Source organism: Microcaecilia unicolor, chromosome 6 (genome assembly GCF_901765095.1).
Source record: "Microcaecilia unicolor chromosome 6, aMicUni1.1, whole genome shotgun sequence".
NCBI classification, from domain to species: domain Eukaryota; kingdom Metazoa; phylum Chordata; class Amphibia; order Gymnophiona; family Siphonopidae; genus Microcaecilia; species Microcaecilia unicolor.
The window spans coordinates 61,790,132-61,908,028 of NC_044036.1; the positions used below are offsets into that span (position 1 = coordinate 61,790,132).

General features: G+C 42.8%; 1 protein-coding gene across 1 annotated transcript; it reads left to right on the forward strand.

Moving 5' to 3' along the window:
• The first annotated feature begins 22,702 nt into the window (after positions 1–22,702).
• LOC115471875 (vitellogenin-A2-like) lies at positions 22,703–117,136 on the forward strand. The gene is made up of 35 exons (XM_030205771.1): positions 22,703–22,748; positions 22,872–22,892; positions 26,816–26,967; positions 31,747–31,995; positions 32,087–32,254; positions 32,334–32,482; positions 35,597–35,747; positions 35,868–36,010; positions 36,109–36,271; positions 43,700–43,822; positions 48,782–49,000; positions 49,650–49,870; positions 51,159–51,256; positions 57,653–57,777; positions 58,155–58,256; positions 58,877–58,996; positions 59,088–59,277; positions 59,374–59,467; positions 63,791–63,976; positions 66,334–66,475; positions 67,990–68,212; positions 68,304–68,476; positions 71,262–71,855; positions 73,921–73,971; positions 83,329–83,427; positions 93,213–93,416; positions 93,521–93,663; positions 99,300–99,438; positions 99,540–99,657; positions 101,201–101,387; positions 103,197–103,291; positions 110,478–110,575; positions 110,664–110,823; positions 114,812–114,973; positions 116,849–117,136. Exons 1-35 carry the CDS (start codon positions 22,709–22,711, stop codon positions 116,962–116,964), a joined length of 5,418 nt encoding a protein of 1,805 aa, XP_030061631.1. The 5' UTR covers positions 22,703–22,708; the 3' UTR covers positions 116,965–117,136.
• Positions 117,137–117,897: the final 761 nt, after the last annotated feature.

The window sequence follows — 117,897 nt, forward strand, 5'->3', positions numbered from 1 at the left end:
TCATATCTCCCCTCAGCCGTCTCTTCTCCAAGCTGAAAAGCCCTAGCCTTCTCAGCCTCTCTTCATAGGAAAGTCGTCCCATCCCCACTATCATTTTCGTCGCCCTTCGCTGTACCTTTTCCAATTCTACTATATCTTTTTTGAGATACGGAGACCAGTACTGAACACAATACTCCAGGTGCGGTCGCACCATGGAGCGATACAACGGCATTATAACATCCGCACACCTGGACTCCATACCCTTCCTAATAACACCCAACATTCTATTCGCTTTCCTAGCCGCAGCAGCACACTGAGCAGAAGGTTTCAGCGTATCATCGACGACAACACCCAGATCCCTTTCTTGATCCGTAACTCCTAACGCGGAACCTTGCAAGACGTAGCTATAATTCGGGTTCCTCTTACCCACATGCATCACTTTGCACTTGTCAACATTGAACTTCATCTGCCACTTGCACGCCCATTCTCCCAGTCTCGCAAGGTCCTCCTGTAATCGTTCACATTCCTCCTGCGACTTGACGACCCTGAATAATTTTGTGTCATCGGCGAATTTAATTACCTCACTAGTTATTCCCATCTCTAGGTCATTTATAAATACATTAAAAAGCAACGGACCCAGCACAGACCCCTGCGGGACCCCACTAACTACCCTCCTCCACTGAGAATACTGGCCACGCAATCCTACTCTCTGCTTCCTATCTTTCAACCAGTTCTTAATCCATAATAATACCCTACCTCCGATTCCATGACTCTGCAATTTCTTCAGGAGTCTTTCGTGCAGCACTTTGTCAAACGCCTTCTGAAAATCCAGATATACAATATCAACCGGCTCCCCATTGTCCACATGTTTGCTTACCCCCTCAAAAAAATGCATTAGATTGGTGAGGCAAGACTTCCCTTCACTAAATCCGTGCTGACTTTGTCTCATCAGTCCATGTTTTTGTATATGCTCTGCAATTTTATTCTTAATAATAGCCTCCACCATCTTGCCCGGCACCGACGTCAGACTCACCGGTCTATAATTTCCCGGATCTCCTCTGGAACCCTTCTTAAAAATCGGAGTAACATTGGCTACCCTCCAGTCTTCCGGTACTACACTCGATTTTAGGGACAGATTGCATATTTCTAACAGTAGCTCCGCAAGTTCATTTTTTAGTTCTATTAATACTCTGGGATGAATACCATCAGGTCCCGGTGATTTACTACTCTTCAGCTTGCTGAACTGACCCATTACATCCTCCAAGGTTACAGAGAATTTGTTTAGTTTCTCCGACTCCCCCGCTTCAAATATTCTTTCCGGCACCGGTGTCCCCCCCAAATCCTCCTCGGTGAAGACCGAAGCAAAGAATTCATTTAATTTCTCCGCTACGGCTTTGTCCTCCTTGATCGCCCCTTTAACACCATTTTCGTCCATTTTTCTTGTTTTAATTTATTAACTTTTATTTCCAAACTAATACCACAACCACACTATTTTATCCAGTGAGCTATTGGGCATACATAGCAAGCAGGATACACACTCATTAAATCATCAAGGAAAACACAATAATTTGACATTTAAATTAAACAATTATGTCCTAGTTTCCCTGAGTTAAAAAGGGAGGGGGGGCAGGAAGAATAATATACAGTCTTCCCCCATCTGCCTCAGTCAAAAGTAAGATTGTATAGCAGTTCTAATAGTCTTTAAAAAGAGCTTTGTACTAATCTAGCTATCTTTCAAATAGCAAGTTGGTATTTCATGGAGCTGAAGTGAAAACATATTTGACTCTATTGAATAAACAGGAATATGCTGTGCTTTAAATGCACAATGTATCTGGAGCCATTGGCCTTTTACTGGGTAGAAGAATACAGTAGAATATATATTGGCTATGCATGTATGATTATCCATTCTTATGGGGATGCATTCACCTGGAGATGTTTGCAAAAGTGCCAATACTTCAGTTGTAATTAGCAATACGATAGTACAATACATAAAATTTACTTAACCACTCCTCAAGCACTAGGCACATTAAAGCAGCTTACAATAAAACCATCCACCCATCAATGTATTTATTTTAAAAACACTAAAATAAAAATGAAAAAGCAAACATAAAAAGTACTAATGCTGTACTGAACCCTCGCTCACTGATTTAAAAAAATATATATCAATCCCCTGCCTATAAAAATCAAGCCCAGAGCACATAAATTGAGGTTGCCGGGTGGTAGACTTAAAAGTAATGTCAGGAAATACTTTTTCACAGAAAGGGTGGTGCATGCCTGGAATGCCCTTCCAGTGGAGGTGTTGGAGACAAAAACCATGCTGGAATTGAAAAATGCATGGGTTAGACACATCAACAGTTATAAGTTCATTTAGGATGTGCAGGAGTGATATTTAAGAGGCAGTTTCAGCAGTGGAAGCAAATCAGTCCCAGGAGTGGAAGGAATAAAATCATCAAGATGATCCAAAGTAAGTAAAACTAGTTCCTTGATTGATCTCACAAGTCCCACACAACAAGCTTACTGAACACTGGCCATGTTTCGGCTTAACAGTCTTCATCAGGAGTACTTTTTAAAACAAAGTTATAAACATAAATAAATATGTAAATGCATAACAGTCAACAAATAAAAAAGAAAAATTATATATATAAAATTTAAAACTTAATAATATAAGAGAGGATTACAACCGTAACGGTAAGTATATGTGTGCAAACTAGATGTGTGTTAAGTGGCAATTATGACGTGGAGGGGCATTTTCAATATGATATCTAAGTTTGACTATGGACGTTTGGCACAAAACGTGCAAAATCTGAACAAGAAAGAAGGTCATTTTCGAAAAAGAAAAATGACTTTTTTAAAAAAAATACTGTTTCAAACAAGGTTTTGTGCTTTGGACATTTTGTTTTTTGGTCCATTTTTTAAATTACATTTGTACCCCGCGCTTTCCCACTCATAGCAGGCTCAATGCGGCTTACAAATTATATACAGGTACTTATTTTTGCAAAAAAAAAGAATAAGTGCAAAATGTAGAAAATCAAGCCATTGGGATGTAGGAGGAGCCTGCATTTTTAGCAGACTGGTCCCCCAGACATACCAGGAGAGCAATGGGGCACCCTAGGGGACACTTCTGTGCACTTCATAAAAATGTCCCCAGGTACACATCTCACCTTTGCACCCTTATCTTGTCCCCTGAACCCTCCAAAGCCTACCCAAAACCTACTGCCCACCCACTGTACACCACTACAATAGCCGTTATGGGTGAAGGGGGCACCTATATGTAGGTACAGTAGGGTTCTGGTGACTTTGGGAGGAGTCACAGTTTCCACCACAAATGTGACACGTAGAAGGAGATAGAGACCCTAGTCCCCCATTCCGCAGTGCACTGCACCGACCACTACACTACTCCAGGGACCTTCTTGCTGCTCTGATAGACCTGGCTATAACATCTGAGGCTGTCATAGAGGCTGTTAAGTTATACTTTTATTCACATTTTTGAGGGGTGGGAGGGGGGGTCAATGACCGAGGGCATTGGGAGTTCATACCTGATTCTGTTCAGTGGTCATCTGGTCATTTAGGGCACCTTTTTGTGCCTTATTTGTTATAAAAACAGGTCTACTTCAAAGCGTTTTAGTTTTGTTTTGCTCCATTATGGCTGAAAAATATCTAAGTCTCACTTTGAATGGGCTGTATTGGCATTGCCATACAGCTTTGTAAACAGGGGGGTAAATGTGAGAACACTTGACTATGACTTTTACCTGCTGAGACTACCCAAATGGAAGCTTCATATAAATGTTGGTGATAACAATGATGATCCTCTGAAATGATTATAATATTATATTATTAAAGAGGCATGTTCAGGGGTGGACTGACAGTGGTCAGGGCTCCTGGGCAGTAAAGGTCATTGGGTCCACCCCCCACCACTGCCTGCTGCCCCATCACTGCACCACCACTCCCCTCTTGCACCGCTGCAGTTGCCACCACCCTTCCCACTCCTACCTTGAAGGACCTTAGTGGTCTAGTGGCTTCTTCAAGGGCAGGAAAGAACTCCACTCTTTCCCATCCGCTATTGCTACTGTGCCCAGTAGCAGTGCCACCATGTTTTCAAAATGGCTGCCGAAACTTACTGCAGTACTCTCGCAGGAAATAGCACACGTTAACTTTGAAATTACCACCGGGTGCCTACGCTACCAATGCAGTAGTGTCAATTTGGCACACACTACCCTTGCATTAGCCCTACCACAGCTTAGTAAAAGGGCCCCTTACTGCAAAATCTCTGACCCACTTGGGGTCTGTAATTCAGTGGTTCAAAGCATAACGTCAACCAAAGTTCAGAGTGTGACAGCATTCCTTTTTTTAAAAAAACTGGAACAACTGTGATTTTCTCTTTATAACTCACACCCACACCTATCCCAGATCTAACTTCTCCTGCCATGATGATGATGATCAAGTGACATCAAGTTGAGGGTGACTTCGGTACAGGGGCAAATGGGTTAGTTTTACGCATACCATGACAGGAATGAACCTTACTCCTAAGCCAGGGTATGTGGAGCAGAAACTCAGACTGTCAAATTTACTGATAATGCTCACTGTAAAACTTGCATCATCCCAGTGTGCTCTATCTTTTGTTTGTCTTTGAAAGCTACTCAATGAGATATTCATAGTCAGTGTGATTGAATCAATCCATCTTGCTGCTGGTCTTAGAATGCTTCTTTTACCTTCAACCTTGCCAAGCATAACATTCTTCTCTAAGGAACCTGGTTTGTCACATAATTTTCGGGCTCATTTTCAAAGCACTTAGCCTCCCAAAGTTCCATAGAAACCTATGGAACTTAGCCTCCCAAAGTGCTTTGAAAATATGCCTCATTCCAATATGTCCTAAATAAGATACTGTCAATCTGGTTATTTGAACCTCAAATGAGATTTTGATCTTGTCCAAGTCCGAACTGTTTTTCTTTTTAACTTCCATGTTATTTGCAAGATTCACAGCCAACATCATATCTCAATACTTTTTCTGCTCCTGCCATAGTTACGTTCTAGCCTTCTTAAACTTATTTTCTCAGGCCCTAACTATATAGCAAAGCCCTCCCCTAGCTTTCTCAATTTTTGTTTGTAATCTTGTCTTTATTCCAGGTTGGGGCGGAGGGTGAGAGGGGAGATCACAGATCAAAGGAAGAAAAAGATATAGGTGTTTGAGTGAATAGTACATAGTTACCTTCTAGCCAGTTGTTTTTACCACCCAATGAGAAAGATAACCAAGCCAGTGGGAGTTAGCAGGGGCTCACTCATGGAGGTGGTATCAAAAAGGTTTTCTGTTTGAACAAAGGGATTACCAGCAGCCATTGGATGCTTTGTCTCCGATTATGTGCCCTCCCTACCTTACCCTTTTCCCCTCTTTCATTCACACTTTATAGATCTTCATTTATACCCAATAGGAGCAGAATCCTATGTCACAGCATCAACATCTTTTTAACCTGGGTCCAAGTACACAGCATAGTTAGGGATGGTAAGGGCTACATTTGCCCTTGTTGCATAACTGTTATATGTTGTAATAAAGGTGTGAAGGCATAAGGTTGCTATCACCAGCTTATATGGCTAGTAACTGTAAACTTACTGACAGAACTCAAGAGAACATCGTTTGACTCAGACTTCAATGGGAGGAGCCATGTTTTTTTCTTTATAATATACTTATGATCATAAGAATGTTGGCAGGAGTGATGTTTTGATGGCTTCTCTGGCAAGTTGAGTGGAAAGGTCAAGGAAGGACTTATACGATTCTTCTCTTTGATCTCAGTTGTAAAGTGCCAGAATATGAATGCAACTGCTGTGTATCTCACGTAAAGTACCCAGGTTACAGACAGTTAGTAACTAGGCTGTGAAATAGTTAGGTGTTGCATTGTTTAATTAAAACTATTTAAATCTTTCAATTTTTAAGTTTTATGCTGCGGCCATAAATAAACCACTTCTAATATTGGAATGGACATGTCATCTGGCTATTCTTTGCATCTATAGTGTGGATGAGAGTGGTGGTGTACCGAGTGTGGAGGTTGAATAACTTAAAATGATTTTCCTGTAGCTGAGCTGAAACATTCATCTGCTTCATAGATTCCTTTCCATTCCTGTTTCTCCAGATCCTTTCCATGATCCCTTTTCCAAGCTATGGTATGTTTCAGCTTCTTTCCCTGTTGAAGAAGCAGGATACCATGTAGGCCCCGTCCTCCTTTATGTTTCATGAATAGATCCTATAGGGACAGACACTCATCCCCTATATTTTTCAAACTTATTTCTGCTCCTATGTGATGTCTCATGTGCCAACAATATGGAAAGTCCCTTTGTGATAGCTCAAATTGCTCCTGTTCTTCCTCAAAATTTCTTAGTCACCCCCCTCCCCCCATATGAAACCAACTGCCTTATTCTGGAAAGGTCCTTTTTTCCCTCATTCCCTATACCTGCTATACATCCCTTCTGGCATAAATCCAGAATTATTACAGATTGGCATTAATCTTATAGTTCGCTCTCCCCAAATCCTTTTCATCTCTTTTGCTTATATGCCTATTGTAAACTTAGTAAATGGATCTTCCATTGTTCTAACTCACTGTTGTACCTGAGACAACCATACCAATTCTTCTAGAAAATCGTTTGTCCAATTCATCCAAAAATCAAGTGGCAAACATAGCAATTTTCAAACCAGAAAAACTATCTTTTTGTTTTGAAAATCACCATTTTTAGGCGTTTTTGTGCTCAGCGCATCTATCTTTTGGTACCATTTTTGAAAAAAAAAAAAGTCCTAGGGGAAAACGCACAAAAATAGGCCATTGAGATGTCTGGGGGCCAGGATTCTTGGTAGACTGGCCACACAGATATCCTAGCAGAGCAGTGGGGCACCCTAGGGGGCACTGCAGTGGACACTTAAAAGGTCCCAGTTTCACATCTCACCATTACCCCCTCATATTGTATGGTGAGCCCTCCAGGAATACAAAAAAAATATTGTACCCAACTACAATAGCCCTTAATTTTTTTTTGTTACATTTGTACCCTGCGCTTGCTCACTCATAGCAGGTTCAATGCGGCTTACATATTATATACAGGTACTTATTTGTACCTGGGGCAATGGAGGGTTAAGAGACTTGCCCAGTCACAAGGAGCTGCCTGTGCCTGCAGTGGGAATTGAACCCAGTTCCCCAGGACCAAAGTCCACCACACTAACCACTAGGCCACTCCTCCACTTCTTAATCCTGCAGGTGTCACCTATAAGTAAGTACAGTAGATATTTTATGGGTTTGGGGGGGGGGGGGCTCACACTTTCCACCACAAGTGTACCAGTTAGAGTGGGATATGGGCTTGGGCCCCCTTCTCTACAGTCCACTACAGGGACCTCCTTGTTGCTTAAGAGGAATGCCCATTTTATCTGCTGCTGTCATAGAGTTAGGTATAAACTGTCACTTTCTCCTCTTAGGACGGTAGGAGGGTGTTGGTGACCACTAGGGGATTATGGGGGCTCATGCCTTCATCCCTCCAGTGGTCAGTCTGGACACCTGTTCTAGCATTTAGTCATTATTGAAACAGGGCTAGACAAAAATGTCCTTTTTTTTTTGGCCTGGACGTTTTGTCCATGTTCCATTATTGCAGAAAAAGTCCAACTCGTAAGCCCATCCTAGTCCCGCCCAAAACATGCCTCCAACACGCCCCCTTGTGATCTAGATGAAACTGTAGAGAAAGACATCCCAAATATGAGTTTTGAAAAATGCAATTTGGAGGTTTTCTGAGAAAAATGAACACCTTCCACTTTATGAAGTCATTTGAAAGTTTTTTTGTTTTGAAAATGAGTCCCTTTATCTAGCAAAAGAAAATAGATGGACACCTGTGGATAGAATTTTAACCTGCACATGATAACTTGAACTAAAATGGGTTCCTGTAAAACCTTCTTTTTTTATTATGAGTTCAGCATTTACAGCAAGCTTATTTTTGAATTCATTTTTGCCTGCTTTATCGGTGCTGTGTATTCATCTTGTGTTTGGGTTTTGTTTTCCTATTTTCTTCATTAGTATATCCACTTCCTATTTTTGAAAGGTTGGATTTCAAATAAGGTATAGATTTAAAATAGCTCCCCGTCTTCTGGTAGAAACTTGACCTCACTATCATGTGACATTTACTCAGCCAGTATTGGGTAACTGAAATCTCCCATTCTGCCAAATTTATTAGCTTCCCAAATTTCAGTTAGCATTTCATCATAGGTGGTGTTTGCTTAATTTGGGAGAGGAGAGAGGTAGCCAAGGGTTCAGTGGAGGGAGGGAAACTAAGTCAGTATGACCTGCATTAAAATTGGCTCCTGTATAATAGGTAGTTTAACAGTTCTGTTTTAATTATTTATTTATTGATTCATGCATCAATGGTTGCTAGTACATGCGTGAATCAAAGACAATATTTCATAGTTGTTTGGAAAACACAAATACACACACACACACATATAAAAAAGCCAAAAGCTATGTACCACTGATAATTTTTCCTGTTTTAATAACACAGGTCTCCAACGTGCTACCCATACTTTCTTCTCCTGACTCCTCACCCTGTTTCCATCCTCCCCCATCCTACTGTAGTGGCCCATGTTAATTCTGTGCTATTTCGGCATTGCTGATATAAGAGTCCCTAGTAATATAGTAGATGACGGCAGAGAACAATCTGTACGGTCCATCCAGTCTGCCGAACAAGATAAACTTATATGTGCTACTTTATGTGTATACCTGACCTTGATTTTTCTCTGCCATTTTCAGGGCACAGACTGTAGAAGTCTGCCCAGCACTAGCCCCGCCTCCGAACCAATGGCCCCGCTTCCCACCACTGGTGCTGCCACCCAATCTCCGCTAAGCTTCTGAGGAACCATTCCTTCTGAACAGGATTCCCTTATGTTTATCCCACTCATTTTTGAATTCCGTTACCGTTTTCATTTCCACCACCTCCCGTGGGATACCATTCCAAGTATCCACCACTCTCTCCGTGAAAAAATACTTCCTGACATTTTTCTTGAATCTGCCCCCTTCAATCTCATTTCATGTCCTCTAGTTCTACCGCCTTCCCATCTCCGGAAAAGATTTGTTTGCGGATTACTACTACTACTACTACAATTTAACATTTCTAAAGCGCTACCAGGGTTACGCAGCGCTGTACAATCTAACAAAGAAGGACAGTCCCTGCTCAAAGGAGCTTACAATCTAAAGGACAAAAAGTGCAGTAAATCAAGATTGAGGCAGTCTAGATTTCCTGGATAGAGTTACAATGGTTAGGTGCTGAAAGTGACATTGAAGAGGTGGGCTTTGAGCAAGGATTTGAAGATGGGTAGGGATGGGGCTTGGTGTATGGGCTCAGGGAGTTTATTCCAAGCATAGGGTGAGGCGAGGCAGAAAGGGCGGAGCCTGGAGTTGGCGGTGGTGGAGAAGGGTACTGAGAGGAGGGATTTGTTCTGTGAGCGGAGGTTACGGGTAGGAGCGTAAGGGGAAATGAGGGTAGAGAGGTAGTGAGGGGCTGCAGATTGAGTGCATTTGTAGGTTAGTAGGAGAAGCTTGAACTGTATGCGGTACCTGATCGGAAGCCAGTGAAGTGACTTGAGGAGAGGGGTGATATGAGCATATCGGTCTAGGCGGAAGATAAGACGGGCAGCAGAGTTCTGAACGGATTGAAGGGAGGATAGATGGTTAAGTGGGAGGCTAGTGAGGAGTAGGTTGCAGTAGTCAAGGCGAGAGGTGATGAGAGAGTGAATGAGAGTTCGGGTGGTGTGCTCTGTTGCAGATTAATACCTTTCAAATTTTTGAATGTCTGTATCATATCACCCCTGTTTCTCCTTTCCTCCAGGGTATACATGTTCAGGTCAGCAAGTCTCTCCTCATACGTCTTGTAACGCAAATCCCATACCATTTTTGTAGCTTTTCTTTGCACTGCTTCAATTCTTTTTACATCCTTAGCAAGATACGGCCTCCAAAACTGAACACAATACTCCAGGTGGGGCTTCATCAATGACTTGTACAGGGGCATCAACACCTCCTTTCTTCTGCTGGTCACACCTCTCTCTATACAGCCTAGCAGTCTTCTGGCTATGGCCACTGCCTTGTCACACTGTTTCGTCACCTTCAGATCCTCAGATACTATCACCCCAAGATCCCTCTCCCTGTCTGTATATATCAGACTCTCACCGCCTAACACATATGTCTCCAGTGAATTTCTACTCTCTAAGTGCATCACTTTGCATTTCTTCGCATTGAATTTTAATTGCCAAACCTTAGACCATTCTTCTAGCTTCTGCAGATCCTTTTTCATGTTTTCCACTCCCTCTGGGGAGATGTGCAGCATCTCTAATGTTCTTTTCCTGTCACCACAAGGCGCCCTAGAACCCCCAATCAATTTGCAGCCTTTTTTCTTTTTTAAAGAAATCCAACTAGTGTATTGTTAATTATTTGAATTTATGTTTCATGTGTTATGTATGTTTTGCTTTAATTTTCCACATATTCTAGAATTGTGACTACAGATATTGACCTAGCACGTTCCTTATTTAAGAGTTTAGTAGATGTGTAATGTGTTATATGGTTTCTTCATATTTCTTGAGATGTTCTGCATTTGTTAGTACCAGTAATGTACAGGCTATTAATAATAACAATAAATAAATAAATAAATAAATAAATAAATAAATAAATAAATATTAGTATTCTTATGAAGACCAGAATCAGACATTTTTATACAAAACAACTTTTATTATTTATAATGTTTTAACAATATAAGAAAATATATTTATCATTTTATACAAATATATATCGAACTATATAAAAGTATGTAAACTATATACAAGGTGAGAGGAGCAGAGAGGGGGGAGTTTGGGATAAAAAAGGACCGAGGAGAAGAAGGAGAGAGGAGTACAGGAGGACCCATGATCAGGGAGGTGGAAGGTCTGGACCACAGCATGGGCAATAGGCTCCAGCATCTCCAAGATGTGGTTGACCATATTGCCCCCTCCCCTTCAATCTCTCCCAGAATGCTGGGTGATATGTTGCCAATTTCTCTCTCTGAGCTGTACCTGTGGCTGAAGCCTCTGTTGCTGTGTGCAGCTCAGGGATAGATGTGGCAGCGGTCAACACAGAATCTTGGGGTAGAACTTCTAAGACGAGAACCACCTGCTCCTCTCCCTCAACCTCTGCCTGGGTGGGTGATGAGGGAGAGTGAGTAGTAGACAATGAAGAGGGGAGTTGAGCAGATGGGACCAAGAAAATAGAAGAGGGAGGGGCAGGTGGTACGAAGAAAATAACAGAGGGATGGTGTAGGTGGGGAAAAGGAAGTAAGAGGGAGAGGTAGGTGGGGAAAATAACAAAAGGAGGAGGTATTTGAGTAAAAGGAAATAACAGAGGGTTGAGCGAGGGGTGGTGGTGGGGGAGGTATCACAGATGTCAGCTTCTCTTCTTCATTCTTCAAAAGTGCACATTAACAATCGAGCTCTGAGCAAGGGTCATGTGAAATGCTACCAGTAAGTAACACAAGGTACATATCACAACATCAAAACAAAATAAAAGGCGCAAGCCTATCTCCCCTAATAGATTACACAGTGTAGGTGAAAACCTGTGCCACACAATGAAATACTCACGAAGGAGCAAATCCACCTGTGGGTGCAATGCCTGGGGAGGAGTAAGAGAGGCCTAGCCAGGGCCAGAGGTGGAGGTGGCACCTGTGCCTGGTCCTGGGAGGCAGGAGGAGGAGCACCCTCCTCATCTTTGGATGAAGTCTTCTAAGGCTCTGAAAAGAACGGGTATATCCTATATAATAATTCTCACCTCCAACGTTCTGACTTGCTGCCTGGGACTGTGGCTCATTCCGAGTTGGTCTGGTAGGCTCCGTAGATCAGGCTGACATCACCGTAGCCATTATGATGTCAACTTCAGAACCCGGGGGAAAAAAACCAAACATGCCTCACAGCTGATCCATGTCCAGAGGAGGGTCGCTGGACATGGGTGGCTGGAGTGGGGGGCAGGGGAGAGAGGAGGGTCGCTGGACATGGGTGGCTGGAGGGAGGGCAGGGGGTCGCTGGACATGGGTGGCTGGAGGGGGGCAGGGGAGAGAGGAGGGTCACTGGACATGGGTGGCAGGAGGGGGGGCAGGGGAGAGAGGAGGTTCGCTGGACATGGGTGGCTGCAGTGGGCGCAGGGGGAGAGGAGGGTCACTGGACATGGGTGGCTGCAGGGGGAGAGGAGGGTCGCTGGACATGGGTGGCTGCAGTGGGCGCAGGCGGAGAGGAGGGTCGCTGGACATGGGTGGCTGCAGGGGGAGAGGAGGGTCATTGGACATGGGTGGCTGCAGGGGAGCTGAGGAAAACCTTGCTAGTGCCCGTTTCATTTGTGTCAGAAACTGGCCTTTTTTACTAGTAACAAATAAATAGCAAGCTTAGGTGTTCTGAAATGCTATCAGATAAGTTACATATTACAACAAAACAAGAAAGCACAAATCTTCCCCCCTTTCACAATAGTGTACTCATTACCAGTTGAATTACTCCTCTCTAATGAAAACCTGTACCACACAAATACAATACTCTCCAGGGCTGTTTGTGAGGCCCACACACATGAGCCCCAGCCACTGCACCATGTGTTTCTTCAGCTAGCTGACCATTTTCTTCAGGCTCTTGATCTGGAAAACATCTGGATTTGGAATGGGTGCAATATGAAAACCAAAAAGGGGCTGCCCTTCCCTTCACCAGAAGCTTTTTTTTTTAAAAAATATGCAGATCCTGTATACCAGCAACTGAGCTTCTGTGCTATGAACCTTGCCTTGCTCTCTCTCACCTCCCTTGTGAAGGATGCTTTCTCCTTGAATAAATGCTGAAGGTTTTTCTAGGCCCTTTCCATCCTCTCAATGTTTTTTTCCCCCCTTCTCGAGGGAACAGAATCTTTTCATTGTACATGAAGAGATCTGCACGGATCTCATTGTCTTCATAGGTCATATTCAACTTCCTCCCAGAAGATTCTCTCTGTCAGCGGCCATCATGTTGTGTACTTAGGTACTTCAAGTGTGGGTACATGGGTGTATGCACATGTGCATTAAATCTCACACAAATATCATGTGTGCTTTCCAAAAATTTCAACCTTTACCTGCCTGTGAGAAAAGACACTGTAATATCCCTATGGAAAAGGACTCGTTCAGTGAATTTAAAAAAAAATTGCAACACAGGAAAGGAGCATCTTTCCAAACTTTAAGCATCCACAAGTACTGTGTACACAAGCTCTAATTTTTGTTCTTCTCTGATCTCATAAACAAAAAAAAAAAAACAGCAAAGAGATTTACATTTAAAAATAGGATGTGGTGGGCAATCACATACCATGTAATGCAAAACAATTAATTATATTACTTTGAACAACTCTGTTCTTTGTTCTTCTTAGGTCATGTCAATAACATATCATCAAAGAGCTTTAAATCTAAAATAGGATACGTTTGAAGTCATAATGAAATGAATTTGAAAAACTATAAAATGTCGAACAGGGAACATATAAACCTAGTTCCACATTTGTTCTGAAAGTTTTATACTATTGGAATAGAATTCTTAATAATATGTTTTGAACGGATCTCAGTTTCTTTCTCAAGAACATCTGTTGGACATAAACAATTTGAATATCTATCTTACTAACAATAGAACTATAAAATGGCAATGCAAACTATACCAAAAGTTGGAATGTCAGACTGAACTTTTGTCATACTTTGAACACACATACATTAGGAGCAGATGTCAACCAAGATGGCGGGTTGTGTATGGTCCCACTATTTTTTCTGTTTCAACATGGAACCATTATTAATTCATAGCAGATGGGATTGTGCACTCCATAAACACCATAGAGGGCTGGCATGTTGAGCTACAGGCAGTTTTTCATTGCCATCATCCGACACTGTGGATGTTTGTGAAGGCGGTGAAGGACATATACCTGCAGAAAACCAACTTCCTACAAGGTGTAGCCAGTGTTCAACCTACTGTAACAAAAAAGTACAGAGATCCAAAACAAAGAGTTATATACACTGGAAGCCTGAATGATGCAAATGACATTGTAGTTCATTTGTGCAGGATTACATTCCTCTCACATTGTTAAGCCTTTTTTACTTATTAAAAAAAATGATTATAATGTGGATAAAAGTTGCTGTTGAGCAGTCCTAATCTTGAATATGATTTTTCTAAATTGCACGAAATTTTCTTGAAAACATAAACAAGTTTGATTATAGTCTAATGAAAGTTGTTGAGCACTATAAGGGGTCCTTTAATTAAGGTGCTCTGACGGATTTAGTGTGCACTAACAAATTAGTGTGCGTTAAGTGCCATGCAGCCCATAGGTATTCAATGTAATCACTTTCACATTAGTACCATATTGAATTAAAGTGGTTATAGATTGGATAATATGGAACCACATGTCACACATGAATAATGGCACTGACCTGTACATCACTTGTTTCCTGTATGTGAGTATTAAGTCTACAAAAATTTTAAATTTAAAATTTTATGTTTTTTAATTTTTATGTTTTTCAATTTTGAGTCTTGTATTGTTTTTAATTATTGTTAATTACTGTTTATTTTGAGAGTTTAAATGTATATTTTTATTTTGTAGTTTTTACCCCTGTCGCAGCCTGAGGGCGAAACATGGCTAAGTTGGGTAACTGTTTTAATAAACCACTTCTCTTTTATGTTATTTTCTATTGTTTTATTGGATCTGTCTTTTTATACTAAGTATAGGGCATTACAGTAATCTAACCTCATCAAAACCATCTCTGGACCATTCATCCCAGAGTATTAATAGAACTAAAAAATGAACTTGCGGAGCTACTGTTAGAAATATGCAATCTGTCCCTAAAATCGAGTGTAGTACCGGAAGACTGGAGGGTAGCCAATGTTACTCCGATTTTTAAGAAGGGTTCCAGAGGAGATCCGGGAAATTATAGACCGGTGAGTCTGACGTCGGTGCCGGGCAAGATGGTGGAGGCTATTATTAAGAATAAAATTGCAGAGCATATACAAAAACATGGACTGATGAGACAAAGTCAGCACGGATTTAGTGAAGGGAAGTCTTGCCTCACCAATCTAATGCATTTTTTTGAGGGGGTAAGCAAACATGTGGACAATGGGGAGCCGGTTGATATTGTATATCTGGATTTTCAGAAGGCGTTTGACAAAGTGCCGCACGAAAGACTCCTGAAGAAATTGCAGAGTCATGGAATCGGAGGTAGGGTATTATTATGGATTAAGAACTGGTTGAAAGATAGGAAGCAGAGAGTAGGATTGCGTGGCCAGTATTCTCAGTGGAGGAGGGTAGTTAGTGGGGTCCCGCAGGGGTCTGTGCTGGGTCCGTTGCTTTTTAATGTATTTATAAATGACCTAGAGATGGGAATAACTAGTGAGGTAATTAAATTCGCCGATGACACAAAATTATTCAGGGTCGTCAAGTCGCAGGAGGAATGTGAACAATTACAGGAGGACCTTGCGAGACTGGGAGAATGGGCGTGCAAGTGGCAGATGAAGTTCAATGTTGACAAGTGCAAAGTGATGCATGTGGGTAAGAGGAACCCGAATTATAGCTACGTCTTGCAAGGTTCCGCGTTAGGAGTTACGGATCAAGAAAGGGATCTGGGTGTCGTCGTCGATGATACGCTGAAACCTTCTGCTCAGTGTGCTGCTGCGGCTAGGAAAGCAAATAGAATGTTGGGTGTTATTAGGAAGGGTATGGAGTCCAGGTGTGCGGATGTTATAATGCCATTGTATCGCTCCATGGTGCGACCGCACCTGGAGTATTGTGTTCAGTACTGGTCTCCGTATCTCAAAAAAGATATAGTAGAATTGGAAAAGGTACAGCGAAGGGCGACGAAAATGATAGTGGGGATGGGACGACTTTCCTATGAAGAGAGGCTGAGAAGGCTAGGGCTTTTCAGCTTGGAGAAGAGACGGCTGAGGGGAGATATGATAGAAGTGTATAAAATAATGAGTGGAATGGATCGGGTGGATGTGAAGCGACTGTTCACGCTATCCAAAAATACTAGGACTAGAGGGCATGAGTTGAAGCTACAGTGTGGTAAATTTAAAACGAATCGGAGAAAATTTTTCTTCACCCAACGTGTAATTAGACTCTGGAATTCGTTGCCGGAGAACGTGGTACGGGCGGTTAGCTTGACGGAGTTTAAAAAGGGGTTAGATAGATTCCTAAAGGACAAGTCCATAGACCGCTATTAAATGGACTTGGAAAAATTCCGCATTTTTAGGTATAACTTGTCTGGAATGTTTTTACGTTTGGGGAGCGTGCCAGGTGCCCTTGACCTGGATTGGCCACTGTCGGTGACAGGATGCTGGGCTAGATGGACCTTTGGTCTTTCCCAGTATGGCACTACTTATGTACTTATGTACTTATGATCTAAAATCTTCCATTGGTATCATAGGTTTAAGCTTGCTCAACAAGCTTAAACCTATTGAATGAAAGTTGCTAGTCGATCTTTCATGGATAGAGGAGAGTCAAGCACAGAGATCAGATCTTTTCCATAATCAGGAGCTGAATGTTTTGAAGGTCACAGGTGGGGGAACACCAAGCGGGATAACGATCATAAGTCCAGTTTTAGAGCAGTTCAGTGTAAGGTGATTAGCATCCATCCATTTTTGTATCACACTAAGACAGATTTGTAATTTGCAGACTGTGTCCATATAGGAGCAATCAAAGAAGTGTGTGTGTGGGGGGGGGGGGGGGGGGGGGGGAGGGGGATGAGATATAAATTGAATAGTAGCGCAAACAGGGTAAGAACCTTGGGGCATGCCAGTTACAAAAGGGAAAAGGTTCTGAATATGAATTTGAAAATGTACTTGTATGTTATGACCATAGAAATAAAAGGCAAACCACTTCAGAAACTGTACCAGAAACTCCAATATACTCTAGTTACTGTCCCCCCACCCCCACATACGCACACATTTACTCTTATTTGAGCTTTTGGTTCATTATATATAAATCCACCAAATAAATTTCTTTCCAAGCTGTGTTTTCTCCATTGTTTAAAGTGGTGTGGTAGCCATGTTAGTCTACCACAAACCCACTATACCCACATCTAGGTGCCCCCCTTCACCCATAAGGGCTATGGTAGTGGTGTACAGTTGTGGGTAGTGGGTTTTGGGAGGGTGTTGGGGGGGCTCAGCACAAAAGGTAAGGGAGCTATGTACCTGGGAGCAATTTATGAAGTCCACTGCCCGAAATGACCAGATGGCCACCGGAGAGAATCGGGAATGACCTCCCGTTACTCACCCAGTGGTCACTAACCTACTCCCACCCTCAAAAAACATCTTTAAAAATATGTCGTGCCAGCCTCAGATGTCATACTCAGGTCCATCACAGCGCATGCAGGTCCCTGGAGCAGTTTTAGTGGGTACTGCAGTGCAATTCAGACAGGTGGCCCCAGGCCCATACCCTCCCCACCTGTTACATTTGTGGAGGAAACAGCGAGTCCTCCAAAACCCACCACAAACCCACTGTACCTACATCTAGGTGCCCCCCTTCACCCGTAAGGGCTATGGTAGTGGTGTACAGTTGTGGGTAGTGGGTTTTGGGGGGCTCAGCACACAAGGTAAGGGAGCTATGTACCTGGGAGCAATTTATGAAGTCAATTGCAGTGCCCCCTAGGGTGCCCGGTTGGTGTCCTGGCATGTGAGGGGGACCAGTGCACTACAAATTCTGGATCCTTCCACACCCAAATGGCTTGCATTAGAACGTTTTTGACATGGACGTCTTTGGTTTCGAAAATCGCAGAAAGTCAGAAACTTCCATGTCTAGGGACATCCAAATTTAAGGATTTGGACGTCTCTGATGGTATTTTCAAAATGAAAGATGGACGTCCATCTTGTTTCGAAAATACGGGTTTCCCTGCCCCTGGATTTCGCTGTTTTGCAAGGACGTCCAAATCGCAACTTGGACGTCCCTTTCGAAAATGCCCCTCCATATGGCCTATCCAGTCTGCCCATCCATAACATCTACTCCCCTATCACTCCCTTAGAGATTCTATGTACTTGTCCCAAGCTTTCTTGAATTCAGATGCTGTTTTCATCTCCTGCACTTCCACCGGGAGGCCGTTCCACTAATTTACCACCCTTTCCATGAAGAAGTATTTCCTCAGGTTACTCCTGAGCCCATATCCTTTCACCTTCATCCTATGCCCCCTCGTTCCAGAGCTTCCTTTCAATTGAAAAAGACTCGCCTTCTATGCATTTATACTATATAGGTATTTAAATGTCTCTATCATATGATGATGATGATGATGGGTACTTACAGCCTGCCACTCTCCCTAAATTTAGTTTCAGAGCTGATTAACAAAGTGGAAATGTAAATTCAAGATCACATATACCGAATGCAAAAACTGTTTATATAAAGTATTCTGAAAATAAAGAGGTTTTCAGACATTTCAAAAAAAAGAGCATAAAGATCCAATTATCCTAATATCTACTGGAAGTAGATTCCAACATCTCACCATTTGGACTACAATAGACCTTTCCTGAATACTTTTAAAAGTTTAATCATAAGGATATAAGAACATAAAAGTAGCCATACTAGATAAGACCAAATGGTCCATCTAGCCCAGTATCCTGTTTCCAACAGTGGTCAAGTCAGGTCACAAGTACATGGCACAAACCCAAATTGTGGCAACACTCCATGCTACCAATCCCAGGGCAAGTTGCTTCCCCTTGTCTGTCTCAATATCAGACTATGGACTTTTCCTCCAGGAACTTGTCCAAACCTTTTTAAAACCCAGATATGCTAACTGCTGTTACTACATCCTCCAGCAAACAGTTCCAGAGCTTAACTATTCGTTGACTGAAAAAATATTTCTTCCTATTTGTTTTAAAAGTGGCCTGCACTATAATTAGCGTATTGGTTTCTCATGTGTTGAAGCCACTTTTAGCATGGCTGCAAAATGGCCACATTTTCTATTTCCCCCATTAATGGCCATGTGCTAATTTCCCAATTAGGGAGTGGCCATTAGCGGGGGAGCCCTTATCGCTAACTATTTACTAGGTGGTAAAGGCCCTGTGCTAACCGCATACAAATCAGTTATTGCATGGCGATGCAGCTGCGCTAACTGATAAGCGCTGGGCATGCCTACTCTCCACCTCCAAACATGCCCTAGTGTTAAAAAAATATTTTCTATTTTTTAGTGCATGGGAAGCACATGCAGATACCAAAATTACTGAGGGATGTCTGAGCGTGCCTTGCGGTAGTGGATTTTAACCTGCGATAAGCATCTACCATGTCCAAACTTTTACACAAAAATGGCAGTTACTGGGTGGTGCTTTTACTTTCTCATTAGCATAGAGAGATCCATCCAAAAACACAACCATCACTAAATTAAAATCCCCCGCCATTATAATATATCAAAAAATAAAGGGACAAAACATTAGAAAACATCCTATAAAAACATGCAAAATTCAAAATATAAATATAGGCTATATTCACAAACTGACACCACATATTTATTCAAATTTTAACAATCATGAAAACCTAAATACATATAACATAATATTCTCCTCAAAGACTAAATAACAGACAAATTATCTATTTGTGATAAACCATTGAGCAGTCCATACTATTATTGGTTAAAAGGAAAAATATCTAGCAGTAATAGTCCAAGAGCTCCAATACACCAGAACATTTTCACTTTCAACAATGAAAATAGATGTAGACACTCTTCTTGTCAAATATCCAAAGAACATCAAAGGTTAATCAAACATTCAAATAGATGAAAGTCAAAATGCCTATACTCCTTGGTAGGTGTCCAAAAAGTCATCAAAAGTCCAACAGAATTTCAAATAGATATAAATCAACCAAACATTGCCCCCTATCTGGGAAATTCTATATATGGCGCTATGAGTTGCACACACTAATTTGGCCGTGCATCCAATTAGCGTGCATGACTTAATTGATTAAAGAGCCAATCGTGGCTGATAATTGGGCGATAAGCATTTATTGGCACTAATTGGCAATAATTAGAATTTACGTGCGCAGCTCGTTAAGCATATTCTATAAAGACGCACATGTAAATTCTAACTCGCGTATCCTAAAAGGGGGCACAGCCATGGAGGAGTATAGGTATATCATGGGCATGCCTAAAATTTATGTGCATGGTTATAGAATAATGGGGATATGGGCATATTTATTTATTTTTTGTTAACATTTATAGCCTGCCTATTAACAAGGCTGGTTACAAAAATCACATACATACACATATGTAATCATCACATAGTTAAAAAAATACTATTATATCATCATCATAAAAACATACAGCATATAAATCCCAGAATATACAAAACTTTCAACTGTTTCATAAAAACATATCAACATTTAAATCTCAAAATATGCCCTTGCAAATCACAGTGCTTTCAACTGTTTCTTAAAGACATCAAAGCCTGCAATAAATCAAGCCTCAATGGCAACTCAGTCCACCCAATGGGGCTGGCATAAGAGAAAGCCACTTTCTTAGTCACATGTACTTGAGGTGTAGGCATATACACTGGGTTTTCATTGGTATAAATGGACGTGCCTACGTAGAGTTGCAGTTCCCAGAGCTACGCATTATTCTATAAAGTGCGTGTAAGTGTACGCATGCTTTTTAGAGTAGTGCTAAGCGTGGTTTGTTTAGGTGCCATTTATAGAATTCCCTCCTATGGATTAGCTTCTATATATCACGCCTAAGAAAATCAGCGCCAAAATGAAATTCACCTAAGTGCATTCTACAAAGTAAACCTAAATTTCAGCACAGTATATAGAATACGCCAAGCGCTGCTCCGTGTGACTAAATTTAGTCTCGGGCAGTTACGCCAAGTAAAACTTGGTATAAATGCCAATGCCTACATTAGGTGTGGATTGGGCATATTCTATAATAACCTGCATAGATTTTAGAAGTGCCTATGACCACCCATGATCACACCCACTTTTCAACTACATGATTTAGAATTTACATGCACCATGTCACAGAATATGCTTAGACAGTTCTGTGTGTAAATTCTAATTAATGCCAATTAGTGCTGATAAGTGGTTGTTAACATCCAATTGTCAGCACTGATTAGCTTGTTAACCAATTAGCCTATGCGCATTGTTATGGAATGTGCTTTGATTTCCGCTTGGAAATTTTGGTGCGATATATAGAATCCCGGGGTATGAGCATACATTTTGATTCAACTCCCAGAATGACCATGGCCCCTCCAAGTTATACAAATACATTCTGGCTGGATATTGAGTTATCCAGCCAATGTAGGTGTTAGCTGAGCCCCCAAATTTTGTTTTTAAAAAGCACTTGCATGGTCAGTACTCAATGTTAATCACAAAAGTGCTTTTTAATATCGACCAGCAAGTTATTACCAAACAGACAGACCTAGCCTGCTAGTCAAATTTTATTACCACAGTCTGCTAGACATGGTAGCCCGTGTTTCTACCATTTAATGTTAAATATTCATTCTTACAGTCTCAACATGGTGAGTACGGCATTTTGAACACTTAAACATACTGAGTGGCATCTTTTATTTTTCTCTAGAAGAATATATACTTTGAGGAAGGCACATTTTCTTGAGCTTGGTTTTAGGACAGTGGATAGAAGGTAAACAAGAGGAGACAGGTGGTTAGTAGGTGGGTTGTAGGAAGATGGAGGGAACTTTTTGGGTAGGATGGATGGAGGGAGAATTATGAGAAATGGGGTATTGTATATAATATTATAAGTGATATATGTCTTGTAGACCTTCTCAATTTGTACTGATTCTCATTCTGCTGCATATTGTTCTGGCTTGGAAAGTTCAACATTGGTACTTACTTACAAATGTGTTATTCTATTTTTGTATCTTTTTGGTCACTGTGGATGTTGAATGTTTTTCTATTTACTACCAATAAAAATTTTCATTAAAAAAAAGAGTAGGTACTTTCATACTTCTTGCTATTTTGGATACCAAATGTTTTTCTTATTCTTCCTAAGTTTATGAAAGGAAATCTATACCATAATCTATAGCTCTTGGGAAACAGCACACAAAGTGCCATTCCTAGCCTTATCCATCAACATCATCAACTTGCCTGGCTCAGCTTCCCAAAAGAAAATAGCAACCCTGATGCTCACAGACTGTAGAGATACTGTAACATTGCCCTGATTCACTTATAGTTTGCAATATAATGGTATATTCTAGTGAGTTTAGAATAGAAAGCAATACTTTGCATTTTGAAATGAGGAGTGGGAGGAGGGATAGAGGGTTTCCAGAAGGTTTTAGCAGGACAACACACAGGGGACAACTTGGAAGTCATTTTGCAATGACCACATTTCTTTACACAGTTCTTTGGAATTAACTATCACTTAGATAAAACCTGATGACCCTAGGTCAGGTCAGAATAACCTGAACAAAGCATGACAACCTGCCAATATACCAGAAATAATTATCTGAACAAGAAAAGAAAAAAAATATTTCAACTTTGTTTTCCTATAATAATTTGTTTTAGGAGAAAAATAGGCTATTCTGGAAACCTTTGAAGGCAACATTCATTATATATTGGAATAAGTCTAAAGCTTCTCAAAATAATAGATTTGTGTTTAAAAAGGCCAGTCACAATGATTGACAACACTGCATGGCCAATCTGATAAAAAGTTGATAGGTCAGCAAAATGTGGCCAGTGCTAGCAGCCATACGTCATGTGCTCCTCTGCTATATAAGTCAGACATGGACCCAGGATCATTCACCATCAGAATGAGGGGAATCATCCTTGCACTTGTGTTCACCCTAGCGGGTAAGTCTCTACCTTTTACTTTGCCTATTTGACCACCTAGAATAAAAGAAATATATTATTATTGTATTTGCATTCAATCTGAAATAGTTTCTAATTTTGCTTGTTTGACATTTTCACTTGCAGTGAGCGAACGCCACAGTTATGGTAAGTCAATCGTTCTTTCTATTCTTATTTGTATAGCGCTACCAGGTCTATGCAGCACTTTACAGACATATATACTAGTTACAAGTATATAGGGTCATTAATACACAGGCCTACAACCAACTTGAGAAAACCATATTCCCTGAACCATCACTGACAGCCACATAAACTCAAAAGAACCTCTACCCTTTCAAAGTACTTCACTTCAACTTTTGGATTTTTTAAGCCATTTGACTGTTTTGTTTTGTTTTTTTACTTTACCTCTGACTTGGACCTGGGAAATTTCCTCAGAAGCTCTGCCCTGTTAGGGAGTGAGGAGAGGGGTCATGTATACTGTACCTCGTAGAATAGCTTACTGGTTAGAGTAGCAAGCTAAGAACCAGAGATACCAAAGCTCAAATTCCACTGATGGTCCTCGTGATGGAAAAGTCACTTCACCCTCCATTACATCAGGAACAAACATAGGACTAGATTTACTAACATTTGTCAATATCACTGTGCACTTAGGGGTAAATATTCAGCCGGCCACAGTTAGCACTTTTTGTTTTTTAGCTGCTGCAGGCTTTATATCCCGATATTCAATGTTGGGTGGCCATGTCCAGGCACTAACATTGAGCATCTAGGCTTGTGCAGCCAGCTATCTCTTCTGTGGTTAAGTGAAATATTGGATAAAGATAGTTCTGTTTTATGTGGTCCAATCTGTCCACTTAACTTAGGTGGCTATGTGCTGAATATTAGTAGGTAACCATATAAGCGCCCCTGGACTGCCCACAAAATAGCTGGTTTTCAGTTTAGCAGTTAGTACTGCTTTTGGGGTCCTTTTACAAAGGTGCACTAGTGTTTTTAGTGTGCACTAAAAAATAAGCTTGCTGTAAATGCTAGAGATGCCCATATATTCCTATGGGCATCTCTAGCATTTAGCACGCACTAATCATTAGCACGTGCTAAAAACATTACCGCACCTTTGTAAAAGACTCCCCAGGTGCACTAACCGAGTAAATGCCACTGAATATTAGTGGATAGCCCCTCACAAGTGATTTAACGAGCCCCCATAAATCACTTTGAACATTGACCTGTTAGTAAATAGGTCCTAGTGACAAAAATGAGACTTGCACGAAATAATGTGAGCTCAATCATATTAAAGCATGTTAATGTGCATTAATAAATTAGGTATTGAGATTTTAAGTACTCTGGGGCAGGAAAATGCCTATTGTACCCAAAATGTAATTTGCCTTGAGCTGGCATTTGGAAAAACAAGTCATTTAAATCAAAATTCAACCCTGCCCCTTCTCTCCTCAACTATCCACCTCCTTAAGGTTCATAATCCAGTCATAGGCTGTCTCTAACAAGATCCCCTGGACCACCTTGGCCTCTCCGGGGTCCAAGCCTTTCTCTTCCCTCTTGCTCACTATTTCCCATGATTGCTTTCAAAATGATACTTGGTAATCATTTCATATTTTAAACAACATAGTGGAAGCTGGTACTGATCTTGCATGATTTTACAATGGACAGCATATGGGGGACCAAGGCAGTCCTATTGGGTCACATGGGCCTCCAGGGTTGGTTGTGTTGGGGGAGAATATGGGATCCCAGCATGTGGTTGATCTGTCATGATGGTAGGAGATAAGCATCTGGGTGGCCTTCTTGTATTAGACAAGAGGAATGTGTGAGCTGCTAATGTGACTTCACTTTAAGGATGTAATGTAAGGTCAGCACATTAGCCTTTTTCTCTGCTCTTTCCCCTCCCCTCCCCCGCATCTTGTTCGTTTTCTCACAGTTATATGAGCATGATGAGGTTAAAGAAAATGAGGCATCTTGATACATTTTATTAGGAATTAACAGTTTAATAATACAATTCCTTTTCCTAACAACAAACTCAAATGGTAGTATAAGGGTAGTACAATTAAAAATGATATCCCAGCTGATTGATTGGCCCAACGGAGAATTAGTAAGGTGTTTTTCAATTCAAGCTAATGGCATTAGATTAAGATAGATCACATCAACTAGTGGGGAATCTCAGCTTTTTAATTTGTGAATAAGATCATTGTGCTGTCTTATTAACAACCTATGTATATCCAGTGGTCCCAGTAGTAGAGGGGAAGTTTATGAAGTCTGTAAAGCAGCTGAATGAGTATCTCCAGGCTCTTTTGGACTAATTGATTTGCTGGTAAATTATTAGTGACTGGTGTTAAGACAGAATGGTAGAGAGTAAGAAGTGGGAAGTTGACCTTGACTGCATCATCCAGTGTCCCACTGCTGGTAGACAGTATTGCTATGAACAGCAGCCCCTTTGCTAGTGGTCTTGGGGTAATGTTGGATTCTTGGAAGAGCAGGTGACAGCCATGACCCAGACTGAATTTTTGGTGATAGCAAAACTTTGCCCATTCTTGAGCTCCTGATCTTTTAAAGTTGTAATATGTGCCTATGTACTGTCTTTTATGGATTACTCCAGTGGGCTGTTGATTAGGTAACATAGTAACATACATAGTAGATGACGGCAGAAAAAGACCTGCACGGTCCATCCAGTCTGCCCAACAAGATAAAATCATATGTGCTACTTTTTGTTTATATTTTACCTTGATTTGTACCTGTCCTTTTCAGGGCACAGACCGTATAAGTCTGCCCAGCACTATCCCTGCCTCCCAACCAGCAGCCCCGCGTCCCACCACCGGTTCTGGCACAGACCGTATAAGTCTGCCCAGCACTATCCCCGCCTCCCACCACCGGCTCTGCCACCCAATCTTGGCTAAGCTCCTTAGGATCCATTCCTTCTGAACAGGATTCCTTTATGTTTATCCCATGCATGTTTGAATTCCGTTTCCGTTTTCATTTCCACCACCTCCCACGGGAGGGCATTCCAAGTATCCACCACTCTCTCCGTGAAAAAATACTTCCTGACATTTTTCTTGAGTCTGCCCCCCTTCAATCTCATTTCATGTCCTCTCGTTCTACCGCCTTCGCATCTCCGGAAAAGGTTTGTTTGCGGATTAATTCCTTTCAAATATTTGAACGTCTGTATCATATCACCCCTGTTTCTCCTTTCCTCCAGGGTATACATGTTCAGGTCAGCAAGTCTCTCCTCATACGTCTTGTAACGCAAATCCCATACCATTCTCGTAGCTTTTCTTTGCACCGCTTCAATTCTTTTTACATTCTTAGCAAGATACGGCCTCTAAAACTGAACACAATACTCTAGGTGGGGCCTCACCAACGATTTATACAGGGGCATCAACACCCCCTTTCTTCTGCTGGTCACACCTCTCTCTTTACAGCCTAACAACCTTCTAGCTACAGCCACCGCCTTGTCACACTGTTTCGTGGCCTGTTGATTAGGTTACCAACTACATTGAAAAGGAGAGTGCTAAATTCTGAATCTTATATAGCAAGAATGAGACTGAGATTGCCTGGAAACACTAAAATTAGACTTCTGCTTCACTTTGTACATTGGTTACTCATTCAGGTTTAAGCAAATGTTTTGATTTTAACTCTTCCCATTGCGATATACCTGGGGGAGGGAGGGATGCCCCAGTTAAAATGGTAGATACCGAATGGACTTGTTGTATTGGTAGGGTTGGTAGGGCTGCTGCTGTATATGTTGGCGGAGATAGTTTTTATGGGTATTTTTATGTTGTGTTCATGGAATGATTTTATCTTTATATTTTTGCTTGCCTTTATATTATATTTCATAAATCATATAGTAGGACTTTTTAAGTAGAAAGAGCAGGAGAGAAATTTGATAAATAAATAAATATGGTAGGACTTGAAATGTATAGCAGAGAGGAGGGGGAAGATGGGAGATGTAGGGGAAGAAATTGAAGAACAATGAAGGAGGGACCTACAAGGATCAGTCAGGCATTTCATTATGGTAATGTAACTGCAAAATAAGGACTTCTTTCAAAAGCATCTTTCTTTGTGTATTCTAACAGATCCTGCTTTTAATCCGAGAAAGACCTATGAGTATGCTTATGAGTTCAGCGTAACAACTGGACCGCCACAGGAAGGCTTGGCAAGAGCGAGTATCAAAATGAAATTCAAAGCAGAGATCAGTCCAATCAGCGCAGACATTTGCCGTCTCAAGGTAAAGTACAATATACAGAAGGAAAAAGATACTCAAGAGAAAAGCAGTGGCTAATGTGAGACAGTAACTCATTGCTCAGTTATTCTGGTATACTGTGCTGAGCAGTGGAATCATTTAGGGGTACTTTTACAAAGCTGCGGATAAAGAGGGCCTGAGCTGGCATCTGTATGTTTTTGACGTGCACTGAGGCCCCCTTTTACTGCAGTAGGTAAAAGCACGTACTTGTAAATAGTGGGGCCCATTTTCAAAAGAAAAAAAAAAGTCCCAAAAAATGTTATTCTCTCTAAAACATTCAATTTATAATTTTTGACACCCCAATTTTAGATGGTTTGCTCCCCAGTGAGATCAAATTTCAAGGGGGCATGTTAGGGGCAAATTTTGTGTGGCACCAATAGATAGATGTTTTTCTACAATAATGGAACAAAACAAAAATGTCCAGGGATAGAAGTTAGACATTTTGGTCTAGAATTGCTTCAATCATAACTAAGTCACAAAAAAGTGCCCTAAATGACCACTGAAGGGATTAAGGCATGACCTACTCTTACTCCCCCAGTGGTCACTGACCCCTCCCTCCCAAAATGTGAAAGAAACAGTACATACAAGCCTCAGATGTTATGACCAGTCTTATCAGAGCAGCAAGTATGCCCCTGGATTAGCAATGGACTGTAGAGAAGAGGGCCCAGGCCCATATCCCACTCTGTTACACTTGTGGTGGAAAGTGTGAGCCCTCCAAAACCCACCAAAAACTTACTGTACCTACATATAGGTGCCACCTGCAGGAATTAGGGTTATTGTAGTGCTGTACGGTAGATTTTGGGTGGGTTTTGGAGGGCTCACCTTATAATATCAGGAGGTAATGGTGAAATGTGTACCTGGGACTTTTTATGTGACATCCACTGCAGTGCCCCCTAGGGTGTCTCACTGCTGGGCTGGGATATCTATGTGGTCAGTCTACTAAGAATGATGGTCCCCAGATGTCCTAGTGGCTGGGTTTTTGGAGTTTTTCTCTTGGATGTGTTTTTTTCCCAAAAGAAAAAAGCACTGAGCACAAATCCTCTAGAAAAAAGGTGATTTTCAAACCAAAAAGATAAACACGTGTTAGTGCATGCTAACATGCGGTAACGCTGTAGCATCTTTTAGTAAACCTAATCCAGAGTTTCCACTTCCAGTCCTCAAGGACCAGTAAGAAATCAGGTTTTCAGGCTATCCCTAATGAATATGTATGAAAGGGATTTGCATGTCTACTACCTCCATTGTATGCAATGCCCCTCATACATGGGCGTAGTTTGGGGGGGGGTGAGGGGGGGCAATGCCCCCCCAAACGCAGGACCGGCACGTCAGGCAGCTCTCCCTTCGTCCCACCCTCAGCTCCCCAATTCCTTCTCCCCCCCCCCCCCCCCCCCCGGTGCGTTTTACATTTTTATTTGCAGAGGCAGCGATGGCAGTAAAGAAGTAAACACTGCAGGCTCGCCTCCAGCTTCTCCCTTCCCTCACGCAGTTGTCCCACCTTCACGGAAACAGGAAATGCATCATGTGGAAGGCGGGACACTGTGAGGAAAGGGAGAAATTGGAGGGAGCCTGCAGTGTTTACTTCTTTGCTACTGTTGCTGCCTCTGCAAATAAAAAGGTTAAACTATAAAGTCAGGAATCGGGCACGGGAGGGGGTGGAATGATCGCGTGTTTGGGGGTCAAAGCTATGGACCGGTGAGAGGTCATCGTTCTGTAGACCACGGCTAATGCTCTGGCCCTGCTGACTTCAGTGATCACATCTCTGCTCAGATCTGGTACAAAGTTGCTGAAAGGGATCAAGCACAACCAGCTGACTGACAGCTTTGCAGTAAAATCACAGGACAGAAGCGGGCGCATGCACTTAACAGGTCTTTACAGAGCACAGCTCTGTTGAAGCATATGTTATGGCACATCACATCATAGTAACATAGTAACATAGTAGATGACGGCAGAAAAAGACCTGCATGGTCCATCCAGTCTGCCCAACAAGATAAACTCATATGTGTATACCTTACCTTGATTTGTACCTGCCTTTTTCAGGGCACAGACCGTACAAGTCTGCCCAGCAGTATTTCCCGCCTCCCAACCACCAGTCCTGCCTCCCATCACTGGCTCTGGCACAGACCGTATAAGTCTGCCCTCCACTATCCTCGCCTCCCAACCACCAACCTCTCTTCCCCCACCTGCTCCGCCACCCAATTTTGGCTAAGCTTCTGAGGATCCATTCCTACTGCATCAATTGATATCAATTGATATTGTCGGTTGCAGTTATCCTAATAATTACAGCAGGCAAGATAAGAAGACAGAGAATTTACAAGCAGAGAAGTGGGTGGGATGAGATTAACAGACTCTGCAAAACGCAATCCTTCTGGGGAGGTGGAAAGGCTGCTGTGCAGCATCAACTAGATTATCAGTCTGAAAACAAAAATCTTGAAAGAAAGGGAGCAGTTAGTGGGTCATTAAAATCTTTATCTCTTACAAAGCAAATGATAGCCAAGCACCGGTAAAAATTAGGACAGAAGTTCTCCCAAGCGTATTCTAAGCACGGAAAGGGTTAATAAGACTTTCATTCTAAGCAGTGTGTGTTAAGATGAAGTGGGATAACCTGTCAAACAAAATTTAAAGACCGAGCCCAAAGGGGTCAAGTTTCTGCAGTGTCTGACCACAATGGTAGGTGTGAAAGACACGTGTTCTATTGTAAGAGAAATGTCAGGCCACACCAAACCCTGCACATTTGTATTCGCCAAATGCGCTGGGGGGGGGGGGGAGGAATGGAGAGGAAGGCTGTCGGGGAGCTGAGGGAGCAGGGAGGGCAGCGAAAATCACAGGGCATGGATGGGAAGGGAGGGCAAGGGGATAGAAGAGATCGCTGGACATGAGAGGAGGGGAGAGGAAGGGAGGGGAGGGAAGGGGGAGAGACGAGATCACTGGACATGAGAAGAGGGGAGGGTAGGGGAGAGAAGAGATCGCTGGATATGGAGAGGAGGGCAGGGGGAGAGAAGAGATCGCTGGATGAGGAGAGGAGTTTGGAGAGCAAGTGAAAGCCTTGTTTGGTGTGGTCAAGCCTTCATGTTATACCAGGAAGTAGATATTTGATGGAGTTCCTGTGGAGTAATATGGATTAAAAATTGAGTGGATTGGATGAGATTGGAGAGATTTGGAGATCGAGGAAGACATTCAAGATCCATGATATAATAAGGATTCGTCAAAGTTTACATCTAATATCCACAACAGGAACTATATGGAGTTTTGAAAATCAGTGTTTGGACTCTATTTCTTGTATAACGGACCATCTGAATGGGACTTGAAATGGGAAGTGCATGTTTAATGATAGTATGTGATATTATTAATAAAGGATATGTTGTCAATTTATGTATAAGATTATAGTAGTCTATTTGAAGAAGGAAATATTCATTATGGTTATTCCCCCCAAAAAGCCAGCTCTTGCTCCCTTCCTTCCTTCCTCCATATTAGCATAATTTGCATATACATATGTGCAAATGAATATGCTAATATGCCCCGCCCCTTCCTTTGCCCCCCCCCCCCCCCCCAAATGAAACAGTCAAACTACGCCTATGCCCTCATGTAGGGTTACCATATGGCTCCAGAAAAAGGAGGACAGATTGAGCCAGTCTGGGTTTTACTTCCATTGCTTTCAATGGAAGCAAAACCCAGACTGGATCAATGTGTCCTCTTTTTTCTGGAGCCATATGGTAACGCTACCCTCATGTATATTCATTAGGGTCGTCCTAAAAACTTGCCCTTGAGGACTGGAAATGGAAACCACTGATCTAGCTTTTAGATTGTAAGCTCACCAGGGACAAGTTAATACTTCCCATCCCTGAATGTTGCTTGCTTTGATTTTAAGAACATAAATATTGCCATACTCAGGGCCACCTAGAGACACAGCCAGGTCTGGGTCAAATGCCCCCCCCCCCCAGGCCCACCCCCTTCTGGGCGGGAGCGGGCCTACCGGCCCTGCCGCTCCACCACCCCGCTTACTTGTCCTGCTTGTGTGCACAGCAAACTTCCCCAGGGCCCGGTGCTAGTACTGCTCTCCTGTTCCTGTGTGCGGCAGCGCCACAGAGCAGAGTCCTTCCTTCCTTCCTTCCGTCCTTCCTTCCTTCCTGCTGCATCCAAAGAGGCTGTTTGGACGCAGAAGGAAGGAAATACTCTGCTCTGCAGCGCTGCCGCGCACAAGAAAAGAAGAGTAATGCCCCCCACCCTTGGCGGCCCTGGCCATACTGGGACAGACCAAAGGTCCATCAAGCCCAGCATCCTGTTTCCAACAGTGGTCAATTGAAAAGATTTGAGCTAAACCCATCCAAATCCCTTCTGTATAGAAAGTCTGTTTTACATGAAGAAATGGGTTTGTATAGAGGACTGGGCAGCTGTATATGCATGAATAAGTATGCACACTGACAAGATGGTGCATAGTCGTTCCTGGGAGCACAGTTTGGTTGAAGCCAGGGAAGCGTTGCGATAGAGAATTGTATTTTATAAAATACACAGTTGCACACGCACACATTTACACCTTCTTTGGATCAGTTATGAACATGTGTGAGGGCATTTGCACACTTTTGTGGCTGGTTGTAGGAGTGAGTGTTGCTTTTACAAAGCAAGGCATAAAATAGGCATTGTTTTGAACTTTCTTGCACCTTCCTAGGGTCTACTGGAGATAAGAGCGATCTTCACTCTCTATAAAATTAAATGCCCTTCTATAAAATTAACCTCACAATGTGTAAATATGTCCTTCCATTTTTTTTCCAGCTAACACCCATAGAGGTAAAACAGTGCAGCGGCATCTGGCCCCAGAGTTCCTGCACAGAATTACCCAAAGAGACCCGAGCTCTTCAGGAACAGCTCGCCAAACCGTCAAAGTTTGAATACATCAAAGGCGAAGTTGGAAGAGTCTATACTGATCCAGATCATAAAGAATTGTCTGTCAACCTTATAAAAGGGTTTGTGCACAAACTGAGCATCAAAATGAAACCAGCTGGCACATACAGCTTCCAAGAGGTGGAGTTTGCATGACTTCTGTTTTTCATTCTATGATAGTTCTATTTCAATTTCCTGCAGCCCTGTGACTGCTCTCTTCCCATCTCTCTAGCCTTCAATTCACGGTGTCTGTCAGACTCGTTATATAGTCCCAGAAAAAAAGAAGGCAGACCCATTCACTATTGTGAAATCTGTTGACCTTAGCAAGTGTGATGAGAAGGTAGAGAAAACCATTGGAATGACAGCAGCGTTCGCTGAAAGCTGTGAAACGTGTCAGGAGGTAAGGGGTTCTTAAATGGCTGGTACTGGGTAACTTCATAAAAATTGTCACTGATTGTCACGTTTCTTTGTGCATGTAGAAGGGAAGGAATTTGGAAGGAGGTTCCACAGCTAAATATACGCTGAAGATGGACGAACACAGACCTGTGATCACCACTGTAGTAGCCATACAGGTGCAGCAGTACACCCCCTACCATGAACAGGGAGGGGCTATAGTTGTGCAAGCAAGGTACAATAAAGGCATTAGTTAAACATATTTAATACAGGATCTTATTGCATATAATAATAACACTTATCATTTTATAATGGTATTGGATGTGTACAGCATTAATTATTCAGATATAAATCCCTGCCCCAAATAATTTATAATCTAATCTGGGTTACCTGAAGCAAAGGGAGATAAAGTAATTTGTCCAAACTCAAAGGATCATGGGTGGGAGAAGCAGAGGTTCAAATCTATCAAGCAGTTGCCTGGTGCTTAACACAGCAGTCTAAGGGCCAAGGTAGCCAGGATTCATGTCCCACTTCTGCCATGATGCTTCTTTGACCTCCATTAAGTAACTTTGCTTCTAAGTACCAACCTGGATTATAAACCATTTCAAGGACAGTGCCCAGGTACTGGAATAAGCTACCAGAGGGCCTAAAAATGTTAAGGACTACTTATGCTTTAGGTAATCAATAGGAATAGAATAAAATAAAACAAAGAAAAGAAAATAAGATGATACCATTTTTATTGGATTAACAATACATTTTTTGATTAGCTTTCGAAGGTAGCCCTTCTTCGTCAGATCAGAAATAAGCAAATTTTGATAAGCAACAGCATATATAAGTGAAACATCAAAGTATTTCACTGACAATCTGAAAAGAATGAGAGGGGTGGGCTAGATGAGAAACAGAGAGGGCTAGGAGGATGAGGGAAAGGGAGATATGCATGGTGATCAGAGGGTGACAAAGCAGTGAAATTTCATGGTTTATAATGGGCTAGAAAACCCAGATCCTTGTTAAGTCCTGTTTGGTGGGTGTCAAAATATTTAATCATTTTGACTTCAAAGGTCTTGCGTCCCTGTATTGTTTTAAAGTTAACTTTCAGCATTCTCACCATAAAATCATTGGTACAGTGTTCTGGTTTTGTAAAGTGCTGTCCCACAGAGGTAATATCCTGGTTGGCACTGGCATTTTTCATATGATGTCTACGTAAATTAAATCTCTTCTTCAGCATCTGGCTTGTTTCTCCAATATAGCACCCTTCGCCACATTTTTTACACTGGATGACATATACTACATTGGAAGATGAGCACGTGAAGGATTCCTTTATGTTGAATATTTTTCCTTTGTGAATGACTGTGGTCTTGTGAAGTGCTTTGGCATAGTTTGCAGCTGGATATATTGCAAGGATGTGTGCCGTTCTCTTCTTTCTGGGTCTCTGTTGAGAGGTTACATCTCATTAGCTTGGGGGGCTTTCGGAAGGCCACCACTGGTGGTGATGGGAATATCTCTTTCAGTAATTCATCCTCCTGGAGTAGTGGCTGCAGATCTCTTATGATTTTCCTCAGTTTTTCCAGCTCTGAGTTATATGTCACTACATGGGGGGTTCTGTCCGTGGCTTTCTTTTCCTTGTACTGAAGCAAGCTCTCAACAGAGACCCATAAAGAAGAGAATGGCACACATCCTTGCAATATATCCAGCTGAAAACTATGCTCCCTCCTAGGGCTGTTTCCTCAGCGCCACATTGAAATAGAAAGACATTGCAGGATGTTCTAAGCTTTGGTCTGGGCTAGCATGCCTGTGGGACATGTGGAGGGGCATAATCGAAAGGGATGCCCAAGTTTTGTTTTTGAGGACGTCCTCGCAAAACGTCCCGATGGAGGGGTGGGGAAACCCGTGTTATCGAAACAAGATGGACGTCCATCTTTCGTTTCGATATTATGGTCGGGGACACCCAAATCTTGAAATTTTGGTCGTCCTTAGAGGTGGTCGTTCCTAGACTTGGTCGTTTCTGATTTTCGCCGATAATGGAAACCAAGGATGCCCATCTCAGAAACGATCAAATGCAAGCCCTTTGGTCATGGGAGGAGCCAGCATTTGTAGTGCACTGGTCCCCCTGAAATGCCAGGACACCAACCGGGCACCCTAGGGGGCACTGCAGTGGACTTCATAAAATGCTACCAGGAACATAGCTCCCTTACCTTGTGTGCTGAGCCCTCAAACCCACTACCCACAACTGTACATCACTACCATAGCCCTTATGGGTGAAGGGGGCACCTAGATGTGGGTACAGTGGGTTTCTGGTGGGTTTTGGAGGGCTCGCTGTTTCCTCCACAAATGTAACAGGTGTGGGGGGGGGGGGGATGGACCTTGGTCCGCTTGTCTGAAGTGCACTGCACCCACTAAATCTGCTCCAGGTACCTGTATACTGCTGTGATGGACCTGAGTATGACATCTGAGGCTGGCATAGAGGCTAGCATGACATATTTTGAAAGATGTTTTTTAGGGGTGTGAGGGGGTTAATGACCACTGAGGGAGAAAGGGGAGGTCATCCCCAATTCTCTCCGGTGGTCATCTGGTCATTTAGGCCACCTTTTTGTGCGTTGGTTGTAAGAAAAACAGGACCAGGTAAAGTCGTCCAAGTGCTCGTCAGGGACACCCTTTTTTTTTCCATTATGGGTCGAGGACGTCCATGTGTTATGCATGCACAAGTCCCGCCTTTGCTATGCCTCCGATACGCCCCCTTGAAATTTGGCCGTCCGTGCGACGGAACGCAGTTGGGGACGTTCAAAATCGGCTTTCGATTATACCGAATTGGACTACCCTGGGAGAAGGACGCCCATCTTCCGATTTGTGTTGAAAGATGGGTGTCCTTCTCTTTCGAAAATGAGCCTGTGGCAGTTTTTGTATTAGACAGCACTGAACTTCACCTTGAATTATTCCTTTTATTTAAAAAAAACTTCTGCTGCTATTGTTGTGGAAATATATGTATCTTAACAGTACATAGATTTGGATAAGAACATAGACTGATGGTAGCCCAGTATCCTGCTTTCAAAGGAATCAGGACCATATATTTTCCTAGTTATTTAATTTTACTGTTTTGAATATTATTTTAATTAATGTTGCTGTTTTCATTTTTGTATTACTAGTTTTTCTAATTTAATTTTAGTGATGCACACAACAGTGTAAATAAATACATAATCATGCCCATCAATGCTTGTCTGCAAATGAGAAAAGACAGTAGCCTGGAAGTAATTTGTGTGCCCCTTGTATTCATACTGCTTGCACAGCCTTTGGTGTGGCATTGAAAGACACTTAAAAGCAAATGTAATTGTTCCTCTTCCCCTTTCCCTTCCAGACAAAGCATTAAATTGGTGAACACTAAGAGGAACCAAGCAACTGTACCTGATCATGACCTAAAGCCCCGGGGAAGTGTTTCATACCGTTTTGGTGAAGAGCTCCTTCAAATGCCAGGTGTTTTGTTGAAGACTGAAAAACCTGTGGCTCAGGTACTAGAATTTGTCTTAACCTTCGATACTTACTGTACCTGTTCTGTGTCTGTATATGGCCTCTAAATAAATAAATACCTAGAGATCAGCCACCAACCCTATGTTATGTTCCTGTGATAGATTGAGGAATGTCTACAGCATTTAGTGCAGAAGGGTCCGCGTGCTGCTGCCAGATTCATCCAATTGATCCAGACCATGCGTAGCTGCAAATATGAAGGCTTTTTGTCAACATGGTCTATGATTGCAAACAGACCTCAGTTCAGGTATAGCAACTGGTTGTACCTACCTTGGGATTTTATTTTCCTCATTGCAGGAACTATCTTGAGAATTAAGGCTTTCAGCTTTCTTATGGTTATTGCAGGTTATGGGGTCTGAATGGGATCGCCATGGCAGGAACTCCTGAAGCCCTGCAATTAATCAAGGAAATAATTCCCAAGGATCTCAGCCACCGTGAAATACTACTGTCCATTTTTCAAGCCATGCTGACAACTGAAGCCAGTCACCGGACGATGCCAATTGCTTTAGTAAGATTATTTTGCTCTTTTTATGTCATGCCTTTTGTCTATTGACTGGGATCCGAACTAATCTTACGGACCAGCGTGATTCAGTTTCAAATAATCTTTCTTGTTTGCATAGGGGGTAATTTTATAAAGCATTTTCCAATGTACGGCATGGTTTACATGTGGAAAATGGCTCTTATGAAATTGCATGGGTGAATATGCATGTGCTTTAATGCGAAGGTGTAGTTTGGGTGAAGCAGTGGTGCAGTTGGCGTATATGGGCACACACGTTCCTTAGAGTGGGTGTAAATTTGGGCATTTGTGGGATAGTTCAGGGAGCCTATTTTAGAAATGCTCGTTGGTTCCTATGTTTCCTGTATAAAAAATGTGCTGTTTTTTGAACTTTTTTTTTTATAGGCATCCTGTTATTAAATTATACCATCCCCCAAATTATATAGATGGTGCTTAAAACTGAGCATGAAAATTTGGGCAGGTGTCAATAATTGGACGCTAACCATCATTTATTGGCAACTATTTGAATTTATGTGCATATCTTGCTGAGCACTATTCTATTACGATGCACATGCAAATCCTTTAGCGTACAACCGAAAAGGGGACGTGGCCATAGGAGGGGCATGGGTGAGTCAAGAGTGTTCAGTAAAGATTCATGCACTATTATAGAATTTGGGGGATCCGCATGTAATTTAGGCATTGGGTTTTATACCGGGACTCAATTGGTGTAGAAGTTGGGTGTGGATCCCGGTGCAAGATGCTATTCTATAAACAGCACCCAACTCAGAGCACCATTTATAAAATAGCACTCAGCGTGCATTTTTTGGGTACCATTTACTGAATTTAGTCCCATTAGTTTTGTTTGGAGAGGGAGGGCAAGAGGGGATGGAAAAGTAATATAATTAGAGACTGTGTTAATAATGTAAGGAAAGAATATTTCATTTTTTTTTTAATATGTTAGTGACTGCAGAATGGGCTGCTATCCCAGTAGCTATCCCAGTAGCTATCAGATACCCTTCCAGGGGTGGCGCTACTGTACAGACAGCACAGGCAACTACCTGGGGTGGCAGAATCTATTAACCCTCCCTCAGAAGCGTAGCCAGGCTGAAGGTGCGGGGGGAGCGGAGAGCAGAGTGCCACCGGTGCGTGTTTTAAATGCGACAGATAGTGTAAAAAATAGGCGCCAGCACGGGAGGAAGTCCATTTGAGGGAGCGGCCACTCCTCTGATGCCTCCCCCCTATCTACACCTCTGCTCTCCCTAGTATCTTTCTATTTCCTCCAACCCACCTAATTTATTTGCATTCTAAACATAAAACCATAGGGGTTGATAAGAGCAGCTCCTACCCAGTTATCTCCTGCTGTCTGGATTCAGAGCTGATATTTAGCAGCTCTTAATTGGATAGTGTTGCTGAATATGAGCTCTGGCTGCCAGGGCACTCTCTGCTCAGGTCCAGGGTGGCCTGGGAGCAGAACAAAGATGGACCTGGAAGTTATCCAGCCACTGCTGACATTCAGTGCTGGTGGCTGGATATGACCCGGCACTGAATATCTGAATCTAATTCAGCCCACAGAATCAAATAACTTCACTAATATCATTTAGAAAACAACTTAAAACGTATTTATTTCAAAGGCATATTACTTAAGATTTATTATGGCTAAGCTGCTTGATTATTTCAGATGCGGATGATTGTCTATTTTAAAGTATTTTTATCATAATTAGATATACTTTTTACTTATTGTTATTGGGTTTATTAGCTTTTCTTTGATTTTATTTTGTCTTTTATATTTTATGATTATGTTGCATTTTATGCATGTTTTTTGTTACCCATTCTGATTAATTGGGTAACATGGGATACAAAACTAATAAATAATAAACAAAGCATTGATCAAGGTGAGCTAAATATTGTCAGACAGATGTTGACAGAAAAGGACCTTCATGTCTGCTCACTTGTACCTGCCTATTATCCTGTCATAGATGCAATTCCTCATTCTGCCACTAAAGTCTGCTTGGGATGGATTTCCTATGTGATTCATTGGCTAACTTCAGGGCTTAGCTGGTAAAACCTCTGCTTTAAAAAGTTTATGTCCCTGCTTGACTAAATTGAATCACATAAATTCATAAGGTGGTCATAAATGGCCAGTTCAAAAAGTGGTTTTTCCAGGAGTTGTTCCTAGAGCATTCTTATGACTTAGAATGGATTTTCAGTGCTAACCCAATAAGCTTAGGTGGGTAATGCAAATAGCTGTCCTAAGTTCAATTGGTAAAATTTTGTCTGGCCAGAGGTAAGTGAATTATCACCTGACAAAGTAACTAGTTAGGTTCAATTGAAAATTCACCTAATCAAAACCAGAAAATCGGTTATTTTATCCACTCAGCAGCTCTTTAAAAATGGACTCCTTTAGGTGCTTGCCATATGTGCTTAAATTCTGCTACTTCTTTGACTCCTATAATAGCTTCTGAAAGTGTAGATGTCAACCATACAGTGAAAAAATACGCTTTCACATTACTTCTGAATGTCCTTCCCTTCAGCTTTACTTTACTTTAGACTGGACTTATGTCCCGCTAACACCCTTATTAGTTCTAAGTGGGTCACAAACTTCAAGAGTGAACCATATGTTCAGATAGTACAAATCAGTCACATTTACAAATACAATAACATAAATGAGTTTTAAAATACCCAGTAATTAATGATTAAAAATATTATAAAATAAGACAGTTTTTAACTTTTTCCTGAAAAGTATATAGTTTTGTTTATTTATTTATTTATTTATTAGGATTTAGTTACCGTTTTTTTTGAAAGAATTCACTCAAGACGGTGTACAGTAAGATTAAATCAAACATAAGCAATAGGCAATTACAACAGTAACAATATTCAAATAAAAATACAAAGTATGGCATAGAGGGGCATAATCGAACAGGGTGCCCAAGTTGTCATGAGGGCGTCCTCACAGGACGGCCCCGTAAAGGGGCGGGGCAACCCATATTATCAAAACAAGATAGGTGTCCATCTTTCATTTCGATAATACAGTCGGGGACGCCCAAATCATGAAATTTAGGTCGATCTTAGAGATGGTCGTCCTTAGGTCGTTTTTGAGATGGTCATCCCCGGTTTTCAACGATAATGGAAACCAAGGATGCCCATCTCAAAAATGACCAAATCCAAGCTATTTGGGTCATGGGAGGAGCCAGTATTCGTGGTGCACTGGCCCCCCTCACATGCCAGGACACCAACCAGGCACCCTAGGGGGCACTGCAGTGGACTTCACAAATTGCTCCCAGCTGCATAGCTCCCTTACCTTCAGTGCTGAGCCCCCCAAGCCCCCCCAAAACCCACTCTCCACAACTGTACACCACTACCATAGAGCTAAGGGGTGAAGGGGGGCACCTACATGTGGGTACAGTGGGTTTGGGGGGGGGGGGGTTGGAGGGCTCAACATTTACCACCACAAGTGTAAGAGGTAAAGGGGGATGGGCCTGGGTCCACCTGCCTGAAGTGCACTGCACCCACTAAAACTGCTCCAGGGATCTGCATACTGCTGTGATGGAGCTGGTTATGACATTTGAAGCTGGTATAGAGGCTGGCAAAAAATGTTTAATTTTTTGGGGGGGTGGGAGGGGGTTGGTCACCACTGGGGGAGTAAGGGGAGGTCATCCCCGATTCCCTCCAGTGGTCATCTAGTTAGTTCGGGCACCATTTTGAGGCTTGATCGTGAAAAAAAAATGGACCAAGTAAAGTCGGCCAAATGCTCATCAGGGACGCCCTTCTTTTTTCCATTATCGGCCGAGGATGCCCATCTCTAAATCACGCCCCAGTCCCGCCTTCGGTACGGTGCCAACATGCCCCCATGAATTTTGGTCATCCCCGCGACGAAAAGCAGTTGAGGATGCCCAAAATCGGCTTTCGATTATGCCGATTTGGGCGACCTTGAGAGAAGGACGCCCATCTCTCGATTTGTGTTGGAAGATGGGTGTCCTTCTCTTTCAAAAATGAGCCTGATAGTATACTACTTACGATGCCAACACAATATGTAATAGAGCATTTTTGGACTTCTTTTACAAAGCCACGCTAATGATTCCCACGCGGGAAATGAAAGGAAGCCCGTAGGAATTGAATGGGCTTCCTCTCATTTGCCACACCGAGAATCAGTAATGCTGCTTTGTGAAAGAGGCCTTTTAATAGACAGCATAGGGTATAAGCAAAGATGGAACATATAAATAGGTAAGAGTGTAACAGGAGTTAGAAAATAAGGTGACTAATTTAGAAAAAGTTGCACATGAAATCAGAGAGATGATTAAATGTTATCTCAGCTAGGGTAGGAGTGGATACACATGTCCTGCTGCAGTATGTGCAGTCTCTGTCACTCCTTGTTTGTGTGTGTGTGTGTGAGACTAAGAAGTTAGTTACTTCTTCCATTAAAGGCCTGGTTGAAGAGTCAAGCTTTCACCTGCTTCCTGAAGTGTTAAGTCTTGGGTTAAGTGGAGCCTTTCAGGGAATGCATTCCAGAGTGTGAGGGCTAATCTGGAGAATCTCGCTTGCGGGTATCACATTGTGTAATGGCTTTTGGAGAGGGTGTGGTTAGGGTTACCCCTTGGGAGACCTTAGTGTCCTTGGAGGTGTGTATAGAGTCATTTTTTCTTCAGTTGTGCTTCCATTACTTTGTTCAATGCTGGTATTAAATTCTCCTTGTTCCCACCCTTGTGGAGCAGTGTTGCATCTGATCTTCTTTAGTCTTTTGGAGCAGCTATGGTTTTAAATAGGTTAGGTAGAACTGTGAGATATACATTTTCAATTGTGCCAGCAAATAGAAAACTACATTAGAAGAGCTAGACTTCTCAATAGATAGAATAACCTTGAGGTAGCTAGACTAGCAGAGATAAGAAAACCAAGAAAGAACAAAACCCTGAAATCCAAGTGAAGGCAGAGTATCAAGGAGTAGGTAGTGATCAATAGTGTCAAAAGCAGCAGATAGATTGAGAAGGATGAGGATAGAATAGAGACCTTTGGATCTGGCCAGGAACAGGTTATTGAAGATTTCAGCAAGGGTTGTGTCAGTTGAATGTAGAGGGTGAAAGACAGATTGAAGTGGGTCAAGAATAGCTTAAGATGAAAGAAGATCAACACAATGGGGTGAACAGCATATTTAAGTTTCTTGGATAGGAAAGGGAGGAGGTAGATGAGGCGATAGTTAGAAGAGCAGGTAGGATCCAATGAAGGTTTTTTGAGGAGTGGTGGAACTATGGCATGTTTGAAAGCATCAGAAACAGTTGCAGTGGAAAGTGAAAGACTGAGGATATGACAGATAGAAGGGATGACAGTAGAAGAGATAGTGCTGAGTAGATGGGTGGGAAAAGGATCAGAGGAACAGATTCCTTATCTTTCACCTATGGAACCTCATCCTAGTGTGAAGCCCAAACAAATACTTCTGATAATCTCTTCACTAAACCCATCCTCCCCTTTAATGTGTATCATTCTTGTTTAGGGGTTTCTGTTGTCATTTATATATAAAGAAACATTTACCTCTTGTCTTTACTCATTGGGCAATATACTCTTCTGAGTTTTTGACTGTCTAATTACCTTTCCTGTCTCCCTTTGTTTCTTTTGCTAGTTTACCTGATCTTCTTCTCCTCTTCCTTCTGTGTTTCCATTTTTTGAATGCTATTCTCTTTGCTTTCACTTTGCCTTCTACTTTTTGGTGAACCTTTGTGGTCTCTTCATTCTCTTCCCTTTGCTAACATGCTTGACACAATGATTTCTTTCCATATCAGTTCATCATTTCATGGCTGCTCATAGTTCTTTTCTATCTCTTAAATCCTTTGTGCCTGGTAGATCCTTCCACTTAATCATTCGTTTCCTTATAGCTAATCCTTCTGAAATCTGGGATCCCTATTCTGATCCAGTGTGTTTACATTTTATCATGTGATATAGATCTGCGAATCCTAGGTTGTCCCCTAACATCACCTCACTGATACTGTCTGTATTTGTCATCATAAATGAACATAGAAAACTATTACTCCACTTATCCCATTCAATTTGAAAAGACTAAATTCTCCTGTCTCTGATGATCACTGAACCATAATTCAGTAAGTGCAAACACATCAATCGTCTCTTCCATCATTGTAGCTTCCAGAACACATAGACCAAACATCTGGATGTAGGACCTATGAAACTGTAGGCAGTGAAACTCAAAAGGAATGTGAGAAAATGCTTTTTCAGTTGGAGAAAATCTAGTAGAGGAGTAATCTAGTGGTTAGAGTACTGGGCTTGCCATCCAGGGGTGCCTGGTTTAAGTCCTACTGCTGCTCCTTATGATATCGGGCAAGTCATCTTACCCTCCATTGCCTCAAGTACAAAAATTAGATTATGAGCCCTCCATTGAAAGGGAAATGCCTGGTGTACCTAACTGTAACTCACCTTGAGCTATTACTGAAAAGGACGTGAGCAAAATTCCCAATGAATAAATAGATCAGACTCCCAGCTATTGCAGAATTCAAGTATCAGTGAGACAAACACAGAGGGGTTTTAGGGATAAGAAAGGGGATGGGATTTGCTAGTACTACCTTTCTGTGATACAATCAAAACAGTTTACTTATTGTATACAGGTACTTATTTTGTGCCTGGGGCAAGGAGGGTTAAGTGACTTGCCCAGAGTCACAAGGAGCTGCAATCAGGGCCGCCGAGAGGGGGGGGCAAAATTCCCCCGGCCCAATGTCTAAGGGGAGCCTGGTGCCAGGGGGTCTCTCTCTCCTACTCCTAATGGGACCCAGGTGATCGCATCCCAACAGGAGGAGAGAGAAAACTCCAGCACCAGGCTCCCCTTAAAGGCTGGGGAGGAGTAGATACAGGGCTTCAGGCTGGGGCCTCTGGCTTGGCTGGCAGGGGTCCACAGGCCCCACCAGCAGAAGAAGTCTTCCTCCAGTGCTGTTCTTCACTCTGCTGCATTGCCTGCCCTGCAGCTGCTTTTCCCCTCATGTTGCACATGCTCGGTCAGTCTCTTGGCGGCCCTGGCAGCAATGGGAATTGAACCCAGTTCCCCAGGAATCTCGGGCCACTGAGCCAACCTTTAGGACAAAAGACTTCACATTACATGAGACCTGTGACAACACAGCAAACAAATGGTCCTTTATTGCCTATATCTATGTGTCTGTTGTGAAAATACCTTACATTTTTTCATCTAGTTAGTTTGTCAACACTTTTTTTTATTGTTATAATCATTGAAGTTACAAGAGATTCAGAATCTAAACACAATCAAAATGATTTTACTAAAAAACAATTGATATGAAAGTTGTTGGCCACACTAAATCATGGCCTCAGTTTATTTTATTCATAGTTCAAGATTATAGATGTAGTTTCTTTGAAAGAAATACAATCTCAAGTTGATCCTTGAGATATACTCAAATGCTCTCTGTTAACCTAAACTCTTTCTTCCTGTTCCTGTAGGAAATAATGGCTGAGGTGGCAAGAAAGTCCGAGTCTTTATATAAAAACTCTCTCCCGGGATACGCGATCATGGTCAACAAATACTGTAGTGGGCGTTCAGCATGTCCTGGAGAATATCTTGAGGTAAGTATTTATATGTGTAAAATGTTTTATCATTCCTGGCCTATCCTGCACATACAAAATTAATAGACTGGTTATCCCCGGAATAGGGTGCTCCAGTGTTTAGAAAATTCATCCCATAAATTATTGTTAATTAGTAAATTGGACACCTTGATCATTTTTTCTTTTTTTCTGGTTAATTCACCATATACTTGGTCAGGTGTATTTAAGCCCTGTGATTACATTTTTTTATTATAAATTATCTGTAAAGAAATAGAAGTAGACAGTTATTTATATATGTTGTGGCTTAGAATTGCTCCCGATTTCTTTCAGTTTTGTACTTAGATGGACAGTTTGATTGCTACAACATAGGGGTTGGCCAGTTGTGTTCTCTTTTTCAAAGAGTTCCTCTTTGTCTGTGCCTATGCAACAATTTCTGGAAATTAGTACTGGTTGAATCAGCATTTAGGGCTAGATGTAAGCACTGCCCCCTACTCCTCAAAAAAAACACTACAAAATGTGAATATTTTGCACACACAATGAATTTTGTACTATTGTCAAACAACATTTTGTGCAGAACATGCCATGATTTCTATTACTATTCAATAAACAATCAACAAAAATGCTGCAAATGTTGAACCTATGCAATTTTATATCTATGTCAATTTGGCTTAAGGCATAGATTTGATGCAAACCAACATCATACCAAAAATGACTTGCTAAAAGATGCACTAATAATACTGCAGGGCTTTTGCCCAACCCTTGAGGGTCTAAATGCTCCAAGACCAGCACAATCACAAAGAGCTGAAGGGTAGAACATTATAAAAAATAAGAGAAAATATTATTTGACTCAATGCATACTTAAGCTCTGGAACTCGTTGCTAGAAGATGTGGTAAATGCATAAGAACATACGAGTTACCATACTGTGCCAGACCAAAGGTCCATCTAGCCCAGTATCCTATTTCTAACACTAGTCAATCCAGGTTCCAAATACCCCCAAAAGTAAAAAAGCAGCAAGATTCCATAATGCTTTTCCAAACTTTTTAAAAATACAGCTACATTAATTCCTGGAGGTAAAGTCCATAACTGTTCTTAAGGTAGGCTTGAGCATATTAGCACTTATCTTTGGGGATAAGTAGCATGGAATCTAGCTGTGGGCGTTGACAGGGGTGGAGCTTGGGTAGAACATGGCGGAGCACACAATTACATATGTAGATGATCAAATCTTATAATCTAGGTGTGAGTATTTACACCAGATCTGTGGCTGGTGTAAATGTCCGTGCCTGTAAAGTATAGCAAGTCTGGAGGCTTACGCTAGAAATAAAAATAGGCCTATCTTTTTCTTTACAGAATAGGCTTCAAATAGGTGCATTCCTAGTAGGCACCCTGTATAGAATACTCTGTATCTGTATAGACTCAATTGTACGACATAAACAGGACTGAGCAGCTGTTGGATAAGTGAAAAGTCGGATAATATGGAAAACAATATTAACCCCTTAAAAAAATGCATGGAAACCATACTTTATGCATGAAGAATAGGCATTGGGTATCTGTATTTAAAATATTTGTTATTTATTTCCAAAAATACTAGGACAAGGGGGCATGCGATGAAGCTACAGTGTAGTAAATTTAAAACGAATCGGAGAAAAAGTTTCTTCACTCAACGTGTAATTAAACTCTGGAATTCGTTGCCAGAGAATGTGGTAAAGGTGGTTAGCTTAGCGGAGTTTAAAAAAGGTTTGGATGACTTCCTAAAGGAAAAGTCCATAGACCATTATTAAATGGACTCGGGGAAAATCCACTATTTCTGGGGTAAGCAGTATAAAATGTTTTGTACTTTTTTGGGATCTTGCCAGGTATTTGTGACCTGGATTGGCCACTGTTGGAAACAGGATGCTGGGCTTGATGGACCTTTGGTCTTTCCCAGTATGGCAATACTTATGTACTTATGTAACACTAATCAGCAGCAAAAAAAATTGTATATGGCATGATTGTTCTTCTTGTACAGCGGCAATTTGATGCAATGACATAGCTGGTGGGGGAGGGGGTGTCTGTCAGATATGCCAGATGGTCAGATTAGTGAAGGTGGGATAATTGAGAATGTATTGTATATGTATAGCATTATCCCCCAGATTCTATATAGCGTGCCTAGAAATCCGTGCCAAAATCCAAGCAGATTCTATAACAATGTGCATAACTTAACAAGCTTAACAAGCTAATGAACGCTGATACCAGCACTTAACAAGCAATTATGAGCACTAATTGGCACTGATTAGAATTTATGCACACAACTCGCTAAGCATATTCTGTAATGAAGTGCACCAAACTTCTAACGCTTGCAGGCAAAAAGGGGTGTGGTTATGGGTAGGGAAATGGGCATTTTGTGGGCATTCTGAAATTTATGTACATAGTTACTTAGATTGTAAGCTCTTTGAGCAGGGACTGGCTCTCTATGTCAAATGTTCAGCGCTGCGTGCGTCTGGTAGCACTATATAAATGCTATTAGTAGTAGTAGTTATAGGAATATGGTCCAGTACATGTAAATCTACACACCGGGATTTATGCCATGTTTTCTTTGGTGTAAATGCATGCGCATAGTTTAGGCACTGAGATATCAACTAAGCATATTCTATAATTGGCGTCATATATAGAATCTCCCCCTATATGTAGAGTAGTGAATGCATGGTTAAGGCCTTCTGAAGGAAGAGTCACGTATATTTACCAATATTCAGCCCCGATATGTTTGGCTCCGATACAGAAAACCAAGTATAATGTGTAGAGTATCCAAGTTGTGTACACATAGTGCTGTTATTCACTGCATCTACACATAGCTTACATGTACAAGTGCTGATATTCAGCGCCTCTATGTATAACTTATATATATAGTTCTTTATTTAGCTATGTGTATATTTACTGCCACTTAACTATATGAATAAATAGGCCTGTCCACAGTGTCTTTATTAGACATGTTTTGCTGGTGCAAGCATTACTCATCAATGTGCATCTATCTATCTGTCTGTCAGTATATTGGAATTTCATGGATTTGTTTGAAATTTGGCATGGGGATTGAAACCAAACAGCTGTTGTACATTTGTGATTTTGGTTCTAATTGGTGATAACTTCATCCCACTTACCCATGCCAACTTTCACTCCTTCGGAGGAAGTGAAACGTGCCTCTGTGTCGTGCTGACTTACTTTCGCTTCTCCACAGATTGCGATTCCGTTTCTGTCACAGTTTCTCTGTGGTTGTAGAAACTCTGCTCTCAGATAGAAGCACTCTATTAACACATCATAGATATATAGCTGCCACAAAGGAGGTAATTTTAAAAACCAATTTATGTGCATAAAACAAATATTTATGCACGGAAATGATGACTTTTAAAATTGCCCAGATTTTATATGGGTAACGTATGAGCATAGAGCCTGGACGTGCATAGGTTTACCCAGCATGACCCAGGGGCGTATCTGTGTGGGGTCACAGGGGCCTGGGCCCCCGCAGATTTCACCCTGGACCCCCCTACCGCTGCCAACCCTCCCCTGCCATTGCCGTGAGTGCCTTTCCTGGCAGGGGACCCCAACCCCCGCCAGCCGAGGTCCGCTTCCTCCTGCCGCTTTTAAGCTCTTCTTCGACCTAGGCTCCATCACTCCGTGCTGTTCAAAGAAGCTGGCGCTGCTACCTCAATCCACTTTCAGAGTCTGACGTCACTGCACGTTGTACGTGCAGGACATCAGACTCACTGAAACAGTTTGTGAGTTTGACGTCCTGCACGTACAACGTGCAGCGACGTCAGACTCTGAAAGTGGATTAAGGTAGCAGCGCCAGCTTCTTTGAACAGCATGGAGTGAGTGACGGAGCCTAGGATGAAGAAGAACTTAAAAGTGGCAGGAGGACGTGGACCTCGGCTGGCGGGGGTTGGGGTCCCCCGCCAGCAAAGGTAGGTGACGGATGCAGGGGGGGGTCGGCAATGGTGGCCGGGGGGGGGGGCGGAAATGCCGGCGGCGGCAGGGGGGGCTATAATGTGCCCCTCACTCTGGCTCCGGCCCCCGCTATCGCTGACTTTCAGATATGCGGGGGAGGAGTTAATGTTTACCCGTATAGTTTGTGTGTGTTAAACAGAAGGTAGAAATGTGTGCGTGCACTTTCCATGTGGTAAATCTCAAAAGAAAAATAACTTATCTTACAAAATTATCCTCTAAATCTTGAAGGGAACAGGAGCACATGCCATACTAAATATGATTCTAGCTTTCATTGCTTGGTACTGTCTGAAAATAATAGTAAAATTGTGAAATCTCCTGTTGAGGAAATGGACAAAATTGTTTATCTTTTTTTGCCTGCTGCTCTACTGTCTTGTAAAATAGTCTGTGTAGTTGCAAACTCCTGGGGTGCTTTAAACATGTTGCTCTATACCAGGGATGGGCAACCATGGTCCTCAAGGGCCACAACCCAATCGAAATTTCAAGATTTCCACAATGAATATGCATGAGGTTGATTTGCATGCACTGCTTCCATTGTATGCAGATAGATCTCATGCATATTCACTGTAAAAATCTTGAAAACCTAACAGGATTATGGCCCACTATACAGATTTTCAAAGAAACACAACCTATACTGCACCCCTTTGAAAACTAGCAGTGGCAAAGTACATGCATCATTTCTTTGAGCAGCGGAGCATGGACAAAATAGTGAGCAGACAGTTGAAAATCAGGGCGATGCTATTCTCTTCCTCTAATCTAAAATCAACCAGAGCAATGACTCTCCTTAATGTGTCTAAAAATGCACACAGTTTGGAACTCACATGTACTTTTAGCCAAATTTGAGGGATCAGTATTCAGTTTGGTTAATGTCTTTTAACATTGCCCCTCTAAATCTTAAAAGGAGCTTGAATTGTCTTTTAATGTCACCAGTGAAATGGAATTACACTGTTTGCATTTCCATGCGGTCCATAAGTTGAATAGCAAAACATTAACTTCTCTTTCTGCAGCCCATCCATAGCTTTGCAGCTGAAGCTGCCAGCAAGGGCCGAGATGAAGACATTTCACTGGCTCTGAAGGCCATTGGGAATGCAGGACAGCCAGAAAGCTTCAAGATCATCAAGAAGTTTCTACCTCTATATTCAGAGAGCGCTGCATCACGCCCCATCCAGATTCAGATTGATGCTTCCATGGCGCTAAGCAACATTGCCAAAAAGGACCCAAAAAAAGTAAGAAAGAGGGAGAAGTACAGGATGAGTTTCTTTTCAGAAGTTAGGTTTTATACATATTCACACCTCAATCTACCATTAAAGCTTGTGGTTGTCATTTTGAATGTTCTTCCTGGGGATGTGCTCACAGTTGCCCCTTATTCTCTCTCTGGCTAAGAACTTGGAGGAAGTCTTCTCCAAGCCTAACCTCCTCCAGTGCTGTTCTAACCCTAGCAGGAACGGCTAACATAGCAGCAACTAGCTTCCCTCCTTATAGCTTGGGTCCCATCTATGATGTTTTTGGGCTCTTTGAGCCTGATTGGCAGTACTGCAGCCTGATCCACAGGGCCAAATTGTCCCTGGACAAAATGGCACCCTGGGTAAGGATTGCTTTGACACCCACTTCACTTTCAGACTTCTGTTCTTGCAATCTAACACAAAAGGGTAGCGTGTTGCACCATCCCCTTGCTTGGCACCCAGGGCTTTCCCTTACAACACGCCTTTATGGAGTTCACACATAAAATGTAATCATAAGATCTTCATTAGTCTCCTTGGCTTTTGTATTTTTACAATGTTCAGTCACTGATCTTTCTGGAATAGAAAGAGGATTGCCCTTAGAAAATATCAGTTTGGTGTATTCTGACTTTGTCTGTCCTTTTTTCTTTCTCAGGTGCAGGACACTCTACTCCCGATCATTTTGGAGGATAAGGTTGCTCCTGAAGTCCGTATGGTGGCTATTAAAGTTCTGTTGACATCCAACCCTAGTCTTTCAGTGGTGACAATTTTAGCTGATGTGGCGAGAAAAAGGCAAAGAGGTCTACAGATACCCAGTTTCATATACTCCTCATGTAAAGCTCTGTCTGTAAGCCCAATTCCTGGGTTACACAAAGTGTAAGTGTGAAGAAAATACATTCTGTGTTGTGGACAGTGAATTTTTTTTACTGAAAGAGAACAGGAAAGAACAATCTCAGGGCCTAATTTCTGGAGGAAGAGCCTGGAACATAATTCACCACTTCTTTTCAGATAGCAGAGCAGCTGGGATGTCCTACTCCAGCCCCTCCCTTCTAGGCAGCTTGAAAGGAAGATGAGGGGAGGGAATGAGTTTGGAACAGAGCAGATAACAGTCACTCTACTCCCTAATCCAGCCCTTCTTCTCCTGCTATGCCTACCTTGCCTGCCAGCCCCCTCCCCATCTCCACATTACTTTTTGCCCATAAATCAAGACCCGAGTAATATAACAGAAATGCACCCAATGATGGTCTACATCTATGAAAATATTACATCAAATCATCCATTCAGAGCTTCTTTCTTCTCCTGACATCCTGGGAAACTGGGTTCGATTCTGGGAATCACATCACATGAGATCTGGCTGGTTAATGTAATACGGGTCATGTTATTTGTGTCATCTTAACCACTGTGACTGCATCCAGAGGTTCAAACAGATTTGCTAGGGAGCCATTTAAATTTGTTTTTGGAAATAACAACAGCATTAAAATGTATAACTGATACAGGATGACTGTTGCTTTGGACATCCTGCCAAGTATACTGAGGGAAAGGTTTGATGGCATAATTTTAACCTTTGGAGCTACAAATTCTGCATATTTAATGTATATGAGCTGGGGAAGAAGTTGAAAGCGCAATAATACTATTATGAATTTTCTATTCGATAAACTCTGAAAATGTCACAGCAAAGATGACAAATTCTTTAAGTGTCAGAATGGTATGCCTCAATACTCAGTGTATTTTAATATTAGCAACCTGCAGGCAAATGAATAATCATTGGCAAAAAAACCTCCAACTTCTAAAAATCAATAAATTTAATCTGTGTGCGTTTAAAGTGGAATCAATGTGCAAATATTTCTGCCAATCACTCCAATAACAAAACTTGTGTTAATAAATCTTATAGCACAATAGGCCAAATAGCCACACAATGCACACTTTTCTTTCTCAGTCAAGTAGAAGTCAAAGCCGTGGCAGTATGCTGATAGCACATTGCAGTGAAGGTTTGACAACGTGTAACCATTGAATACTGCAAAATGCAGTTCAGTCTCCAGATGAAGCTTGGCCTTGGGAGCTCTCTTGGGTTTGAGTTTTGTACCATAGTCTTAAGTACAGATGTGTCATGTCTAGAAACTGAATTCAAATAGCTGGTCATTATATCAATGTTCCTTCCATCTAGGGCTGATGCGTGCCGTGTTGCCCTTAATCTACTGGACCCAGACCTCGACAAACTGAGCTACCGTTATAGCAAAGACATTCGCTATGATGTTTACAGTTGTGAGTAACATTCAAGAACTCCTATTGCTAAAATGCTTTTAATGATAACAATGCCACAAAAGTCATTTTATTCAGTGAAAAAAGAGGCCAAGAGAGACTGGAAATTAAAATATGTCCTCTGTTCTGCTTTTTAAGGGAGTGACCAGCTGATACACGGTTTCTGCCTTACGTGGCATATACCGATCCCTTGCATTTGTATGATAGAAATATATTATTTCACACAAGAATTATGGGTAGTACTTTCCTGAACATAGACTGAATATAGTCTTGAGTTTAGCACCTTGCACAGGACATTAATTAAAACAGGTTACAGGAAAATATTGTATCTAATACATTGGGGGGGGGGGGGGGGGGTAATTTATTTATTTATTAGGATTTATTTACCGCCTTTTTGAAGGAATTCACTCAAGGCGGTGTACAGTAAGAATAGATCAAACATGAGCAATAGGCAATTACAGCAGTAGAAATATTCAAGTAACAATACAAAATATGGCATGGTATACTACTTGCAATGACAACACAAGATATACTAGAACATTATTATTTTTTTTTTAGTTACATTTGTACCCTGTGCTTTCCCACTCATGGCAGGCTCAATGCGGCTTACATATACAGGTACTTATTTGTACCTGGGGCAATGGAGGGTTAAGTGACTTGCCCAGAGTCACAAGGAGCTGTGCCTGAAGTGGGAATTAAACTAAGTTCCTCAGGACCAGAGTCCACCACCCTAACCACTAGGCCATTCCTCCACTTATAATTGGTAGTGAAGGGTAAGGTAAAGTTGTAACATATAGATACATAGTAACATAGTAGATGACGGCAGAAAAAGACCTGCACTGTCCATCCAGTCTGCCCAACAAGACAACTCATGTGTGCTACTTTTGTGTATACCCTACTTTGATTTGTACCTGTGCTCTTCAGGGCATAGACAGTATAAGTCTGCCCAGCACTAGCCCCACCTCCCAACCACCGGCTCTGGCATAGACCATATAAGTCTGCCCAGCACTATCCCCGCCTCCCACCACCGGCTCTGGCACAGACCGTATAAGTCTGCCCAGCGCTATCCCTGCCTCCCAACCTCCAGTCCAGCCTCCCACCACTGGCTCTGGCACAGACCGTATAAGTCTGCCCCGCACTATCCCCGCCTCCCAACCTCCAGCCCCGCCTCCCACTACCGGCTCTGCTATCCAATCTCGGTTAAGAAAGTAGAAAGAATTTGAAAGTAGAAAGAATTTGAAAGTAAGGTGACTGATTTGAAGAAAGTTGCACGTGAGGTCAGAGAGATGGTTAAATATTATCTCTGCTAGGGTAGGAGTGGATAAACATGTCCCGCTGCAGTATGTGCACCCTGAGTCAATCCTTGTGTGTGTGAGTGAGACTAACAAGTTAGTTACTTCTTCCATTAAAGGCCTGGTTGAAGAGCCAAGCTTTCACCTGCTTCCTGAAGTAGAGATAGTCTTGTGTTAAGCGGAGCCTTTCAGGCAATGCATTCCAGAGTGTGGGGGCTACTCCGGAGAAGGCTCGCTTGCGGGTATCATATCATGTAATGTCTTTTGGAGAGGGTGCAGTTAGTGAAAGTACTTGGGAGGACCTTAGTGTCCTTGGTGGTGTGTGGAGGATCATCCTATTCTTCAGATACTCGGGGCCATTTCCTTTCAGGGCCTTGAAGATCAGACATAGAGTTTTAAATTTAGCCCTGTATTGTACTGGTAGCCAATGAAGTTTTGGCAAAAATGGTGTGATGTGGTCACATCGCTTGCAACCTTCTATGAGTCTTGCTGCTGCATTCTGAATCAACTGGAGCTGGTGCAGGCCCTTTGTAGTCAGACCATTGTATAGTGCATTGCAGTAATCCAGTCTTGATGTTACCATGGCATGCACAACTGGGATAAGATTTACCTTCTCGATGTAAGGAGAGAGGCAGCGTAGCTGTCGCAAATAGTAGAAGCAGCTCTTGAAGGTTGCTTGGATTTGGGGAATCAGAGTAAGTGTTGAATCTAACTCTATTCCAAGGTTCCTGACTTGTGATTTGAGGGGGAGTTCATACTTCCCAAAAGGGATTTTGATGTCAGGTATGTATCCACTTGTGTTAGGGACCAGAGATGCTCGGTTTTACTTGGGTTCAGGCAAAGTTTGTTGTGTTTAGCCCATTCTTGAATTGATGTTAGACAAGTAATCAGTTTATTTAAGGATGTAGGTAAGTCAGATTCAATGGGAATAAGTAGCTGCACATCATTCGCATAGATGTAGAACTGAGTGTCCATTGACTGAATCAGCTCAGCTAGTGGCTTGAGGTAGATATTGAACAGAATAGGTGACAGTATCGATCCTTGTGGTAACCCGCAGGTCAGTGTCCATGGTGGTGATGAGTTGCTGCCAAACAATATGGATTGTTGCCTGTCTGATAGATAGGATCTGAACCAGGCAAGTACTGTACCATTGATACCTGTTTCTGTCAGTTGTGCTAGCAAGATATCATGATGTACAGTGTCAAAAGCTGCTGAGAAATCTAGCAGTACTAACATTGAGGCGAATCCCTTGTCTCGGTTTCTATGAAGATCATCCAGCAGGGATACGAGGACTGTTTCTGTTCCATAACCGGGTCTGAATCCAGATTGACATGGATCTAGCCAGTTACTGTTTTCTAGCCATTCATTAAGTTGAACACTGTGTTCTATGAGTTTCCCTAGAAATGGGATGTTGGATACTGGCCTGTAACTTTCAACTTTGTCCTGGTCAAGGTTATTTTTCTTCAGCAGAAGGTGAACCACTGCCCTTTTTAATGCTGTTGGTAGTTGCCCATTAGAAAGAGAGATGTTCACAATTTTTGTGGTGCCTTCTATAAGGCCCATACTTGCCTGTTGCACTATCTTTGATGGGCAGGGATCGAGGGAGCAGGTAGTTGGTCGAAGGTCTCTTAGGAGTTTGTCAAGGCTCTCCTCTGTCATTGTTAAAAGGTGTTCCATCTGTCTCTGTTAGGAGGGGGCGAGTTTGTGCACCTCTGGTTGACTGGTTGGGCACTAGGTGGGATTGACTGTAAATCCTGGTGGAGACTTTTTTAATTTTGTTGGCAAAGTATGCAGCAAAATCATTGCAGTTCAGTTTAGACTGGGGAGGCTGGTTTTGTTGTGGGGGTTGCAGTAGGCAGTTTACTATACTGAACAGCTGTTGGTTGAATTGGCAGCCTGTGCAATGCATTGAGAGAAATACTGTTTTTTGGTTGCTGTTAAGGCTTGGCGGTACTTTGCCATGTGCTTCCTGCTGTTTAGCCTGTCTTCATCCAGGTGAGATTTGCGCCATCTCCTTTCCAGTTTTCGTCCTTTGCGTTTAAGGATCCGAAGTTCTGGAGAAAACCAAGGTGAGCGTTTGTCAGAGGGGCATAAGACCTTTTTTAGTGGTGCTGTTTTCTCTAAGGTCTTGGCTAAGTGTGTATTCCAGATGTCAACTTGTTCTGACACTGTTGTCTTTTCATCTACATGTGGATAGTCCAAGGCCTCTAGGAAATTCTCAGCGGTCAATTTTTTTTTGCCTCTGATCTCCTTCCAAACTCTGGGAGGTGCCATTTGTTTCAGGTGGTCTCTTAGGGAGAATTTAATTAGAAAATGGTCTGACTATGATAGGGATATTATTTCAATTCTGTTATCTCAGAATTCTGGGATATCCACTCCTTTGTAGAATACCAGGTCTAGTATATGACCCTTTTCGTGGGTTGGAGAATTGATCACCTATGTAAATTCCTAGTGCTGTCATCGTGTCCAGAAAGGCAGCTGTGGTGGTATCTGGGGTTTTGATGTATAGATTGAAGTCTCCCATGATCACCAACCTAGGGTAATTCAGGGTCATGGTCTAAAGGTAGGTGCTGGGATGATGCACTCTAAGCACTCATTCTATATTGACAGTTACACGCCTAACTTTAGACAACAGCACTTCTGCCAGCTCAGGGCTCCTTATAGTAAGTGGCGGTAAGCCGAACGCGGGCTTATCGCAGCAGCCTGGCAGTACTTCCCACCCCTACCACACGGTCATTTCTGGTGCTATAAAAATTGATTTATTTTTATAGCGCTGGATGTACCTGGTGGTAATCAGGCAGTACCACGTGGTGCCCGGTTGCCGCTGAGTTAGTGCGGGAGCCCTTACCGCCATCTCAACGGGTGGTGGTAAGGGCTCCCCCCCCCGAAATGTCTGCATGGCAAGTGCTTTACTTGCTGCCCAGCCATTTTCTGCAGGAAAGCGAGACCTTCCCTTTTACCAGCTGCAGTAAAAGGGAGCCTTGGCATGTGTGTAAAACACACGCTGATGCCAGTGCCGGCCCCCTTTTGCTGTAGCTTGGTAAAAGGGGCCCTCAAAGACTGAATAAATGTTCGCACCTAACTGCTGTCAATTAGGTATGTAACTGATAGTATTCTAGAAACTGCAGGCATAAGTGCTAGCCATGCCCCCTGACCCGCCCATGTACTTTACAGTTGCTCGCTATGGATTTTGCATACTCAATTTCTAGAATCCTGACTGAGGGCAGTTACGCAAGTAACAGCAAATTAGTGCCAATTATAGCCAATTGGTGTTGACACCAATTGGAAGTTGACACCAATTGGAAGCTAATTATTAATTTCAGCTACATACTTAACCAACTTATTTGATAGATATTCTGGTCGATTCAAACAAAAGGCTTTAAAAACAAGACATAGTAATTTAAAAGAAATCCTGGCTACAATCAGTAACCAAAATAGCCACAATAGGCATAACATGATCAAACTTCTTTTTTCTTTCCACCAATTTGGCTGGAGTAATTTGCACCAATTTCGACTTTCCTTGGACAAACCCTGATTCAATGAATTACAATAGTCTAAACCAGGCTTGATCAAGAAAGAAAGGGTCTTAATTGTTTAATGAATTTCAACTGAAAAAGACACAACCTGACTACATTGCAGATCTGAGAACTAAAATGAAAACAAAAAACTTGTCACAAAAAACCTAAAGTTTTATTTCATCCAAAAGGTAACAGAATCCCTTGAATTCTGAGAACAAACATCAAGGGCTTGTTTGCCCATGAAATTCACATAACTGCTGACTTGTAACATTCAACAACATATCACGTGCACTTAGCCACTTGTGTAGACTGTCCAATTTGATATTAACATCATTCATAGCACTTGCTTGATTATCTTTTACACAAAAAATCAACTGAAAATCATCACAAGAAATGAAACTCTACTTCCCAGTTTCCAATTATCTTAGCTAATGATGCCAGATAGAGTTCAAATATTAGTGGGGAAACAACCCTTGACAAAGTTTTCTGGGAAGAAATTGTGTTGTTTCATTGCACAGTTTGTTTTGCAATCAGTAAAATAAGAACTAATCCACGTTAAAACTGTGGAACCTAGCCCCATATCCTGCAAACAGTTTAACAGTAAGGGATGAAATACAGTATCAAAAGCCACAGTCGAATCAAGCTGCATCCATGATCTGCTTTCACTAAGATACTATCCACAATTGCCAATAACAAAGATTCAGTACTATGATGACGTCTATAGTCTGATTGTCGGCTGTGCAATAACTGATTCCTTTCAACATAATCAGCCAGTTGTCCAAGTACAAATCTTTCTAAAACTTTAGACAATAAGGAAAGGTTTGAAATAGGCTGATAAGTGGAATAATCCCCAACCTCAACTTTGAACTTTTTTGGACTTGAAATTATAATCGTCTTCTTAAGCTCTATCAGCACACTGCTGGTTTTAAGAGACAAATTCACAGGATGTACTAAAAAGGTTGAAAAGGCTTCCTTCAATTGCAACCAATAGCTATGGGGATGTGATCAAATAAGGAGGCAAGCGAACGAATAGCTTTTTGCCATTTCAAAAATTGAAACCATTTCAAAATAATTCCAACAGATGACATTATCCAAATTGCCACCTGATTTATCATCGCTAATGTCACAGTGTTAGCTGTGAATATTGGTCCCCCAGGTCCCACTAGTTTAGCAATCTTGCTATCCAAAAAAATCAGCAAAGCCATCTCAAGTTAAGGTTTTATCATGACAAGAATCAGAAATAAGTATAGTGAGTTCCTGTACAAATGTAAAATGTTGGTGAGGATTGTTATCTGATTCAATAAGTCTCTTATTGAAATACTCTTTCTTGCTCTTGAAAACTTTGATGGTACCTGAGTAACTACTGGTAGGCGTCTTATACCCAGATAGTCAATGCCGGTATAACTTGTGCATACAACTTTGTGCTCTAAGCATAAAATTGAACATGTAAGTATATGGAATTAGAAGTGAATGAAGAATTTACAGGGTCTCATTTTTATTATTTTAATCCACATGTTTTGGGTTTTTAGTACCTATGTTTTACAAGAGGTACAAATTCATGCCTCCAGGAATACTTTTTGTTATTGTAGATCCATTGATGGCAGGTTTATCTACCGACATCTCCATCCTAAACAGTGCAAAGAGCCTGTTCCCAGTAGCCGCTTCTTTTAAAACAAAGGGATACGGAAGTTATGGAGCACTTGATCTGTTTGAGGTAAGAACCGTCACCAAGTCCAGCAGCTAAAGTATAATAACTTTCACCTTGTTAGATCTATATTTGCGGTTTCTTGAAATCTGAATTATCGCATAGTCAGAAAGGAGCACAAATGATGTTGTCATAGTTTGGTTTCCTGCATTCGTCATCATATGCTTAAAGAATGATGTCATCCATGTGAGACAGTGTGTTCCATTTTGGAGGTGGGGAGCTTGGAGTTTCATATAAGTTGATTATTTGTAAAATTAAAACAGGAATTGAAAACTACATGAAGAAATATATGTTGTAAATAAAGCCTGAAAGTTCTTCTTTAATGTCTTTCCAGTACACTACAGCAAGAACTTTCAGCCATGAGTAATTCACATTCCTCTTTGCAGGTTTCTGCTCAAGGTGAAGGACTGGATGAATGTCTGAGGAAACAGGATATTCGATTTGCTGATTATCCAATGAGCAAAAAGATTGCGCACATTGCAAAAGCAGTACGTTTTGCTTTCTTCATATTCATTAGACATTCAGGGGTTCAGGGAATATTCAGTGGAATTCAGCCAGGTAGAAGCCATTCAGATCATGCCACTGAAAATGCACATGTGTTTCCAGATGGCACTGGGGCACTCCAGGGCTGAAGCCTGAGCAATTTGCAATCACATGGGTAGCAGTGATATTTAGTCATTTCCAAGATAAAGTTAAGACTGCAAAAGGCTATCCTAACTTCATCCAGATAGTTATCTGGATACCAGTCTGAACATTGCTGGTACCTGGGTAACTGCTGGCAGGCGTCTTATACCCAGATATTTAATGCTAGTATCCAGGTAGGGCCCAGTGCTGATCGTCTGACTATAAATTTAGACATCATTGTCAGTGTTTGAAGTCAACACTGACCACAGTGTTTAAATATTAACCAGTCATTGTTTTCTTGCAGTCATAACTGATAGAATATAAAATGCCAAGGTGTATTAGAACCTGAATGTGATAACTGAAGAATGAAATCATTTAGACAGCACTTTTTGAATGGCACAAGCTCGACGTATATGTGAATTCCAAGACACGTTCAGCAGTTTCTGTGGTGCCAGTTGCTGCTCACAATGTTTCTATTCCACAGATAATGGGACTGAAGGAATCTCCTTCTAAAAAGAATCTGATCACAGTAGATGCCAAGTTGCATGGAATGACTGTTTGTTATTATAGGGTCGACACTGAAGATATTAAGAACATTGTGAAGGTAATGATCATCCCTGTTTTTTCTTTTCTCCAAAGTCTGGCTGATAGTGTGTTCCCTTCCCTTAAAAGGTTGCTTCTCTGTCTTTTCGTAGGATGTACATGAACCAATAGCAAAGCACAATCTGGTGAAGTATTTATTCAACAAAGCTCTCAAGGGAGTCGAAGGAAATTGGGTCCAACCAGCAATAACAGCAGAATTCAGACATATTGTTCCCACTTCTGTAGGTCTACCAGTAGAATTCAGTGTATATTCTGCCTCTGTGGCAAATGCTAATATCAATGGTAAGTGTGTCCAGTTGAAAACATGTTGATTTAGAGCTGAACCTTTTATATTACTCACTATCCTCTTTCTATAACATCTGGCTCTCCCTTTCCCAGTTGCAATGAAGGTGACACCATCCCCCTCCGATGAATTTAGCATTCAACAGATACTGGAATCCAAAGTTCAAGTTGATGCGGATGTTGCTATCAGGTAAGTAAGCATTATGAAACCCTTAAAGACCTCCAACTTATTGTTGGATTTTCCAGTTGGATAGCATCTTGCTTAACAGATGTTTTAAAGAATAGCAGTGAGAAAAGCACCCCTTGTAATCATAGCATGCCCCTAACCCTCCTTCTCCTCCTCTTCCCCTCCTCCCTCTCCCCTACCCCCTCGCACACTGTTCCCTCTAAGCTGAGCAGGAGTCCTCATCTTCAGTCCTGCCAGTGGGGGTGCTATTTTGCTATCACATTTTCAATAGTGAGGGACAAGCAAGCTCTGCAGGACTTCAGGAAATCTGTCTGTCCCTAGCAATTGAAAACACAATATTGAAGCACAACCCCCCCCCCCCCCCCCCCCCCCCGCCCACTGGCAGCAAAGTAGCTGGAGGACTCCCACCCAGTTTAGAGGGAACAACACCCTTGCATCCTTTGTAACTTTTTGAAGACTCTTACCCTAACCCCCCTCCCTCCCTCTGGTGCTCTCTACCTCTTGTGTCCCCCCCCCCCCTCCTGATTCTTTGAGGTCCAGCTCATAAAAGGCTCCTTTCTTTAAATCTTTCCAAGACTGTACACTTTACATATGTGATCCGGATGCCTGTGCTGATGGGGAGGAAGAGGGTTACGGGAAGGGACTTGGGGGGGGGGGGAGTTTAGAGGTTGGGGTGGAGGGGGGAAGAGTAGCATGGAGTTTGCAGTTGTTTGTATCGCAATTTGACTGTTCAGGATGGTACCTTGTTGTTATAATAATGAAGATGATTTAAACATAAATCTTTCCAAAATCGCTTATAGATCCTAATTATGCTCCTAGTTGCCAGCTTACAATGAGCAACTAAAGCTGTAAACATATGAGCAGAACCCCCTTAGCACTCCACCAGAGACACTTGGTCATAAAAGAATCTGTACAGAGCTAAGCTTTACCCCCTTAGTGAAAGGAGAAGCCCCCCCCCCCCCCCCAAAAAAAAAAAAAAAAACTACAGAAAACAAGCTCCTTCTATCTGTGTGAAAAGACAAATGGCCTTCTCACTACAAGCATGTGAGATGAACTTCACTTGAGAGCAGGACAGCACCCTCGCTGCCTCTCCTTACTCCTCTACAACATTGGCTTTTTCTTGGAGACAGCTTTGCAGAATTGCAGGAAAGGCACCCTTCCTCTAGGGATGGGCTAGGTCAATCATTCATTATCAAAATGATGCACAGTACTGGAAAGCTCTACATGAGTGGTTCTCAGACCTGTTGCTGCTTTCTTCCTCAAAATGTACCACCTGTTCCTCTGATCCCATTCCCACCCACCTTCTTAATGCCATCTCACCTGCTCTTATTCCTTTTATCTGTCACATACTCAACCTCTCACTTTCCACTGCAACTGTCCCTACTGCCTTTAAACATGCTGTGGTCACACCTCTCCTTAAGAAGCCTTCACTCGACCCTACTTGTCCCTCTAATTACCGACCCATCTCCCTCCTCCCTTTTCTCTCCAAATTACTTGAGCGTGCTGTTCACCGCCGCTGCCTTGATTTTCTCTCCTCACATGCTATTCTTGACCCACTACAATCTGGTTTTCGCCCTCTCCACTCAACCGAAACTGCTCTTACTAAAGTCTCCAATGACCTATTACTGGCTAAATCCAGAGGTCTCTATTCCATCCTCATTCTTCTTGATCTTTCCGCTGCTTTTGACACTGTCGATCACAGCATACTCCTTGATATCCTGTCCTCACTTGGATTCCAGGGCTCTGTCCTTTCCTGGTTCTCTTCCTACCTCTCCCTCCGCACCTTTAGTGTTCACTCTGGTGGATCCTCTTCTACTTCTATCCCTCTGCCTGTCGGCGTACCTCAGGGTTCTGTTCTTGGTCCCCTCCTCTTTTCTATCTACACTTCTTCCCTTGGTTCATTAATCTCATCCCATGGCTTTTCCTACCATCTCTATGCTGATGACTCCCAAATCTACCTTTCTACCCCTGATATCTCACCTTGCATCCAAACCAAAGTTTCAGCATGCTTGTCTGACATTGCTATCTGGATGTCTCAACGCCACCTGAAATTAAACATGACCAAAACCGAACTTCTCATTTTTCCCCCCAAACCCACCTCCCCCCGTTTTCTATTTCTGTTGATGGCTCTCTCATTCTCCCTGTCTCCTCGGCTTGAAACCTTGGGGTCATCTTTGACTCTTCTCTCTCCTTCTCTGCTCACATCCAGCAGACCGCCAAGACCTGTCGTTTCTTTCTTTACAACATCCGTAAAATCCGCCCCTTTCTTTCCGAGCACTCTACCAAAACCCTCATCCACACCCTTGTCACCTCTCGTTTAGACTACTGCAATCTGCTTCTTGCTGGCCTCCCACTTAGTCACCTCCCCCCTCTCCAATCGGTTCAAAACTCTGCTGCCCGTCTCGTCTTCCACCAGGGTCGCTTTACTCATACTACCCCTCTCCTCAAGTCGCTTCACTGGCTCCCTATCCGTTTTCGCATCCTGTTCAAACTTCTTCTACTAACCTATAAATGTATTCACTCTGCTGCTCCCCAGTATCTCTCCACACTCGTCCTTCCCTACACCCCTTCCCGTGCACTCCGCTCCATGGATAAATCCTTCTTATCTGTTCCCTTCTCCACTACTGCCAACTCCAGACTTTGCGCCTTCTGTCTCACTGCACCCTACGCCTGGAATAAACTTCCTGAGCCCCTACGTCTTGCCCCTTCCTTGGCCACCTTTAAATCTAGACTGAAAGCCCACCTCTTTAACATTGCTTTTGACTCGTAACCACTTGTAACCACCTGCCTCCACCTACCCTCCTCCTTCCTGTACACAATAATTGATTTGACTTGCTTACTTTATTTTTTGTCTATTAGATTGTAAGCTCTTTGAGCAGGGACTGTCTTTCTTCTATGTTTGTGCAGCGCTGCGTATGCCTTGTAGCGCTATAGAAATGCTAAATAGTAGTAGTAGTAGTAGTAATATCCCTGAGGAATATGCACGAGAGAGATTTGCCTATGATGGAGGTAGTAGGCATGCAAATCTCTCTTATGCATATTCCTTGTTGATATCTACTACTACTACTACTACTACTTAACATTTCTAGAGCGCTACTAGGGTTACGCAGCGCTGTACAATTTAACAAAGAGAGACAGTCCCTGCTCAAAGAGCTTACAATCTAATAGACAAGTGAACGGTCGGTCTGATAGGGGCAGTCAAATTGGGGCAGTCTGGATTCACTGAACGGTAAGGGTTAGGTGCCGAACGCAGCATTGAAGAGGTGGGTTTTAAGCAAAGATATCATGAAAACCTGACTAGCTGGAGGTCCCCCAGGACAGGTTTGAAAACCACTGCTGTATATTATGCTGTATGATAAAGTTACTGGGTCTTACACATAATTCATAGTATACCATAACTCTTAGTTTTGGGTGCTTTCCTTTTTCTTTTCTTTTTTTAAAAATCTGTGTCTGTTCTTGGGATGCCCTCATTCCTTGTTAGAGTTTTGCAAAGCATTGTCATAATCACTGCAGAGTTTTCCTTCCCACATTTGACCTCTTCAGTCCCACCCACTGGTTCATTGCTGCCTCAGTGTACACCTGTCCTAAAATTCAACTTTTCTAATGTCTAACCACTATTTCCCTCATGTTTTGCTGTTCCTCTTCCTGTCTCTGGATAATTAGATATTGATTCAGATTTCCTTGACTTCTCACTTGTAATTTCCTTGAGGAGGTGTGTAGGTTTCTAGAACTTAATTCATATTTGATCCATTGCAGACTCCTAGACTATACATTAATATTCTCTAGATTGAACTGGCAGGTCTGCTGGATTCTTATTTCCCCATCAAGCATTTCCAGAATTCAGCCATACAGTTTCTATTGAAGAACACTCATGTCTCACATGCTTCATCACATTAAATGATCTTCTGTGACTTCCAGACTCTTAATGTTTTTCATTAAATCCCCCCCTCTCCCTTTTCACAAAACACCCTGGGTCCATGAAGTACCATTATTGCAGTTGGATTTTCTTGAAATGTGATTTTAAAAAACTACAGCAGTTAATGAGTCTATGGCAGTGCCTTATATCGTACAACTTACCTGGATGTCTGTTCTTACTATCACGTTGACTATAGAATGTCTCTTTTTGACGATGGAATGGATAATAGTATTACAGGGTATATCCTCTTTTTCTGGTATCTCTTATTGTGTAGTCCCACAATGACAATGTTGATTGCTTTGTACCTTATTGCTTAATAAACAATTAGCAAAATATTTCAGTGTTTATTAATTTTATTTTTGGATGTTGGCATGGCAAGAGAGACATTTATATCTGATCTTTCTTATAAGCACAACCACGCATACCAAGGCAGTGGTGGAAATCAATACAGAGCTCTTCCAGACTGGAATTGAAATGACAGCTGATATACGTACAAATGCTCCAGCAAAATTTACAGCTAAAGCAGACATGAAGGAAAACAATTTTAAAATTGAGACTACGCCCTTACAACAAGAAACTGAGATCCTAACGACAAGGTAGAGTGCTTAATGTTTTTCACTTTAAATCTAATATTCAAATTTTATCCTTTTCAAAGCAGACCTCCAGGGATTAATGTCAACCTGAGCGTCCTCTGTAATAGGCACATCATGTCTTCTAAGTTTTCTGGTTAAAAATCATGCAAAATTTAAGAACTAAGCAAACATTCCATTTAATACTATTTTTTTGTATGAAGTTCTTGCTGCATAGCTTTGTTTCTATTGAGTTGTTTTCCCTTTGGGAATGTTCAGCATATTAAAACCTTGGGCAACATGTGCAAACACATTTACATGTTTTTTGCCATTTTAGTTTAGTTTTCGATAGGCAATCTAACCTTGTATGATCATCAAGTTTGTCTGTCACTCCTCCCCCTCTTAATGACTTTAGAACCATTTATGCAGTTTCATAATAGAGAAACCCATGACTCCAGACTCACATTTTTCATGCTCCCTTGACAATCCCTTCTTCTGTTTCTCTCTTAAGATGGCTGAGGCAGTTCCACTGAAATCTCAGGGAAGATGGAGCATAATGTGATGTCAAAGAGCATTTTGAAAGTTGCCCTGCTGTTGGTTACTGCCTGTGTTAACCAAACAATGTGCTTTCTTGCCTGGTTTTATACAGGGAAAAAATATCTGTAATTATTAATCACGAAGAGGTCAATTTATGACTGTATTAACTGACTCAATCTCTTGAGTGTAATTTTGAATCCTACATAGCAGCTAAAAATATCCCACTACAAGTACATTTAGCCAGATCAGCGCCATGGTTCAGTTGGGTGGGTAAATTATTTGCATCAAGTTATATCTTCAAATGCATCTGCTTCTGAAAAAGTTTCTCCTGGTGACTGGCTACATCTACTTTACTAAATTAATTCACAGAGAGGGGCATAATCGAAAGGGGCACCCAAGTTTTCCTGAGGATGTCCTCGCAGGACGTCCTGGTACAGGGGCGGGAAAACCCGTATTATCAAAACAAGATGGGCGTCCATCTTTTGTTTCAATAATATGGTCGCAGACGCCCAAATCTTGACATTTAGGTTGTCCCTACAGATGGTCGTCCTTAGACTTGGTCGTTTCTGATTTTCGCCAATAATGGAAACTAAGGACGCCCATCTCAGAAACTACCAAATGCAAGCCCTTTGGTCATGGGAGGAGCCAGCATTTGTAGTGCACTGGTCCCCCTGACATGCCAGGACACCAACCGGGCACCTTAGGGGGCACTGCAGTGGACTTCAGAAAAAGCTCCCCGGTACATAGCTCCCTTACCTTGTGTGATGAGCCCCCAACCCCCCCAAAACCCACTACCCACAACTGTACATCACTACCATAGCCCTTACAGGTGAAGGGGGGAACCTAGATGTGGGAACAGTGGGTTTATGGTGGGTTTTGGAGGGCTCACATTTACCACCACAAGTGTAACAGGTAGGGGGGGATGGGCCTGGGTCCGCCTGCCTGAAGTGCACTGCATCCATGAAAACTGCTCCAGGGACCTGCATACTGCTGCGATGGACCTGAGTATGACATTTGAGGCTGGCACAAAATATTTTTAAAGTTCTTTTTTGAGGGTGGGAGGGGGTTAGTGACCACTGGGGGAGTAAGAGGAGTTGATCCCTAATTCCCTCCGGTGGTCATCTGGGCAGTTCGGGCATCTTTTCGTGCCTTGATCGTAAGAAAAACTGGATCAGGTAAAATCGTCCAAATTCTAGTCAGAGATGCCCTTTTTTTTTCCATTATGGGTCGATGACGCATACGATGCTACGCCTCCGACACGCCCCTGGGAACTTTGGTCATCCCTGCGATGGAAAGCAGTTGGGGACGCCCAAAACTGGCTTTCGATTATGCCGATTTGGGTGACCCTGTGAGAAGGATGCCCATCTTCCGATTTGTGTCGAAAGATGGGCGTCCTTCTCTTTTGAAAATAAGCCTGAGAGTGAACAAATTTAGCTGGTCAAGAAAGGGCAGCCAAGGCCATTCCTGAGGTAGCTGGATAACCTTGACTTTCAGTGCCATTCAGTTAAGTTTAGGTGGGCAACCTGAGCTAAACATTTAACAGTTCCTAATTCTTTCTGGGCAGCTAGATTTAGGAGAATTTCAGTTGAAAACCTCACCACTTAGGTTTGGAAAATAATTTGGCTAAAAATAAACTTATAAAATTGACCCTATCTTTACTGCTTAGCAGCCTAGTGAAAATGAACCCCTTTAAAACAAGCAAAATGAAAGTATCTTCCAGACTATGCATATTAGTGTACAATGGGGCTAGGAAAATCCTAAGAGCAAATGGTCAGTATTAGATGACAGGAGATAATGTTACGGAATCTGTAGCATATCTTTAATTCTGATCAATATTTTATGCACAGGATTGAGGTGTTGGCTGTAACAAGAAATGTAGAAGATCCAACTGCAGCAAAGAAGATACCAGTTGTGCCCAAATCTGGTCAGCAAAGTATTCTCAGTAAACCTTTTGAGGCTAAAGGATTGTCACCAGCTCCAAGGACAATGGTAAATGTGCTCTGAATGTATTCGTTTCTATAGAAAAGCCAGTCGGTGTGTTTGAGTGATGTTTGTTCACTGCCTGCTGCATGGAGCAACCCAGATACATAGCTGGGTCTTCAAGACTGAGACAACAGGAGTCCTTTATTAAGATCAGACCCGACACGGGCCGTTTTTCGGCGTAATCAACGCCTGCCTCGGGTCCAAATTTCAATATAAAGATACACAAGCAGGGAGTTGATTAAAAGCAAATCCTTTGGATAAGTATGCAACTCCCCAAAATTTTGATAGCAAAAGCTCCTGTCAAACGCTGTCAGTCAGAAAAAATGCCAAAAATGTTTTTTTTACGTTTGTAGTGGTGTATTCACAAAAAATCGGGGAAACACTTTGAAGAGAGTAAATTATGATGTATAGAGCCTGGTAGTGAGCCGCTTTGCTGCTAGACTCACTGAAAATCAGCTCGGCTGTGGATACAGCCTATATTGAACTCTCTGTGTACCCCATTCACAAATGATAAATTATACACTTTATATGATTAGTTGTGTGGTTCACACTTCTGGCATATGCCGTTGGATCCATGGTTGTGGGATTTTAAGGGATTGACTCTTTGTTTAGGAGTTTTGACAGTGTCTCTCCCACGGATTTCTTTTTACAATCATATTAATCCAGGCATTCCATTTCATTAACACACATAATTTAGGGACAATAGGAATAGTTGTGTTTGGATGAAAAGTTAGGTGAGGAAGCAGTGAGAGGGGATGGGGAGGAGATGTTGAAAAGCTGTTGAAATGTTGTTGAAGATTCTTGTTTTCATATTGAAGAATAGTGAGTACTCATGGTGCTACACGCAGGGCCGCCGAGAAGGGGGACAAGGGGGAAAAAAGTCCCCGGGCTTCCGGAGGGGGCCCAGCGCCACCGCAGTTCGGGCCCGCCCGCATCTGTCGCTCCCGGAAGTAACTTGGAACTAACCTTAAATGCCTCACCACCTTCGCAGCAAGCAGCAACAGGGTAGGCCACTCCTTCCTTCCGTGTCCCGCCCTCACCTGACGTAACGTCCGCGAGGGCGGGGCACGGAAGGAAGGAGAGGTCTGCCCTGCTGCTGCTTGCTGCGAAGGTGGTGAAAGGAGGTGTTTAAGGTTAGTTCAGGGCCCGGCCCGGTAGTGGGTGGACGGGGGCCGGCGACCTCGGGTGGGGGGGCCCGGCAGTGACGACGATGACTTCGGGTGGGGGTGGGGCCCGGGGCGGCCTTGTCCCGGGCCCGAATCTGGCTCTCAGCGGCCCTGGCTACACGTGTTGCAGTATTGTTACTATTGTTAATAATTCAGGAATCCTTTTAGAAAGGTGCGGTAAACATTAAAGTTGCCCATATATTTCTATGAACATCGCTAGCGTTTAGCGCACACTAATGATTAGTGCACCTTAAAACCATCAGCATGCCTTTGTAAAAGAACCCCTCAAAATAAAAAGTTTTTAAGGCATATTTTAATGTTTCTCCATGTGTAATATGATTTCATTTAATGCAGGAAAGGGCCTCTGAGGAAATAATATCTAAGAAATACCCTTACTCTGCCGAAGAAGAGCATCATGCAGAAAGAAGAAAGCCCTATGAATATCGCGCTTGCATTAATGCAACTTCTGCTGCTGTACTATGTTTTGGTGGCAGATCAATAAGTGCTGGTTATATTCGGAGTTCATATTTTTACAAATCAGTTGGAATCCATGAAGCTAAAGTCATTTTAAAGCCAGGTACAGCACTAGTGGTCCACTTCTTTATTTACCTACATGAGCATTGGTGGAGAAGTGTACATGATACTATATTTCTATATGTCGCCTACAGCTGCCACACATGCAGCTATTGAAAAACTGGAGCTGGAGATCCAGGTGGGAGAAAAAGCAGCTGCCAAGGTTATTAGACTGGTTGCCTCAGAGGAACACGAGGAAGAGGAACTGGAAGAGTCTATCATTCAAATAAAGCTGAAGAAGATCCTGGGAATAGACAATGACTTGAAGGTACAACTACTACTATTACTACCACTTAGTATTTCTATAGTACTAGGGTCATATGAAGCAGTGGCGTAGCCAAGGGTGGGCCTGGGTGGACACAGGCCCACCCATTCTTGCCTCTGGCCCACCCAGTCAGCAGCCCATGAGGCCCCCAAAACTCTTCAGTGGCAGCGCCTCACTACTCTCTCTCCCTCTTCTCTACTCGTGGTCTAGCATCTGCCCATCTCTCTCTAGAACCACCCCCTCCTGGTCTACTTCAGAGCTACTGCCGGCAGCGATTCCTATAGGCATCCTGTGCCAGCCCTGCAGGCTTCTGTCTATCATGTCCTGCCCTCAATGATGTCAATTCTTGTTTCTTTGGCTGGGGATGTGGTAGAGAGAAGCCTGCAGGGTGGTGCAGGTTGCCTATAGGAATTGCAATGGCCAACGGCTCTGAGGCAGAACCGGGGAGGAGGTTCAGAGAGAAATGGGCAGACGCTGGGTCATAAAAAAAACAACAACTATATATTGTATGTATGTACAGGGGTAAAGATGGGGGTTGGAAGGACCCACCCATGTTAACTCTGGGCCCACCCAAAATGGAAGGTCTGCCTATGCCCCTGATATGAAGCACTGTATAGATACTCTTAAGAGACAGTCCCTACATACTACAGCTTACAATTTAGTCAAGTCAGATAGACAAGACAATCAGAGGTTTCAGGAAATGTATTTATTATAGTGAATATGGTTATAAGCTGGAAGAACCAGTATTTTAAATTATAAAAGCAATCTAAAAAGATGGGTTTTTAAGAAAATTTTGAATATGGCTAGATAAGGACCATTGCCTTCAGAAAGCTATTCCAGGCATAGGGTGCCTTGAGATAGAAAGCTCAGAGCTGTGAATTGGAAATGGAGAAGAAGGATACAGATAGGTCAACCTACTCGATGATCAGAAGTTGTGAAGGGTCGTGTAGGGGGCGATATCAAAAGAAAAGTTACTGAGGAGTGAAGGTATTTGTGGATGAGTAGGTAAAGCCTGAACATCTATTGCTTTGAGACTGCAATAACTGTTGGAATAGACATTTACAGGGCTGGCTTAACCATTAGGCAGACAAGGTGGTCACCTTGGGCAGAAATCTCTGGGGGAGGCAAAGAGCAGCTTCAATTTAAGCAAAATGACAAGCCCTGACAGCCACACAAACTGAAGCACCATCAGTGCCTACTTTTCAACTTTTATGTGTTTTTACAGAATTGTTAGAGCAGTGGTAGTAATGGCCTGATCATAATTGTTTAGCTGAATTATCAAATCTTGAGGGCGGAGGGAGTCTAGGGACCTAAAAGTTAATTGAGGGGGTGCAAGACGGGGGCATAGCCAGACCTCAATGTTTGGGGGGGTCTGGAACCCAAAGTGAGGGGCACAGTTTGGTCCACCTCCCTGCCATAACCCCTGCCCCACCTCAACCCCACATACCTTGACAGTTGGGTGTCCCCAACCCCCACCAGCTGAAGCCTTTCTCCAGCATTGTTCTCTGCGCATTGCCTGCCCTGCTTCCCCTCACGTCGCATGCATGCTCGGTTTTAGTGAAACTGAGCATGCTCGAAGTCTCATAAGCTCAGTTTCACTAAAACCAAGTATGCACGCGACGTGAGAGGAAGCAAGACAGGCAAACAAAGCGCAGAGAACAGCACTGGAGAAAGGCTTCAGCTGGGGGGGGGGGTTGGGGACCCCTGCCAGCCAAACAGGGGCCCCAGATCCAATTTGGGGGGGCCCAGGCCGCCAAGGCCCCCCATAGCTACACCATTGGTGCAAGGCTGAAAGTTTATCTAGAGTAGCCTAGTACACCAGTCTTGGAAACTAATATATAGCAGCATAACAAATATATTTATGTATGGTATGTACTTTTTCATTAGGATTTATTTACTAACTTTGTAAAGAAATTCACCCAAAGCTGTTTCATTTTGCCTTGCACCTTTGGACCCTATTCCTTTCTGAGTATACTTAATATTTACTAGTCAATATTCATTTGGTGGAAATTATGCATTTGCAGCCAATATTCAGTGTCAAATATGGATAGTTAAACTGGCCAAAGTTAGGACTGTTATTTAAGTGTTCCTATGCAAGCACAGGCACTGAATATTGCCAGTGCCAAGGTAACTTCCTAGACCACCCTGACTCCACTCCCAGACCACCCCAACACTACCTGGACAGTGCTGCAGCAGTTAGAGGAGATAGTCAATAATACTGCCCAGTTAAGTGCTGCTAAATATCCCCTAATATTCCACTCAGCGTGGCTCAAGTGGGCAGAAGCCTTTCTTGCCCAATTAAACCCTTTTGAATATTGGGCCCTTAATTTTTATATCAGTGGCATTTCAAATAACATAATAGTAACATAGTAGCTGACGGCAGAAAAAGACCTGCACGGTCCATCCAGTCTGCCCAACAAGACAACTCATATGTGCTACTTTTTGTGTATACCCTACCTTGATTTGTACCTGTCCTCTTCAGGGCACAGACCGTATAAGTCTGCCCAGCACTATCCCCGCCTCCCAACCACCAGCCCCACCTCCCACCACCAGCTCTGGCACAGACCGTATAAGTCTGCCCAGCACTATCCCCGCCTCCCAACCACCAGTCTCACCTCCCAACCACCTGCTCTGGCACAGACCGTATAAGTCTGCCCAGCACTATCCCCACTATCTTGTCAATTGTGGTTTTAGAAACAAAAACAGAATCCAGCAGGATGTCAAATACTGTTTCATGTCCAGAGAATGCAAAGATAGATGGCAATTATTGTTGGAATTGGATTTGCAGATTCAAAAGGGAGGCTCGCATAGGAAATCCAAGAGAAAAGAAGACAAACATGCTTCTGGCAAACATCACGATGAAATTACAGAAGTCATTAAAATTGTCAGACCTCAGTCTTCATCCAGTTCCTCCTCATCTTCGTCTTCCTCCTCATCCTCTAAGAGTCAACGTAAGGATGGCTCCTCCAGCAGTCAGTCTAGCAGTGCTGAGAGGAAGAGAGGAACCCAAGATCCCAGCAAGGACACGAGACAGAAAGACCAAATTAAAAGCAGTGACAGCAGTAGCAGCAGCAGCAGCAGTAGTAGCAGCAGCAGCAGCAGCAGCAGAAAAAGAAGCAAAAGAATTGGCAGCAGCAGCAGCAGTAGCAGTAGCAGCAGCAGCAGTAGCAGCAGCAGCAGCAGCAGTAGCAGCAGCAGCAAAAGAAGCAGCAGAAGCAAAAGCAGCAGCAGTCGAAGTAGCAGCAGTCAAAGCGGCAGCAGCAGCAGTAGTAGTCAGAGCAGCAGCAGCAGCAGCAGTCAATCAAAGGCTCGACCTGGAAAGTCTTCGCGTTCTCAGAAATATGGCTCGGCTAGAGGCACTGGCAGAGCAAGCTGGGAGAAGGTAAAAAAGCAGCATGTCATGTGACCTCATCAGAAAATAATATTGAGAATGATATCAATTTAAGACAATTTTAATGGCAAGAAAATGGGTCTGAGGTTTAACCCAGTGGGTCAGTAGTTAGATTCTGAACTGCACCTGTTGAATGAAAAAGTGAAGGGTACTACAGCAGATTCTGGAGGTGACACACAGTCGCTGCTTGGGAAATTCATTTCAGCGTTTGTGGTGATGCCAGTCTAAAGAAGCATTTGAAGTGCAGGCATTGCTATAATATTTTGCCATGACAGGAAGAGGGTGGGAGTTGTACAGTTGATGAAATTGTGGTTTCATAACAAAGAAAAGAAACAGTTTCCCAGGGTACTGGGGATAAAATCATTTTATTTTGGTTTGTCATTATTTATTTATTGGGATTTATTAACCGCTTTTATGAAGAGATTCACCCAAGGCGGTGTACAGTAGGTACAGTTTAACATCAAACTTATAATTTTGTTAACATCATAACAATAGTAAAATGAACAAGTTCAGACATAGACACAGTGAAAGATGAAAACTTGAAAGCAGCAAATTGAAACCTAATAATAGGACTACCATAGACTTAAATCATTTCTCAACCTCAAGAAGAAGTTCATAGTTTAAAGAAGGTCTGTTTAAATGTTAGTTCTGCCTCTGACTGTTATCTCCATAGAATGTAGTTTGTAAAATATTCATTATTTCTGCCCCTCCCCCTTTCTTTCCTCGGACCTGTTGGCTAAGACTCCAAGGCTAAAGACAAGCCAAATAATGGGTTTTGTGACTCTCTACTGCTGGGTCCTTTGTGCTGTCTTTTGAAACAGTCGGAAATGTCAGCATGGTAGGAGAGAAGGTCAAGATTCTTGAAGCCTGGCTTTGTTTGTTTTTTTTTTTAATTTTTAATTCTGCTTTCCTGACGGAGGAGTATGTGCCTAATCAAACCATCTATTCCCATCATTTTGCAGTCTTAGTACTCCTCAGATTGTTTAGTTGACAGTAAAGTGAAGTCAATGAACTCCATAAAAATACCAAGGAACCAATATCTGGGCAGACTGCCTTGGCAGTTACTAAGCGGGGATAGAGTATGGGCAGAGCTGGCATTTATCCAGTTAGCGGTGATTTTCAGTCAATTCACCAGATAACTAACTCTGGGGCCCTTCTATCAAGCCGCGACAGGGCTACCTCAGTAATGGCAAATGGCAATTCGGCCCTACTGCCGGGCTCCCTGGAGAACCTGGAGGTAGATCCGACTCCCGTCGCACGCCAATCCCCATGCTAGAAAATGTTTTTTTAATTTTCTTGCTGGAACCCCTACCGCCTCTTAAATAGGCGGTAACCGGGCAGCACCACAGGCACCTAAAAAGGAGGTAATGAGGGCTCCCTCAGGAAATGGCTGGGCAAGAAGTGTTTAACTTACCAAGTGAATTATTTTGTGTTGCTTTTTTGTTTCTGTATTATTTTGTATGCTGTTTTACCCTCTCTTTGGTGTCTGTGCTAACTTACCACGTGGCCATTTCCCGTTCCAGACCGGAAATTTCCTTTGACTGGGCAGCGGTAAAAGGGGGCCTTGGCACATGGGTTTTCCCATGCCCCAACACCACTGCAGGGTCCCTTTTACCTCAGCTTGGTACAAGGAGTCCTGTATAAATTTAGAACAGTATATATATCACCGATACCTGGATAAATGCCTGCACTGTTTATACCTGGATTTTTAGGGCCGGTATTCAGTGCCTAGAATCTGGGTATACAACAACCTGCAGCAGCTGCCATACAAAAACATGCTGACCACCATGCACTGAACATTGCCTCCTGATTTTGTTCGATTTGTCCTTGTTGCCTGATCTTAAGTAAAGAGATTTGCTGAAAACTATGAAACGGGAGGAAAAAATATTTCTTATCTTAAGCTGACTCCTCCTGAATTTCTGGGGGAAAAAAATCCCATTTTCTAATGATCTTCAGTTGTGCTTCATAAGATGTTGTCTTTTTTTAATGGAAACAACACAAGTCATAATTTTTATTATAAAGCTGCTGTCTTTAATTAACTCTCTTCTATGTGCAGGTCACATCGGGTGAGTCTAGATATCGCTTTAGACCACTGTACAAACCAGCAGTAAGTAGTTTATTTTGTCCACTCTTACATTGAAAAAATTAAATATAGGAGTAACTCCCTGAAGACTGAGCTAAACAACTTCTATTCCAGCCCAAGAGGGGGTTCCCTCCCTCCAGATCATTTGGAACCTGTGCAGGAATTCTGGCTTTGTGAGCCTTTATTTACAACTACAGGGTTTTTCTCCTACTTTAACAGACCCTCCCTCCCACTATCCAACTGTTCTTAATCTAGTCTTTGCAATCACAGGGGTCCTTTTACAAAGCTGGGGTAAAATGTTGCCTGCAGTAGTGTTTTAGGTGCGTACATAAGTACATAAGTACATAAGTACATAAGTAGTGCCATACTGGGAAAGACCAAAGGTCCATCTAGCCCAGCATCCTGTCACCGACAGTGGCCAATCCAGGTCAAGGGCACCTGGCACGCTCCCCAAACGTAAAAACATTCCAGACAAGTTGTACCTAAAAATGAGGAATTTTTCCAGTCCATTTAATAGCGGTCTATGGACTTGTCCTTTAGGAATCTATCTAACCCCTTTTTAAACTCCGTCAAGCTAACCGCCCGTACCACGTTCTCCGGCAATGAATTCCAGAGTCTAATTACACGTTGGGTGAAGAAAAATTTTCTCCGATTCGTTTTAAATTTACCACACTGTAGCTTCAACTCATGCCCTCTAGTCCTAGTATTTTTGGATAGCGTGAACAGTCGCTTCACATCCACCCGATCCATTCCACTCATTATTTTATACACTTCTATCATATCTCCCCTCAGCCGTCTCTTCTCCAAGCTGAAAAGCCCTAGCCTTCTCAGCCTCTCTTCATAGGAAAGTCGTCCCATCCCCACTATCATTTTCGTCGCCCTTCGCTGTACCTTTTCCAATTCTACTATATCTTTTTTGAGATACGGAGACCAGTACTGAACACAATACTCCAGGTGCGGTCGCACCATGGAGCGATACAACGGCATTATAACATCCGCACACCTGGACTCCATACCCTTCTTAATAACACCCAACATTCTATTCGCTTTCCTAGCCGCAGCAGCACACTGAGCAGAAGGTTTCAGCGTATCATCGACGACGACACCCAGATCCCTTTCTTGATCCGTAACTCCTAACGCGGAACCTTGCAAGACGTAGCTATAATTCGGGTTCCTCTTACCCACATGCATCACTTTGCACTTGTCAACATTGAACTTCATCTGCCACTTGCACGCCCATTCTCCCAGTCTCGCAAGGTCCTCCTGTAATCGTTCACATTCCTCCTGCGACTTGACGACCCTGAATAATTTTGTGTCATCGGCGAATTTAATTACCTCACTAGTTATTCCCATCTCTAGGTCATTTATAAATACATTAAAAAGCAACGGACCCAGCACAGACCCCTGCGGGACCCCACTAACTACCCTCCTCCACTGAGAATACTGGCCACGCAATCCTACTCTCTGCTTCCTATCTTTCAACCAGTTCTTAATCCATAATAATACCCTACCTCCGATTCCATGACTCTGCAATTTCTTCAGGAGTCTTTCGTGCGGCACTTTGTCAAACGCCTTCTGAAAATCCAGATATACAATATCAACCGGCTCCCCATTGTCCACATGTTTGCTTACCCCCTCAAAAAAATGCATTAGATTGGTGAGGCAAGACTTCCCTTCACTAAATCCGTGCTGACTTTGTCTCATCAGTCCATGTTTTTGTATATGCTCTGCAATTTTATTCTTAATAATAGCCTCCACCATCTTGCCCGGCACCGACGTCAGACTCACTGGGCCATTTTTTACCTCAGCTGTGAAAAAGGCTATTTTTTAATAGGCCAGGAAATGGGCCTGCCCTGTGCTAATATTAAAAGTAGTACATGCCTACTTACAGCCTGAGCCCTTAACACCACCCATTGACCTAGAGTAAGGGCTCACGTGCTACCCATGTGGTAACAATGCAGCGTACGCTGTGGGATTCAGCGAGTGCCAAAATCGGAATTACCACGGGGCATATGTGCTACCCCAGTGGTACTGCTGATTGGCCGCATACTACCTGTGCATTAGCCTTCCCACACCTTTGTAAAAGGGCCCCTCAGTTCTGAGGCCAAAAGCCATGCAGCAGAGTTCCTTTAGGAACCTTGCATCATTGGTTCTAAATATGACCACTAGGTGTCACTCTGAACAATGACCAGGACTCCCTTTCCTCCAGATGCTGTAAACCAGGAGTGGGCAACCTCAGTCCTCGAGAGCTGCAACTCAGTTGGATTTTCAGGATTTACCCAATGAATATGCATGAGATCTATTTGCATTCACTGCTTCCATTGTATACAAATAGATCTTTTGCATATTCATTGGGGAAATCCTGAAAACCCAACTGGGTTGCAGCCCTTGAGAACTGAGGTTGTCCACCCTTGTTGTAAACTCTGGTTTAGCAGCACCTCTAGCCCCAGTCAAACCGAGGCACAGAAGGCTCAATCCAATCCAGAAATTAAATTGACGATCCTATGCTATTGAGACACCAGTTTAGAGTACCTCAAGCAGTATTTTTTTCACAGAATGAAAAAATACCCACTAACTTGAATTTATCTAATTATGTGACTGCTTACATAGCAATACGGAGAGCACATAGCAGGCCTTATTACTAAAGGGTAATACAAATGCTACAAATAAATAAAATAAATAAATAAATATCCACATGAGGTTTTTACTGAGGTGTGCTCCTTAAAAATTTGGGACAATTTCTAAACATATTTCCCAAGCCCCTCATCAAGGATTATTTAAATATTCACATATATATATAAAGAGGAATGTCATGTAGAACAGAAAACAACACCCCCCCCCCCCCCACACACACACACACCAAAAATCAAACACCAAACAGAGAATAAACAGAAAATTTAAAAAACAACAACATATAAAATCTGAATTAAATTGGACAATAAATGTGATCATAATGTAAACTCAGAATGGCCATGTGAGAATATGACCAGTAAGAATATTATAGGCTGGAGTTAGTGTTCAATTGGAACAGAAATTTTTCTCCTCAGATTTTGGCCCTTATTGCTTCTTATCTTATCTATTCAATGAGTTGTTTCTGACATTTTAGCCCTGATGCAGGCATTTGGCTGAAATATGGCCTTGCTACTACTAATCGTTTCTATAGCAGTACTACATGTACAAAGCACTGTACACATTATATGCAGGTACTTTCTCTGTACCTAGAGAGCTCACAATCTAAGGGGCCCTTTTACTAAGCAGCGTAGGGGCCTACGCGCGCCCAACGCATGCCAATTTGGAACTACCGCCCGGCTACCGCGTGGCCCCGGGCAATCATTTCATTTTTTACGTGCATCCACTACATGCAGCAGAAAATTGCTGGCGCACTGTGCTAACCAGGCAGTAATCGGCATTGTACGCTTGGTGATGATTACCACCCAATTAACACATGAGACCTTACCACTAAGTGAATGGGTGGCGGTAAGGTCTCGGGCCCAAAATGGACACGCACCAATTTTCATTTTGCCGCACGTCCATTTTTTGATCCAACTAAAAAGACCTTTCTTGTAGGTGTGCTGAAACATGGACCTGCTCGCACCCAATACACGTGTCTACTCCAGTGCAGGCCACTTTTTGGCGCACCTTAGTAAAAGGACTCCTCAGTTCTTTGTGCCTGGGGCAGTGGAGATTTAAGTAACTTGTCCAAGGTCACAAGGAGCTGCAGTGGGAACTAAACCCAGCTTGCCAGGATCAAAGCCCGCTGCACTAACCATTAAGCTGCTCCTCCACTTGTTGAATTTTATTTGTTTGCCTATTTCAGCATTGTGATTGTGATCCAGGGGCGTAGCTACGGGGTGCCATGGGGGCCTGGGCCCCCGCAAATTTCATCCAGGCCCTAGGTTTGGCTGGCGGGGGTCCCCAACCCCCCACCAGCTGAAGCCTTCTTCAGCGCTGGTCTCCAGTGCAGCCACGTTCTCTGCCTGCCTACAGGGGGCAGGTAGTGAACGCGGCTCCACTGGAGACCCGCGCTGAAGAAGGCTTCGGCTAGCGGGGGTTGGGGACCCCCGCCAGCAAAGGTATTTGTTTGTGAGGGAGTGAGGCGAGGCGATGGGTGGGCGAGGAAGCGAGGCGAGGTGAGGCGAGAGGGGGGTGGCAGGGCGGCACTCAAAATGTGCCCCCAACCTCGGGCTCTGGCCCCCTCCCACCGTGAGGTCTGGCTATGCCCCTGTTGTGATCACATTTATATTCCAGCACATTCCTTCTAAAGTGTAATGTTTTAACTTTTTAAATCATATGTTATATGAATATATGTATATTCTTTTTATTCTGTTTGCTATTTTTTTGTCTTTATTTATTTAAAGTAATGGCTGAGGTTAGCCAACCTGACTGACCATTTTATTCTGAAAAATATGCAGAGCTGGAAACATTTTAAAATGGCATCTATGAGCTTGAAATTAGTGTCAGCAGCCAGCGTCTTAATTTAAGTGTCAGCGCTTAATTTTAAATCTTATATTTTGTGGTGCTACATGTTTTATTAGCACTACCAAATGTGTGTGTGATATTTATGCCTATGTTTACCAAGGTGCGCTATGGGTGCGTTAGCAACACACGTAAATGGTTTGCGTACGTTAAATGCTACGCACCCATATATATATGTATAGGTGCATTAGCATTTAACGCACCTTAAATTTAACCCTTTAGTGCCCAATATTCCCATCAATCTGTTCCCATATGGCTTATTATGGGAACATTGGACACTAAAGGGTTAAAGGTGCGTTAGAAACGCTAACGCACCTTAGTAAACATACCCCTTTTCCTACATGGCAGGCCTAACTTTAAATTTTTTTACTTATCCATGTAGCAGCTGAATATCACAGCTAAAAGTCTAGATATCAGCTTTGTCTTTGCCCTGTCTCAATGCTGGTCACTTTTTATACAGATAAAATTGGGGCATTTTGGGGTCCTTTTACTAAGGCACACTAACAGGTTAAAGGCCAGAATCTATATATGGTGCCTAAAAAATCCACGCAAAAAACATTTCTGCCTAAGCGTATTCTATAAGCGGCGCTTAGATTTAGGCGCAGTATATAGAATATGCTTAGTTGATATCCCAGCACCTAAAATTGCACCTTCATTTATACCAATGAAAATGTGGCATAAATCCCAGTGCATAGATTTAGGCACAGAGGGCCATATTCTATAACTACGCACATAAATTTCAGAATGCCCATGAAACGCTTATTTCCTTACCAATAACCACGCCCCTTTTTGCCTGCATGCATTAGATTATAGGTGCAGCGCTTTACAGAATATGCTTAGTGACATGCGCATAAATTCTAATCATTGCCAATTAGTGCTCTTTATTGCTTGTTAAATGCTGTTAACAATGCTAATTAGCTTGTTAAGTCAATTAAGTTACGGCATTATTATAGAATATGCTTGGATTTTGGCGCAGAATGCTAAACGCACTATATGGAATCCAGGGATTATACGTGCACTAAATGATAAGATGCCCTTAGGAATATAATGTGATTCTTGTCATTTAGCACACACTAATCAGTGTGAGCTCAACCCATTAGCACACCTTAGTAAAAGGACCCCCTTAGTAAGTTAAATATTTATTTATTTATTGCATTTGTATCCCACATTTCCCCACCTCTTTGCAGGCTCAATGTGGCTTACAATATATCATGAATAGTGGAAGTAAGAAGAGAATAGACATTTGGTATTACAGAAGGATTTGGGGTTACATGATAATGATAAAGCGTGATAGTAATATAACAAGAGTACGTTATAGGTACGTTATAATTTTATCTGTATAAGTGTTAAAACTTGAAGGCTAAGCAGGTTATGTTACCACCTGCCAGAAAAACCATACATCATTTTGAATATTGGCCCCTTAGGGGTAATACTAAACCTATACCCAGAAATTCAGTGCCAGGCCATATCCAGATACCAGCACAGAATATCTGACCGTTTCGTGTATTCCAGAACTTATCTGGGTACCACCGATAATCAGCACTGGTACCTGGATTGCTGCCCTAACTTGCCTGGAGAGTTATCCAGGTAACGATGCTGAATATTGGCAGTACTCGGGTCACTCAGTGTATAACGGAGAGGGTCAAGGTAAACAGCACAAAGCAGCCCCCAAAAAACAGCACAAAGTGCTCTCAAGAATGAAAGAAACAAATGTACTTTATTCAAAGACTCAACATGGGCCGTGCTTCTGCATCACTGCACCTGGGTCAGGGGTAAATCTCAAAGCAGCATACGAACAGTATACTGTGATAGAATGATGTGATTAAACTTAAAAGCCACTTGGAGCAATCTGTCTAAAGGCATCTGATCCAGTGTGGTGCTGTACTTGGTATCAGATTGCTTTGAGCGGCTTTTAAGTTTGACCGCTGAGGCAGGCTCAGTGACGCCGAAACACGACCTGTGTCAGGTCTTTGAATAAAGCACATTTGTTTGTTCCATTCTTGAGAGTACTTGGGTAGCTACCAGCTCCACCTTAGCTCCAACCCCAGACTATCCCAGTACTACCTGGATAGTGCCAAGGTGGTCAGACCAGATTTTCAGCGGCACTATATGGGTAAAGCCACTGAAAATCTGGTTATGGCCTGGTGAGCAGGACCTATCTGGATAGGAGCCTATCTCACCCAGATAAGTCCTGTTGAATATCAGGTTCTTTCTATAAAAACTATATTAAAAATTAAATTAAAAATCAAGCTTTATAGCGACAGTCGGATAAAAGACTACCTTTAGAAGCTTTCCTTCAAATAGAGTTACCTTGTCCTAGCAAACTTTCCAATAATGAATTTTCCACTCAACTTTTCATGACAGCCTAGTTCTTCTTAAGATATTTAAATAGGGCAGAACTCCCGGTAACAGTAGCCAGAACTTCTGTTGACTAGACCTCCCTTTACGACAAATGAGGCTCTTAACATAGTGAAAAGTTTCTTGGTACAGCAAGTTAGTTTACAAAGACACATCACTTTAATCTTTTATGCTTGGTTAATAGTCTGCTAAAAGAATTTTGGGGCCCTTTTACTGAGCCACATAGGTGCTTATGCGCGCCCAATGCATGTCGATTTTGAGTTACTGCCTGGCTACAGTGTGGCCCTTGCGGTAATTTCATTATGATGCACATCCGCTTCACGCACCGTAAAATAAATTTTATTTTCTGGTGTGCGGCAAAAACCGGGCGGTAATCGTCATTCTACGTGTGTAGATGATTACTGCACGGTTACTGCGTGAGACTTTACTGCTAAGTCAATGGCTGGAAGTAAGGTCTCAGACCCAAAATGGATGTGCACCAATTTTTATTTTGCCGCATGCTCATTTACAGCAAAAATGTTAAAAAAGGCCTCTTTTACAGGTGTGCTGAAAAATGGATCTGTGTTCACCCAAAACACATGCCTACACTAGCGTAGCCTATTTTTTGGCACACCTTAGTAAAAGGATTCCTTGATTTGCAGCTCCAAGTATAAGTTGTATAGCACACAATTAATAATGACAGTTCTTGAAGTATGTTATTACCATCCTAGTACTGGTGACAGACCGGTCTTCAATGAAAGCAAATATGTCGTAATCACCAGGGTCAATAGCAGCATTTTGCTTAGAAATTACAGGTCTATACACCCTCAGTCTTCTCAGTCAGTAGTTCGGAGCTTTAATGAAAACACAGCTAACTTAAATGACAGTGTATCTCTATTCCATGCAGCTTGTGTCTAGTATAACGTTCTCATGTTCCTGACACAGGCTTATGGAGAAACTCCTCAAATTCTGCTGCACGATTAGTATTTCGCCAAAGTCGCTATGCCCATATCAGCTCTCTTCTGAAGTCACTTCACTGGCTCCCTATCCATTTCCATATACAGTTCAAGCTCCTCTTATTAACCTATAAGTGCATTCACTCTGCTGCCCCTCACTATCTCTCCACCCTTATCTCTCCCTACACTCCTTCCCAAGAACTCCGTTCACTAGGCAAATCTCTCCTAATTGCACCCTTCTCCTCCATTGCTAACTCCACACTCCGTTCCTTTTATCTCGCCGCACCTTATGCCTGGAATAGACTTCCTGAGCCATTACGTCAAGCTCCATCCCTAGCTGCCTTCAAAACCGGGCTAAAGGCCTACCTGTTTGATGTTGCTTTTAATTCCTAACTTGTCACCTGCTTGTAACCTTATACTTATACCTTTACTCACAGAAAAATGTATACCATATGTCTTCTTGTTATTATAAATTGCCCTTTTAGCTTCCCGTTGTCTCCTCCCAATGTTTCACGGTTCTTTTCCATTGTTATATTCCTTAACGATACCTTGATTTTGTCTCGCATAACTCTTCACAATGTAATCCATAACCGAGTTGTAACAAATTGTATTCCCATCATTCATAATGTATTGTAAGCCACACTGAGCCCGCAAAAAGGTGGGAAAATGTGGGATACAAATGCAATAAAATAAATAAATAAATAAATAAACCTTATCTTGTCTTCCTCTCTTCAATAGTCCCTTTTCCCTATGTATTCTATCTGTCTGTCCTACCCTTATCCCTTATTTGTCTTGTCTGTCTGTTCTGATTTAGATTGTAAACTCTTTTGAGCAGGGACTGTCTTTTCTTCATGTTCAGTTGTGAAACGCTGCGTACGACTGGTAGCGCTATAGAAATGATTTGTAGTAGTAGTAGTATATGGAATAATGTTCTATGAAAGCTGTAAGACAGTTCATCTGTAACTGAAATTTGCTGTCCTCAAACCTTAGTGGAACATTAATAGCAATTAATTTTGTAACAGCATGTCACATGGTCTTTTTATCAAAATATAATAATTAGTATGGTGTCAAATTTTACAGAATCCAACCCCACACTGTACACACATCTATCATTCATCTGTAAAAATTTCAGTGGATCAGTTTTGCTAGCCTGGTTTCCCTCTGGATTAGACTCCACCAGTGGGACCTGTGTATTTTCTTTGCTTTCACAACTATGTGAATTCTCTGCTTCTAACTTTGTTTCTGTACTGGCGGACAGTTTTCTATGTCTCTCCTGTTTTTTTTCTACTGGTTGTTCTCGCTATGACTGCTGAATGTTTAATAAAGTTTTTTTTTTTAAAAGAATGACACCAAATTAAGGCACTTTCAGGAACAAATATTTGCCGGCTTTAATGCCAGGAAAATGCCAATAAGAATAGGCACCTATGCACATATTTTATCAAATATGAATGCAAGTACCAATCCCTGCCCCACTCCGGGACCTATTCTTCACTCCCCAGGAACGTCTACATGCATATCAGGCTGTCAAAGAAACTTGCATAACCAGAGAATTATTAAAATCATGTCTGAAGCCTCTTTTTTTCTTAAGGTAAGTTGTTTTTCTTGTTACCAGAAAGGCGGGCGCAGCAGCAGCAGCAGCTCTTCCAGTTCCAGCTCATCAAGTAGCAGCAGCTCGTCCGCTGCCACCAGCACCACTAAGTCACCTCGTCGGGTGAGTCAGATCTTCAGCTGAGTGCTCTATTTTCACTTTCAGATGGATTAGAACAGAATTGGCAGATGGGCTAGGCCAACATCCTGTCTCTGATCCAGGAAAATATATAAATATTTAGGGTGTGAAAATGTATAATCGTTAGATATTTATAAGTTACTGTAATTTCCACTCGTTGAAAAAGTTGTTGTTTTTTTTTATTCAACCGCAGTACTGTTCAATGTTTAAGAAGGAGAAAAAGGCCTCACAGAGCTCTTAGATATTGATCATCTATTGGAGCTTAAACGGATCTGTATTGATCCTCTGTTCATCATTGGCCAAAAACCTTCTGTGGTGTGTAATCTCCTACCCTCTTTCGTATTACTATCAAGGTATTACATGAGGTACTACTTCATAGAATTCACACTCTGCAATTTATTCTGCCGAATTATATTGCTTGGTAATATAGTGAATTTATAAGGTTCGAAAGACCACTTATCTTTCTGAATGCCAGTACTAGGTAATTCCACAGTTCAAGCTCATTCCTTCATTCCCCTTGCCCCAAGCCAACGGTGGCCAGCGTTTTGTTTAGCTGCTTCAGGGTCTTGGTGGCGGGACTGCTTCTGCGGGCATAAAAAGAACAGATTGATTTACAATCACAATGACCGTAGTGCTCAAACACTGTCTCAAACTATCCGTACTGGAAGTGGGCTATAGTCCTGTGTTCACTGTGGTTTTGACTAGTGCTACGTTCTTTTCAAAATGGCTGACATTTTATAGAATAACTGACGTCAAACGCCGAGATCTTCTGTAACCAATCAGGTAAAAAAGACCTGAATGTTTAAAAGGATGTCAAAGAATTGAAGAGTAAACTCTTGGGGGTTTCAAAAATTCTTAGAAATTTCAAAAAAATATATTCTCAGAGATTTCAAAAAAAAGTGGCACCACTCAATGCGCGAGTTAAGGCCCAACGGTTCTAAGGAGTGTAAACGAAATATCCATTTTAAACGGATCTGTATTAATCCTCTGTTCATCATTGGCCAAAAACCTTCTGTGGTGTGTAATCTCCTACCCTCTTTTGTATTACTATCAAGGTATTACATGAGGTACTACTTCATACTTCACACCTAAGCCCGGCGATGATAAGAAAAGATGAGACTGGATGGTCACAAAGTGTTAAGGGTCATTTAAAATGTGGAAGTTGTGGTTTTTGTGATATGATGATAGATGCAATAGAATTCATTAACCCAACGGATCAGAAGAAATACAGACTTAACACTAATACTATGTGCACATCTGATTACGTTACATATTATCTGAAATGCCCTTGCAACAAGATCTATGTTGGTCAAACATCCAGAAAATTAACGTTTCGATTAACGGAACATAGAAGTACCATACACCTAGAGAAGATCGGATTGCCACTAGTAGTGCACTGTAAGCTCAAACAACATAGTTTCGATGAGTTCAAATGTTGTATGATACAAGCAGTACACATATCATCGAGAGGAGGTGACATACGCTTGCACTTGTTAAAACAGGAACAAAAATGGATATTTCGTTTACACTCCTTAGAACCGTTGGGCCTTAACTCGCGCATTGAGTGGTGCCACTTTTTTTTGAAATCTCTGAGAATATATTTTTTGAAATTTCTAAGAATTTTTGAAACCCCCAAGAATTTACTCTTCAATTCTTTGACATCCTTTTTCACATTCCTCTTGCAATTTAACAACTTTGAATTGTGTCATCAGCAAATTTAATTATCTCACTAGGGGGCCCTTTTACTAAGCTGTGTAAACATCTACGCATGCCAGATGTGCACCAAAATGGAGTTACCGCCTGGCTACCATGTGTCTCTTGCGGTAATTTCATTTTTGGCGTGTGTCCAATACGCTCATTTGGAAAATCGGATGCACGTATTGGGCGCACAGCAAGTGGCTATTGGAGCTAAAAAGAAATCCTTCAGAAAATGGAAGAAGGAACCGAATGAGGAAAACAAGAAGCGGCATAAGGAATGTCAAGTCAGATGCAAAGTGCTGATAAGAAAGGCAGAGAGGGATTTTGAAAGAAAGATAGCGTTAGAAGCGAAAACTGATAGTAAAATTTTTTTTAGAAACATTAAAAGCAGGAAACCGGCAAAAGAATTGGTTGGCCCGCTGGATGACCGGGTTGTAAAAGGGGCGATCAAGGAAGACAAAGAAATAGCAGAAAAACTAAATGAGTTCTTTACTTCGGTCTTCACCGAGGAAGATTTGGGAGGGATACCAGTGCCGGACAGGGTATTCGTAGCTGAAGAGTCGGAAAAACTTACTGAAATATCTGTAAATCTGGAAGACATAATGGAGCAGTTCTGCAAACTAAAAAGTAGCAAATCTCCTAGACCGGATGGTATTCACCCTAGGGTACCGATAGAACTAAAAAATGAGCAGGCGGAGCTACTGTTATTGATTTGTAATTTATCCTTAAAATCAAGCATGGTACCGGAAGATTGGAAGGTGGCCAATGTAACGCTGATATTTTAAAAAGGTTCCAGAGGAGACTCTGGAAATTATAGACCTGTGAGTCTGACGTCGGTGCCGGGCAAAATGGTAGAGACTATAATCAAGAACAAAATTACAGAGCACGTTCAAAAGCATGGACTAATGGGACAAAGTCAACATGGATTTAGTGAAGGGAAGTCTTGCCTCACCAATCTGCTGCATTTCTTTGAAGGGGTAAACAAACATGTGGACAAAGGTGGGCCGGTTGATATTGTGTATCTAGATTTTCAGAAGGTGTTTGATAAGGTCCCTCATGAAAGACTACAGAGGAAATTAGAGGGACATGGGATCGGAGGTAGTGTCTTACTGTGGATTAAAAACTGATTGAAAGATAGGAAACAGAGAGTAGGACTAAAAGGTCAATATTCGCAATGGAGAAGGGTAGGTAGCGGGGTCCCTCAGGGATCAGTGCTGGGACCTCTGCTTTTTAACATATTCATAAATGACCGAGAAATGGGGGTAACTAGTGAGGTAATCAAATTTGCCGATGACACAAAGTTATTCAAAGTAGTCAAATCGCGGGAAGATTGTGAAAAACTACAAGAGGACCTTACGAGACTGGGAGACTGGGCATCTGAATAGCAGATGACGTTTAATGTGAACAAGTGCAAAGTGATGCATGTGGGAAAGCGGAACCCAAACTATAACTATGTTGGATTATTTGTAGTAAATAATTAGCAGATTTTAGTACACACAGCTTCAGCTTTAGAAATGTTAATTTCTTTCTTCATCTCTCTCTCATTCACCCCAGAATAATTCACTGCTGAGTCACTTTAAAGTTGAAGTAACAAAACATCTGTTTACTCACAGTTTGTAGTTAGATTATAATCAGACAGGCTTATATATACATATTACTATACATTTGTATTATCAGCTCCTTCCATGTGCTTAGATGGTAATGGATGCTCACACCACCATAGATCCTCTCAGGTTAGGAGAGATCATGAGCTCCATGTGCTCCATGTGCTGCATCTGCTGCATCTATCCCCCACAGGAAGTTGCATAGCTGTGTGACCTCTCTAAGTAATTCACATCAGAGGTCACAGAGTAATCACAGAGAAATAATAGGTGACAGGCAATGCATGTAAAATACAATTACATTCCAACAAACCCCTTCTCATGCATAACTGTCATGCAATTATTTATTCATACAAAGTCCAAGCTTTATACGCAGATTCACAAAATGTTCTCTGGGTAACGGTTTGGTCATGATGTCAGCTGTCATCTCACTGGTGTGACAATAGTGTAGACTGATGACCCCTTCTTTCGCCAACTCTCGCACGTTGTGGTATTTCGTTGCAATGTGCTTGGTGCGTGACTGAACCTTGTCATTCTGTGACAGTCGGATGCAGCTCTGATTATCTTCCATTATCTGGATTGGTCTCTTTTCAGCTATTCCAAAATCCAGCAAAAGTTTTTCAATCCACATCAGTTCTCTGCACGCTTCCGATACGGCCACATATTCAGCTTCTGTAGAAGACAAACTCACAATACTTTGTTTATGACTGGCCCATGAAATTTGTACATTTCCATACATAAACACATATCCACTTGTGGATTTATAATCAGAATGATCCCCTGCCCAATCTGAATCACAGTAACATATTAGTTTTGGATTACTATTGGCTGAAATCTTTAATTTACAATCAATGGTACCCTTTAAATACCTTACCATCCTTTTAACTGCAGTCCAATCTGATTTGGTAGGTGAGCTGACCCTTCTGCTCAAAATTCCTACTGCATTTGCTATATCAGCCCTGTATGTGGTAGCTAGATATAAAAGCTTACCTATGGCTGATCTATATTGGATGTTATCTGGTAAAGGTTCTCTTACTGTTTCATCCTTCAGAAAATCAGTGATCATGGGAGTGCTTACAACTTGGGCATCTTGCATACCTAAACTTTCAATAAGCTCATTTATTTTCTGCTTCTGGCTTAGAAGATAAGAACCATCATTTTGTTTCTCAATTTCTATACCAAGATAGTATGACACATTTCCAAGTTCTTTTATCTCAACATTGTGGTTTAAACACTTTACAATGTCCTTGTACTCTTGCTCACTTTTGCTTGCAATGAGCAGATCATCAACAAAAGCTAAAATGTATGCATATTGTCCATTTGTGCACCTAGTGTACAAACATTTATCTGCTTCACCTTGCTTAAATCCTAAATTTGTCAATATTTCATGCAATTTTTCATTCCAACATTTTTCACTTTGCTTTAATCCATAAAGACCTTTGTTTAATTTACACACTAGCTGTCTTTGTTTTGTATTTATGAAACCTGTTGGTTGTTCCATGTACAAGTCTTCAGTTATTTCTCCATGAAGAAACGCTGTTTTCACATCAATGTGGTTGACTTGCATGCCTTTTGAGACTGCAATGCTCAGAAGTGTTCTTATTGTCGTGTGTTTCACTACAGGTGCAAACACTTCATCAAAATCTTCTCCATATTTTTGAAGATATCCCTTTGCCACTAATCTGGCTTTATACCTTTCCACTTTTCCTTGTGCATTCCTTTTTAACTTGAATACCCATTTGCATCCTATAGCTTTCTTGCCAGGAGGTAATTTTGTAAGAATCCAAGTATTATTTTTATCCAATGCATCAATTTCTTCTTGTGCAGCTTTATGCCATTCAGCAGCTTCTTCTGCTGGCATTTTCTCAATCTCATCCCATGTTAAGGGCTCTTGAGCTTCTGCTGACTTTGTTAAGTAAGACAGTCTTGGGGGTGGAACACCTTTGTTTTCCCTGGATGAGCATCTGACAACAGGTTGGTCTGACCTTTCCGCATCCTCTAAATCTGAGAGTTCTTCTCCAATTGATTCCCCTTCTCCAACTGTACTGTCTTCTTCAATGATCCTTTCTGTGTCTGTTTCCTCTGCCTGTTCCTCGTTAGATACAGGTGAGTTGCTTTCAGACATCTGCCTTGGTATGGCATTTATATACACTGGCATGTCTATTATGGTTCTAGTTTCATATTCTGGATGATAAGGCTCATCTGGGATAATCCAGCCTTTATCAACCCTTTTGTTTTCATCAAAACATGTAACATGTCTTATGCCAACAATGCCAGTTTTCAGATTCAAAATTCTATATCCTTTGTGTCCTGGAGCATAGCCAACTAAAATGCCCCTTTCTGTTGTGGAATCCAGCTTATGCCTTCTTTGCTTTGGTACATGAGCATATGCTGTACTTCCAAATGTTCTTATGTGTGACAGGTTTGGCTTCCTACCATGCCATGTCTCATGTGGTGTGCGCTCAGCGCCTTTAGTTGGCATTCTGTTTTGTAGGTACACTGCTGTGAGAATGGTTTCCCCCCATAGTCTTTTAGGGAGATTGCTATCTGACAGCATACATCTGGTCATTTCCACAAGTGACCTAAATTTTCTCTCTGCAACAGAATTTTGCTCTGGTGTATAAGCTACTGTTGTGATATGCTGAATGCCTTCTTGTTCTAGAAATGTGCGCATGCTTTGTGAAGTGAACTCACCACCATTGTCGGTCTGAAGAACCTTTGGTTTTCTTTCAAATTTATTGCTCACCATGGCTACGTATTTCTTCAGCATGTCTGTGACTTGACTTTTCTCTTTCAGCAAATAGGCCACACAATATCTAGAGAAATCATCCAAGAATATTAGCACAAATCTGTTATTTCCCAATGATGGGATATTAAACGGTCCACATAAGTCACTGTGTATTAAGTCCAGCACTTTATTACTCCTATTTCCTGTGTATGCAGGAAATGAGGGTCTCACACCTTTTTGAGTAACACAGTCTATGCATTTCTCCATTTTACCAGCATCTGCACTTATCTGAATGCCGGTGGCCAGTTGCTTACTGTAAAGATCCTGGATCACCTTAGAATCACGATGTCCCAGGCGGCGGTGCCAGATTTCCAGACTACATTTACCATCATTCTTCCTTACTTGCGCCATATGTGAGGCTTCACCTGAAATGTTCAGTTTATAAACATCATTATGCATAAAAGCTTCAGCATACACTTCATCATTTTTAGAGATTGTGCACTTACTGTTTTCAAAATGAATCACAAATCCCTTCTTATCTAATGTAGATACACTAAGCATATTACAAACTGCTTGGGGAATATACAAGACATCACTTACAGGAATTTCTTTAACTTCATTAGACACTTTGCATTTTAAGAATCCAATACCTTTTGCTTGGATCTTAGCAGTCCCTGCGTTTGCAGTTTTAAGAATACCTTCCTCTGGACACATTTCCTGAAAGAAATCCTTAGAATTGGTTAAATGGCATGTGCTCCCCGAATCCAAAATCCAAGTACTTTCATTTGAATTATTATTTACCATAGTCAAAGATTTTTCTGCCATTAGAAAGCCTTTGTGTTTATCTTTGTCCTTCATACATTTCCTGGTTTGAAAATTCTTTAGTTCCATTGGCTTAGGTGAGCTAGAGGGAGTGTTTTGTGTTTCCTTACACCATTTAGATACATGTCCCTCCTTTCCACATGAGTAGCAAATCAGCTTGCCCTTGGGTGGAGTTTTCCCATAGCTCCGCCTTCCTCTGTTCTTTGCCAAGAAATTTGTTTCATTTCTCTCTGACTTGCTTTGAGAACACATCTCCTCAGAATCATTTATTATGCATTCCTGCCTTAGTTTTGATGTTGTCTGTTCAAAAGATTGCCCTTCAATGGCCTCATTTACAGACCTAAAAACATCAAACTTCTTTGATAGTGAGGTAAAAAGAAATGCTCTTTTCAATGCATCACACATGGGAATTCCAGAAAGTTCTAGCTTTTGAAATGAAGACATAAGATGCATAATGTGATCATTACATTTACTTTTATCCCTTAATTTGGTTTCATTCAACTCTGCCAACCAAATTGGTTGCTGCTTTGCATATGTAGTTGCATACATAGTTCTCAGTTTATATAAAATGTCCTTTGGTGTATCTTTTCCCTCCACTAATATGGCTTGTTTCTCTGAGAGAGCTTCCAAAAGCATGCACTTCACATAATAGTTTGCATTGTCCCATTCAGCCATATTTTCAGCTGTTCTGTCTTGGTCTAAGCATATATTTAATCTTTTTGCTCGAAGGAGACATATGAATCTTAATTCCCACTGCTGATAATTAAACTCAGTTAATTTAGGCACCTTGAGAGAATAGAAAAATGGTGAATTTCTTCCCTCAGCCATTTTCTTAGCCTTCTGTCTGCTGTGTGGGGGGAGAGAGAGACAGACTGAATTTTTCCTTTAAAACTTAAGAGAAAAATGTGGCCTTTTTTTCTGCCTGGTAATATTTCTCTTCTTTTTCAATTCCTGGCCCCTGGGCCCATAACCCTTTTGTTGGATTATTTGTAGTAAATAATTAGCAGATTTTAGTACACACAGCTTCAGCTTTAGAAATGTTAATTTCTTTCTTCATCTCTCTCTCATTCACCCCAGAATAATTCACTGCTGAGTCACTTTAAAGTTGAAGTAACAAAACATCTGTTTACTCACAGTTTGTAGTTAGATTATAATCAGACAGGCTTATATATACATATTACTATACATTTGTATTATCAGCTCCTTCCATGTGCTTAGATGGTAATGGATGCTCACACCACCATAGATCCTCTCAGGTTAGGAGAGATCATGAGCTCCATGTGCTCCATGTGCTGCATCTGCTGCATCTATCCCCCACAGGAAGTTGCATAGCTGTGTGACCTCTCTAAGTAATTCACATCAGAGGTCACAGAGTAATCACAGAGAAATAATAGGTGACAGGCAATGCATGTAAAATACAATTACATTCCAACAAACTACGTCATGCAAGGTTCAGCGTTGGGAGTCAAGGACCGAGAAAGGGATCTAGGTGTCGTTGTTGATGATACGTTGAAAACTTCTGCTCAATGTGCTGCTGCGGCTAGGAAAGCAAATAGAATGTTGGGTATCATTAGGAAAGGGATGGAAAACAAAAATAAGGATATTATTCTGCTGTTGTATCGCTCCATGGTGCAACCGCACCTCGAGTATTGTGTTCAGTTCTGGTCGCCGCACCTCAAAAAAGACATAGTGCAATTGGAAAAGGTGCAGAGAAGAGCGACAAAGATGATACAGGGGATGGGACGGCTTCCCTATCAGGATAGGCTGAAGAGGCTGGGGCTCTTCAGCTTGGAGAAAAGGCGGCTGAGGGGAGATATGATAGAGGTCTATAAGATAATGAGTGGAATGGAATGGGTCGATGTGGAGCGTCTGTTTACGCTTTCCAAAAATACTAGGACAAGGGGGCATGCGATGAAGCTGCAGTGTGGTAAATTTAAAACGAATCGGAGGAAATTTTTCTTCTCTCAACGCGTAGTTAAACTCTGGAATTCCCTGCCCGAAAAGGTGGTTAAGGCGGTTAACTTAGCGGACTTCAAAAAAGGGTTGGACGGCTTCCTGGAGGAAAAAGCCATAGAATGTTATTGAATGGACAAGGGAATACAGTATTTCTAGGATGGGCGGGACAAATTGCTTGTTCTTTTGGCCGCTGTCAGTGACAAGGTGCTAGGCTTGATGGACCCTTGGTCTGTCCCAGCATGGCGATGCTTATGTACTTATGTACTTATGTGCATAGGTCATTACCGCCCGGTTTCCTTGTGAGACTTTACTGCTAGGTCAATGGCTGGCGGTAAGGTCTCAGACCCAAAATGGACACGTGGCAGTTTTCATTTTGCCGCATATCCATTTTTGGAAAAAAACATTTTTTAAGGCATTTTTTACAGGTAAACTGAAAAATGATTCTGCACACACCCAAAACATGTGTCTACACTACCGCAGGCCATTTTTCAACACACCTTTGTAAAAGGGCCCCTAGTTACTCCCATCTCTAGATCATTTATAAATATGTTAAAAAGCAACGGTCCCAGCACAGACCCCTGGGGAACCCCACTATCTACCCTTCTCCACTGAGAATACTGAACATTTAACCCTATTCTCTGTTTTCTATTTTTTAACCAGTTTTGCCTCCTATCCCATGACTTTCTAATTTCCTCAGGAGTCTTTCATGAGGTACTTTGTCAAATGCCTTTTGAAAATCCAGACACACAATATCAACCGGCTCACCTTTATCCACATGCTTATTCACCCCTTCAAAGAAATGTAGTAGATTGGTGAGTCAAGATTTCCCTTGATTAAATCCATTTTGTGTTCCAGCCCCTACTTGTTCATGTGCAGTGTTCTTTACAGTCTGAATAAAAATAGCACCTCGGTATGGAAGAGTATGGCTAATAGATTTTTTTTTGTCTTTTTTCTTCTGAATGTAGCATAAATCTTTGAGAGAGGAAAAACTACCAGTTTTGTCCATTACTGCTAGAACAGTCCGTAGTGATAAAAAAAAGGAAGCTTGGCAATGTGTTACCTATATAGGTACTCATGGAACCCCGAAATTGGAAGTCTACGTGGTAGATACCTCAAGCTCATGGAGGGCCTCTGTGAAAGCTTCAGTCAAGAGTAGTCACAAAATCAAGGTAATACTAAATTACAAAATGGAGAAAAATGAATATCTTAAGGTCACTGACTTCTGTCATTTTATGCATTAATAGCATCAAACCCATCCTGTTTTGTGATATAGGCATGTCTGCACTGGGGTAAAAACGGCAAAGACTACAGAGTTGGTGCCAAGGTGGAGTATGGTGTCATAAACAGCCTGCCAGCCGTGAAGATGGAGGGAAAGTGGCCAAAGGTTCCTTCAGCAATGAAAAAAGCAATGCCATCGTAAGATTTCCCCATCTTGTGTAATGTTCTGTGCTCCAAGTTAAATAATCTCATTGAAAGAAAATACATATGTTCATACCAGGGTCTACCCTACCATTCAGCAACTGTGTTTTTTGCACATGGCCCCGCTGGACTATGCAAATGAGGCCCTGTGATGATTCTCTGCACATGGCCTCACACTCCCATAGGCTATCCCTCATTCAAGCGTCAATAAATTTATCCTGAGCCACATTTCAGGATACAGGGAAGAGTAATATTGGGCTCCTTTTACAAAGCTGTGCTACCAATTAGCTGTGCGCTAAGTGGGGACTTTTACTAAAGATTAACACATGCTATCTGCAATAGGGCCCAAAGGAATAAAATGGGTTCTGTGGCAGATAATCAGGACCGCTGAGGGGGGGGGGGCAGGGGGGACAAAATTCCCTGGGCCCAGGCCTCCAAGGAGGGCCCAGTGCCGGGGTCAGGCCGCCGGCGCTGCTGTCCCCAGTCTCACCTGCCTGCCCTCAGCTCCGTCCGCCACTGGGCCCCCTGCATTAAAATCGGCAGTGCCTCAGCTCCGTTTGGAAAGGCAGATCGCCTCCCTTCGGGCCCTCGCAGAATCTGGAAGTTACATCAGACGAGGGCAGGACACAGTGATGGAAGGCCCGAAGGGAGGTGATCTGCCTTTCCAAATGGAGCTGAGGCGCTGCCGATTTTAATGCAGGGGACCCGGTGGTGGACCGAGACAAGGGCAGGCAGGTGAGACCAGGAACTGCAGCTGTGGCGGGGGGGGAGGGGGGGTGAGGGCGGCAGCGAGGGCAGCGGCAGGGGGGGGCGAGGGCAGGTGCGGGGGGGCGGCCTTGCCCCAGGCCCAGCTTAGTCTCTCGGCAGCCCTGCAGATAACATGAACTAAATGAACTAATCTTTAGTGAAAGATGCCCTAAATGCAAAGAAGCCTATTTTAATCCCATGGTCTTCTTCGCATTCAGCTCGCCGCTAATGATAGTGCAGCTTTGTAAAAAGGAGCCCATAATTGAAATTTAGGGCACAGGGGCTGCTAAATTCTTGGAAGTGAAAACTGCAGGAGTTTTGTGCCACTTAGTAATACAAAACTATTTTTTCAGAACTGCTGGGAGAAAACACACACACAAAAATGCACACCTGGATGCAACATAGTTAACACATTAGATCACTGCACAAAAAGACCAGTTGTTCCTGCCCATACTGTTAATTTATTTATTAGGATTTACTTACTGCCTTTTCTGAAGAAATTCACCAAAGAGGGTGTACAACAAGAATAACCTGGAAATAGGCAATAGACAATTACAGCAGTAAACATATTCAAATAACAATAGACGCTTTGGCATGGTATTCTACTTACAATGCCAACACACTACACATTATAACATCTTCATAGAGTGTAAGTAGAGGTGAAACATATAGACCAGGGGTGTCCAACCTCGGCCCTCGCCAGGTCAGGTTTTCAGGATTTCCCCATATGCATGAGATCTGTTGGCATACAATGGAGGCAGTGCATGTAAATAGATCTCATGCATATTCATTGAGGAAATCCTAAAACCTCGTCTGGATTGTGGCCCTCGAGGACTTAGGTTGGACAGCCCTGATATAGACAAATAAGATAGAGTAACAGGAGTTAGGCAGAAACTAAGGGATCTAACTTTGTGTTTGGATAAGCTAATGATCTATGCCAGCTGAAGAAGCTTGGCTGCCTGTAGGATATCACATCTTATCCAAGCTGCTTTTGTTGTCTTTCTGATTAGTTCTCCACCATTAGAAGACAATGCTCCCCTATAGGCAGTTATCATCGAATTAAATTTAGGCTTCAAAGTCTTGTGCGAGAGCTGCATTTCTTCCTTTTCCCCTTCCCCCTAAAAGAATAAGTGACTGGCAACAGTAACATTAGAAAGTATTTCATCACTGAAAGGGTAGTAGTGGCTGCATGGAATGGCCACCTGGGGACGTGGTGGGAGAAAACCAGTTAAGAATTCAAGAGGACGTAGACAGCCCTGAGTACGCTTTGGTGCTACTTGAAGGCAAAACCAGAGGTCAACTGGGCTTTAAGCTATTGCAGGTAGACTAGAGAGGCCTTACAGTCTTGAAATGTGATTTTGCCTAGGCTGTCTAGGTAAAAAAAAAAAAAAGGGATGTCCAATTCAGGATATTTAGGATTAGCAAATTATTTTACAGAAGCTTCACTGATTGCAGAGCCTTTTGTAAAATACCTATAAGCCACAGGGAATACACATGTATTTTGTGGAATGCAGAATGGGAGCAGCTATTTTACAAAGGAATATGTTCAAAAGAAGAATGGTCACTCAGGGCTCTGAACATATAAAAATACTAGTATTTACACATGGAAATGGAAGATTTCATGACTTGACTTCTAGGAAGAGCCACTTAAGGAGCTGAGTGAAAATAAAAACACTTTTTAAATGACATTTTAAGGTAGTTTATAACACCAAAGAGGTAAACACAACTGCCCCCCTCAATCACTGGTGTAAACCCCAGGTCCAAGAGAGCAGTTAGCTGACATGCCAGCTCTGGAACAGGTGTACATGCCGAGTGCTAAATTTAAAATATGAGTGTATTGCCTTTGTAAAACTAGAAATACACATCTGCTTTCAGTCTCAACACAACACGTTCTGTTCTAAACTTTGTGTGCTGAAGAGTAGCAAATCTCCTGGACCGGATGGTATTCATCCTAGAGTACTGATAGAACTGAAAAATGAGCTTGTGGAGCTACTGTTAGTGATATGCAATTTATCCTTAAAATCGAGCGTGGTACCGGAAGATTGGAGGGTGGCCAATGTAACGCCAATTTTCAAAAAAGGTTCCAGGGGAGATCCAGGAAATTATAGACCGGTGAGTCTGACGTCGGTGCCGGGGAAAATGGTAGAGGCTATTATTAAAAACAAAATTACAGAGCACATCCAAGGACATGGATTACTGAGACCAAGTCAGCACGGCTTTTGTGTGGGGAAATCTTGCCTGACCAATTTACTTCAATTCTTTGAAGGAGTAAACAAACATGTGGACAAAGGGGAGCCAGTTGATCTTGTGTATCTGGATTTTCAAAAGGCGTTTGACAAGGTACCTCATGAAAGGCTACAGAGGAAATTGGAGGGTCATGGGATAGGAGGAAATGTCCTATTGTGGATTAAAAACTGGCTGAAGGATAGGAAACAGAGTGGGATTAAATGGGCAGTATTCACAATGGATAAGGGTAGTTAGTGGGGTTCCTCAGGGGTCTGTGCTAGGACCGCTGCTTTTTAATATATTTATAAATGATTTAGAGATGGGAGTAACTAGCGAGGTAATTAAATTTGCTGTTGATACAAAGTTATTCAAAGTCGTTAACTCGTGACAGGATTGTGAAAAATTACAAGAGGATCTTACGAGACTGGGAGACTAAATGGCAGATGACGTTTAATGTGAGCAAGTGCAAGGTGATGCATGTGGGAAAAAAGAACCCGAATTATAGCTATGTCATGCAAGGTTCCACATTAGGAGTTACGGACCAAGAAAGGGATCTGGGTGTCGTTGTCGATAATACACTGAAACCTTCTTCTCAGTGTGCTGCTGCGGCTAGGAAAACGAATAGAATGTTGGGTATTATTAGGAAAGGTATGGAAAACAGGTCTGAGGATGTTATAATGCCGTTGTATCGCTCCATGGTGCGACCGCACCTTGAGTATTGTGTTCAATTCTGGTCACCGCATCTCAAGAAAGATATAGTAGAATTGGAAAAAGTGCAGCGAAGGGCGACTAAAATGATAGCGGGGATGGGACGACTTCCCTATGAAGAAAGACTAAGGAGGCTAGGGCTTTTCAGCTTGGAGAAGAGACGGCTGAGGGGAGATATGATAGAGGCATATAAAATAATGAGTGGAATGGAACAGGTGGATGTGAAGTGTCTGTTCAGGCTTTCCAAAAGTACTAGGACTAGGGGGCATGCGATGAAACTACAGTGTAGTAAATTTAAAACAAATCGGAGAAAATATTTCTTCACCCAACGCATAATTAAATTCTGGAATTCGTTGCCGGAAACGGGGTTAGACGGTTTCCTAAAGGACAAGTCCATAAACCACTACTAAATGGACTTGGGGAAAATCCACAATTCCGGGAATAACATGTATAGAATGTTTGTACGTTTGGGAAGGTTGCCAGGTGCCCTTGGCCTGGATTGGCCGCTGTCGTGGACAGGATGCTGGGCTCGATGGACCCTTCTTGGTCTTTTCCCAGTGTGGCATTACTTATGTACTTATGTTGCTGATCTAAACCTGTGCATAGCAGTTTCTAAGATCACTATTTATACCTGCAGGGTTTTCACACATGTAAATGCCATGTAAGACTTCTAAAATAACCTCCATTATTTGACATGATATTGAGTTTCTATGTCTTCAGTCCAGTTAACATGAGGTGAAATGTGGTAGGCAAAACTGCAGACTGTAGGTATAAATGAGCTACTTACTTCAAATCCCAAAATCTTTAAATAGGTTCAGCTAGTCAGTGTTGGTCATTCCAGATGCACTTTCTGATCTGTTCTGCCTCCTCCCTCTAGAAAGGCCAAAGGAGTTGCTTTTAGAGACTGAAGTTATCTTTTGTTTTGAGTTTTTTTTGCATATGTGCTGGGAGAGGGGATTCTGCTACTCCTTTAGGGGGACAGCCAGTGAAGCCTGTGTGCCAGTAACACTGGAGAGGAGACTGACTGTGGGTGTGTCAGAAGAAAAGGCTCTGTGTGGGCCAGAAGTGACATCAAGGGGGCAGTTCTATAAAACAGGCACTATTATTTCCATATGTGTTACGTGTGTAAATGTTTACAATACCAGCATACACACATATGTGCAAATATGCACTTATCTCGGAGAATGCATATTTGCATGGGAAATGTACCCGGGGTGGAGTCTGCTAGGGGATGGATCTCTGGAATTTAGGAGCAAGTGCTTACACTTAACTTCTAGGTGTGTGAATATCTAGTTACAGCAGAGGTTTCAACCCAGTCCTTGGGGCACACCCAGCCAGTCAGGGGTTATACCAAATGTTATAAAAAATTGTTCTCCTACTATTGTTTAGTTGCCCTATCAGTTTCCCGTTGTTTCTTTCCATTGTTCCATTGTTCTTCTCCACTGTTCTATTCCCTTAATGATACTTTGACTTTGTTTTCGCATAACTCCTCACAATGTAATCCATAATCCAGTTGTAACAAATTGTATTTCCACCATTCACAATGTATTGTAAGCCACACTGAACCCGCAAATAGGTGGGAAAATGTGGGATACAAATGCAATAAATAAATAAAATAAATAATATCCCCATTGAATTATCCTGAAAATCCTGACTGGCTGGCTGTACCCTGAGAACTGGCTTGAAAGCCTCTGGGTTACATTAATATTCAATAAAGGAGTATTCTAGAAAAGAGGCCTGCTATATGGCTCTAGCCTCAGGACCAGGGCAGTAAAGACCGGACTAGAAAAAGTGAGAGAGAATGGGTCAGTTAAAAAAGGGAAAGAGAGAACAGAGGAGCTATCGGATCAATCTCCCTCCTCCCCCCCCCCCCCAACACACCAAAACTCATTGCAGGAATATTTATTAAAACAAAGGTGAATAAGTGTGTGTATTTTAAAAATATTTTGCAGTGTTCTCGGGTTCATCGAAGGAGCAGCTTTAGTGTCAGGATTTTCCGAGAGGCGCCAGAGAAATCCCTCAAGAAAGATCAAGGCATATCTGATTCTTCGCTCACCACGAGAGGGCACTTTCATCATGAAAACACCCACTGTAAACATTTTTGTGCCAATAATAACATTCAGTTTTGCTTAAAATGTAATATAAATCTTGTGGCAAATAGTTCCTGGTTTTCTCCTCTTCTCCTTTTGCAGAGCATTATGTCGTATAGTGGCATTACTTTACCAGTATCAGTGCCCTCATTGCCAACCTCCCAAGCGGCAGCTGAGAGCTTTTCTTTCTCACCATATTCCTTCTTGCACAGTCTTAAAGGTCAGTATTATTAGTAGGGTTAATGGCACCAGTAATACATCAGTTATTTTCTTTTGTTTCTAAGATTAAAATGGACATTTTCAATTTACAAACATTTCCATGATGTATCTAAGGATTGTAGGTAGGGATTGGGAGGGGAGAGTTACTTCTCCTACTGCCACCCTCTCACCTGAGAGTCTGTAGATTGGCTAAAACTTGCAAGGAAATCCTTTTCATAAATATGTAAGTATTGCCATACTAGGACAGACCGAAGGTCCATCAAGCCCAGCATCCTGTTTCTAACAGTGGCCAATCCAGGTAACAAGTGCCTGGCAAGATCCCAAAAAAGTACAATACATTTTATGCTGCTTATCCTAGAAATAAGCAGTGGATTTTCCCCAAGTCCATTTTAATAATGGCCTATGAACTTTTCCTTTAGGAAGCCATCCAAACCTTTTTAAAACCCCGTTAAGCTAACTGCTTTTACTACATTCTCTGGCAACGAATTCCAGCATTTAAAAACACGTTGATTGAAGAAAACATTTCTCCAATTTGTTTTAAATTTACTACTTTGTAGCTTCACCGCATGCCCCTAGTCCTAGTGAACCACTTCAGTGCTGCTTTTCAGTTAGTGAGGTTGTCCAACATGTGTAACTCTCCTTGGAGAAAACCAGGTTCAGCTATCTGTTTCGGACAAGAGACATTATTGCCTATTACTGAACCGCACACACAAAATTCTTGTTTGGAGTGAAAAGCTTTGAATGAACGTAGTGTATAAGATAAGGACGTTTGTTATCAACTCTTAGTGGAAAATGAGATTCTCTACAAACCTTCTAAAATGTTAAGATTCAGGCATACTATAAAAGTTAATATGAGATCAGATTGAAATCCAAGAATATAATTCATATATTGATTTTTAAATGTTCAACTAATTCTTCTTAATAAGTATATTTATAATTAAGGGTTAATTTGATGCTATCAGTGATTATTGGAGCCAAAACCTCTGGAGAAGTGAATATTTTTGATCTGAACAGAAGTTAGGGGAACAAAATAAATTCTGAAAAGGAGACTATCAAACTGAAGGAACCCAAAATATACAGCAAGTGATAACCAGCTCTCACTGCTTGAGGGCTGCAAACAGTTCAGGGGCCTCAGTTTATCCACAATAAAGTTGTTATGTTTGCATAGAGTCTCTAATTTAAATAAGATTTAAATAATATGTGGGTTTCAACTAGACAGAAAACCAGATCTGTTTTGGCAAAGGTAGTAATCAATATTTATTTTGTAAATCCCTATGGAAGGCTGTAGTTAAGATCATTCAATCACATATCATTTGTACTTTGATTACAATAAGCCATGGATAACTCCAACCCATTCACAGAATCAAGTGAAAATGGCTGAATCTCAAATTAACTCAGCCGATGAATAACCCAGTCAACTCTTTAGACTAGCTCTTACTATGGACGAAGACAATGTTGTTATCCCCTTTGGGATGTTATGGACATGACAGACTATTAAGCTTAAATAAATATTCATATATAAATATTGATGATTTTTTTCCCAGGTCACTGCACTGCAGCCCAAGACACAATTACAACCTTTGGAAGGTCTACTTTTGACTACACTATGCCGGGAAACTGCAACCACATTTTAGCACAAGACTGTAGCTCTGACTCGAAGTTCTTAGTGATGATGAAGACAGCTGAAAAGTCTCCTGAATATAAGGCACTCAATGTTAAACTTGGCAATCAGTAAGTATTTCAAAGAAAGAGCAGGTTACTAGACATTTCTGTCTAGTATCCTGGGGTTGGTGGTTGGGAGGCGAGGATAGCGGAGGGCAGACTTATACGGTCTGTCCAGAGCCTGTGATGGGAGGCGGGACTGGTGGTTGGGAGGCGGGAAGTACTGCTGGGCAGACTTGTACGGTCTGGGCCCTGAATAAGGCAGGCACAAATCAAGGTAAGGTATACACATATGTTTGTCTTGTTGGGCAGACTGGATGGACTGTGCAGGTCTTTTTCTGCCGTCATCTACTATGTTAAGTTATTAATCATATTAGACTTCCCAAACACAGATGAGTGCTTGCCCTTAAAAGGGTATTTGAGTTTTCTAGGAGCCATGCCTTTTCTTTGCCTTTAAGCAGTATGTTCTCCTAGTGCTACTGACAGCCTGATTCTAGGCTGGAAGGGCAGGTTCCTCTCCCACACTGCAGGCAGTTGTCATTGCTGTACTTTGGGAGTTGGGTAAGGATAGCACAGCCTAGCTGCATTGAACCGCAGAGCTGAAGAGCTCCTTTAACATTGCTGCCTGGTTGCATGGGCAACATTGGAGCCATGTAAGGAATGAAGCCAACCAGTGGCGTAATCAGCCTCAAAGACTTTGCTCAATGCTACCATACTGAGTCCTTAGGAACTCAAATACTTTATGAATGTGATCTGCTAGAGCAAGACACTTAGAAAGATTAGGTGATTAATAAACTAAACAGAATTTGGAAAAGAAAATCAATGCACCAGGCATTTTAAAACTTATAACAAAGAAACCTACGTCTTTCAGGTGCAGTCAAGCTGAGGAGTAATAATACCTAATGTTCAAAGCTTTGATTTAACAAACACTTTTCAAAATGGTAATAAACATAATTTAGAGGTCAATATTCAAAAGCCCTTATCTGCAGAGCAGCATCTGCTATCTGTATAGTCCTAGTGACTATCTTTATAGACACAAAACAACAGAGCAGACTAGGGGTCCAGATGATTCTTTATTGAAATAGTCCCGATGTGGCCATGTTTCGCCAACAAGGCTGCAACAGGGGTATTATAAAAACATGAACCAGGGGCTAAAAAAAAAAATGATCCTCAGTTAGCAACAAAACATCCAAGATTGAAGTCAGCAGCTCTCAAATGCTTAAAAAAAGCTCAGGTGGAAGCTGTTGTACTGCTGAATCCCTGGTTTGTGTTTTTATAATACCCCTGATGCAGCCTTGTTGGTGAAACCTGGCCACGTCGGGACTATTTCAATATTCTAGACCCTTAGTCTGCTTTGGTGTTTTGCATCTGTTTCTTGTTGCGGACTTGAAGAGCCTCTTTTCACATTGCTGAAGATCTTTATAGATCACCTTAGTATTATCCAGATAGTGCCAAGGCAGAGCATGGACAAAGCCAGGGCAGTCCCAGAACTCTCCGGATAGCAGCAGTATTCAGATTTGTATCCAGACAACGTATCTGGATAACTTAGGACGGCAAAAAGGTTGTTCTAAGTTATCTGGATAATGGACTGAATATCACCACTAGCCAAATAAGTCCCGGAACTGACTGCATTATCCAGATTGTGATGCTGAATATCTGGATATGTTTTGATCATTGCGGGTGGCCTTTAATAAAAATACCAACTGTGGCAATTGAATATTGACTCATTAGTCTTTTCATAATACATGCACTCTGATTATTAAAAGAGATGTTAATAACAGTCTTATAGCTCTGAAGGGAAAAATAGTCACAATTCTATATCTAGGTTGAGTGGTTTGATTTCAAGCAGACTAAACATCTCTTCTCTTCGCCCTACAGTAACATCGATATGCTCCGTTCAGCTGGAATGCTGAAGCTAATGATTAATGGCAAGGAAAAAGAAATAACGAGTCTTCCATACCGTTCCACCGCTGGTGAGCAAAGCATGATTCTACCCCAGTTCAGATTTTGGTTAAGGCAACATTGGCAACACTCTAGGGCACATGGAGAGCAATTCTATAACAGAGCACCTAAGATTAGGTACCCAGAGGGTGGCTGGTAGGAGCCTATTCTATATAGTGCAACTTAAGTTGCGTGCAAATCCGGTCAAGTTCTGGATTTGTGTGTGCAACTTAATTAGGCAACAAACCAATCAGGACAATAAAGCGAATGCTACATACCTGTAGAAGGTATTCTCCGAGGACAGCAGGCTGATTGTTCTCACTGATGGGTGACGTCCACGGCAGCCCCTCCAATCGGAAACTTCACTAGCAAAGGCCTTTGCTAGTCCTCGCGCGCCCATGCGCACCGCGCATGCGCGGCCGTCTTCCCGCCCGAACCGGCTCGTGTTCGTCAGTCCCATATGTAGCAAGACAAAGCAAGGGAAGACACAACTCCAAAGGGGAGGCGGGCGGGTTTGTGAGAACAATCAGCCTGCTGTCCTCAGAGAATACCTTCTACAGGTATGTAGCATTCACTTTCTCCGAGGACAAGCAGGCTGCTTGTTCTCACTGATGGGGTATCCCTAGCCCCCAGGCTCACTCAAAACAACAACCATGGTCAATTGGGCCTCGCAACGGCGAGGACATTACTGAGATTGACCTAAAAAATTTACCAACTAACTGAGAGTGCAGCCTGGAACAGAACAAACAGGGCCCTCGGGGGGTGGAGTTGGATCCTAAAGCCCGAACAGATTCTGAAGCACTGACTGCCCGAACCGACTGTCGCGTCGGGTATCCTGCTGCAGGCAGTAATGAGATGTGAATGTGTGGACAGATGACCACGTCGCAGCTTTGCAAATCTCTTCAATAGTGGCTGACTTCAAGTGGGCTACCGACGCAGCCATGGCTCTAACATTATGAGCTGTGACATGACCCTCAAGAGCCAGCCCAGCCTGGGCGTAAGTGAAGGAAATGCAATCTGCTAGCCAATTGGATATGGTGCGTTTCCCCACAGCCACTCCCCTTCTGTTGGGATCAAAAGAAACAAACAATTTGGCGGACTGTCTGTTGGGCTGTGTCCGCTCCAGATAGAAGGCCAATGCTCTCTTGCAGTCCAATGTGTGCAGCTGACGTTCAGCAGGGCAGGAATGAGGACGGGGAAAGAATGTTGGCAAGACAATTGACTGGTTCAGATGGAACTCCGACACAACCTTTGGCAAGAACTTAGGGTGAGTGCGGAGGACTACTCTGTTATGATGAAATTTGGTGTAAGGGGCCTGGGCTACCAGGGCCTGAAGCTCACTGACTCTACGAGCTGAAGTAACTGCCACCAAGAAAATGACCTTCCAGGTCAAGTACTTCAGATGGCAGGAATTCAGTGGCTCAAAAGGAGGTTTCATCAGCTGGGTGAGAACGACATTGAGATCCCATGACACTGTAGGAGGCTTGACAGGGGGCTTTGACAAAAGCAAACCTCTCATGAAGCGAACAACTAAAGGCTGTCCTGAGATCGGCTTACCTTCCACACGGTAATGGTATGCACTGATTGCACTAAGGTGAACCCTTACAGAGTTGGTCTTGAGACCAGACTCAGACAAGTGCAGAAGGTATTCAAGCAGGGTCTGTGTAGGACAAGAGCGAGGATCTAGGGCCTTGCTGTCACACCAGACGGCAAACCTCCTCCACAGAAAGAAGTAACTCCTTTTAGTGGAATCTTTCCTGGAAGCAAGCAAGATGCGGGAGACACCCTCTGACAGACCCAAAGAGGCAAAGTCTACGCTCTCAACATCCAGGCCGTGAGAGCCAGGGACCGGAGGTTGGGATGCAGAAGCGCCCCTTCGTCCTGTGTGATGAGGGTCGGAAAACACTCCAATCTCCACGGTTCTTCGGAGGACAACTCCAGAAGAAGAGGGAATCAGATCTGACGCGGCCAAAAAGGAGCAATCAGAATCATGGTGCCTCGATCTTGCTTAAGTTTCAACAAAGTCTTCCCCACCAGAGGTATGGGAGGATAAGCATACAGCAGACCCTCCCCCCAGACCAGGAGGAAGGCATCCGATGCCAGTCTGCCGTGGGCCTGAAGCCTGGAACAGAACTGAGGGACCTTGTGGTTGGCTTGAGATGCGAAGAGATCTACCAAGGGGGTGCCCCACGCTTGGAAGATCTGGCGCACCACTCGGGAATTGAGCGACCACTCGTAAGGTTGCATAATCCTGCTCAACCTGTCGGCCAGACTGTTGTTTACGCCTGCCAGATATGTGGCTTGGAGCACCATGCCATGACGGCGAGCCCAGAGCCACATGCTGACGGCTTCCTGACACAGGGGGCGAGATCCGGTGCCCCCCTGCTTGTTGACGTAATACATGGCAACCTGGTTGTCTGTCTGAATTTGGATAATTTGGTGGGACAGCCGATCTCTGAAAGCCTTCAGAGCGTTCCAGATCGCTCGTAATTCCAGAAGATTGATCTGCAGATCACGTTCCTGGAGGGACCAGGTTCCTTGGGTGTGAAGCCCATCGACATGAGCTCCCATCCCAGGAGAGACGCATCCGTGGTCAGCACTTTTTGTGGCTGAGGAATTTGGAAAGGACGTCCCAGAGTCAAATTGGACCAAATCGTCCACCAATACAGGGATTTGAGAAAACTCGTGGACAGGTGGATCATGTCTTCTAGATCCCCAGCAGCCATTGAGCAGATCTCATGTGAAGGCGGGCCATGGGAGTCACATGGACTGTGGAGGCCATGTGGCCCAGCAATCTCAACATCTGCCGAGCTGTGATCTGCTGTGACGCTCGCACCCGCGAGACGAGGGACAACAAGTTGTTGGCTCTCGTCTCTGGGAGATAGGCGCGAGCCGTCCGAGAATCCAGCAGAGCTCCTATGAATTCGAGTTTCTGCACTGGGAGAAGATGGGACTTTGGATAATTTATCACAAACCCCAGTAGCTCCAGGAGGCGAATAGTCATCTGCATGGACTGCAGGGCTCCTGCCTCGGATGTGTTCTTCACCAGCCAATCATCGAGATATGGGAACACGTGCACCCCGAGCCTGCGAAGTGCCGCTGCTACTACAGCCAAGCACTTTCTGAACACTCTGGGCGCAGAGGCGAGCCCAAAGGGTAGCATACAGTACTGGAAGTGACGTGTGCCCAGCTGAAATCGCAGATACTGTCTGTGAGCTGGCAGTATCGGGATGTGAGTGTAGGCGTCCTTCAAGTCCAGAGAGCATAGCCAATCGTTTTCCTGAATCATGGGAAGAAGGGTGCCCAGGGAAAGCATCCTGAACTTTTCTTTGACCAGATGTTTGTTCAGGGCCCTTAGGTCTAGGATGGGACGCATCCCCCCTGTTTTCTTTTCCACAAGGAAGTACCTGGAATAGAATCCCAGCCCTTCTTGCCCGGATGGCACGGGCTCGACCGCATTGGCGCTGAGAAGGGCGGAGAGTTCCTCTGCAAGTACCTGCTTGTGCTGGAAGCTGTAAGACTGAGCTCCCGGTGGACAATTTGGAGGTTTTGAGGCCAAATTGAGGGTGTATCCTTGCCGGACTATTTGGAGAACCCACTGATCGGAGGTTATGAGAGGCCACCTTTGGTGAAAAGCTTTCAACCTCCCTCCGACTGGCAGGTCGCCCGGCACTGACACTTGGATGTCGGCTATGCTCTGCTGGAGCCAGTCAAAAGCTCGTCCCTTGCTTTTGCTGGGGAGCCGAGGGGCCTTGCTGAGGCGCACGCTGCTGACGAGAGCGAGCGTGCTGGGGCTTAGCCTGGGCCGCAGGCTGTCGAGAAGGAGGATTGTACCTACGCTTACCAGAAGAGTAGGGAACAGTCTTCCTTCCCCCGAAAAATCTTCTACCTGTAGAGGTAGAGGCTGAAGGCTGCCGGCGGGAGAACTTGTCGAATGCGGTGTCCCGCTGGTGGAGCTGCTCTACCACCTGCTCGACTTTTTCTCCAAAAATGTTATCCGCACGGCAAGGCGAGTCCGCAATCCGCTGCTGGATTCTATTCTCCAGGTCGGAGGCACGCAGCCATGAGAGTCTGCGCATCACCACACCTTGAGCAGCGGCCCTGGACGCAACATCAAAGGTGTCATACACCCCTCTGGCCAGGAATTTTCTGCATGCCTTCAGCTGCCTGACCACCTCCTGAAATGGCTTGGCTTGCTCAGGGGGGAGCGCATCCACCAAGCCCGCCAACTGCCGCAGATTGTTCCGCATGTGTATGGTCGTGTAGAGCTGGTAAGACTGAATTTTGGCCACGAGCATAGAAGAATGGTAGGCCTTCCTCCCAAAGGAGTCCAAGGTTCTAGAGTCCTTGCCCGGGGCGCTGAAGCATGCTCCCTAGAACTCTTGGCCTTCTTTAGGGCCAAATCCACAACTCCAGAGTCGTGAGGCAACTGAGTGCGCATCAGCTCTGGGTCCCCATGGATCCGGTACTGGGACTCGATCTTCTTGGGAATGTGGGGGTTAGTTAGAGGCTTGGTCCAGTTCGCCAGCAATGTCTTTTTTAGGACATGATGCATGGGTACTGTGGACGCTTCCTTAGGTGGAGAAGGATAGTCCAGGAGCTCAAACATTTCAGCCCTGGGCTCGTCCTCCACAACCACCGGGAAGGGGATGGTCGTAGACATCTCCCGGACAAAGGAAGCGAAAGACAGACTCTCGGGAGGAGAAAGCTGTCTTTCAGGAGAGGGAGTGGGATCGGAAGGAAGACCCTCAGACTCCTCGTCAGAGAAATATCTGATGTCTCCTTCGTCTTCCCATGAGGCCTCACCCTCGGTGTCAGACACAAGTTCACAGACCTGTGTCTGCAACCGTGCCCGACTCGACTCCGTGGAGCCACGTCCACGATGGGAGCGTCGAGAGGTAGACTCTCTCGCCCGCATCGGCGAAGCTCCCTCCGCCGACGTAGTCGGGGAGCCTTCCTGGGAGGCGACCGCAGTTGGTGCCGCATGCGGTACCGATGCGGAAGGCCTCACCTCGGGCATGGGACCAGCCGGCGCCTCGCTCGATGGTACCGGAGGCGCAAGCACCCCCGGTACCGGAGGGGTAGGGCGCAACAGCTCCCCCAGGATCTCTGGGAGAACGGCCCGGAGGCTCTCGTGCAGAGCAGCTGTGGAGAAAGACATCGATGTTGATGCAGGAGTCGATGTCAAAATCTGTTCCAGGCGTGGAGGCTGTTCCGGGCTGTCCAGAGTGGAGCGCATCGACACCTCCTGAACAGAGGGTGAGCGGTCCTCTCGGTGCCGATGCCTACTGGGTGCCGACTCCCTCGGCGACCCAGAGCTCTCGGTGCCGACACGGGAAGGAGACCGGTGACGATGCTTCTTCGATTTCTTGGAGCGAAGCATGTCACCGGAGCTTCCCGGCACCGACGAGGAGGACGTTGAATCCAGCCATCGCTTCCTTGGGGCCGAGGCCGAAGGAGGTCGGTCTCGGGGGGACTGTACCGCGGGAGCCCTCAGGGCAGGAGGAGACCCACCCGAAGGCTCACCGCCACCAGCAGGGGAATGGACAGCCCTCACCTGCGCTCCAGACGAAGCACCACCGTCCGACGACATCAGCAAAAGAGGAGGTCTCGATGTCACCTACGCCGACGCGGCCCTCCGATGTCGCCCCAATGCAGAGGGTCGATCCCTCGATACACTCGATGCAGTCAGGGGTGAAGATGAAGGTCCGGGCGCTGACGACGTCGATGCACAGGATGCTCCCGGTGCCGATGCCGATGAAGAGCCCGAGAACAAAACGTTCCACTGGGCCAATCTCGCTACCTGAGTCCGCTTTTGTACAAGGGAACACAGACTACAGGCCTGCGGGCGGTGCCCAGCCCCTAAGCACTGAAGATACGACGCGTGCCTATCAGTGAGCGAGATGACCCGGGCGCACTGGGTGCACTTCTTGAAGCCGCTGGGAGACTTCGATGTCATGGGCGGAAAAATCACGCCGGCGAGATCAAAAGTCGAAATGGCGGAAAAGGCACCACAAAAACAAGGGGAAGAAAACTTCGACCCGAGGCCTAAAAGCGGCCTACCCCAACGACGAAAGAAAACTTACCGGGGCGAAAAACTGGAAATATGGGAAGGAAAAAGACCGGAGAGTCTCCTTCCACACAGAGTTTTTTTTTTTCTAACATGAAGTAAGAACGACGCGCGAGGTCGACTTTCCGGGGCGTGACACGGCGAAAACACGACCGTACCGAGCGCGGACAAAAGAAGACTGACGAACACGAGCCGGTTCGGGCGGGAAGACGGCCGCGCATGCGCGGTGCGCATGGGCGCGCGAGGACTAGCAAAGGCCTTTGCTAGTGAAGTTTCCGATTGGAGGGGCTGCCGTGGACATCACCCATCAGTGAGAACAAGCAGCCTGCTTGTCCTCGGAGAATTGCCAATTAGCAAGCAATTATTTTTTTTTCATGTTTCAGTATTTGGCATTAATTATAATTTATGTGCAGAACTGTTTAAACGTATTTTATAATGTGCTGCATTTAAATTCTAAGTTGCATAGTTGAAAAGGGGGCATGGAACGAACAGTTCATGGGCATTTCTAAAATCTATACACATTGTTATAAAATACACCTAGTCCATGCCTAATTTAGGCATCAGTATTTACACCAAGTTTTACTTGGCTTAACTGCCCGCGACTAAATTTAGTCAGGCAAACAGGCACTCAGCGTATCCTATAACCCATGTGGAAATGTAGGCTTATTCTATAAAGTATGCCTAAAGTGTAAAAATTTATGTGCATGATTGGCAGGTGACTGTTATCACCTATATTATAGAATTACCCCCTAAATGTTAAAAGCAACAAATACCCCCAAAAGAGCCTTATCCTGCTTAATTTAGGGATCTCCAGGGATGCCACTTCAAAAAGGCACCCATCCTGCTTTCCAGTCTCCACGGGACCCCCTTTAGCCCCTGCCCTAACTATCCAGCCCTGCCTTTGAGAGTAAAAAATCAGAAATCGAGCCCTAATCCTTCTCGATGTACTGTACACTTGAAATACATCATTGTAAAAGAGAGGAGTATAAGTCTGAATCTTGCACTCTTATGTTAACCTATGCAGGAGCATTAGAGCTTCATCCCCCAAAGTTCAAAAGCAGTAATCAGATTGGCAGACTTGATTTTTGCTCACATATAACATCTAATATGTATGTGAATACTTTTAATTCATAGTTTATTTGTTTCAGAGCCATATATTATGATTGAAACAGAAGGAGATGGGCTACATCTGGACGCATCAGGCTTTGGCCTTGACAAGGTCTATTATGATGGAAAGACATGCACGGTACTCTCTCCTTCAGACCAAAAGATTCTATATTCATAGCATAGCATGCAGTCATACTAAGAATAATAAGTACTTTGCATTGCTACAGATTGTAACTGCTCTGTGGATGAAAGGAAAGACTTGTGGTATCTGCGGCCATCATGATGATGAGGTGGGACTGGAATATCAGATGCCTAATGGAAATATAGCCAAAGATGCAGTGAGCTTTGCACAGTCATGGATTCTTCCAGAAGAAGCCTGTTCTGGAGGTATGCCCGTTGAGTTGCATGAGTAGTTTACTGCAAATGGTATGCATTAATATTTCCCAAATAATTTAAGAGAAAATATTTTACTTTCATACTGTCACAACAGAATTTATGATCTTATTTTCTCAGCCCCACATTCAAGATAACCCAGTGAATTCAAGTCTGGTCTAAGCCACACCCTACATGTCCCTGTAAGACCCACACATGGAAGTTTTTTTCATGATAACACTTTCACCCCACCCTGCTTCTTAGTATAATTATAATCATTTTGTTTACAATGCTGCCCCACATAAAACATACTTTTTACATTACCTATGCGTAGAGTGATAGGGTAGCCATGTTAGTCCACTTTTAAAGTAATAAATAGAAATAAAACAGAGAAAAGAAAATTAGTTACATTTGAAAGCTAATCAAAAAATGTATTGTTAGTCCAATAAAAAAAAGGTATAATCTTATTTTCTTTATTTCTATTTATTAAATTACCTATGATATGGATTTTTCCCCCCACTAGAATTAAATTAAATCACAAAGAACACATAAGGTTTCAGGGTGAAAATCTTTCATGTAAAAGTTTTAGGAACAGAATCTTAAACAAGACCTCTTTTTGAACCTATATAAACTGAAGTCATTACTAGCCTATCCAGCTTATAATCGAACGAGAAAAACGCCCAAGTTCCGACCTAAATCGGGAGATGGGCGTTTATCTCACAAAAACGAATAACGCGGTATAATCAAAAGCCGAATTTGGGACGCTTTCAACTGCACTCCGTCGCGGATGTGGACAAAGTTGACGGGGGCGTGTCGAAGGCGTGTCGAAGGTGGAACTGGGGGCGTGGTTATCGGGCGAACAGAGATGGGCGCCCTTTCGCCGATAATGGAAGAAAAATATGCGATTTTAGCGAGAATTTAGGGCACTTTTCCTGGACCCTGTTTTTCCACGAATAAGGCCCCAAAAAGTGCCCTAAATGACCAGATGACCACTGGAGGGAATCGGGGATGACCTCCCCTGACTTCCCCAGTGGTCACAAACCCCCTCCCAGCACAAAATATGACGTTTCACAACTTTTTATTTTCACCCTCAAATGTCATACCCACCTCCCTGGCAGCAGTATGCAGGTTACTGGAGCACTTATTAGGGGGTGCAGTGGACTTCAGGCAGGTGGACCCAGGCCCATCCCCCCCCTACCTGTTACAATTGTGCTGCTTAATGCGTTAGTTGTCCAACCCCCCCAAACCCACTGTACCCACATGTAGGTGCCCCCCCTTCACCCCTTAGGGCTATAGTAATGGTGTAGACTTGTGGGCAGTGGGTTTTGAGGGGGATTTGGGAGGCTCAACACACAAGGGAAGGGTGCTATGCACCTGGGAGCTCTTTTACCTTTTTTTTTTGTTTTGTAAAAGTGCCCCCTAGGGTGCCCGGTTGGTGTTCTGGCATGTGAGGGGGACTAGTGCACTACGCATCATGGCCCCTCCCACGAACAAATGCCTTGGATGTATTCGTTTTTGAGCTGGGCGCTTTCATTTTCCATTATCACTGAATAACAAAAACGCCCAGCTCACAAAGTAGCGAATAACATATGGGCGTCTATTTTTTTCGAAAATACGGTTGGCTCCGCCCCTTCACGGACCCGTTCTCGGAGATAAACGCCCATGGAGATAGGCGTTTTCGTTCGATTATGCCCCTCTATGCCATGTACTCTACAAAGTGAATGTCAGCATATAGCACTCACGGAGGAAATATTTGGATTCATAGAGGGAATTCTGAAACCTCTCGTACACAAAACGAACAGCTTCATACGAGACACCACAGACTTTCTGAATAAATTGAAAAATATCAAGCAATTACCATCAAACACCCTTCTGGTCACGATGGATGTAGAATCACTATACAGCAACATTCCACATGCGGATGGCATAGCTGCATGTGGGAGACTCCTAAAAACATCCACACTGGACCATCAATACTCACCAGAAACTATTACAAAATTAATCAAATTTATTTTAACTCACAACTACTTCCGCTTTAACAATGATATCTATTTACAAATAATGGGCACTGCAATGGGCACCAGGACAGCACCCCAATATGCTTACCTTTTTATGGCTGAGCTGGAAGAGACATTTCTGAATACATACCAGACCAAACCTCTAAAATACTACCGGTACATCGATGACATTTTTATGATTTGGACGGAAGGGGAAGAAACTCTGAAACAATTTTACTATTCCTTCAATACATACCATCCTACAATCAGATTCAAAATTGACTACTCCCCAGAAAAAGTCAATTTTTTGGACACCACAGTCTCAATCAGTGATGGCTGTATACAAACATCTATATACAAGAAACCCACAGACAGATGCAGTTACCTCCACAACTCCAGCTTCCATCCTTCACATACAAAAAGATCCATTATTTACAGCCAAGCCACAAGATACCACCATATCTGCTCGGACCCAGGAGATAGAGACAGACACCTTGAAACAGGGGTGTAGCCAGACACCCAACTTTGGGTGGGACTGGACTCAAGATGGGTGGGCAGAAGAACCCCTTCCTGTCCCACAGGTGATTTGGTCTCTCCTTGTCTGCTATTTACAAGGTATGCAGGAGGGACAGTAGTTGGGAGTTTTTAGCTGGTTGGGCTAGGGAATCAGCATAGGTGTGCTGCTACTGGGTGGGCCTGAGTCCAAAGTGGATGGGCCTGGCCCACCCTTAGCTACGCCACTGCCTTGAAACCCTGACTGCATCCTTCAAACAGAAAGGCTACAACCCCAAAATAATCTTCAAGAATATTGCCTCCTCCCTCAAAACACCCAGGGAAAATCGGCTACAGTACAAAGGAAAAAAAGCCACAGACAGAATCCCCCGTGTAGTGACATACAACCCAGAGCTGGAGAAACTGAGGAAAATCATAAGAGACTTACAGCCTCTACTCCAGGATGAATTACTGAAAGAGATATTCCCATCCCCACCAGTGCTTGCCTTCCGACAGCCACCCAACTTAAAACACAAACTAATCAGAAGTATACTCCCAACACAGACTGAAAAGGAAAAGAAGGGCACATTTCCCTTAATATATCCAGCTGCAACCTATGCCAAAACATTTCACAGGACTCCACAGTCATTCACAAAGGAAAAATATTCAACATAAAGGAATTTTTCACATGCTCATCTTCCAATGTGGTATATATCATTCAGTGTAAAAAATGTAACGAAGGATGCTATAGTGGAGAAACAGTCCAGATGCTTAAGACAAGATTCAATCTGCACAGACATCACATGAAGATAGCCGGTGCCAGTCAGGTTCTCACCCCGGTGGGCCAGCATTTTACAAGACCAGGACACTGCACCAGTGATTTCATAGTTAGAATCCTGAAAGGTAACTTTAAAACAATACAGGAACGTAAGACCTTTGAAGTCAGAATGATTGAATATTTTGACACCCAACAGACAGGACTTAACAAGGATCTGGGTTTTCTAGCCCATTATAAACCATACAATTGTATTTCTCTGTTTATCACCCTCCTCTCACCTACCCACGCCTATCCTGTTAGAATATCAATGAAGTGCTTTGATGTCCCCATGCATACCTCCTACCCACCCCCACCCTCCCACCCTGTCAGACTGTCAAAGTAATGCTTGGATGTCTCACTTATATATACTATCTGCTACCACATTTGCTTATTTCCAATCTGACGAAGAAGGGCAACCTTCAAAAGCTAATCAAGAAATGTATTAAGTTATGTCCAATAAAAAAGGTATCATCTTATTTTCTTTTCCATGCTTTATTTTGTTTGATTTCTATTGATAACCTTAAGAGTGGACTGACACGGCTACCACACCTCTCTACTTTCATCAGAGTTAAATTATTCCATTGGCATCTGCTCTCAGTATCTAAACATTACTTATAAAACTAGTGAGATGCTTAGGAACTCAGAACTATTTTCAGTGTTACCTAATACTAACAGTAGAATTTTTTTTTTTTTACAGCTTGTAAGCTGGAATCAACACTGGTGAAACTCGAGAAACCAATTGGCACTGATGGAGAGATGTCCAACTGCTACTCCATTCATCCTGTTTTACGCTGTGTAAAAGGATGCACACCCACCAAAACTACTCCTGTGTCTGTGGGTTTCCATTGCCTGGAAGCTGGTAAGTAAAATCTGTGCCTGGCACAAAATTCTACCAATGTATTGTTTAAATGTTAAGGGGTCCTTTTACTAAAGTGCACTGAAAAATGGCCTGCTCTAGTAGAGGTGCATGTTTTTGACACACGCCGATCAATTTTTCAGCGCATTTGTAAAAAAATGCCTTTTTTTTTTTTACCGAAAATGGACGTGCAGCAAAATGAAAATTGGTGTGCGTCCATTTTGGGTCTGAGACCTTACTGCCACCCATTCACTTAGTGGTAATGTCTGATGTGATAACCGGGCAGTAATCTGCCAACAGAAATCAGCAAAGAAAAGAAAAAGTGTATGTGTGTGTGGGGGGGGGGGGGGGGGGGGGAGGAACAATACAATTTCTGCACAAGGGTAAAATGTATTCATAGGACAAACTTTTAAAATAAATAAATGTATTGAGTAGACGTTTATTGAATAGACACGGTGCAGATCTTTGATTCGGCGCAGAGGTGCCTGCCTCAGGAGTCACCAAATCAGTTTGAATGAACATGGTTATTACTGTTCACAATCATATGTAAATCAAGTACAAAATACCCAAAGCACAGTGTACTTGAAAAAATCTGTATCAGCAAATAAGATATCAACTGTGGCAACTGCTATCAGATTCGCAAAACAGCAGCTTAACCACTGCACAATGAATGCAACCGCCTTGTCGTGCAGTGGTGGCAGCTAAGCTGCTGTTTTGCGAATCTGATAGCAGTTGCCACAGTTGATATCTTATCTTATTTGCCGATATTGATTTTGTCACATACATTGTGCTTTGGGTATTTTGTACTTGATTTACATATGATTGAATGAATATGGCTATCACTGTTCACAAACTGATTTGTCGACTCTCTGCACCAAAATGTAGATCTGCGTTGCAGCTATTCAATAAATGTCTACTCAATACATTTATTTAAGAGTTTGTCCTATAAGTTCATTTATTTTACCCTTGTGCTGGAATTGGTTTGGTTCCCCCCCCCCCCCCCCCCCTCACACACACATACACTTTTTTCTTTCCTCTGACAGTATCAGAAATATACATATTAAAACAACACAGTAGAACATTCATATACCAGAAATATGATAAATATCCGTAGAATACAACTGATACATCATTAAAAGGCAGCATGCAAGAACATTCATATAAAAGAGACATGATACGATATAATACAATGTCAGCACAATACAAATGAAACACCTTAAAAGATATGCATTAGAACATTCAGATAACATGGATATGATACAATGTCAATGCAATACAATAAAAAAGAGAGAGCTGGGATGAGCAGTGGCATTCCTAGGGGGGCTGACACCCGGGGCGAATCGTCGATGCACCCCGCCCCCCCGGGTGCAGCGCGACCCCCCCCCCCCCCCCCCCCCCCCCCCGGTGCCGGGTGCTGCGCGCCGGTCAGCTTCGTTCGTTTCCATGCTCCCTCTGCCCCGGAGAAGCTGACCGGCGCACGGCACCCCCCCCAGCGGCGTGCCCCCGGGGCGGACCGCCGCCCCCCCTTGGTACACCACTGGGGATGAGAGGGCGGAGGGGATGAAAGTGCAGTTTAGACATATAGACAAAAACCTGGGTAGAACAAAGAATAAGCTGGCTCTCTACAAACCTTTGAGGCCTCTAAGGAAGGATATGATGTGGTCACACTGCTTGCAAGCCTCTATCAGTATTCTGAATTGGTGCAAACTCTTTAGTGGTATAGCTTTCTTGCTTTCAAAATTGAGTTTCTACTTTTGTGCAGTTGTTTCCAAAGAGCCATAGTACAGACATTGAAATCTGCAGGATTAGCCATGTATATTGTCCGATCGAACTCCAGTGAGCAGCTGAACATTCCCTCCTTCTGCTCTTTCCACACAGATGACTCCATAAACCTGGCTGAAAAGCAGACAATGCTGGAGAAATCTGAAGACCTGACAGACACAGTTAATGCTCACACTGCCTGCGTCTGTCATGACCTACAGTGTGCAGCATAAAGCGGCATTGTACAGATTTAGATACCCTCTATATTCTGAGGGCACAGTCATTAAATAAGCCATGTGGACAATCAGATGATTAACAACGTATTTTCAATGTTCTCTGGTATCTGACCAATGAATTATTTTGTAAAAATCACAATACAGTGTAAATCTTTGATTTCCAAATAAATCTGTGCATTCAAAAAGGAAAAGAAAGTGTGATCTTATGAAAGTGGTTTAAATAAAACTCTCACACCATGCATGAGTGGCCTAGTGGTTAGGGTGGTGGACTTTGGTCCTGGGGAACTGAGGAACTGAGTTCGATTCCCAGCATAGGCAGCTCCTTGTGATTCTGGGCAAGTCACTTAACCCTCCATTGCCTGCCACATTGAGCCTGCCATGAGTGGGAAAGCGCGGGGTAGAAATGTAACAAAAAAAATAAATAAAAAATAAATAAACCTCCATTACAACTGGCAGAAATCAGTCAGTACTAGTCTGAAATAGAGAGCTGCATGGGCATCGGGTTTGCTGGGATCTCTTCCAAGACCACGGGACTCCCGTGGCGATACCCTCGAGGTCCACAGGGATCCTGCGAGGATGGACACAGGTCCTGCAGGGTTCCCGCGGCAGTGTATCACCATGCCAGCCTACCTCCCTAATCCTCAGTGCTGCTTCCAACTCTTCCTGTTCCCCTGCACAACGATCGTGCTCTGCCACTCTGCAGAGACTTGAGCCGTGCGGTGCAGGAAGTTGGGGAATTCTCTTGGGACTTCAAACTGCAAGACTACCCCAACTTCCTGCACCACATGGCTCAAATCAATGCAGAGCCTGATTGCCATGCAGGGGAAGAGGAGGGGTTTGAAGCAGCATTGTGAGCAATGACTGGATATGGGCCATGAGAGATTGCAGGAAGGATGGAGGAGGGCTGCAGAGAGACTAAGCTCAAGAGGG

What these genes read in the sequence shown, in the direction of transcription:
- LOC115471875 (XM_030205771.1), top strand. Translation starts at nt 22,709, where the DNA reads ATGAGGGGAATCATCCTTGCACTTGTGTTCACCCTAGCGG. An exon ending in GAGCACTTGATCTGTTTGAG is followed by an intron (nt 57,778 to 58,154) that starts GTAAGAACCGTC and finishes TCCTCTTTGCAG; the next exon opens with GTTTCTGCTCAAGGTGAAGG. An exon ending in AGAAGAAGCCTGTTCTGGAG is followed by an intron (nt 110,824 to 114,811) that starts GTATGCCCGTTG and finishes TTTTTTTTACAG; the next exon opens with CTTGTAAGCTGGAATCAACA.